At 47.7% G+C, this 132,139-nt stretch overlaps 2 protein-coding genes across 4 annotated transcripts; both read left to right on the top strand.

The window, feature by feature from the left end:
• Positions 1–14,868: 14,868 nt before the first annotated feature.
• LOC140404664 (P2Y purinoceptor 3-like) lies at positions 14,869–20,911 on the top strand. Its single transcript, XM_072493301.1, has 2 exons — positions 14,869–14,939; positions 18,249–20,911. The coding sequence occupies exon 2, from the start codon at positions 18,305–18,307 to the stop codon at positions 19,355–19,357; it is 1,053 nt and encodes a 350-aa protein (XP_072349402.1). The 5' UTR covers positions 14,869–14,939; positions 18,249–18,304; the 3' UTR covers positions 19,358–20,911.
• Positions 20,912–28,825: 7,914 nt separating this feature from the next.
• Positions 28,826–71,476, top strand: LOC140404663 (P2R1A-PPP2R2A-interacting phosphatase regulator 1-like). Of its 3 annotated transcripts, none has more exons than XM_072493299.1 (10): positions 28,826–29,344; positions 34,067–34,148; positions 38,769–38,825; positions 42,228–42,271; positions 45,034–45,088; positions 47,008–47,112; positions 52,716–52,801; positions 59,461–59,525; positions 62,376–62,478; positions 65,604–71,476. In XM_072493299.1, exons 1-10 carry the CDS (start codon positions 29,214–29,216, stop codon positions 65,734–65,736), a joined length of 861 nt encoding a protein of 286 aa, XP_072349400.1. In that variant the 5' UTR covers positions 28,826–29,213; the 3' UTR covers positions 65,737–71,476. The 3 variants fall into 3 exon arrangements, with proteins under 3 accessions (XP_072349400.1, XP_072349399.1, XP_072349401.1); XM_072493298.1 differs by having other exon boundaries at positions 28,827–29,344; positions 52,713–52,801; XM_072493300.1 differs by lacking the exon at positions 38,769–38,825 and having other exon boundaries at positions 28,827–29,344; positions 52,713–52,801.
• Positions 71,477–132,139: the final 60,663 nt, after the last annotated feature.

Here is a 132,139-nt window from a genome sequence, read left to right as displayed (position 1 = left end):
CCAAAGATGTGTAGGGTAGGTGAATTGGCCACGCTAAATTGCCCCTTAATTGGAAAAAAAATAATAATTGGGTACTCTTAAATTTATTTAAAAATAAATTAAAAAAACAAAGCCACACCTCAAGAAATCATCTTTAGACTGCTTTGTTCCCGATTTCAGTGTTTTCTTTGTTGGCTGCTCACCAAGGGCCCAGGAGCTCTTTACAGAGCCAACACTAGCACTGCTTTGTCCTGCCATGGACTCTCCTGGGTAGCTCCCTCCAGGCAGATTCAGTTGTGAGACCCTGGTCTGTTTGTGGCTCTGGCCCTCTCTTCCTTGTTACAAAATAATCCAGCTTCAGTTCTTCATAGTTCCTTGAAAATGGAGGAATCTCTCCTCTGTGATTTTGCACCAGAAGCGCAGAGTACAGGGCGGGTAAGGTCAGTGTCCGTGAAGGGCGCCTGGTCTGCTCTCTGCTGCCTCTTCTGGCTGGGAAACTGCAACGTTCCATTTAAAAGCCGGTCGCGGTAAGCATTCTCGATTTAAAAAGCTGGCCGCGCCCATTGGGTGCTTCTCCCACGATTGGGAATTCGTGACGCACCCGACAGCCGCCCTCGGGTCGCGACCTGCAGTGTGAAAAACCCTGGTTTAGAAGAATGAAGGATTGAAGATTTTGATGCTGAGAGGGTGTTTCCCCTCTTGGGGGCATCTAGAACTGTGGGGGGGGAGGGAGGGGTACAATTTAAAGTTAAGCGGCGGGATCTTTGGTGCCTCCCGCCGCATGTCCACGGAGAGGAGGCCATTTACCGGCTACGGGATCACCTGGCTCTGCTGTTGTTAACGGGTTTCCTGTTGAATGCACGCCCTTCCGCAGGGAAGACCGGCTTTGTGTGCCTTAGGCGGAATCGGAAGACCCCCCCCCCCCCGGCGGGGCAGAAGTACCCCCAGGCATGAACAGCTGGAAAATTCCGGTCTCAGGGTGTTCCATTTAGGATGGAGAGGAAGAGTGGCGAACCTTTGGAGTTTCTTTCCTCCGAAAGACTGGGTCATCCAACATATTGAAGACCGAATTAGAGAGGTTCTTCTTCTTCAAGGGTGTCGAGGGTTTTGCCGAGGGGGGGGTCGTTGGAGACAGGAAAATGATGTTCGGGCAACAATAAGATTGGCCGTGGTCTTATTTAAATAGCAGAGCGAGGGATTGAATGGCCAACCCCTCTAATGGTCATTGGATAGACATATGGACGATAAGGGAATAGTGTAGATGGGCTTTAGAGTGGTTTCACAGGTCGGCGCAACATCGAGGACCGAAGGGCCTGTACTGCGCTGTAATGTTCTATGTTCTATGTTCCACACGGACAGTGACCCAGAGCCGGGATCGAACCTGGGACCTCGGCGCCGTGAGGCAGCAGTGCTAACCACTGCGCCACCGTGCTGCCCTAGATCACTTCTAACTTCTGAATTCTATTCAGCAATAAATTCACTGACCACCCCTCACAGGCACAGAATAGTTAAAGCACAGGTGGCCATTCAGCCCATCAGCGATGCAATCTCCCGCCTCCTCCTCGTAACCCTGCACATCCTCCTTTCCAGAGAGTGATCTAATACCTCTTTTGAAAGCCTCGATTGAATTTGCCTCCACAACGCTCTCAGGCATCGCATTTCCGATCCTAGGCCCCCGCTGGGTGGAAAAGTCCTCTCCTGTCTCCACTAATCCTTTTCCGATGACCTTAAATTGGTGCCCTCTTGTTCACCATCCTTCTGCACAGTGGGAACCTTTTCTCCCGGCCTACTCCAACCAGAACCCATATAACTCTTTCAACCTTCTCTTCTCCTCGGAAAACTGTCCCAATCTGCCTAATCAAAGCTCCTCACCATCAGAACCATTCTCGGGAATCTTTTCTGCACTCTCTCTTACCTTCACATCTTTCCTGAAGAATAGTGCCCAGACTGGATCTAATATCTAGTTGAGGCTTAACCAGTGTTTTGGACATGTTTTATACAAATTTCACCTCCTTCCTGCATGTAATTAAAAAGGCAAATGGAATGTTAGCGTTTATTGCAGAAGGACTTGAGTAGAGAAGTGTCATTGCAATTGTATCATTTGTTGGTGAGACCACATCTGGAGTATTGTGTCCAGTTTTGGTCTCCTTATTTGAGGAAGGATGTGGTGGCACTGGAGGCAGTTCAGAGGAGGGTCACCAGATTGGTTCAGGGAATGAAAGGGTTGACGTATGAGGAGATTAAACAGTTTGGGGTTATACTCGCTGGAGTTTAGAAGGATAAGAGGGGATCTGATCGAGGTGTATAAAATACTAAAGGGATTGATAAAGTAAACGAAGACCAAATGTTCCCCGTTGTGGGGCAATCTGGAATGAGAGGTCACGGATACAGGTTGAGAGGCGGTAGATTTAGAACTGAGATGAGGAGGAACTACTTCTCGCAGAGGGTGGCGAATTTGTGGAACTCGCTGCCCCATAGAGCGGTGGAGTGGGCGTCATTAAATGTTTCGAGAGGGAGATGGATATATTTCTGATTTTAAAATTGGGTTAAAGGGATATGGGCAACAGGTGGGGAGGTGGATTTGAGACCAGGAAGAGATCAGCTATGATCTGATTGAATGGTGGAGCAGACTCGAAGGGCTGAATTGCCGATTTCTGCTCCTAATTCCTACATTCCTTTTACACTCTATGCTCCTATTCTGTTCTTTTAACCTGTCTTGTCACCTTCAATGACTTATTCATGTATACACCCATTCAATTTAGAACATTTTTTCCAACAGGGATTTATTTAATTCTCTTGTGATTGGCTATTCCAATAATTGCTTGTGATGATGGAGCCTATTATGGGCGACATGGTAGCACAGTGGTTATCACTGTTGCTGCACAGCGCCAGGGACCCGCTTCGGTCACTGTCTGCGCGGAGTCTGCACGTTCTCCCGTGTCTGCGTGGATTTCCTCCGGGTGCTCCGGTTTCCTCCCAGAAGTCCCGAAAGACGTGCCTGTTAGGTGAATTGGACAATCTGAATTCTCCCTCTGTGTACCCGAACAGGCGCCGGAGTGTGGCAACGAGGGGCTTTTTACAGTAACTTCATTGCAGTGTTAATGTAAGCCTACTTGTGACAATAATAAAGATTATTATTATTAGACCTCTGTGTAACTAGTTACCTTCTTACCTCCCCTTGACATTGGGCCTGGATTTGTTAGGATCTCATGCACGTACTCGATTATTAATGCACCAAAGCGTCCAGCATTTTTTAGTCGCGGAAAGGTCATCTGTGAGTTGGGTGGGAATCGCATCAATATCTCGGCCTCCCCTGATTTGTATCACCTTGCTAACATTTGCACATTCATTGCTTTTCAACCCACCATGGAAAGTCTAGTAATTAACAGCAGAATGACCCCCTTTTCACAATGTTAATGATTGTCAACCAACCTCTCTGGCCCAGAAAGCGAACAATTACAAATGTGAAGTCTCATTCCTTCAGGTAGTGAATTTTTGTTCACTTTATTTTTTGAATGTCAAATATTTAATTATTTTTTATTTTCTGCATATTTCCTTTCCTCGTGTTTTTATTCTCTCTTTAATTCTCTAATGAAACAAAATGAAATTAAAAATTGCTTATTGTCACAAGTAGGCTTCAAATGAAGTTACTGTGAAAAGCCCCTCGTCACCACATTCCGGCGCCTGTTCATGGAGGCTGGGACAGGAATTAACCGCCTGCCTTGGTCTGTTTTCAAAGCCAGCGATTTAGCCCTGTGCTAAACCAGCCCCTAACATCTTTAATGGAGAAAATGGGGTCAACACAATTAACTTTGAGGCCAAGAATGAGCAAGTGGGCGAAGGGGGGCATCAAACTCTTTCTCAAAGAGGTGGGTTTGTTACAGGAGGCTAGAGAGAGATGCAGAAGGTTTTAGGGAGGGTTCGTTCGCGATGTGGAGGTTTTTCCAAATTCGTTCATGGGACGTGGGGTTCGCTGGCTGTGCCGGCATTTATTGCCCTTCCCTAATTGCCCTTGAGGGGGCAGTTACGAGTCAACCACATTGGCTGTGGGTCTGGAGTCACGTGTAGGCCAGACATGTGTGTGGTTGTGGGCGTGTGTGAGTGTGAATGAATGTGTGGGTGTGTATGTGAATGTGTGTGTTTGTTGTATAGGTGTGAGTGTGTGTGCGTGTGGTGTGAACAGACTTCTTGACTGTGAAAGGAACTCCAAAGAAGGCTTTCTGTTGTTGTTGGTCAGCCTGGGATGTTGGCTCAGGGCACAGAGTTAGAGACTTTTTTTGTTTAAAAAAAAAACAAACTTTGATGAAACATCCAGAAGCAGATGTTTCCTGTACTGTTTCTCGCCAGGGCCATTTGAGACAGAGCAAAGTGCTTAAAAATGCAAGGTCACAGTCCAGGGTTCAGATTACATGTCCCGAATATTCCAGGAAGTCACGGGTAACCTGGGAGTGACCCAGCTGAATTCCTCGGGCGGCACTGTGGCACAGTTGGCACTGCTGCCTCACAGGGTTCGATTCCAGCCTCGGGTGACTGTGCGGGGAATGCAGGTTCTCCCCGTGTCTGCGTGGGTTTCGTCCGGGTGCTCCAGTTTCCTCCCACAGTCCAAAGATGTGCAGATTAGGTGGATTGGCCATGATAAATTGCCCGTTAGTGTCCAAAGATGTGCAGGTTAGGAGGGGTTACGGTGATAGGGCAGGGTTGGGCCTACGTAGTGCGCTCTTTCAGAGGGTCGTTGCAGACTTGACAGGCGAATGGACTCTATGATCTCCCGCAGTCACAGGGGGCGCTAGAACGTGCCACCAGATAATGATCCGTGTCACGAGTGCCGCCGTGTCTGGAATAAACACGAGGGTTTCTTCCAGAACATAATAATCAAATCCGGAAACGCTAGATAAACTCAGCAGGTCTGGCAACATCCAAAGAGAAAGGGTTAACATTTTGGGTGTAGGATTCTTCTGTCCGCCACCAGTGACGCACCCAATGGGTCCCCCGGTTTTACTCCATTTGAATTTAGTTACGCAAGTGAGAAGTCTTCTGAAAACGATTCTTGGAGAGATTGTTGGGAGAGGATGGAGGAAGTCTCCATGTTGGGGAGATTATTGGAGAGGATGGAGGAAGTCTCCATTGGGGAGATTGTTGGAGAGGATGGAGGAAGTCTCCATGTTGGGGAGATTATTGGAGAGGATGGAGGAAGTCTCCATTGGGAAGATTGTTGGAGAGGATGGACGAAGTCTCCATTGTGGAGATTGTTGGAGAGGATGGACGAAGTCTCCATTGTGGAGATTGTTGGCAGAGGATGAAGTCTCCATTGGGGAGATTGTTGGAGAGGATGGAGCAAGTCTCCGTGTTGGCGAGATTGTTCGAGAGGATGGAGGAGGTCTCCATGTTGGAATGATTGTTGGAGAGGATGGAGGAAGTCTCCATTGGGGAGATTGTTGGAGAGGATGGAGGAAGTCTTCATTGGGGAGATTGTTGGAGAGGATGGAGGAAGTCTCCATGTTGGAGAGATTGTTGGGAGAGGATGGAGGAAATCTCCATTGGGGAGATTGTTGGAGAGGATGGAGGAAGTCTCCATGTTGGAGAGATTGTTGGCGAGGACGGAGGAAGTCTCCATGTTGGAGAGATTGTTGGAGAGGATGGAGGAAGTCTCCATTGGAGAGAGTGTTGTAGAGGATGGAGGAAGTCTCCATTGGGGAGATTGTTGGAGAGGATGGAGGAAGTCTCCATTGGAGAGATTGTTGCAGAGGATGGAGGAAGTCTCCATTGGAGAGATTGTTGGAGAGGATGGAGGAAGTCTCCATTGGGGAGATTGTTGGAGAGGACGGAGGAAGTCTCCATGTTGGAGAGATTGTTGGAGAGGATGGAGGAAGTCTCCATTGGAGAGATTGTTGGAGAGGATAGAGGAAGTCTCCATGTTGGAGAGATTGTTGGAGAGGATGGAGGAAGTCTCCATTGGAGAGATTGGTGGAGAGGACGGAGGAAGTCTCATTGGAGAGATTGTTGGAGAGGATGGAAGAAGTCTCCATTGGGGAGATTGTTGGAGAGGATGAAGTCTCCATTGGGGAGATTGTTGGAGAGGACGGAGGAAGTCTCCATTGGGGAGATTGTTGGAGAGGATGAAGTCTCCATTGGAGAGATTGTTGGAGAGGACGGAGGAAGTCTCCATTGGGGAGATTGTTGGAGAGGATGAAGTCTCCATTGGGGAGATTGTTGGAGAGGACGCAGGAAGTCTCCATGTAATAGAGGAAGTCTCCTTTGGAGAGATTGTTGGGAGAGGATGGAGGAAGTCTCCATTGGGGAGATTGTTGGAGAGGACGGAGGAAGTCTCCATTGGGGAGATTGTTGGAGAGAATGAAGTCTCCATTGGGGAGATTGTTGGAGAGGACGGAGGAAGTCTCCATTGGGGAGATTGTTGGAGAGGATGAAGTCTCCATTGGAGAGATTTTTGGAGAGGATAGAGGAAGTCTCCTTTGGAGTGATTGTTGGGAGAGGATGGAGGAAGTCTCCATTGGGGAGATTGTTGGAGAGGAAGGAGGACGTCTCCATGTTGGAGAGATTGTTGGAGAGGATGGAGGAAGTCTCATTGGAGAGATTGTTGGAGAGGATGGAAGAAGTCTCTATTGGAGAGATTGATGGAGAGGGTGGAGGAAGTCTCTATGTTGGAGAGATTGTAGGAGAGGATGGAGGAAGTCTCCATTGGGGAGATTGTTGGGAGTGGATGGAGGAAGTCTCCATTGGAGAGATTGTTGCAGAGGATGGTGGAACTCTCCATGTTGGAGAGATTGTTGGAGACGATGGAGGAAGTCTCCATTGGGGAGATTGTTGGGAGAGGATGGCGGAAGTCTCCATTGGGAGATTGTTGGAGAGGATGGCGGAAATCTCCATGTTGGAGAGGTTGTTGGAGAGGATGGAGGAAGTCTCCATGTTGGAGAGATTGTTGGAGAGGATGGAGGAAGTCTCCATTGGGGAAATTGTTGGAGAGGATGGAGGAAGTCTCCATTGGGGAGATTGTTGGAGAGGATGGAGGAAATCTCCATGTTGGAGAGATTGTTGGAGAGGATGGATGAAGTCTCCTTTGGAGAGATTGTTGGGAGAGGATGGAGGAAGTCTCCATTGGTGAGATTGTTGGAGAGGATGGAGGAAGTCTCCATGTTGGGGAAATTGTTGGAGAGGATGGAGGAAGTCTCCATTGGAGAGATTGTTGGAGAGGACGGAGGAAGTCTCCATGTTGGAGAGATTGTTGGAGAGGATGAAGGAAGTCTCCATTGGAGAGATTGTTGGAGAGGATAGAGGAAGTCTCCATGTTGGAGAGATTGTTGGAGAGGATGGAGGAAGTCTCCATTGGAGAGATTGTTGGAGACGACGGAGGAAGTCTCCATTGGGGAGATTGTTGGAGAGGATGAAGTCTCCATTGGGGAGATTGTTGGAGAGGACGCAGGAAGTCTCCATGTAATAGAGGAAGTCTCCTTTGGAGAGATTGTTGGGAGAGGATGGAGGAAGTCTCCATTGGGGACATTGTTGGAGAGGACGGAGGAAGTCTCCATTGGGGAGATTGTTGGAGAGAATGAAGTCTCCATTGGGGAGATTGTTGGAGAGGACGGAGGAAGTCTCCATTGGGGAGATTGTTGGAGAGGATGAAGTCTCCATTGGAGAGATTGTTGGAGAGGATAGAGGAAGTCTCCTTTGGAGAGATTGTTGGGAGAGGATGGAGGAAGTCTCCATTGGGGAGATTGTTGGAGAGGAAGGGGGACGTCTCCATGTTGGAGAGATTGTTGGAGAGGATGGAGGAAGTCTCATTGGAGAGATTGTTGGAGAGGATGGAGGAAGTCTCCATTGGAGAGATTGTTGGAGAGGGTGGAGGAAGTCTCTATGTTGGAGAGATTGTAGGAGAGGATGGAGGAAGTCTCCATTGGGGAGATTGTTGGGAGTGGATGGAGGAAGTCTCCATTGGAGAGATTGTTGCAGAGGATGGTGGAACTCTCCATGTTGGAGAGATTGTTGGAGAGGATGGAGGAAGTCTCCATGTTGGAGAGCTTGTTGGAGACGATGGAGGAAGTCTCCATTGGGGAGATTGTTGGGAGAGGATGGCGGAAGTCTCCATTGGGAGATTGTTGGAGAGGATGGCGGAAATCTCCATGTTGGAGAGGTTGTTGGAGAGGATGGAGGAAGTCTCCATGTTGGAGAGATTGTTGGAGAGGATGGAGGAAGTCTCCATTGGGGAAATTGTTGGAGAGGATGGAGGAAGTCTCCATTGGGGAGATTGTTGGAGAGGATGGAGGAAATCTCCATGTTGGAGAGATTGTTGGGAGAGGATGGAGGAACTCTCCATGTTGGAGAGGTTGTTGGAGAGGATGGAGGAAGTCTCCATGTTGGAGAAATTGTTGGAGAGGATGGAGGAAGTCTCCATTGGGGAGATTGTTGGAGAGGATGGAGGAAGTCTTCATTGGGGAGATTGTTGGAGAGGATGGAGGAAGTCTCCATGTTGGAGAGATTGTTGGGAGAGGATGGAGGAAATCTCCATTGGGGAGATTGTTGGAGAGGATGGAGGAAGTCTCCATGTTGGAGAGATTGTTGGCGAGGATGGAGGAAGTCTCCATGTTGGAGAGATTGTTGGAGAGGATGGAGGAAGTCTCCATTGGAGAGAGTGTTGTAGAGGATGGAGGAAGTCTCCATTGGGGAGATTGCTGGAGAGGATGGAGGAAGTCTCCATTGGAGAGATTGTTGGAGAGGATGGAGGAAGTCTCTATGTTGGAGAGATTGTTGGAGAGGATGAAGGAAGTCTCCATTGGAGAGATTGTTGGAGAGGATAGAGGAAGTGTCCATGTTGGAAAGATTGTTGGAGAGGATGGAGGAAGTCTCCATTGGGGAGATTGTTGGAGAGGACGGAGGAAGTCTCCATTGGGGAGATTGTTGGAGAGGACGGAGGAAGTCTCCATGTTGGAGAGATTGTTGGAGAGGATGGAGGAAGTCTCCTTTGGAGAGATTGTTGAGAGAGGATGGAGGAAGTCTCCATTGGTGAGATTGTTGGAGAGGATGGAGGACGTCTCCATGTTGGAGAGATTGTTGGAGATGATGGAGGAAGTCTCCACTGGAGAGATTGTTGGAGAGGATGGAGGAAGTCTCCATTGGAGAGATTGTTGGAGAGGATGGAGGAAGTCTCCATGTTGGAGAGATTGTTGGAGAGGATGGAGGAAGTCTCCTTTGGAGTGATTGTTGGAGAGGATGGATGAAGTCTCCATGTTGGAGAGATTGTTGGAGAGGATGGATTAAGTCTCCATTGGAGAGATTGTTGGAGAGGATGGAGGAAGCCTCCATTGGGGAGATTGTTGGAGAGGATGGAGGAAGTCTCCATTGGAGAGATTGTTGGAGAGGATGGAGGAAGTCTCCATTGGAGAGATTGTTGGAGAGGACGGAGGAAGTATCCCTGTTGGAGAGATTGTTGGAGAGGATGGAGGAAGTCTCCATTTTGGAGAGATTGTTGGAGAGGATGGAGGAAGTCTCCATGTTGGGGAGATTGTTGGAGAGGATGGAGGAAGTTTCCATGTTGGAGAGATTGTTGGGAGAGGATGGAGGAAGTCTCCATTGGAGAGATTGTTGGGAGAGGGCGGGGGAAGTCTCCCTGTTGTAGAGATTGTTGGAGAGGATGGAGGAAGTCTCCATTTTGGAGAGATTGGTGGAGAGGATGGAGGAAGTCTCCATGTCGGGGAGATTGTTGGGAGAGGATGGAGGAACTCTCCATGTTGGGGAGATTGTTGGAGAGGATGGAGGAAGTCTCCATGTTGGAGAGATTGTTGGGAGAGGATGGAGGAAGTCTCCATGTTGGAGTGCTTGTTGCGGAGGATGGAGGAAGTCCCCATGTTGGAGTGATTGTTGGAGAGGATGGAGGAAGTCTCCATTGGAGAGATTGCTGGAGAGGATGGAGGAAGTCTCAATTGGAGAGATTGTTGGAGAGGATGGAGGAAGTCTCCACATTGGAGAGACTGTTGGAGAGGATGGAGGAAGCCTCCATGTTGGGGAGATTGTTGGGAGAGGGTGGAGGAAGTCTCCATGTTGGGGAGATTGTTGGAGAGGATGGAGGAAGTCTCCATGTTGGAGAGGTTGTTGCAGAGGATAGAGGAAGTCTCCATGTCGGAGAGATTGTTGGAGAGGATGGAGGAAGTCTCCATTGGTGAGATTGTTGGAGAGGATGGAGGACGCCTCCATTGGAGAGATTGTTGGAGAGGATGGAGGAAGTCTCCATTGGAGAGATTGTTGGAGAGGATGGAGGAAGTCTCAATTGGAGAGATTGTTGGAGAGGATGGAGGAAGTCTCCACGTTGGAGAGATTGTTGGAGAGTATGGAGGAAGTCTCCATTGGAGAGATTGTTGGAGAGGATGGAGGAAGTCTCCATTGGGGAGATTGTTGGAGAGGATGGAGGAAGTCTCCACATTGGAGAGATTGTTGGAGAGGATGGAGGAAATCTCCATTGGGGAGATTGTTGGGAGAGGATGGAGGAAGTCTCCATTGGAGAGATTGTTGGAGAGGATGGAGGAAATCTCCATGTTGGAGAGATTGTTGGAGAGGATGGAGGAAGTCTCCATTGGGGAGATTGTTGGAGAGGATGGAGGAAGTCTCCATTGGGGAGATTGTTGGAGAGGACGGAGGAAGTCTCCATTGGGGACATTGTTGGAGAGGATGGAGGAAGTCTCCATGGTGAGATTGTTGGAGAGGATGGAGGAAGTCTCCATTGGGGAGATTGTTGGAGAGGATGGAGGAAGTCTCCATTGGGGAGATTGTTGGAGAGGATGGAGGAAGTCTCTATTGGGGAGATTGTTGGAGAGGATGGAGGAAGTCTCCATGGTGAGATTGTTGGAGAGGATGGAGGAAGTCTCCATTAGGGAGATTGTTGGAGAGAATGGATGAAGTCTCCATTTTGGAGAGATTGTTGGAGAGGATGGAGGAAGTCTCCATTGGGGAGATTGTTGGAGAGGATGGAGGAAATCTCCATTGGGGAGATTGTTGGAGAGGATGGAGGAAGTCTCTATGTTGGAGAGATTGTTGGAGAGGATGGAGGAAGTCTCTATGTTGGACAGATTGTTGGAGAGGATGGAGGAAGTCTCCATTGGAGAGATTGTTGGGAGAGGATGGAGGAAGTCTCCATTGGAGAGATTGTTGGAGAGGTTGGAGGAAGTCTCCATTGGAGAGATTTTTGGGAGAGGATGGAGGAAGTCACCATGTTGGAGAGATTGTTGGAGAGGATGGAGGAAGTCTCCATTGGGGAGATTGTTGGAGAGGATGGAGGAGGTCTCTATGTTGGAGAGATTGTTGGAGAGGATGGAGGAAGTCTCCATGTTGGAGAGATTGTTGGAGAGGATGGAGGAAGTCTCCATTGGGGAGATTGTTGGAGAGGATGGAGGAAGTCTCCATGTTGGAGTGATTGTTGGAGAGGATGGAGGAAGTCTCCATTGGGGAGATTGTTGGAGAGGATGGAGGAAGTCTCCATTGGAGAGATTGTTGGAGAGGATGGAGGAAGACTCCATTGGGGAGACTGTTGGAGAGGATGGAGGAAGTCTCCATTGGATTGTTGGGGAGGATGGAGGAAGTCTCCATTGGAGAGATTGTTGGAGAGGACGGAGGAAGTCTCCATGTTGGGGCGATTGTTGGGAGAGGATGGAGGAAGTCTCCAAAACAGAGGAAGCTTCACCTTGTTTGGGTGACCAATCAGGATTTAAAGTGAGGAATCACCCCAGGGGTACGGGTTTTCCCAGGATTGAGACATTATCGAGCCAGCTGTGAACATGCTGCTGTTGTAGATCACTGTAAATAAATCCCTTAATCTTCATGGAAGATTACTGTGAAAGTGTATCGTCACACATAGACGGCCATGTTCCGTGAGTGACTCACGACGTCCTGCGATGTGGCTCGAGAACATTTAAATATCTTCTGGACCACTGGGAGAAACACTTTGATAAATATGCCAGGGTCCAAACCTTTCAGGTTTCGGCGTGCTAGCGCTCACGTGGCGGAGTGTTGGGGGAGGGGGTGTTTGGGGTGCGTGAGTGTGTCTGTACCGGTGTTTACACGAGTGTGTGTGAGTTGGTGTTTTTGTGGGTTGTAGTGTGTGTGGTTGTGGGCGTGTGTGTGAGTGTGTGTTTGTGTGGGTGTATGTGCATTTGTGTCTGTGGGTGGGTGTGAGTGTGCATGTGTAGGTGTGAGTGTGTTTGTGTGGGTGGGGGTCTTAATTTGTAGGTGTCTGTGGGAGTGTATATGTGTGTGGATGTGTATGTGTGTGGGGGGGGGGGGTTGCGGATTGGGGTGTGAGTGTGTGTGGGTGTTTTTGGGGGGGTGTGTGTATATGTGTGTGTGGGGGTGGGTCAGGGGGGTGGGGAGGGGGGTTTGGAGATGTGTGTATGTGTTTGTGTGGGGGGTGTCTGTGTGGGGGTGTGACGGGGGTGTGGGGGGTGGCGGATTGTGTGGGTGGGTTTGTGACGGGGGGTGGCGGATGTTGTGGGAGGTTGTGTGGGTATATGTGTGTGTGTGTGGGGGGGGTAAGTGTGTGGGTGTGTGTGGGTATATGTGTGGGCCTGTGTGCGTGTGGGGGGGTATATGTGTGTGTGTGCGTGGGGGAGGTATATGTGTGTGTGGGGGGGTATATGTGTGGGTGTGTGTGGGTATATGTGTGGGTCTGTGTGTGTGTGGGGGGTATATGTGTGTGTGTGTCTGTATGGGAAGAGGTGCATGTGTGTGTGGGGGGGGTATATGTGTGGGTGTGTGTGGGTATATGTGTGGGTCTGTGTGTGTGTGGGGGGGGTATATGTGTGTGTGTGGGGGGTATATGTGTGTGTGTGTGGGGCTGTATATGTGTGGGTCTGTGTGTGGGGGGGGTGTATATGTGTGTGTGTGTGGGGGGGGTATATGTGTGGGTCTGTGTGTGTGTGTGTGGGGGGTATATGTGTATGGGTATATGTGTGTGTGTCTGTCTGTGTGTGTGTGTGGGGGGGGGTATATGTGTGTGTGTGGGGGGGTATATGTGTGTGTGGGGGGGTAGATGTGTGTGTGTGGGGGGGGTATATGTGTGGGGTTGTGTGTGTGTGTGGGGGGGTATATGTGTGTGTGTGTGTATATGTATGGGTCTGTGTGTGTGGGGGGGGTGTATATGAGTGTGTGTGTGGGGGGGTATATGCGTGGGTCTGTGTGTGGGGGGGGTATATGTGTGTGTGTGTGTCTGTGTGTGTGTGGGGGGGGTATATGTGTGGGTTTGTGTGTGTGTGTGTGGGGGGGTATATGTGTGTGTGTGTGGGGGGGTATATGTGTGGGTCTGTGTGTGTGTGTGGGGGCGGTATACGTGTATGGGTATATGTGTGTGTGTCTGTCTGTGCGTGTGTGTGTGTGTGGGGGGGTATATGTGTGTGTGTGGGGGGGGTATATGTGTGGGTCTGTGTGGGTGTGGGGGGGTATATGTGTGTGTGTGTCTGTGTGGGGGAGGTATATGTGTGTGTGTGGGGGGTATATGTGTGGGTGTGTGTGGGTATATGTGTGGGTGTGTGTGTGTGGGGGGGGTATATGTGTGTGTGGGGGGGTTATATTTGTGTGTGTGTGGGGTATATGTGTGTGTGTGTGGGGGTATATGTGTGTGTGTGTGGGGGGGTATATGTGTGGGTGTGTGTGTGTGTGGGGGGGGTTATATGTGTGTGTGTGTGGGGGGTATATGTGCGTGTGTGGGGGGTATATGTGTGTGTGTGGGGGGGTATATGTGTGGGTCTGTGTGTGTGTGTGGAGGGGGTATATGTGTATGGGTATATGTGTGTGTCTGTCTGTGTGTGTGTGTGTGGGGGGGGTGTATGTGTGGGTCTGTGTGTGTGTGTGTGGGGGGGGTATATGTGTGGGTCTGTGTGTGTGTGTGGGGGGGGGTATATGTGCATGGGTATATGTGTGTGTGTGTGTCTGTCTGTATGTGTGTGGGGGGTATATGTGTGTGTGTGGGGGGGGTATATGTGTGGGTGTGTGTGTGGGGGGGGGTGTATGTGTGTGTGTGTGGGGGGGGGGTATATGTGTTTGTGTGGGGGGTATATGTGTGGGTCTGTGTGTGTGTGTGTGGGGGGGGGGGTATATGTGTATGGGTATATGTGTGTGTGTGTGTGTGGGGGGGGTATATGTGTATGGGTATATGTGTGTGTGTGTGGGGGGGGGGGGGGGGGGTATGTGTGTGTGTGTGTGTTTGGGTTCTAATGCCTGCATGAGGGTGAACACTTGATGTTGTGTTTTTTAAACATTCAGCTCCGGGTTCGGGGTTAACACATTTGCTTTTTCTTTGACTGGAGGAACCTGGTTTGATTGTTCTTCAAATACATTCTGGTCTGGCACATCCTCCTGAAAGGGAACTCCAGCCTCTGTTGTGACCAAGTGATGTAGAAAGGAACCGATTCAGCCTTCGCCTGTTCTGAACATGTTCCCGTCCCTAATGAGGAGGCTGTACTTTTAAACCCGCACGAACCTCAGGATAATGGGAATGTGATCCGATTAATGTCACACTGTGTCCTCGGCCAGCGAGGCTGAAAATGGCCCTGATCAGATCTCGGCCAGCTCCATCCAGTACACTCGAAACATCCTCACCCATCGGCCCAACATCGCCCCAACATCCCGCCCAGCAGCTCCTTCAATGTTAGACTTGTTCTCTCGGTCAAAACTCAATGGACCTTTCTTTGCGAGAGAGGATTCCGGAGCAAGGAGCTTGTGTTTGTTACTTACCACCCAACCGGGCCAGTTACTAAGTCACGTTTTAACAGTTTGCAAAGATTATTACAGCTTGGATTGCTAACACACACCTAAATTGTAACTCATCACCTAAACATTGCGCAATAGTCCGGCAGAGAATGTACAAACTCCCGTTTCGGGACAGAAGGAAGGAAGGGGAGAGGGGAGTGAGGAGGTAGGGAGAGAGAGAGTTCTTCGACAATGCTCCTTCCCAGATGGTGCTGCAGGTAAGAATCCTGTTGGAATTTCTCGGGATCATTCGATACAAATTGGGAGGACTGCTTGCATTTCTAATCAGAGGTTCATATCGTGCAATCAGTGGAAGGAGGCTAGGCGGGCCGCTTTGATAGAATTATCCACTCCCCCCCACCCCCCCCCCCCCCCCCCCCCCCCAGCCCCCTCTCTTCCCCCATAGACCTTCATTGAGTCCTCTTCGAGTATTTATCCAAATCCCTTCTGAAAGTTCCTGGTGAATCTCTTCCCCACCCCCCCACCACTTACAGGTAACACCTTCCAGATCGCTGTGTTTTTAAAAAATTCCCTTCGTCTCCACCCCCCCCCCCCCCCCCACCACCTCTGGTTCTTTTCAATCTGTGTCCCTTCCGATTACCGATTCCCTTGCCCCAGAGAACACTTTCTCCTTATTTACCCCGTCAAAACACCTCATGATTCTGAACGCCTCAATTAAATCTCCCCTTAACCTTCTCAGCTCCAAGGAGAACAATATCTCTCTGCGTTAACCAAAGTCCCTCATCGCTGGTGTCACTCCAGTAAATCTCCATCCGCACCTCCTCGAAGGCCCTGACAACCTCCCTAAAGTGTGGAGTCCAGAACCGGGCGCAGTATCGTAGCCGTGGCCTAACCCGTGTTTAATAAAGGTTTAACTTAGCACTCGTGCTTTTCGTAGCCGTGTTGTAGTGTAGGAAACACAGCAGCCAATTTAGGCACAGCAAGCTCCCACAATCAGCGCGATGATGAGCACGCAATCTGTTCCAGCAATGTTGACTGAGGAATAAATATTGGTCAGGAGCCCAGGGTAGTGGTTGTGGGGTCCTGCTGGGGGGCCTCGCTTTGACATCTGGTCCACAAGATGGTAGTTCTGACAGAGCAACACTACTGTGCACTTATTTTAAAATTCTTCACGGGATGTGGGCATCGCTGGCGGGCCCAACATTTATTGCCCATCCCTAATTGCCCCTTGAGAAAGCACCTTCTTGAGCCGCTGCAGTCTATGTGGTGTAGGTACACCCACTGTGCTGTCAGGGAGGGAGTTCCAGGATGTTGACCCAGCTGAGGGCCTCCATCGCTGAGGATGGGGATATTTGTGGAGCCTCCTCCTCCAGTGAGTTGTTTAATCGTCCACCACCATTCACGGCTGGATGTGGCAGGTCTGCAGAGCTTAGATCTGATGCGTTCATTGTGGAATTGCTTAGCTCTGTCTATCACTTGCTGCTTATGCTGTTTGGCTCACAAGTAGTCCTGTGTTGTAGCTTCGCCAGATTGACACCTCATTTGTTCGGCCTGCTTGGTGTTGCTCCTGGCACGCTCTCCTGCACACTTCATTGTACCAGGGTTGATTTCCTGGCTTGCCAGTAATGGTAAAGTGGGGGATATGTCAGGACATGAGCCCCATAGCTTTCTAACTCAGTAGGTGACACCTAAATGCAGCCAGATAAAAACTGTGTGACACGACACGGTGAAAGGGAAGAAAACAGACCGACCAGTCAGCATGAGTGCTGGTCAGAAGGTAGAGTTAAGGTTTTGATATGATTTGATTTATTGTCACATGTACCGAAGTACAGTGAAGAGTATTTTTCTGCGGCAGAGGAACGTACACAGTACGTACATAGTAGACAAAAGAATAATCAACAGGGAACATTGACAAATGGGACATCGACAAACAGTGATTGGTTACAGTGCCGAACAAGGGGCCAAACAAATCAGATACATGAGCAAGAGCAGCATAGGGCGTCGTGAATAGTGTTCTTACAGGGAACAGATCAGTCCGAGGGGGAGTCGTTGAGGAGTCTGGTAGATGTGGGGAAGAAGCTGTTCCTATGCCTGGATGTGCGAGTCTTAAGACTTCTGTACCTTCTGCCTGATGGAAGGGTCTGGAAGAAGGCAATGCCTGGGTGGGAGGGGTCTCTGATAATGCTCTCTGCCTTCCTGAGGCAACGAGAGGTGTGTACAGAATCAATGTGGGGGTGGCAAGCTTGTGTGATGTGTTGGGCTGAGTTCACCACACTCTGCAGTTTCTTGCGATCTTGGACCGAGCAGTTGCCATACCAGGCTGTGATGCAGCCGGATAGGATGCTCTCTATCGCACATCTGTAGAAGATTGTGAGCGTCGATGCAGACATGCCAAATTTCTTTAGCGTCCGGACGAAGTCGAGACGTTGTTGGGCTTTCTTGACTGTTGCATCAATGTGAGTTGGGGACGATATCCTTTTGTCGGAACGTTGCTGAGTATTCCTTATTTGAGTTGCTGACCTGAGCGAAACCCTCAATGCCATACCGAGGGAGTGTTGCATTGTCAGAGATACTTTACTCTGGCTGGGTGGTGTTAATACTGAGTTCCTGTTTGGCTCTTCAAGTGGATGAGAATGTTCCGGGTCCACAGTGGGCGAATAGAAGATACTTTACCCAGTACCCTGCTGAACATTTCCCCCTCATCAACATCACCAATCAAGAATCACACCTTACTGCTCCTGGTGGGAGCTTGCTGTGCACATAATTAAAAAAAAAAAAATTTACAGGATGTGGCCTGCGCTGGTTGGCACCTTTAACATAGTCAAACCTACCCAGGCACTTCATACAATCATAGAATCCCTACAGTACAGAAGGAGGCCATTTGGCCCATTGAGTTTGTACTGACCCTCTGAAAGAGAGGCCTATCCAGGCCCACTCGCCCTTCCTATCCCCATATCCCCATCTAACCATTGGACACTAAGGTGCAATTTATCACAGCCTGTCCACCTAACCTGCACTTCTTCAGGCTATGGGAGGAAACCGGAGCACCCGGAGGAAACCCACGCAGACACGGGGAGACTCCGCACAGCTAGTCACCCGAGGCCGGAACTGTACCCGAGTCCCTGTCGCTGTTAGGCTGCAGTGCTAACCACTGTGCCAAGGAGCATGGAAGCATGGTCAAACAAAATCTGACACTGAGGCACATTGGGAGGTAGTATGAAAGGTGAAAGAGGGATGTTTTCAGGAGCATGTTACAGGAGGGGGCAGAGGTGGGACAGGTTTAGGGAGGGAATTCCAGAGCTTAGGACCCAGGCAGCTGAAGTCACGGCCGCCAATGGGGGAGCGATTAAAACAAGGGACCTGTCACAGGCAGTGCAAGAGGGATCTTGGAGAGTTGTAGGAAGAGAGGTGGCGGGGAAATAGAAAACCGGGATGTGCAAGAAGTCAGGTTTAAGCGCATTTGAGGTAAAGTCAATGGTGACGACGTAAGGAAACATGGGAGTAAATTTACACAAAGCGGGTTGCCACCGATCTCTCACCTCTGTTCTTTCCTTGTCCCTGTCTAGGTCTGAGAATTCACAACTGGTGGGAAATGCTGACCACAAGCAGGGGAGTCTAGAAGATGAATGAAAATGCTCCAAGCCCGATGGTTGACAATGGTTCAAGCGAGGAGCTCCCTCAGAACGCCTCAAACTCCTGTAACAAGGATGAATCATACAAGTATGTCTTCCTGCCTGTCTGCTACACCTACACTTGCATCCTCAGCCTGGTGCTGAATTCCATCATCCTTTGCAGCATTCTCAAACGACGGAAGGAGTGGAACTGCTCCCTCATCTACATGTTTAACTTGGCGCTGACTGACTTCATGTATGGCCTGTCACTGCCGGTCCTCATTGCCAGCTACATCATGCATGACGTCTGGGTCTTTGGAGACTTTACCTGCCGCCTTGTCCGCTTCCTCTTCTATTTCAACCTCTATTGCAGCATCTTCTTCCTGACCTGCATCAGCTTCCACCGCTACCTGGGCATCTGCCACCCCATGAAGACCATCACCATGGAGACCAAGAAGACGGCCAGGGTGGTCTGCGTGCTGGTGTGGCTGGTGGTCCTGGCTCTCACCTGCCCCATCTTCCATTTCGCCAAGACCGCCCCCTTCAACAACGCCACCAACTGCTGGGACGACGCCCTCGACACCGAGTACCCGCATTACGTGCCCTACGGGATCATCCTGCACTCGGTCGGGTTCTTCCTGCCCTTCTCCATCATCGCCTGGTGTTACTCCCGCGTAATCAAGACCATCTTCAAGACCATCAACAACCAGGAGTTCAAGTCTGCCGTCCCAGGCTTGGAGAAGAGGCGCAAGTCCATCAAAACCATTGTGACCATCACCCTCCTCTTTGCTCTCTGCTTCTTCCCATTCCACGTGACCAAGACCATCTTCCTGATCAACAAGGCCGTCCCTGACGTGGCCTGCACCACCAAGCGGGTTGTGACCATCTGCTATAAGGTCACCAGGCCCTTGGCCAGCTTCAACGCCTGGCTCAATGCCCTCCTCTACTTTCTCACCAAGGACAAGTGGCCGCAGAACTGCCTGAAGGCCAAGAAGGAGACTGAGGATTCCAAATCCTCGTGGAACATTTTCAGACCGTTCAACCACCTGACGTCGCCTTCCTGAACCCAAGGCAGCCAGCTGGCGCGCGGCGGAGCGGGGCACCTGGAAGGGTGACCGGACTGGCACTAGACCAGCGCGAGGCCCCAGGTGGCGAGATCCGCTGTTCAGAGGGCGGAGCTTAAGTGCAGAGATACCTTGGGCGTCGCGTCGGCCCTAGATGTTTGAGGGCCCAAGTTCTGCTCACATTCACCCACCCCGCATCCATTTTATTTTTGTCGACTGCTTCTTCTGATGTGACCCGTGTCAAAAAAACTTTTGTTAAATACGCGCGAAAATTGACCTCGTAGAATTGACCGTCATCCCACATCCGGCTGCAGTTTGTAATAAGACATTGAAGGGTGGCCGTGGGGGCCTCATTGTAACTGGGTCTGACAGGGAGCCCGGCGTAGGGCAGGGCGGGTGAATTGAAGCTCCCCTTTGAGTCGGGGCACAGCTACAGACGTGGCTCGTGACCTCTGACCCCAGTCCTCTGCTGTGGCCTATCCCAGTGATGACCCTGCAGAGTCATGGCTTTTAAAGGATAAGTTGCACTTCTAGTGGCAACTTTCCCAAAACTCGGGCCGCCCACAAAGCGCTTTCCAAACGTTGGAGGACTTTTGGAAGCATAGCTGCTGCTGTGACGTGGGAAGCGTGGCGGCCATTTGCGCACAGCAAGCTCCCGCCAGCAAATGGACTGCTTGTTTTCGTGTCTGTGTGCGCGATTTTGATTTGAGGAATAAATATCGGCCGGGACACTGTGGGGGGGGTGGGGGCGGAACGAGGGGGTGCGACAGTCCCTGCTCTCCTTCACAAAATAGGGGTTGTGAAGGCTCTCACGTCCGCTCGAGAGGGCAGATGGGGGATCTCTCTCACCCGAGAGATGGCAATGCTGATACTGCGGCACCCCCTCAGTACCGCACTGCGAATGCCAGTCTAGACTTTACCTCAGAGTCGCTATCACCTTTGTGTCTCGGAGGTGGGCGAGAGACCCAATTAGCCACGCTGACACGGTTAATAGCGTTGATTTTGTTTTATTGGCTGTTTATGAGGTCTTCACCTGTCAATCAGCCCCTCTATCTGTTTGATGCTGTAGTCGTTCTAACCCGAATGTTGTATAAAAAAGATTGGAACTGTTGATGGTTGTCGCAAATCATTTTGCTGTCTGCTGTTGCATCTTATTTTCTTTATTCACCTCCTGCTGTAGGTGCGTCCACCTTTTGTCCGTTGGCCATGCCCGAGGTGAGCGTTGGGCAGGCTGTCCGACTGTGGGGGCATCGTGGCTGAACTCCAATCCCGAGGTGCTAGCAATCAGGGAACACGTCACTTTCTCTGCCCCAGGGCCTATTGCAAAGCCTTCCTCCTGTTACCTTGGCTAAGGCAGCGGAGAGCTGGGATCGAAGGATGGGTTGCCATCCCTCCAGGCAATGGCTCGGAGTCTCCAGGAAATGCAGTTTAATGTCCATCGATGCTGCTGGGAGCGATCCAGGCGGAAAATGGCATTGAAATCGAAACGGATTTTTGTATTTTAATTGGCCGATGGGAAGGCAGGTTGGAGGTGTAAATAAATAAATAAATAATCTTTATTGTCACAAGTGGTTTACATTAACACTGCAATGAAGTTACAGTGAAAAGCCCCTCGTCGCCACATTCCGGCGCCTGTTCGGGTACACGGAAGGAGAATTCAGAATGTCCAATTCACCTGACAAAAACGTCTTTGGACTGTGGGAGGAAACCGGAGCGCCCGGAGGAAACCCACGCAGACCCGGGGAGAACGTGCAGACTCCGCACAGACAGTGACCCAAGCCGGGAATCGAACCGGGGACCCCAGAGCTGTGAAGCAACAGGCTGTATGGGCAAGTCATCAAATCTCTAGGAATATGGTGGGCCAACCAGAGCTGGCGGCCCGAGGCTGAACCTGTGACCTAGCAACTGTGTGTGCCTCAGTGGCTGAAGCACTGAAGGAAATTATCTGAACGTGCCTAACACCAAAAGAAAGGCCTGTCGATCTCAGGCATTGGCCAGAAAGGTCTTTATGTGGAAGGTTGGGGGAGGGGGTCAGCTATAAGATGTCAATCAATGCCCAGCGCCTGCTTCCTTCACAATAGCGACTGTGGGATCTTGTACACCCCCCCCTTGAGGGTGCAGGTGGAACCTTGGTTTGATGTCCTATCAGACAAACAGCACCTCTGACAGTGTAGCTCTCCCACACTGCTGCGTCGAGGGGCTTCAACCCGAGGGTCTCTGGAGTGGGACTTGCTGATGCAGAGGGGGAGAGGAGCACCCACTGAGCCGCAGCTGGAACTGTGCGGTGGGTGGGGTGAACGGTAACGGGGTAACAGGAGGCATTATCCTAGCATCTTGGGAAGAGCTGCCTAGGGTGGGGGGAGGCATAGAAAGTGGGATAAAAAAACTTGGATTTCCTTTTTGGCGGGCGGAGAAACGAGACGCTGAAGACTCTTCTGTGTGCTGTGCTGTAGATCTCTATGACTCTACCTCCTTCTGAGGAACCATTTGACACTGGCTTGTAAACCGGATCAAGGGAGTCCTTAATTGACACTGTAGAGGTGCTTTACCTTGCATTTAATCTGTAGCTATACTAGAGGCAAAACGTGGCAACATTGCACACAGTGGATAACACAGAAAGAGGTCATTCAGCCCTCGGGTTGCCTACTCTTCAGGATTGACCTAGAGTGTCCAGGAATTGAAGTTAAACCTCGAGTCACTTCTCTGTGAAACCCTGGAGGCTAAATCATCGGGTGGTTAAAAAATGTGTTTTTGTCGTCATTTCCTTCGACCATTTCTCTTTATCAGTCATCAATTGTTTGAAATGGGTTAAAAAAAAAAAGGACCGTTTGTCCGACATGCACGCTTCATCCATGTTGAGTAAGGAGTCTTTGTTGCTCTCAAATTGGCGTTGGGGGGGGGGGGGGGCTGCTGTGCATCACGAGGATGATGCGTTGACCGACTAATGTCAGAATCTTGCGGGGAAAGCCATGGGCAGCACGGTAGCAAGCACTGTTGCTTCACAGCGCCAGGGTCCCGGGTTCGATTCCCAGCTTGGGTGACTGTCTGTGCGGAGTCTGCACGTTCTCCCCGTGTCTGCGCGGGTTTCCTCCGGGTGCTCCGGTTTCCTCCCACAAGTCCCGAAAGACGTGCTTGTTGGGTGAATTGGACTTTCCGAATTCTCCCGCCGTGTACCCGAACAGGCGCCAGTGTGGCGACGAGGGGATTTTCACAGTAACTTCATTGCAGTGTTAATGTAAGCCTACTTGTGACAATAAAGATTATTATTATTATGAAACCTCCAGGAATACACCTCATTATGGTTGGCAACCCCTATTCAGTCCATCTGATCCACCAGCATGTCCGTGCCCTGTGAGTCTCCTCAGAACCCCCCTCTTCACCTCGCCCTATCCCCGTTAACATGCCCTTCTCTTCCACTCTCCCTCTCGTTTCTCCAGCTTCTCCCTCAAATGTCTTGGCGTTGTTTGCCTCAGTCGCTCCCTGGGGTAGAGAGTGATGACTCCTAAGCAGCAAGTAGGTGCGATGTGGAGGCAGATTCAATAAGATTGTCGACAGGGTAAAAAACTTGAGGAGGAATGAATTTTGTGGCTGTGGGGAGGGAGACGGAAGGGGGAAGAGTGGGACCAATCGGATGAGCCATTTATGGACTGAATGGCCACAATCTATGCTGTGTGGCTCGATAATAGGCCTACACCCCACGTCAGCCTCCTCCTTTTCTCAGCGACACTGTAAACATGGTCCAAAGCAAACAATGTTATTGAAGTGTCATTAACCTTAAAGACATTCCATTACACATTCACATCAACCAAAGAACAAGGATTTTCTTGATCAACTGTGTCTCTGAGTTGGATAGGGTCCAAAGGTCAAAGGACAACACGTTGCTATGGAGACTCAACTAAAGGGAGAAATAAGCATCAGTCATGAAAGCGTCTGTTATTAATTTTTCAGACAATCTCTCCACGAAGGAGGTCGGCAGCTTCAAGCACAGATCCCCAAGTGTTAGACTAAAGATTGTGCAATAAAATGATTTAATATTCATATATCAGCTGTTCCTTCACTGTCGCTGGGTCAAAATTCTGGAGCTCCCTCCCTAACAGCAGCTGCTCAAGAAGGCATCTTCTTTTAAAAAGTGATTGTGTTGACTGTAGTGTGACCGTAGGCTGCTTTCTCCTTTGAGAAGGAGAGCTGTCTGGTGGTGATTTAACTTGAGGATCATCGCACCTAAGGCAAGGGCCAAGGTTGAGAAGGCGGGCCCTTCATGACTGTTACATAAGCTCAGATGTGAGACAAGATTATTTAACCCACCCCTTTTTTGACATTGTAGAATTCTTACAGTGCAGAAGAAGGCCATTCGGCCCACTGATTCTGCACCGACCCTCGGAAAGCGCACCCTACCTTGGCCCACTCTTCCCGCCCTATCCCCGTAACCCCACCTAACCTGGACACTAAGGGGCAATTTTAGCACGGCCAATCCATCTAGCCCGCACATCTTTGGACTGAGGGAGGAAACCGGAGCACCCGGAGGAAACTCACGCACACACGGGGAGAACGTGCAAACTCCACACAGTCACCCAAGGCCGGAATGGAACCCGGATCCCCTGGCGCTGTGAGACAGCCGTGCTAACCACTGCCGTCCCAACAAGCTGTAGTTTGATAACTTCAATATTTTTGCCTCCATTATCTGCCTTGTCAGAATATCACATTTATTGATTTGTTTCTTGACAATCAGCTTCAAAATTTGGGCCGGGATTCTCCGAACCTGCACGGAACCTGCTAACCACTGTGTCACCATGTCGAAATAAATAAAACATAGAAAATAGGAGCAGGGGGAGGCCATTCGGCCCTTCGAGCCTGCTCCACCATTCATTATGATCATGGCTGATCATCCAACTCAATAGCCTAATCCTGCTTTCCTCCCCATATCCTTTGATCCCATTCTCCCCAAGTGCTATATCGAACAGCTTCTTGAAAACATGCAATGTTTTGGCCTCAACTACTTCCTGTGGGAACGAATTCCACAGGCCGACCCCTCTCTGGGTGAAGAAATGTCTCCTCATCTCTGTCCTCAATGGTCTCCCCCGTATCCTCAGACTGTGACCCCTGGTTCTGGACACTCCCCACCATCGGGAACATCCTTCCTGCATCGACCCTGTCCAGTCCTGTTAGAATTTTATAGGTTTCTATGAGATTCCCCCTCATTCTTCTGAACTCCAGTGAATACAATCCTGACCGACTCAGTCTCTCCTCGAACATCAGTCCCGCCATCCCAGGAATCAGTCTGGTAAACCTTCAATAAAAACAGCAAACAAGGGTTTAATTACTCTAATTATACTGTATTGCATTTGCTACCATTTATTTGTTTGTTTACTGTTCAATAAAACTGTCTACAGCCAAGTCAGAGTTTGATAAGAGTGTTTATTCTGAAGTCGAGGATACTATATGGTGCCATGTGACACATCCAGCCATGAATATAGTGACACGATTTCTACCTACCTCACTCTCTTCCTTTGACGCTCCTGAAAATCTATCCCTTTGACCAATCTTTTGTTCATCTGAACTCATATCCCCTTATGTGTCTCGCTGCCTTTTACAATGCTTGTGTGAAGCACCTTGGAGCAATTTCTTCTTGCAGGCTTTCATGGGTTGAGAATCTCTACAGTTCGGCCCACTGAATCGGCACCGACTCGCTGAAAGAGCACCTCACCTCGGTGCACTCCCCCCGCCCTATCCCCTTAACCCCACCCAACCGTTTGGACGCCAAGGTGAAATTCAGCACGCCCAACCCACTAAACATCGGACTGTGGGAGGAAACCGTAGCACACGGAGGAAACCCCGCGCAGACACGGAGAGAACGTGCAAACCCCACACAGTCACCCAAGGTCAGAAGCGAACCCGGGTCCATGGGCCGTGAGGCAGCAGTGCTAACCCACTGTGCATATCCCTAACTGCCCTTGAACTGAGTGATTGGTCGGCCATTTTGGAGGACAGTTGATAGTCAACCCCATTGGCTGTGGGTCTGGAGTCACATGGAGGCCAGACCGGGTAAGGATGGCAGATTTCCTTCCCTGGAGGGGACATTCGTGAACCAGGTGGGCTTTTTTGGCGATCGATGATAGTTGTCACGGTCACCATCATTGAGACTGGCTATCAATTCCCGATTTTATTAATTGAAATTAAATTCCACCAGCTGCCGTGGTGGGATTTGAACCCGTGTCTCCAGAGCGTTAACCTGGGTCTCTGGATTACTGGTCCATTCTGCCACCTTGTAATCTGTAACACAGGGAATTATCTTGTGTAAAAAACAAAAACATGAAATCCATTCTCTGAGCTTTGACCAGTTTCGTTGGGGTCAATTCCTAATCGGGCTTTCACTGAGACAAGATCTTCACAGCAGGACAGGTGGTTAAGAAGGCCTATGGGATACTTTCCTTTATTAACCGAGGCATAGAATATAAGAGCAGGGAGGTTATGATAGAGCTGTATAAAACGCTGGTTAGGCCATAGCTAGAATACTGTGTGTAGTTCTCGTCGCCACTCTATAGGGAGATTGCACTGGAGAGGGTGCAGAGGAGATTCACCAGGGTGCTGCCTGGGCTGGAGCGTCTCAGCTATGAAGAGAGGCTGGTTAAGCTGGGGTTGTTTTCCTTGGAGCAGAGAAGGCCGAGGGGGAACCTGATTAGGGCAGCACGTTAGCACAAGTGGCTAGCACTGTGGCTTCACAGCGCCAGTGTCCCAGGTTCGATTCCCCACTGGGTCACTGTCTGTGCGGAGTCTGCACGTTCTCCCCGTGTCTGCGTGGGTTTCCTCCGGGTGCTGCAGCAATGTTTTATCAATTTAGCGCCTTTAGAGTTGTAAAAAGTCCTAAGGTGTTTCAGAGGGATGTTAGCAAACAGAATTTGACAGCAGGTCAGGTAAGGCAGGATTCGGACAGGTGGCAGGATTCGGACAGGTGGCAGGATTCGGACAGGTGACCGAATGCGCAAAGAGGTAGTACTGAAAAACACAGAATCCGTACAGTACAGGAGGCCATTCAGCCCATCGTGTCTGCACCGACCCTCTGAAAGAGCACCCACTCACCTGCCCTATCCCTGTGACACCACCTAACCTTTAGGACGCTAAGGGGAAATTTAGCATGGCCAATCCACCTACACTGCACATCTTTTGAGTTTGTGGGAGTGAGACCCACGCAGACACGGGGAGAATGTGCAAACTCCACACGGACAGTGAGCCGGGGCCGGGATTCGAACCCGGGTCCTCAGCGCCGTGAGGCAGCAGTGCTAACCACTGCACCACCGTGCCGCCCTTCTATGATTCGAGGAAAATCTCCAATAAACAGACGTTATATAAAGAAAATTGGGGGCAGCTCAAGAAGCCAGGTAGAATTGGAAGTGTACAGATATCGGCTGTAGCAGATTTCAAGGATGGCGAGGGGGGTGGTGAGGCTATGTTAGGATCTAAAAACAAGGTTGAGAATTGGGTATTCGCTGTTATAATGTCGGAAAGAGTGCGGCCAAGTTTCACACAGCAAGTTCCACTCCAAACAGCAATGAGATCATTTTCCAGCTGTGTTTTTTTACAGTGATGTTGGCTGAGGGATAACTCTCTCACTATTCAAATCTATTTCTCCCACCTGTATAACAGGAACAAACCACAGATATGCAAGTCAAACGAGGCCCAGGGGTTGTTAAGAGTGGATCAGAAGGCTCTCATTCAGCGTGTAAAGTCGGCAGGCTTTACAGTGTAAAGGTGCCCATATTATGTGGCTGTCTAACGTGGCATCTGGACAGGAGGAGGCCATTCAGGCCTTTGATTCTATCCCACCAGTCAATCAACTCCATAATAAATAATAATAATCTTTATTGTCACAAGTAGGCTTACATTAACACTGCAATGAAGATACGATGAAAATCCCCTCGTCGCCACATTCTGGCGCCTGTTCGGGTACACAAGAGGGAGAATTCAGAATGTCCAATTCACCTAACAAGCACGTCTTTCAGGACTTGTGGGAGGAAACCGGATCATCCGGAGGAAACCCACGCAGTCACGGGGGAGAACGTGCAGACTCTGCAAAGACAGTGACCCAAGCCGGGAATCGAACCTGGGACCCTGGCACTGTGAAGCAACAGTGCTAACTACTGTGCTACCGTACTGCCCCCCACTGTCTTCAAACAAAAATGATGATCTCAGTTCTGAAATTTACAATTGACTCCCAGATTCTGCAGCTTTTTGGAGGAGATTATTCCAGATTTTCAGCATCCCCAGGTAGGTGGCCCAGTGGTTAGCCCTGCTGCCTCACAGCGCCAGGGACCCAGGTTCGATTCCCGGCTCTGTGTGGAGTTTGCACGTCTCTCCGTATGTGTGGGTTTCCTCCGGGTGCTCCGGTTTCCTCCCACAGTCCAAAGATGTGCAGGTTCAGTGGATTGGCCGTGCAAAACTGTCCCTTAATTATATTATGCCGTAACTTTCTATATGTGAGCGAACACAAGTCTAGTCTATGCAATTCAAATAGAATGAAGAAAATGTTACAATCCCGGTTGATGCTGTAACTGGACAAGAAGACCCAGAATGGGACACCAAGCTCAAAAGATGGTAACTTTCATTCTTTTTATGAAACATAAAGGGACAGAGTCACGGGGCTGCGAATTAACAAGATAATTTAGCTGTGATTAAGGAGTTGTAAAGGTATGGTAATCATTGCTTTCAACCATTTACTTCCATACAAAAAGATGGCGAACGGAATATTGTTATGTTTTGGTGGTTCCCAGGGATGTAGCTAATTTATGGGCTAGTGATCTTTAGTCCGAGTGAAGCACGTCTTGGGACACCTTGGTGGGATACAGATGATGCCATTAATGGGAAGAGCCAGGTCCACTTGTGGTTTTGAAAGTCATAGAATGTGGCTCTAGGATTTGAGTCTGACAAGATGGAAGGATTTTCAGACTGTTACTGAAAGGGTCTCTCTCTCTCTCTCTCCAAATGTCTGCAGAGACCAACAAGTAACCCTGATTGCTAACTTTATTTATGAGTGGATTCTGAACTGTATTGGGTTGCTTTGTTGGAATATATATAGTGGCAGGTGTAGATAGTTAAACTTTTTCCTTTTATTTAAGAACAGCAGTGACTGATGGCACGCCGGGGAGGACATTGCAGGCCGCAGAGTGCTGCGACGCATTCGGTGCTGCTGCAGAGGTGCCACAGAAATGCAGGTTTTTTTGGAAGGGGGTGGGGTGAGGTTGGTTGGAATTGACCATCCAGGCGGCCATATTTGATTCATCTCCCTCTCCCTGGCTGGGGGGAAGATGACGTCATGACGCGCAGACTGCGCTCCTGGCTAGCGACGAGCTGACGCACGGCCCCTTGAGCGCGTACGCGCGATGCAGCCGTACGAGGACGGACGGACCGCCCCCCCCCCCGACGTGCGCGCTCTCGGCGTGCGGCGACGCAAGGCGCGCACGCCGCCGGCGTGGGTCAGGTGCCCTCCGCAGGAATGTGCCGGAACAGCAAGATGGAAACTTAGCAACCGTGAGGCGCCAGCTTCAGAGCTTCTCGTCGCCGGGGTGGGGGGTAGCAAAAAAATAAAAAATCCAACCCCTCCCGTCACATAATTTAGCGACGGAAAAAAAATGGATGAAATCGGGACACTCGATGGTTTGATTCTCTGAAGAACTTCTGCTCTCCTCTCACCAACCTTCCCCCTCGTCCCGGCCCTGCTTTTGATCGGGGGGGGCCTACCCGTCGAGGCTTTCGCCGGCGTCGAGTTGGTGCTGGCCGAGGAGGGGGCGGCCGGCCGGGCGGCTGCTGCGTCGGCGCGAGGCCCGAGGCTGCGCGGCCTGCAGCTCGCGCCTCCCTCCTCTCGATGGCGCAGGAGGAGCGGATGGAGGTGGACCAGTGCGCGTGCGCGGCGGCCGGCGCGGCGGTGCCGGCGGCCGGCGGGGGCGGGGCGGTGCTGCGCAGGTCCAACAGCGCCCCCATGATCAGCAACATGAGGTAATCAATTCCTCCCCATTGCCCAGGCTTAACCCCAGACTCCACTGACTCAAAATGCTCCTGAAACTGACTCACAACGCAGTCTGCTTTTGAAATGATTGCAATATTGGGAATTCTATGCAATTTGATTGCAATATAGGGAATTCTATGTAATTTGATTGCAATATTGGGAATTCTATGCAATTTGATGGAATATTGGGAATTCTATGCAATTTGATTGCAATATTGGGAATTAAATGCAATTTGATTGCAATATTGGGTATTCTATGCAACTGCCCCCTGGGGCATGAGGTCAAGTGTCAGTAGCATTTCAGTGAGGTGCACCAGCTTTGCTGCTCATCCTGTGCTGCTTTTAAAGTGAAAGTTTGTTTTTAAGGAAGGTTTTCATTCGGCATGTTAAGATATGCAGGGGAATGTGTCAGGGCCGACGGAGCGGTACTGGGCAGGGGGTTCTTCGGCTGTGGTTCTATCTTCCTGCTGATTGTCAGTGGGATTTCCCATTGAAACCAGCCCCTGCTGCTGTGAACCCCACTGGCGGGGGTATGTTGCTGGCGGGGAAATTGAATCGCAACAACTGGAGAATCCAGGGTACTATGCTTCTGCTGGTTGGGAGTGCCTGGGGGGGGGGGGGGGGGGTGCAGGGTAGATATCTGGAACTCTCTTACGCAAAAGGCAATTGTTGCTGGGTCAGTTGTTAATTTTTAATGGGATTTTGATTGAATGTTGTGGGTATTCAGGGGTCTAGGGACAAAAGCAGGTGTATGGAGTAGGGCCGCAGGTTTTGCTGATGGCGGACGAGGCTGTTTTGAGGCCGACCCAAGTTGCAAGCTCCAGAGGTCGATCACCTGGGTAACAGCACAGAATGAAACGACTGTCCGCGTTTGGCATCCGTTACATAGTGCAATGGGCATGTCCTGGATAGGCACGTTTTTCATGTAGTTGGGCACACTTACATTGGGTGGTAAGCATGTACTTGATGGCCGCGCACCTGGATGTTGAGTTGACCTGAAATGTACAAGTGTGAAATGTCGGAACACTGTTGGCTGAAGCGTTTATTCACTGACGGTTGTAGAAATCGTAGTGAAGTTTATGGATATGGCGTGCAACATTAAAGATCATTGATTGCATACACAATGCTGAGAATGAATTGGAGCAAGGTACCTAATTGATCGTTTGAAGACTTTGCCAGCCACGTCACAGTGGATAGCACTCTCCTGCCGCTGAGTCTGAAGGTTGTAGGTTTGAGCTCTCAGATCACTCAGTACAAAATCCAGGCTTGCTCCGCTGGCAGCACTGAGGAAGCGCCACACCTTTTGAGGTGCCGTCTATCGAATGGGATGTTAAAGCAAGGGAGAAGGATCTTGTGGCAAAACCTGGAATCCCGTCCAATGTGTATCACTTCGTCAGCATCAGTAAAAACAGATCATCAGGTTATTTATCTGTCTTTGGGAGTTTGCTCTGTGGCTGCCGTTTTCCCTGACATTACAGCAATAGCTACGCTTCAAGAAATGCTTTGTTGGCGATGAAGTACTTTGTACAATTCCTCACCTTTGGACGCTCCAATGTAAAGGCAAGTTCACTCTTCCTTCACATGTCCCAGTCAGGCAGGAAATCCTTTTGGAGGGAGCTTGTCGATAAATGATGTTTCCGTAATGCTGCCTCCAGTGGTGGTGGTCTGAGAGCTGGGAGAAAACTTGATGTGCTCCTTCTGAGGGAAAATCATTGAAAACGCCTGGAGTTCCCACACCGTGCATCCCCGAATATCTGACAGGATGCAGAGAGGATGTTTCTACTTCCCTTGAATGGGATGTGGGCTTCGCCGGGAAGACCAGCATTTGTTTCTCATCCCTAATTGCCCCGTGAACTGCGCGTCTCGCTCAGCCATTTCAGAGGGCAGTTTAGAGTCAACCACATTGCTGTGGGGCCCGGAGTCACATGTTGGTCAGACCGGGTAAGGACAGCAGATTTCCCTCCCTAAAGGGGAACCAGATGGGTTTTTACAACAATCGACAATGCAGAAAGTACCCCTACAATTCCAGATTTATGAATTGAATTTAAATTCCACCGGTTCTCACAGTGGGATTTGAACGCACGGCCCTGGCGTATTAACCTGGGCCTCTGAATTATTAATCTAGTGACAGTCCCACCATGCCACCATCTCCCCTTCACGTTTGTTGGAGAGACCAAGACTGGCAGTCATCAGTAATGTAATAGGGTGGGTGGAGAAGCATTAGTGTTAGCAAGAGTGGATGTTGCACAAACTTGGGGTTAGTGGACATTGGAGGTTGTGAGATTTTTGGGGTCAGCAGTGCGGAGTCGAGGAGGGGGAGGGGGGTGAGATTTAACGGGGCAAAAGCAGCTCTTGGGTGGGGAGACTGCCGATTCTTAAAAAAAAAAAATAGCCCCAATCTTTGTGATTGTATTTTCTCGTGCGTGAAATCTGTACCTGTGCCCTCTCCATGCACCCCGTGTTTGGTGGGGAGCCCAGACCTGCACAGAGTCTCTCAACTTCATTTTCGGCATTTCCAGATGTGGATAGTGAGCGCTCTGGGATGGAAGGCTTTACGTCTCGGGTGCCAAGTCCTCCCAGGACAGGTAGGTAGACTATGCCAGGTCTGTGTTGCTTTACGCTTTAATGTAGCAGCGTGGCATTATCACTCCTCGCCACGCAGACGCACACAGCGACCCTGTGGCTCCTCAAGAGTTAATTTCCTGGTCGGTGTTCATTAGGGAAGCTGCTGTCTAGAACTAGGGGACGTAGATTTAGGAGCAGGAGAACATGTTTCTTTTTCCACACAAGACTGAGACTGGAATGCACGATTGAAATGAGTGATCCTGCAATGGTTTAAGATGTAAAAAAGGGCATTAAAGGAACAGGATGAGCATGTGAGGATAAACCGGGACAAGTGGTCCATCAGGAAATGGATTGAGGCCCAAACTAAGGGGGAACCATTATCCCTTCAAGCCCAGTTACCGTCCTCAACCTCCACAACCCTCCGAGATGTCAGCTTTCCTCCAAATACGGCCTCCGGTGGCATGCCCACTTTATTCGCTCCACCACCGGTGGCCTTCAGCTGCCCAGGATCCCCGAAGTTCAGGGGTTCCCTCCCTAAACCTCTCTGCCCTGCTCCCTCGGGACCCTAAAACCTACCTGACCAAGCCTTTGGTCACTTGTCTCGATCATCTTAAGTTGCTGAGTGCCTAACTTTGTCTGATTCCATTTGGCGAAGTGCCTCGGAAAGGCCTTGCCACATTAATGGTGCTGTGTAAATGCCAAACCTTCCTGTTGATTGGGTTAGAACCCAGGTCTTAAAAGGTTAAAGATTATTGTCTAACGGTCTTTGACCGTGGTCGATCTGACCTCTCCTGGAAGGAGCTCTCTGAAAATACAATCGTCAGTTGTTTTGACAGCCACATGAAGATCAGCCAGGCGGGCAGAGCTGCTGGAGGGTCGCCAATGGCCTGTGGTGTGAGGGAAAATAATTGCCTGTCCTCAGATGGCGTCTCTGTCACTTCTGGACTCGCCATTGCCGGTCACTTCAACCCACCCCTCACCCTTGTAGGCATCGGCCTGCCTGATCCCGGATTATTGGTGAGCAGTCCGATTGGAAATCGGGCTGATTGCCATTGTCTTGGATTCCGATTGGGAGGTATCCGTGGAACATTCAGTACTAGCTACGCCTGCAGCAGCTGTGACTTTGATTCTCACTGTGGAGCGGAGCCTGTGTTGGCTTTCTGTGTTTTGGAAGACACCGCCTCTTTCTAGGGTACAGGCCGACAGCCACCAGCAGCTTTCTGGCCATTCCTCATGTGTGAGCCTTGTCGGTGAGTTAACCACCGGCAGGAACGCGGCTGACGTCCTGCCCTCTCCCCCACTCGGTATTCCAGCCGGGGAACCGGAATCCCATCGAACACTGTGGCCAAATAGCAATGATCAATACTCGGGCTGATCCAGGCCTGTCTTCACGCTCCGGGACCAAACCCAGCGCCTGCCTGACTTGCCCCTTTACGTGGTACTGCTGAGGTTCTGAGTGTCTCTCCCTGTCAGTAAATAGCAGCGGTCCACGCCAGGAACATTCACTGAGCAATCCTGCTTTGTGAGTAACATGCAGCAGACGGTATGCCTTGTGGAGGCTCAAACATGCGACCTTGTGGTGTTGAACCTCGACTTTGTGACCCGGTCACGTGTCCCACTGGGGTGGTCCCAACATGGCTCCTGATTGTGGGCCTGTACAACGGGGTCACGTGTTCTTGGGCTAGGAGAAGAATTCAGTAGGATTGTAGGTTGAAATTGATGCCTGACACTGGCGATGGTGACAACATGTAGGAATTTTCCAATTATGTGAATTCTCCAATTTTGGTGGAAATCTGACACGCTCTTGTGAGTTCAATCGTGACTGCCATGAACCTTCATGGTGACAGTCCCTCAGTGTTAGTTTTTCATGGTGGTGGACACGGAATCTGGGGTAATATCGGAGAGAGTTAGTTAAAGTCCGGTAACTGGGACACGTTTACTGGGCATTACATTCAGCTTGTTTCTGATGCCTGGCTCTGCTGTGCGTGTGATGTGCCTCGCGACTTGTGCGAGAATACAACAGGACTGGTCCAAGACAAGTAAACTGTGTTTTGGCTTGCGTCCGCTAACACTGTGAAAACAGTAAGACCCTTGTGTGAGTCCTCAGTGAAACACGAGCTAATCTCTCTCCCTCTCTCTCCTTACAGCGACTCATCCCCAGTGTTCCAGCCAACCTTACTCCGGTGCCGGAGGAGCAGTGCCTCGGTAAACCTCAGCTGCCCGAGCTCGGTATGTAATGCGAGACGATTAAACACGGCTCCAGTCCTGGCATCGTTCTGGGCACCAGGTTGGCTTAAATATTTCAGGGCTTTCCAGATCCCTTTTTGGACCAATCAGAATGTTTTGGGTTCTTTATTTCTTTACGTTAGCTGTTCAAACGGCAATGAGGGGATTTTTGCTTTAACATTCCTGGGTAATTATGGTTCTATCTCATGAATTCTGTGATGTTTAAGGTCCATTTTGCAACCAAGCCGACCTGCATTTATATAGTGTCGTTATAAACAAACCGAGCAGGAGTAGGTCACTCGCCCCTCGAGTCTCCGCCTTTTGAGGAAGAGAGTTCTGGAGACTCTCCACCCCTTTGAGAGAAAATATTTTTCATCTCCGTCTAAAGTGGGCGACCCCCTTATTTTTAAACAGTGAGCCCCCACCCCCCGCCCTGCCCCGGTTCTAGATTCTCCCACAAGAGGAAACATCCTCTCCACATTTCTCTCTTCCCCCCCCCCCCCCCCCCCCCCCCTTGCCAACACCCCCTCAGGATCTTTTATGCTTCAATCAAATCGCTTCTTACTCTTCTAAACTCCAGCGGATACAAACCCAACCTCTACAACCTTTCCTCATCAGACAACCCGCCCGTTCCTGGTATTACTAGTAAACCTTCTCTGAACTGCTTCTAATGCATTTACATCTGTCCTTAATTAATATTTTTTTTTCCAATTGAGGGGCAATTTAGCGTGGCCAGTCCACCTAACCACATCTTTTTGGGTTGTGGGGGCTGAGACCGAGGCAATCACGGGGAGAATGTGCAAACTCCACACGAACAGTGACCTGGAGCTGAGTCCGAACCTGGGTCCGCAGTGCCGTGAGGCAGCAGTGCTAACCAATGCGCCACTGTGCCGCCCCTATCTTTCCTTACATAAGGAGAACAATACTGTGCACTATTCTCCAGATGCCCCATACAACTGAAGCATAACCTTTACTTTTGTAACCAGTTCCCCTCACGATAAATGTTAACATTCTATTAACTTTCCTGATTACTTGCACACTTGCCGTTCGTGATTCCAGATCCCTCAGAATCTCCTCGATCTGCTGTCTCTCACCATTTAGATAATAAGCTTTTTTAATTGTTCCTGTGAAAATGGGCAATTTCCCATTTGCCCACACTAGTCTCCGCAGGGATGTGAATCTTTCACTCCCCCAGGCCGCAGTGCAGCCTGTTAACCAGCTGAGTCAAGCTGACGTCAGACTCTCGAGTTGTTCACTTCTGTAAATTGAACTGATTACTTGCTGGAGCTGTGCCATGCCTTTTATTGTCTTCAGATATTTTAGTGCTTTGTTTAAGTGCCGACACGCACCTGCCTGATTTCCTATGTTACAGCAGTAACCACACTTCAAACCGAAGTATTTGGTTGGCTGCAGAGTGCTTTGGGACTTGAGGTCATGAGGTCACAATAGGTGCAAGAGAAACGTAAATCTGTCTTCGCTATAGAGTGCAGAAGAGGCCTTTTGGCCCATCAGGTCTGCATCGATAAAACAACACTAAATCCACACTAATCCTACTTTCCAGCACTTGGCCCATAGCCTTGAATGTTACTGACATTCCAGGTACTCATCCACGTACATTTTAACGGTTGTGAGGTTTCCTGCCTCTACTCCCCTCCCAGGCAGTGCATTCCAGACTCCCACCACTCTCTGGGTGAAAACATTTTTCTTCAAATCCCCTCTAAACCTCCTCACCTTAAAATTATGCCCCCTCGTTATCGACCCTTCAACTAAGGGGAACGGCTGCTCCCTATCCACCCTGACCATACCCCTCATACCTTATACACCTCAATCAGGTCCCCGCCCCTCACCCATCTCTGCTCCAAAGGAAAAAAACCCAACCTATCCAACCTCTCTTCATAGCTCAAATGTTCCATCCCAGGCAAGGTCCTGGTGAATCTCCTCTGCACCCTTTCCAATGCAATCAATCCTTCCTATAGTGAGGCGACCAGAACTGCAGAACTGCAAACAGTACTCCAACTGTGGCCTAACCAAAGTTATGCATAGCTCCAACATAATATCCCTGTTCTTATAATCTAAGCCACAACTGATAAGGCAAGTGTCCTGTATGCCTTTGTAACTACCCTATTAATCTGCACTGCTACCTTCAGGCAGGATCCCTCAATTCGTCGTGAGTTCCTTGTGTCCTGCCATTCATTGAGTACTCCCTTGTTGTGTTACTGCTTCCAAAATGCTTCATCTCATATTTTTCTGCCACTGATCTGCCCATCTGACCAACGCGTCTATATCTTCCTGTAGCCTGTGACTTTCTTCTTCACTATTAAGCACCTTGCTAATCTTTGTGTATTCTGCAAACTTATTTGTCATTTCCCCCGTCTCTCTATATCATTTATTTTTATATATATATATCTGTAATCAAGAACAATAAGTACTCCACTTATAAGACTCTGGCCTCCAATCACACCAGCAGTCTTCTACCACCACCCTCTATCTCCTCTAAGCCAGTTTTGGATCTATCTTATCACGTTACCCTGGATCCCATGTGCTTTTACCTCCTTTATCAGTCTCCCATGTGGGACCTTGTCAAAGGCTTTGCTGAAATCCATGTAAACTATGTCAACTACTCTCATCTACACACCCATCACTACCTCAAAAAATTCAATCAAATTTGTTAACGATTGGATTGGATTTTATTTATTGTCACAGTGTACCGAGGTACAGTGAAAAGTATTTTTCTGTGAGCAGCTCAAGTACATGATCATTAAGTACATGAAAAGAAAATACACAATAGGGTAACACAAGGTACACAATGTAAATACATAATCACCGGCATCGGATGAAGCATACAGGGTGTAGTGTTAATGAGGTCAGTCCATAAGAGGGTCATTTAGGAGTCTGATAACAGAGGGGAAGAAGCTGTTTTTGAATCTGTTTGTGCGTGTTCTCGGACTTCTGTATCTCCTGCCAGTTGGAAGGGTGAGTAAGCCGGGTGGGAGGGGTCTTTGATTATGCTGCCCGCTTTCCCCAGGCAGCGGGAGGTGTAGATGGAGTCTATGGATGGGAGGCAGGTTCGTGCGATGGACTGGGCTGTGTTCACGACTCTCTGAAGTTTCTTGTAGTCTTGGGTCGAGCAGTTGCCATACCAGGCTGTGATGCAGCCAGATAGGATGCTTTCTATGGTGCATCTATGACCTTCTGACAAAGCCATGCTTTTTCCCCCCGGAAATTTAAGAGTACCCAATTCTTTTTTTTTCCCCAATTAAGGGGTAATTTGGCTTGGCCAATCCAACTACCCTTTTTAAAAAAAAAAATAATTTTTATTGAAGATTTTCATAAAATATCAGTAACAAAATGAGAAAGAAAAAAGAACCCAACAGGGTTAAGTACAAAACACAATCTAAAAAAGCAACCCCCCAAACCCCCCCCCCCCCCCACCATGTACATAAAGAATAAATTAACATTAACACCCCAACTTAACACAACAGGTGTATACACCCCCTCAAACCCTCCAGTGTAAATAACATAAACAAGAATAAAGTAACCCCCCCCCCGAGCTGCTGCTGCCATTGACCAATGTCTATCGTTCTGCCAGAAAGTCTAAGAACGGTTGCCACCACCTAAAGAACCCAGGATTCCACGCTTGGGCCAATCCAACTACCCTGCACATCTTTTAAAATGTTTACAGTTAATTTAAGCAACTTCTTGTTGAACCGGGTCAAATGATTTACATTTGGGTGCATTATGAAAGTAATGCTTCAACAATTGCTGCAGTTTATGTCACATCTTGAGCATAATGTCCCATGAGGCATTAGGAAAGAAAACGTGACACCTAGCCACATATGGAGCTATTGGGTCAGATGATCAAATACTTAGCCCGAGAGGGATGCTTTACGGGAGCGTCGTAAGGGGGGGGGGAAAGTGAGGCAGAGAGGTTTAGGGGAGGGAATTCCAGAGCTTTGGACCCAGCCAGCTGAAAGCACAGCCAGCGATGGTGAAGGGGATTAAAATCAACGCTGTGCAAGAGGCCAGAATTCAAGGGGCACAGAGATCTTGGAGCGCTGAGGGACTGCAGGAGATGACAGAGCGAGGGAGGACGAGGCAATGGAGAGATTTTGGCAGAAGGCTGAGAATTTTAAAATCAAGACGTTACTTGACCGGGTGTCAGTGTAGGCCCGGTGGGGTTGGGGGGGGGGGGGGGGGGGGGGGGGGGGGGGGGGGGGGTGCAGACCTGACTAATGTCAATCACATACCACGTGGGCTAGAGGTGAATCAGAAAGGAGACGGACTTTACATTCGGATATCCCAGCAATCCTTATATCCTTATCAATTCGGGATACCTGAAGAGGGAGCGCATCCCAAAGTCGTCTGAGTGACCAGACCAGGGTAAAACAACATGGAGACAGGGAATTCCGAGTCGTGTCGTGAATGCAGGAAAGGAAACCGCCTGATGTGCTTTGGTTTCCTGTTCAAATCCCAATTCCACAGCTACGCAGCAGAACAGAGATTTCACAGCAGTTTGGGTGGTTACATAAACTCTAAATATTCAGGTTAATTTCCAATTAGTAACACAATGAGCGGGTTGAATGACGGACTTTGTTTTTGTTCCCCTCCCCACCCCTCCTCCAGTCTTTCCCGCTGTCACCATTCCGAACCTTCAACAGCCGGATTGACCAGATTAGGCAGGTAAGGGTTATCTAGTCACATAACCTGGTACCTTCCTTAAAACATCGGTTGGACTCATTGAGTCAGCGTCTCGCTGTTACGATCAAGAGATTTCCTTTGCAGACTAGGTGTGTGTGTGGTAAATGTGCCTGTGTGTCAATTGCTTAACCACATGGCGATGCCGTCGCCACCGGATGCATTATGTAGAATGTACAGCAGTAAACAGGCCCTTTCGAGCCAGCTGCTCTGTGCTGGTATTAACCCTAAAAAAGAAGCTCCCTGCACCAGAGTTCATCTCCTCTCATCAGCACTTCCTAGTACAGATTTTACTTGTTCTTAATAATTGTTCTCCTTTGAGAAGTATGATAGATCATTGTCGGGTCCAGGAAATTTTCTGACCGTTCTCTCCAGCTTGGCGTGATTCGCAGCTACTTATTATTGGTTCAAATTGGCTGGCAGCTAAATGCACGTGTGTGAAAGCTCTGAAACCTTTCCTCATTTATCGCTATCTGGCCTCCTATTATGGGAACAGACTCTGTATCGCTGCACACAAAGGGGCTATTTAGCACAGGGCTAATTCGCTGGCTTTGAAAGCAGACCAAGGCAGGGCAGCAGCACGGTTCAATTCCCGTACCAGCCTCCCCGAACAGGCGCCGGAATGTGGCGACTAGGGGCTTTTCACAGAAACTTCATTTGAAACCTCCTTGTGACAATAAGCAATTTTCATTTCAAGGGGCTGGTTTAGCACACCGGGCTAAATCGCTGGCTTTTAAGGCAGACCAAGGCAGGCTAGCAGAACGGTTCAGTTCCCGTACCAGCCTCCCCGAACAGGTGCCGGAATGTGGCGACTCGGGACTTTTCACAGTAACTTCATTGAAGCCCACTCGTGACAATAAGCGATTTTCATTTTCATTTCACATTAAACTTAGGATTAAAGAGAAGTTACAACATGGATATTTGTTGCTGATCATTACATCACTCTCAAACTAAAGCTAATTTCGCCAAACGCAGTAAATAGTTAATGGACCTGCAGCTGAACCCAGACACAATCATACAATGACATACAAACATTTAAAAAAAAACATTTAGCATTCCCAATTCATTTTTTTTCAATTAAGGAGCAATTTAGGGTGGCCAATCCACCTAACCCGCACAAATTTGAGTTATGGGGGCGAAACCCACGCAAACACGGGGAGAATGTGCAAACTCCACACGGACAGTGACCCAGGGCCGGGATTGAACCTGGGACCTCGGGATCGTGAGGCAGCGATGCTAACCACTGCGCCACCGTGCTGCCCTATGACATACAAACATAAAGAGCTGCAGGAGTAGAGGCCATTCGGCCCTCTTTCTCCATTCTTCTGTCCTGCACAATCCCTAGAATCCATTGATTTTCTTAGTATCCAGAAATCTATTAACCGCTATCTTGCATATATTCAATCACTTGACGTTCACAGCTCCTTGGGATAGAAAATTCTCAAGATTCAGAAGCCCCCCCACACACACACCACAATGTGCCAATGGGATCACCTCTTACTCCAAAGAATATGGACCGAGTCTATTCAATCATTAAGACAATCCCAGGAATCAATCTCGTGGACCTTAGTTGCACACCTTCTAAGAAAGATATTTCTTTACTAGCAGAACAAATCTCCAGGTGTGGTCGCAGAAGCATAGGATTTAGGAGCAGGGGTAGGTTATTGGCACCGCTCCGCAGTTTGATCTGAATATGGCCTTTGGTCCACCTTCCTGCTTTTCCCCATAACCCTCGACTCCCTTATCTGTTAATGATCTATCTAATTTAGCCTGGAATAAATTCAATGTCTCCGCCTCCACTGCTTTCTGAGGAAGAGAATTCCTCAGACTAACGACCCTCCTCTCCGTCTTCAAAGACATCCCTTATTCCACCTGTGCCCACTATTTCTTGTTTCCTCCATAAGAGGGAAACATCCTTCCGACATCCACCTTATCAAATCCCCGCAGGATCTAGTCTGTTTCAGTAAAGGTGCCTATTATTCTTCTAAACTCCACCGGGTATAAGCCCCGACCTGTTCACCCTTTCTTCAGGAAGTGGGTTGGGTGAACTCCTCTGAACTGCGAATGCAATTATATTGCGTGAACAAGGAGACCAAAACCGTGCACAGTACTCCAGGTGTATCTCACCAAGGCCCTGGACAGCTGCAGTAAAATATCCCGACTTTTATATTTCATCCCCTTTGCCGATAATACACCAACGTTCCATTTGCATTCTGAATCATTTGCTGTGCCTGCAGACTAACTTCTCACAATTCATGTCCAGGGCTCCCCAGATCCCTCTACCGTGGAATTTTGCAGTCCCTCTCCATTCAATAGCATACTGCTTTCCTATATTTTTTTTCTGCCAAAGTGGTCATGTTCACGTTATTCCACATTATGCTCCCATCTGCCAAATTTGTGACACTTGTTTAACCCGTCTGTATCCCTTTGTAGACCCTTTACCATTTCTTGGCAACTGCGTCCAGTATTTCTTTCAGTCTGATGCCAACCTAACTTCCTTATTTAGCCACGGACGATGCATCCTTCTCATCGAGTCTTTCTTTCTCACTGAGATACATTTTTGCTGAGAGATTTAACTATTTTCTTAAAAGAATGCCGCTTTTTCTCTACTGTCCGATCCTTAATCTAGTTTCCCAGTTCACTTTAGCTTTTAAATTTTAAACACTAGTCTCAGACCCACATTTCTCACCTTCAAACTGAATGTGAAATTGGGATTGCTGTCGCTTAGCGCTTCCTCCTGGAGCCCAGAGGTTATTGATTAATCTTGTCTGATTACTCATGACCAGATTTCAAATAGCCTGTTCCTTTGGTTGGCGCTAGAAAGTACTGCTCGAAGAAATTGCCACAAATGCACCCGATTAATTCTTTTTTTCAAAATTTAGAGAATCCAATTCATTTTTTCCAATTAAGGGCCAATTTAGCATGGCTAATCCACCTAACCCGGCACATCTTTGGGTTGTGGGGGTGAGACCCCACGCAGACCCGGGGGAATGTGTAAATTCCACACGGGCAGTGACCCGGGGCCAGGATTCGAGCCGCCGCGCCGCCCTTTTAGCACGCATGCTGACATCCTTTCCTCAGTCAACTGGTAGGAATATGTTGGCAACAGATTCTTCTCGAAAGCTATATAATGGCCCAATGCAGACGCATGCTGGATTGCAAACTGAGAATGTGTATGATTAGGTCACGTTTAGAGTGGCGGCATTTGTTGGGAGGTTATTGGCTCAGGCCAAAAGGGTGGGTTCAAGTGAGTTGCATTTGGATGTGCATTGATGTGCAAAAATGACCCTTTCTTGGATTGGCGCACCACCTTTCCACAAGTAAGATGTGTGCAGTTGCTGCAGGTGACTGCACAGATCTAAGAGACAGTGTATATTTTTGTTTCAGGAGGAGAGTATGGATGTGATGAATCGGGAGACTGCACATGAAAGGTGAGATTAGCATGTGGAACTCGCCACACTCCTCCTTTGGTATGGTGTCAACAGGGGTTTGCACTCGCCTCCTGTTCGCGTTTCCGTTTCTCATCCCGCTCCCTCCACCTCCACACTCCTCAACATGCCGAGTTAAGGTTCCTCTGGTCGTAGAATGGCACAGCCCAGAAGCCGGTAGTTTAGCCCATCGCACACGTGCCAGCTTTTGGACACTGTCGTTGAGTCTGTTTCCGTCGCCGTTTCAGTCAGTGCGTTCCACATCACAACTCGCTGCGCAAAATCATCGCGAGCCTCGCTGAAGTAGCCATCCTTCGAGTGATGTGACTTGTGCCGTTGACGAGGGTATTGGGTTATTAGCTGGGCAGACGATATGGCCTGTGGAGCCTGCCCCACATTTAATACGATCGCGGCTGGTCTTTTGGCTACTGCTCCAAGTTCCCGCCCGCTCCCCACATCTCTCATTGAGAGACCTCAAAGAGAATCCATCTCTGCTTTAAATAAATTCAGCAATGGGGCATCCGGAACCCTTGGTAGAGAATTCCAGAGATTTCCAACCCTTTGAGTGAAGAGATTTCTTCTCATCTCAGTCCTAAACGACTGCCCCCACCTTGTGCCCCAGATTTCCCGACCAGTGGAAGCAGCCTCTGTGTCTTTAACTTACCAAACCCCTTCAGAACCTTGTATGTTTCAGTGAGGTTACCAGTGAGGAAGAATGTGCTGGAAGACTCCAGGGAGTGGCACGAGGTAAATGGCCCCGTCAGAGAGCTAGCAGGGACCGTGTGCAGGCGGAAAGGCCTCCTTTTGTTGGAGCCATCGAGTGATTCTGTGGTAACGTTTGTCAGGCTGCGTTTGATGTTCCCCCGACCCTCTGACGTTGCTGCTGCCCCAGCTCAGCACGAGCTGCCGTTAAACCGGGCTTGTGACGATGGCTGTAATCTCAGCACTGGGAAGCAGTACGCGGACTGATTGGGAGGTACGGCGCATACCCTGTTTGCAATTGAGCATGTCGGGATGGCACGGGCCATGTTTATGTTGTACGTGGGCCAGATCCTCCCTCCTGGTGGAGCTGGTTTCTCCCTGGCAGCCCCTCCGAAGCTGCCCCCCCCCCCAAACTCTCTGCTCCTCCGAGCCCCTGACACTTAAACGGCAGCTTCCATTCGCAGCAGGCACACGCGCGCACACTCGCCTGTTGGAGGGAATCCACTGGATGGATGAAAGGCTAAAGGAGGGAGTACTGTGGGAGAGCTGCTGTTTAAATATCAGCGATGGGAGTAAACTCTGATAGTGATGTCCCCAGTTTCAGATGGGACTGGCTGGGAAGACGGTGTATTCCAGGACACGGTGGGAGTGGAAGTCTTGGTCGATGGAAGCTTTTGAACGTTGATCTTCATTGAGTTTCTGATTAGAATATTTTGTGGGGGAGGACAGCAGGATTTGATTGTGTTGTTGGATGCATTGAGGAATTCGAAGTAGCATGTACACATGCATTCGCGTTTCTCCGTGCCTTTTGATAGTAACTGGAGGGAGCAGCCTGATATGCGAACCCCCCCCCTCCCCCCCGCAAATGTGACAGCACGTAATTCAGTTCCACTGATACGAAGGGGAATGATTTGCTCTCATTTTAAAACAGCAGGAGGGACACTAGCTGGTGCGTTTTATTGTTGAACACACTCAAAGACATCTGCTTGTTCCTGCAGTGAGGCAGGCACTGTTTACTGCACTGATACTGCTTGTCGTTCAGGGATGTGATTGGTCAGCTGTAAGTGCTGCAGATTTGCGTTCTGCTGCTTTAAGACTGGACCAGAATCATTGGGTGGGGGGCCAGCGTTGAGTGGTATGTCTGGAAATGTCTACGGTTGAATCAGAAATTAGTGAGGTATTTGATTAATTTTAGTGAGTGAAGATGATATCTTCGCTTGTGCTCACTTATCTTTCCAGTTTAACAGTTGCGCCTTTACTAAATCACTTTAAATTCCCAGCAGAGAACATAGAAAATACAGCACAGAACAGGCCCTTCGGCCCACGATGTTATGCCGAACCTTTGTCCTAGATTAAGAACAAATTTATCTGCACCCCATCATTCTACCATAATCCATGTACCTATCCAATAGCTGCTTGAAGGTCCCTAATGTTTCCGACTCAACTACTTCCACAGGCAGTGCATTCCATGCCCCCACTACTCTCTGGGTAAAGAACCTACCTCTGATATCCCTCCTATATCTTCCACCTTTCACCTTAAATTTATGTCCCCTTGTAATGGTGTGTTCCACCCGGGGAAAAAGTCTCTGACTGTCTACTCTATCTATTCCCCTGATCATCTTAGAAACCTCTATCAAGTCTCCCCTCATCCTTCTCCGTTCTAATGAGAAAAGGCCGAGCACCCTCATCAGACCTACACCCCATTCCAGGAGGGTGCCAACATCACTGGCCAGTCACAATCGTACACAGCACAAAACCTACCTCTGTTCCGCCTCAATTGATTAGTGTCCGTGAATCATGCTCGGCATTGTCGAGGAAGGTCTGAATGCAATCATGTACCTCCTCGTCCTGATGTGTCGCCATTGGTGCAAAGTGGAATATGATTGTTGATTTTCTCATCCTCCTTAAGCGGGGCTGTAATGAACCCACCGTGTTTACCTTGGGGTGGGAGGGAGGAAGACGCCGCTGGTGGTTGGGGGAGGTGGGGGGGGTGGGGGGGGGCGTTCATGATGCTCTGGTATCTAATTTGTGTTTTTTTTCCCCTCTATTCTATCTCTGTTAAGGGGGATCCACACAGCCATGCAAATGAGCTGCTCGCGGGAGGATGGTTTTACGCTGGTGAGTACCTCGTGCTCAAACCAGGCTGCAAAGCCACTTGTCGACTAATAAATCCAGTCAAGCTTCATTTCATTAGCTTCTCGCGTGGGTTCAGCGATCTCAATATTTAACTTGTATCAGCTGCGAAACTGTGGGGCGTTTGTCCGGGTATGAAAGGGTTACCCCTTCCTCAACTTTCTGCATCTCCTTTTCTTGTGTGTGGGGGGGGGGGGGGGGGGGGGGGGGGGGCGGGGGGGGGAGGTTGACACAGTAGATTCACTGTACTCCCCCTTGGTGTGCAGGGGGAGAAGACGGAGGGAGAGCGTTTGGGCTGAGGTTTACTCCCCATTAAAAGTGAATTTGCGGGCTTGTGAAAGTTGGCTCTGTTTTTTTTAGGGAAACTACTTTTGTTTCTCTCTCTCTCGACCCTATAAAATCCATTCATTATCTTCGAATCCCGGCTGTGCAGAAGGAGGCCATTCGGCCTATCATGTCTGCACCGACCCTTCGAATGAGGGCTCTACCCATGTCCACTCTCCCTATCCCCAATCCACCTAACCCACGCATCTTTGGACTGTGGGAGGAAACCAGAGCACCCGGAGGAAACCCACGCAGACACGGGGGAGAACGTGCAAACTCCACACAGACAGTCACCCGAGGTTGAATAGAACACCGGGTCCCTGGCGCTGTGAGGGCAGCAGCGCTAATCACTGTGCCACCCCTTAAAGCAACTCAATTAAATTCTCCTCCTAATAATCATCTCCACTGGCTTTAGTCTGAGCCACTTGTTCTCACAATTTAACCCGTTTCGCACTGGTACTGTTCTGAAAATGCCCTAGTCGTCCTAGTGAGGGTTTACTGAATGCAGCAGGCGGAGTGGAAATGTCACCGCCAGTAATCCAGCGACCTAGGAAAATTCTCTGGTGACGTGGATTCAAATCCCTCTGATGGTGGAATTCATCTGCAATAAATTCAAGAAATAAAAATCTGGAATTCGATGCTCGTCTCAGTAATGGTGACTGTGAAACTATGATTGGGCTTATCCCTTTAGGGAAGGTAATCAGCCAAACTTCCCTGGTCTGGCCCACATGTGACTCCAGGCCCTCACCAATGTCCCTGACTCTTGTTGTCTTATGAACTGGCTGAGCGAGCCACTCCGTTCAAGGGCAATTAGGGATGGGCAATAAATGCTGGCCTTGTGAGTGACACTCGCAATAAAGGAAAAAAGTGCAATGTAATTACAGTCCCCTCCCCCCATGTCCCAGAAGCCCAAGACACGTAGCAAGACACGAATGCAGGACTGAGCATAATGAGTCTCCAACCCTTTATTTGGTGGCTTCACAGCGCCAGGGCCCCAGGTTCAATTCCCCGCTGGGTCACTGTCTGTGCGGAGTCTGCACACACTCCCAGAATCTGCGTGGGTTTCCTCCGGGTGCTCCGGTTTCCTCCACAGTACAAAGATTTGCAGGTTAGGGTGGATTGGTTGTGCTAAATTGCCTCAAGTGTCCAAAGGTTGGGTGGGGAAAGGTTGGGTGGGGGTTACAGGGATAGGGCGGGGATTGGATCTGTGTTTGAGGGTGGTCTTTCAAATGATCGGTGCAGACTCGATGGGATGAATGGCCTCCTTCTGCGCTGGAGGGATTCTACGATTCTATGACTGGAGGAGGAGCAGTTAGGAGCAGCCTGCCTTCGGGAAGCAGCCCTGTTTTGCTGGATATAGGGCACATTAGGTTGGTCCAGTGTTTCTGGCTGGCCTTACTCGAAGCGCCTCCCAAAATAAAACTAGAGCACAGGCTGAATGAAGACAGCAACAGGTAGTCAACTGTGTCAATTGCATTGTATAATCAGACTGTAATTTATTGCCCAGTGATAGGGATTTGCCTGAATGATATGGGGGAGGTATTGAAAGGGCTCATGTGCTGCTGATGTCTCTTTGGCAGTGTGACCAGATGGCGACTGCTGAGCAGGACGACCGGATTTTGTCACTGCAGAGGGATGATATTTTCCCCCTCTCCCCTTCTCCTTCGCCGACGCGGATTGGGAAGGTAGGGCCTGGTGGCTGGTGCATTTGTGGTTGAAATTAGCACCGTTAAATTAAGCCGAACAAGCGACTTTGTGCAGCTCTGGACTGCGTCGAGTTGTGAGGGTATTGGGGTGTTTTGGGGTTGTTGTTGTCAGCGTATCGTCACACCCATATGCTTTTTTTCCCACCCTTTTGGGGAATAGTGGGGGACGTGGCGGAAGGATTTCCAAGCTGATTATCAGCCCGTTGAATCACGTCAAACACTCCTTCTGTCAGGTCCCGGCGTTGGACTCGAACCCGGAGCTCCTGGGCCAGCCATATGGGCGCTACACCACAAGGCCCTCCTTGATTTGGAGTTGCAAGGTAGTAATCAGGGATACGATTACTCTCCTTGTTTGCAAACTTCACCCATTTTGAGACGCCTGCCAAAAGCATTTGGTAACATTCTTCCCTCTGAGTCAGAAAGTCGCAAGTTCAAGTCCTATCTCATACATGTGAGCACTCAATCCCAGTTTACACTCCCACTGCGGTGCTACGGGAGCGCTGCACTGTCACAGGCGGTGCTTTTCAGTTGAGACTTTCCACCGTCTGCCTTCCCTGGAGGAAGCATGGCACTATTTCAAACACGAGCGAGGAGGCACTTCCTGGTGTCCTGGGCAATAGTCCTTTTTCTTTTTGGTTATGCATGTCTTATTCAATTAAGCTTGCAAACCCTTTAAATATTTTCCACAGTCGGGTGTGGCTGTTAACTTAAAAAGCGCCAACTCGGGACTGGTTTTATTTTCTTTTAAAGTGAGACCTGCTGGCTGAGATCATATTTATTATTCACCTTGAGCTGATCTGCTTCGTAAGACCCACATGGCCGTTAAGAATCCGCCCTGTAGATCGAAACAAGAGCCACTTTAATGCATCACTGGGCCATGATTCTTGGTTCCGTTTTACAGCTGACCACAGTGGGATTTGAATTTGACCTCGGGACAGCTAAACAGTCCTATAGCCACGACACAAAGCATCCTGCTTGATCAACACCCCATCCATTACCTTACACATTCAGTCCATCGCTGTCGCGCACCTTGGCTACAATGCCCACCATCTCCCAAGATTCTCTGCAGCAACCCGCCAAGGCTCCTTCGACAGCACTTTCCAAACGTGCCACCTCGAAGGACGTGGGCAGAAGACACAGGGGAACCCCACCACCTGGAGGTTTCCCTCCAAGTCACTCACCACCCTGACTTGGAAACATATCGGCCGTTCCTTCACTGTCACTGGGTCAAAATCCTGGGACTCCCTCCCTAACAGCGCTGTGGGTGTACCTACACCACAGGGACTGCAGCGGCTCAAGAAGGCGGCTGAGGGAGAGAGAGTTTTAAAGAAGCAGAAATGGAGCATTCGAGCAGATTGTGTTTCCTGGTATTGATGCATTGAAAGGTCCCTTGTGGGGAGTCTTGTGGCACAGTCGTTGCATCCTTACCTCTGGACCAGAAGCTCCGGGTTCAAGTCCAACCCCACAACCTATTGACCACGGAAAGAGCATCCAGCTCGGTAATCCATCCGCCACTTACCCACTATTTTAGGTGTAAAGCTACATAGAATCCCGACAGCACAGAAGGAGGCCCATTCGGGCCATCGAGTGTGCACCAGCCCTCTGAAAGGAACGCCCTGCTGAGGCCCACTCCCCTGCCCATGCCCGGAACGCCACCCAACCTTTGGACACGAAAGACAATTTTTAGCACGGCCAATCCACTTAACCCGCACATCTTTGGACTGTGGGGGCACCCAGAGAAAACCCACGCGCACACGGGGACAACATGCAAACTCCACACAGACCATTACCCGAGGACAGAATTGAACCCGGGTCCCTGGTGCTGTGAGGCAGCCGTGCTAAACCACTGTGCCACCCCTTATGCTTAAAGAAAAAATAGGAACCCTGTGACAACACTGCCAGTCACGGTGGCAACTATCTGATCAGTTCAGTTCCTGTTGCAGTTTATTGAGCAGATGAAAATCCTGGGACGATTCAAATACCTCATCTTAAAGACATCGATTTTAATCTTCATCCCCCCCCCCCCAAATTATCCTGGGCCAATATTTATACCTCACCCAACATCACAAAACAGATGATCTGGTTATTAACAGATTGTTTGTGGGAGCTTGCTGTGCACAAAATTAGCTACCGGGTTTCCTACAATATAGACATTTCAAAGAAGCGCTTACCAATGTGTTGTGGTCATGAAAGGTGCTGTGTAAATGCAAGCCTTTCTTTACATTTACTCCATGATGGGGTAAGAGCAGGAGTCCAAACATGTACAGGTTGGGTGTGATTAGGGGATAGGGCAGGGTAGAGGGCAGGCCGAGTTAGGGTGCTCTTTCAGAGTCAATGGGCCGAATGGCCTCCTTCTGCATTGGGGATTCTTGTTCTTTAATGTATTTTATTACAAACCTGTATCCAAAACATGTCACAGCAAATAAACACCCCGGGAAACATACTTCCCAACAATCAACTATACAGTCTCTACAGATTTTTCCCCTTTTCACCCCCAGCCCCCTGTGACGAACATCCCCTCAAACACGGTCACAAACATCCCCCACGTGTTCTCAAACCCCTCTCTGCTGAGCCCCTTAACTCATACTTTATCTTCTCTAACCGCCAGGAAGTTGCACAGGTCACCCAATCAAGCTGCTACCCCCGGCGGCGATGCCAACCGCCACTCCAGCAGAATTCGCCGCCGTGCAATCAGAGAGGCGAAGGGCCACGACATCGGCCTTCTCCTCTCCATGAGCTCCGGCTTCTCTGAAACCCCAAATATCACCACCAGGGGCTGGTTCAGCACAGGGCTAAATCGCTGGCTTTTCAAGCAGGCCAGCAGCACGGTTCAATTCCCGTACCAGCCTCCCGAACATGTGCCAGAATGTGGCGACTAGGGGCTTTTCACAGTAACTGCATTTGAAGCCTACTTGTGACAATATGCGATTTTCATTAATTTCATTTCAAAGAGTCCGGGTCCACTCCCTCTTCCACTATCCTGGCTAAGACCGCAAACACTCCCGCCCAGAATCTTCCCAACTTTCCGCAACCCCAAAACATGAGCGCGTGATTCGCTGGCCCCCGCCACACCTCTCACACTCATCTGCTACCCCCTGAAAGAACCCACTCATCTCGCCCGAGTTATATTCACCCTGTGCACCACCTTAAACTGTATCAGGCTCATCCTTGCACAAGAGGAGGTCCCGTTTACCCTTCGCAGTGCCTCACTCCATACTCCCCAATTGATCTCCCCTCCCAACTCCGCTTCCCATTTCTCCTTGATCTTCACCATCCGCTCGCCTCCCTGCTCCCCAGCCTGCACTTGGGATAATGATCTACGCACACCTAGAGCCCTCCTGCTATGTGCCAACGTGTCCTGGCCCTCTGCACCCAGTGAGGTTGTGTTTAATGCAGGTCCAGATCACTGGCTATTTGTTTCAGGTTGTGTGTTCGTGTGTGTATCGATTCCTTTGGCCAGTTTTCCTCTGAACCTGACCCCTTGGCGGCACCCAGCCCCGTGGTCAACTTGTTGCTATTTCTTCAAACAAATAGCACTGGGAATGATCGTCAAACCCTGTTAAATGCCTCATCCAGCGCTTCTGACGGTGGCAACACTCCCGCAACTCTGCACAGGGAGTGTCGGTCCCGGATTTAGGGCGAGGTCCCTCCTGACTCTGGTGAGAGGGAGGGCGACGCACTGAGTGGCAGGCGACACAAAGGAATGGCTGCTTCACACGCAAGTCACGGTTTGCATGTTCATGGTGCGTGTTAACCATTTGCACTGAGAAACAAGCAGGTGGTGGATTGTTCTGGAAAGATATTTGCCACTTCCAACAAAGAGGCTGCCTGAGGTGGCAAGAGGCGTGTGTGATATCTTAGATTGGGCGGGAAAGTGACGGAACTCCACCTCTGCAAACTGCAGCCTGCCTTTTGCTTAGTTTGAAGCATTTCAGATTTGCCCTCGTGCGGATCTGACTCCCCGGGAATCACGGCCGACCGAAGTCGCTTAAAATCGTCATCTTCAGGAAATTGTGATTCTGCACCTGGTATGTGTGGAAAGCATTCACCGCTCGCAGTGTTTTCTGTTTTACGAAGTTGAGTGTATTTTATTCAGCGAGGTGCCATGTGCCACCGGTGGACAGAAGTGGGTTTGCATCTCCAATTCAATTCGAGAGTCCCCAACGATTGAACCTATCCCCGTTGATCCTGTAGAACCTCTTCTATCAGTAAAATGTGCTAACAATGAACTATTAAAGGGTCTGGTGCTACCATACCCGGACTAGACCCCAATTTATATCAGAAAACAGGACGAGACCCCAACAATTTTTCAATTTGTAAACTGCGAGGAAGGGAGATTTTGCCCCAGGAATGATTCTACAGACAACTATTATTAACACAGGAGTAACCCCATTAATATCCAAGGGAATAATCAGCTTTCCAATTAGCAGTCAAACAGTTCTTACAGAAAAATAAAGAATAGTCTTTGAGCTGTCTTTGCCATCTACTTCTAAACTTTTAATTAAGCAAAATCCACACACACACACACCCCGGTCTAATGCCACTTTTTAATTCAGTTAACACTCGGGGGCTTACAGACTGATCACAACGTCCTTGGGACAGAAGCTTTCCGAAGTCAGTCTGAGAAAACCTTTCCTCGGAACCCAGAGAAGAACTCTAAAAATGAAACTAAAAACAACAGACACCGGGCAGGGCTGAAAAGGAAACTGAAAAAACGAAACAGCCCCTCCTCCCATGAGTGACATCACAGCCTGCCTCGCTGTTAACCCCTTAATCACAGCTTCAGCAGGCATATAATCTGGATACCTGAACCTCCGTTCTTTTAGTAACATGACCACAACGCGCACATAATACGACAGATAAAAAAATTCCCGACATTCCTCACGACGGACACCGGGAGAAACTGTTCCTGTTTACGGAAGGATTGAGATGCCGAGGTCACCGATTGCGAAAGCAGCAGCGGTGACACGAGAAGAGTCGTCTTCGTGCAGCGAGTGGTTAGGTTCTGGATTGCAATTCCCGAGTGCGGCGAGGGCAGATTCAATGGAGGCTTTGAAAAGAAAATTGGAGAATTGTCTGAAGAGCAAAAAATAATTGCAGGGCCGCAGAGAAAAGGTGGAGGAATGGGGCGAGGGTCCAGCAGATGCAGTGGGCTGAATGGCCTCATATTGCGCTGTAACCATCCTAGGATTTAGTTCTAAGTTACAATGGCGCTGCTTAAACTGTGTTAAGAATGCCACATATTTTGGGAGGTTGGAACTGCCGTTTACCCTCTGCCCCGTCATTAAAGACTAAACCTCTTCAATTGGTCTCTCAAACTCTTGCCATCCCTTCTCAATGAGCTTGGAAGCCTTCTGACGGAGGTTTCTCGAATTGACAGTCTCGCTGCATCTCAAACGGGTCCAGGCTGTTAATCTCCCACCACTTTGCTGATAAATCAAGTGCTGCAGGGTTAACTGGTGCAGTTGGCAGTGGGTAGAGGACGGTCACAGGAGCTATCAAGGTGGGTGGGTGGGGAGGAGAGAGGGGTGCGGCAGGGTAACTGTTTTCCATGGCTAACGGCCGCCTTCCTTTTCCAGCAGTACTTCTCATCATCCCAGCCGATTCTGATACCCAAAGGTGGTGTCACGCCAAACTCCTCTCCGAGTCCCACTCGACGTATTGCAAGGTGAGTGAAATCTGTGGACTCTTACTGCCCCCTCGGTGCTACTTTCTGATTTAGTTGTGTTTTTACTTGCTGGCTGTTTTGATGATGTGCTGCAGTGTGGACTTGCAGCTATAAGATAATAAATCGTTTCTCCCTGTTGTACTTATTTGAATGAATAATGCAGGCTAATGGGGTTACCTGAGATGGTTTTTTTTGGTTGGCATTGACCTGTTTGGGCCGAAGGACCTGTCGCCGGGCCGTAGATTCTATGATAAGCGGCACAGTAGCACAGTGGTTAGCACAGTTGCTTCACAGCTCCAGGTTCGATTCCCTGCCAGGTCATGTCTGTGCGGAGTCTGCACGTTCTCCCCATGTGTGCGTGGGTTTCCTCCGGGTGCTCAGGTTTCCTCCCACAAGTCCCGAAAGACGTGCTGTTAGGTAATTTGGACATTCTGAATTCTCCCTCAGTGTACCCGAACAGGCGCCGGAATGTGGCTTTTCACAGTAAACCTCATTGCAGTGTAAGCCTATTGTGATAATCAAGGGTTATTAGAGTTTAGGTGGGGCAATGGCGTCTGTATACGTATTGTTAAAGGGACCTGCAGTCTAAGAGTATTTTTTTCTTTCTGAACAGGAGTGCTTGCTCAGTTCAGCACATTTCAACTGCTTTCTAATGCTCATTGCTTAGCTCGTCAGCTCCCAGTTTTCCACCGTCTTTAAGCTCCGTCTCCCTCTCTCTTTTTTAAAAAAAAATATTTGATTGAACATTTTTGGCCAACCATCACAGTACATTGTGTACCCTTTACACAGTAATATCACAATATAAATAACAATGGCCAGTTTATAAACAAGAAATAAATAATATATAAACAAAAACAAAACTAAATGGCAACTGCCTTATCCCAAATAAATATTCTCCAAAAATATGTTTTAACCATCCAATATACAATTATCTATAACAACAACCTATACATATTATACTTATATACTTATATATTAACATCCCTGAGAATCCCTCTGGTTCTCTCTCCCCCCCCCCCCCCCCCACCCCCCCCCCCCCGGGTTGCTGCTGCTGCTGTCTTCTTCTTTTCCATTCCCTCTATCTTTCTGTGAGGTATTCGACGAACGGTTGCCACCGCCTGGTGAACCCTTGAGCCGATCCCCTTAGGACAAACTTAATCCGTTCCAGCTTTATAACCCTGCCATGTCATTTATCCAGGTCTCCACACCCGGGGGCTTGGCTTCCTTCCACATCAACAGTATCCTGCGCCGGGCTACTAGGGACGCAAAGGCCAAAACATCAGCCTCTTTCGCCTCCTGCACTCCCGGCTCTTCTGCAACCCCGAATATAGCCAACCCCCAGCTTGGTTCGACCTGGACCCCCACCACCTTCGAAAGCACCTTTGTCACCCCACCCAAAACCCCTGTAGTGCCGGACATGACCAGAACATGTGGGTGTGATTCGCTGGGCTTCTCGAGCATCTCGCACACCTATCCTCTACTCCAAAAAATTTACTGAGCCGTGCTCCAGTCATATGCGCCCTGTGTAACACCTTAAATTGTATCAGGCTTAGCCTGGCACACGAGGACGATGAGTTTACCCTACTTAGGGCATCAGCCCACAGCCCCTCCTCAATCTCCTCCCCAGCTCTTCTTCCCATTTCCTTTTCAGCTCGTCTACCATAATCTCCCCCTCGTCCCTCATTTCCCTATATATGTCTGATACCTTACCGTCCCCCACCCATGTCTTTGAGATCACTCTGTCCTGCACCTCCTGCGTCGGGAGCTGCGGGAATTCCCTCACCTGTTGCCTCGCAAAAGCCCTCAGTTGCATATACCGGAATGCATTCCCTTGGGGCAACCCATATTTTTCGGCCAGCGCTCCCAGACTTGCAAACGTCCCATCTACAAACAGATCTCTCAATTGTGTTACTCCTGCTCTTTGCCATGTTCCAAATCCCCCATCCATTCTCCCCGGAGCAAACCTATGATTATTTCTTATCGGGGACCACACCGAGGCTCCCGTCTTTCCCCTATGCCGTCTCCATTGCCCCCAGATTTTCAGAGTAGCCACCACCACCGGGCTTGTGGTGTATTTCTTCGGTGAGAACGGCAACGGCGCCGTCACCATGGCTTGTTGGCAAGTCCCCCTACAGGACGCCTTCTCCAATCTCTTCCACGCCGCTCCCTCCTCTTCTCCCATCCACTTACATACCATTTGAGATGTTGGCGGCCCAGTAGTACTCACTCAGGCTCGGTAGCGCCAGCGCCCCCCCCTATCCCTACTACGCTGCAAAAATCCCTTCCTCACTCTCGGGGTCTTCCCGGCCCACACAAAACTCATGATACTCTTCTCAATCCTTTTAAAAAAAAACCTTCGTGATCACCACCGGGAGGCACTGAAACACAAAGAGGAATCTCGGGAGGACCACCATTTTAACCGCTTGTACCCTCTCTGCCAGTGACAGGGATACCATGTCCCATCTCTTGAAGTCCTCCTCCATCTGTTCCACCAACCGCGTTAAGTTTAACCTATGCAATGTACCCCAATTCTTGGCTATCTGGATCCCCAAGTAGCGAAAGTCCCTTGTTACCTTCCTCAGCGGTAAGTCCTCTATTTCTCTGCTCTGCTCTCCTGGATGCACCACAAACAGCTCACTTTTCCCCATGTTCAGCTTATATCCTGAAAATTCTCCAAACTCCCCAAGTATCCGCATTATCTCTGGCATCCCCTCCGCCGGGTCTGCCACATACACCAATAAATCGGCCGCGTAAAGAGATACCCGGTGTTCCTCTCCTCCCCTGAGTACTCCCCTCCACTTCCTGGAACCCCTCAATGCTATTGCCAGGGGCTCAATCGCCAGTGCAAACAATAATGGGGACAGAGGACATCCCTGCCCCGTCCCTCTATGGAGCCGAAAATACGCAGACCCCCGTCCATTCGTGACCACGCTCGCCATCGGGGCCCTATACAGCAGCTGTACCCATCTAATATACTCATCTCTAAAGCCAAATCTCCTCAACACCTCCCACAAATAACCCCACTCCACTCTATCAAATGCTTTCTCGGCATCCATCGCCACCACTATCTCCGCTTCCCCCTCTGGTGGGGGCATCATCATTACCCCTAGGAGCCTCTGTATATTCGTATTCAGCTGTCTCCCCTTCACAAACCCAGTTTGGTCCTCGTGGACTACCCCCGGGACACAATCCTCATTGCCATTACCTTGGCCAGAATCTTAGCGTCTACATTTAGGAGGGAAATAGGCATTGCAGCGGGTCTTTTTCCTTCTTTAGGAGAAGCGATATCGTTGCCTCCGACATAGTCGGGGGCAGCTGTCCCCTTTCCTTCGCCTCATTAAAGGTTCTCATCAGTATCGGGGCAAGCATGTCCACATATTTCCTATAAAATTCGACTGGAAATCCATCCGGTCCCGGAGCCTTTCCCGCCTGCATACTCCTAATTCCTTTCACTACTTCCTCTATCTCGATCTGTGCTCCTAGTCCCACCCTCTCCTGCTCCTCCACCTTAGGAAATTCCAGCCGGTCCAGGAAGCACATCATTCTCTCCTTCCCATCCGGGGGCCGAGCTTCGTATAATCTTTTATAGAATGCCTTGAACACTCCATTCACTCTCTCCGCTCCCCGCTCTGTCTCTCCTTCCTCATCCCTCACTCCCCCTATTTCCCTCACTGCTCCCCTTTTCCTCAATTGATGGGCCAGCAACCTGCTCGCCTTCTCCCCATACTCATACTGTACACCCTGTGCCTTCCTCCACTGTGCTTCTGCAGTACCCGTTGTCAGCAAGTCAAATTCTACGTGTAACCTTTGCCTTTCCCTGTACAGTCCCTCCTCCGGTGCCTCCGCATATTGCCTGTCCACCCTCAGAAGTTCTTGCAGCAACCGCTCCCGTTCCCTACTCTCCTGCTTTCCTTTATGTGCCCTTATTGATATCAGCTCCCCTCTAACCACTGCCTTCAGCGCCTCCCAGACCACTCCCACCTGGACCTCCCCGTTATCATTGAGTTCCAAGTATTTTTCAATGCACCCCCTCACCCTTAGACACACCTCTTCATCTGCCATTAGTCCCATGTCCATTCTCCAGGGTGGACGCCCTTCTGTTTCCTCTCCTATCTCCAAGTCTACCCAATGTGGAGCGTGATACGGCTATAGCCGTATACTCCGTCCCCCTCACCTTCGGGATCAACGCCCTTCCCAAGACAAAAAAGTCTATTCGCGAATAAACTTTGTGGATATAGGAGAAAAACAAAAACTCCTTACTCCTAGGTCTGCTAAATCTCCACGGGTCTACTCCTCCCATCTGCTCCATAAAATCTTTAAGCACCTTGGCTGCAGCCGGCCTCCTTCCAGTCCTGGATCTCGACCTGTCCAGCCCTGGCTCCAGCACCGTATTAAAATCTCCCCCCATTACCAACTTTCCCACCTCTAGGTCCGGGATGCGTCCTAGCATGCGCCTCATAAAATTGGCATCATCCCAGTTCGGGGCATATACGTTTACCAAGACCACCGCCTCCCCCTGTAATTTGCCACTCACCATCACGTATCTGCCCCCGCTATCCGCCACTATGGTCTTTGCCTCAAACATAACCCGCTTCCCCACTAGTATAGCCACCCCCCTGTTTTTCGCATCTAGCCCCGAATGAAACACCTGCCCCACCCATCCTTTGCGTAGTCTAACCTGGTCTATAAGTTTCAAGTGCGTCTCTTGTAACATAACCACGTCTGCCTTAAGTTTCTTAAGGTGTGCGAGTACTCGTGCCCTCTTTATCGGCCCGTTCAGCCCTCTCACATTCCACGTGATCAACCGGGTTGGGGGGCTTTTTACCCCCCCCCCTTGTCGATTAGCCATCCCCTTTTTCCAGCTCCTCACCCGGTTCCCACACAGCTGTGTCCCCCCCCAGGCGGCGCCCCCCTGCCCACCCCACCCCATTCCGGCTCCCCCCTCTCCCCAGCAGCAGCAACCCAGTAACTCCCCCCCCCCCCCCCCCCCCCCCCCCGCTAGATCCCCCACTAGCGTAGTTACACCCCCCATGTTGCTCCCAGAAGTCAGCAAACTCGGCCGACCTCGGCTTCCCCCCCCGTGACCTCGGCTCGCACCGCGCGACGCCCCCTCCTTCCTGCTTCCCTATTCCCGCCATGATTATCATAGCGCGGGAACAAAGCCCGCGCTTCCCTTTTGGCCCCGCCCCCCATGGCCAACGCCCCATCTCCTCCACCTCCCTTCCTCCCTCCACCACCACCTGTGGAAGAGAGCAAAGTTACCGCATCGCAGGATTAATAACATAAAACTCATCTTTCCCCCCCTTTTTCCCCCCTCTTCGCCCCCCATACTCGCCCCACCACTTTGTTTCAAACGTTCTTTTTTAGTAACCCGCTTATTCCAGTTTTTCTTCCACAATAAAAGTCCACGCCCCATCCGCCGTCTCAAAGTAGTGGTGCCTCCCTTGATATGTGACCCACAGTCTTGCCGGTTGTAGCATTCCAAATTTTATCTTCTTTTTGTGAAGCACCGCCTTGGCCCGATTAAAGCTCGCCCTCCTTCTCGCCACCTCCGCACTCCAGTCTTGGTATACGCGGATCACCGCGTTCTCCCACCTACTGCTCCGAGTTTTCTTTGCCCATCTAAGGACCATCTCTTTGTCCTTAAAACGGAGGAATCTCACCACTATGGCTCTAGGAATTTCTCCTGCTCTCGGTCCTCGCGCCATCACTCGGTATGCTCCCTCCACCTCCAGCGGACCCGCCGGGGCCTCCGCTCCCATTAACGAGTGCAGCATCGTGCTCACACATGCCCCGACGTCTGCTCCTTCTGCACCTTCAGGAAGATCAAGAATCCTTAAATTATTCCTCCTCGCGTTATTCTCCAGCACCTCCAATCTTTCCACACATCGTTTATGGTGTGCCTCGTGCATCTCCGTCTTCACCACCAGGCCCTGTATATCGTCCTCGTTCTCGGCAGCCTTTGCCTTCACGACCCGAAGCTCCCGCTCCTGGGTCTTTTGCTCATCCTTTAGCCCTTCGATCGCCTGTAATATCGGGGCCAACAGCTCCTTCTTCATCTCCTTTTTAAGCTCTTCCACGCAGCGTTTCAAAAACTCGTGTTGTTCAGGGCCCCATATTAAACTGCCACCTTCCGACGCCATCTTGGTTTCTGCTTGCCTTCCTTGCCGCTGCTCTAAAGGATCCACCGCAATCCGGCCACTTTCCTCTCCTTTTTTCATCCGTATCCAGGGGGGATTCCCTTCTGGTTCACCGCACAGTACTTTTAGCCGTTAAAATTGCCGTTGGGGCTCTTATTAAGAGCCCAATAGTCCGTTCCACCGGGAGCTGCCGAAACGTGCGACTTAGCTGGTCATCGCCGCACCCGGAAGCCCGTCTCCCTCTCTCGCTCACACTCTCCCCTTCATTCTCCTGAATGTTCCCTTTTTTTTGTACACTGGGCTGGGGAAAATGCCCTCCCACTTCAGCTGCAATTATCTTCACTGGGGAGGTTCTTTAAAGGTGGGGCACACGCTCTAGGACCAGAGCCTTCACTCCCCCTGCCTCCGAACACAGCAGGGCAGATTTAGCTGCAGCAGCCGGTAACACCGGGTATCGGTGTGGGTGGGAGTCGCCCATTGAGTGCCTGCCAAGGTAAGAACTTGTCTTTTCCGTTACAGCAGGAGAAGTGTCAGCCCCAGTGTTGCTATACGACCCAGTGCCTTGGGGCCATTGAAGAGGAAAGGTAAGGAGCCTTCAGTAATGCCTTTTACAAATGCAAGTACTTTTAGTCATTTTGTTTTAAATTTCAAGCTTTTACTTTGCGGGAAAGAAAGACTTGCTGCTGAAGTTTTTGGCCTTGCACTCAACAGGACAAATGCAAGAATACCCAATTTCAAATGATCGCAACAATTTATACGAAAGGAGAAAAGGGTTCTAATTGATTGGCAGCAGCCTCTTGTATCCATTCTGTGGTTCTTAAACATATGCTTAAAAAGCATTATCTTATTTGAATGTATGAATGGAAAGTGCTGGGAATGTACAGCCGATTATCAGCCGTATGTAGCAGCAAAAGACATGTTCGCAGTTCAGGTGGTTCACTTCATCTGAACTGAACATGAACCTGCCTTTCTCTTCCAGACTGACTTTGTTGCGAACATTATTAGGTTAAGTGGATTGGCCATGCTAAATTGCCCCTTAGTGTCCAGTGTTTAGGTGGGGTATTGGGGCTATGGGGATGGGGCGGGGGAGTGGGCCTCGTTGGGGTGCTCTTTCGGAGGATCAGTGCAGACTCGATGGGCCGAACGGCCTCCTTCTGCACTGTAGGGATTCTGGGATTATGGGGGAGAACCTGTGACCGTGAATGGTGCGGGACCGGCGCTGTGTGCTGTCGCCCAGTTCCGTTATGGCGGGGTGGACTAGTAACCTACTCTCCGTAATGGCGACCACGGCAACTACCACCGATTGGTGTAAAAAAAACCGATTGGGTTCACTAATGTCCTTCAGGGAAGGGGAAATCCGTCCTTACCCGGTCTGCCCTACACATGACTCCAGACCCCACAGCAATGTGGGTGACTCTTCACTGCCTCTCTCTGAAATGGCCGAGCGAGATGCTCAGTTCGAGGCGCGTTTAGGGATGGGCAACAAAACGCTGGGCCTCGCCCTGTGACCAGCAGAGTCCAGATGGCCCGAATGGCCTTCGTTAACTGCAGATTCTCTCTGCTGCCTGTGATCCTGAATTTGATAAGTGGGACTGGAGAATAAATAGTATCTGATGACACCAGCGCCGCGACCCATAACCTTTACTAGTGGTATTCCTCGCCATCTCCGATGTGTTGTAGTCATAAATATACGCAAAGGGAGCTGGGGTAGGCCATTCGGCCCCTTGAACCTGCTCCACCACTCAGTGAGGTAGTGGCTGAATGACTGAGCAGCCACTCCACAACCCTCTGGGGAAGAGAATTCCGAAGAATGGCAACCCTCGAGTGAAGAGCTTTCTCCTCGTCTCAGACCCAGGTGGCCACCTCCTTATCCTGAGGATGTGCCCCTCAGTTCCAAACTCGCCAACCAGGGGAAACATCCTCCGCGCATCTGTCCTGTTAGAGTCCTCTAAAATATTCTGTACGTTTCAATGAGTCCACCCCTTAATCTTCCAACCTCCAGAGAATATCGGCCCACTCTACCCGGTCTCTCCTCTTAGGAGTGGCACAGTGGTTAGCACTGCTGCCTCACGACGCCGAGGACCTGGGTTCGATCCCAGCCCCGGGTCACTGTCTGTGTGGAGTTTGCACATTCTCCTCGTGTCTGCGTGGGTCTCCCCCACAACCCAAAAATGTGCAGGGTAGGGGAATTGTCCACGTTAAATTGCCCCTTAATTGGGGAAAATACATTTTGTAAACTCTCCTCTTAGGATAGCCCCCTCAACCCAAGAATCAATTTAATGAACCTTGGTTACACCCCTCCATAACTCGTATATCCTTCCTTGGATCAGGAGACCTATGTTTACACCACACTGCAGGATTATTGCAGCTTGACTCTTTACCCTTATGCTCACAATCCTCTTGCAGTAAAGACCAACATATCACTTGCATTCCTAATTACTTCCTGTACCTGCGGTGAACATGCTGTAATTCATATACAAGAACGTCAAAGTCCCCCTGCATACCAGCATTTACCAGCCTCCACTTTTAAAAGCGATTCTGTGGTTTTGTGAAGGATCAGGTTGAGTCTGGATTTCCTCTCCGCAATGTAGCATATTGAGAATTGTGTTCACATTCAGCTCTTGCCCATGCCATCTCAATGGTTGTACAGGCAATTTAATTTAAACAAGTTTAAAAATGTATTGAAATAGTCCTAAGAGATTAATTTAGTAAGAATATGTTGATCAGTGTGTTAAAATAGCAGAGGGTGGTGAAGAGCCAACCACATTGCTGTGGTGTGGAGTCACATGTAGGCCAGAACAGGTAAGGACGGCAGATTTCCTTCCCTAAAGGATATTAGTGAACCAGATGGGTTTTTACATAAGTTGATGATTCATTAGTAAGACTGCTTTCAAATCCAGATTTATTGATTCATTGAATTCCGCTGGTTGCTGTGGTGAGATTTGAACCTGTGACCCCAGAACATTGGCTGAGCCTCTGGATTATTAGCCCAGTGACATTACTCCCACGCCATTGTCTCCCCATTGGAGGAGGCAAGAGGTATATGAGGATAGACGCTGGAATTTCATCTCCCTGGTTATTAAAACTCTAGCTAATGCTAGCTTTTCTTGAACACTTATCCCTCCCTTTGTACTTCGTGCAGGTTTTGCGTTTATTTCTGTATGCCCATTACTTTGCATCATTCTGTAATAAAGAGGCAGCGGCACCTCCCACTGTCCCATAGTGGTAGGTAAAGTCCCAGAGCAATGTAGTACTGGGATTGGTGCAGGCCCTAGAGAGTTTCTCCAGCCTTTCCTCCTGTACCACCTGCTGTCTTAATTTGTTAGTACACTTGATGGAGTTAAGAAACTTGTGCCTTCCATTATTTCTCTCTCGCTCACTCTCTCGTCTCACTTCCTCTGCTCGCCATCCATGGTTTTTGCTTCTCCCGACAGGTGACATGGAAGTGGATTCCCCTCCAAAGAAATTATTTGTCAGTGGAGTCCCTGGGATTGGAAATACTGAGACTACTCTGCTAACTCCGTTGCTTTCGCACAGGTACGTAAAATGCAAATTGTTTTCTCTCCAAGCAGAGTTTATAAACTAAGTAAAGCCATGATGCGTTCTCTCTTCCCCAGCACCCACTACTGACGTGTTTGGTGATAATTTAAGGACCTATAGTTAAACATTTTGTTCTGACATGGGTGGCGCAGTGGTTGGCACTGCTGCCTCACAGTGCCAGGGACCTGGGTTCAATTCCAGACCCGGGTCACTGTCTCTGTGGAGTTTGCACGTTCTTCCCGGGTCTACGTGCGCTTCCTCCGCTTTCCTCACACAGTCCAAAGATGTGCAGGTTAAGTAGATTGGCCGTGCTAAATTGTCTCTTAGTGTCCAAAGATGTGCAGGTTATGTGGGGTTACGGGGATACAGTAGGGGAGTGGGTCTGGGTAAATTGCTCTTTTAGAGGGTCGGTGCAGACTCGATGGGCCGAATGGCCTCCCGCAGTGTAGGGATTCTATGAGTGTGTAAGATTAACTGTTGCCAAGGTCCATTCCTTGTTATTTTCCACTTTCACCTGTCCTGGAGACATTGATTCTTGCTGCATATTGGATTGCACCGTTTCTTCCAGTGTTTTGCCTGTTAGGAACCAGTAAGTTACGTTTAAAGTAGGCAAAGTTTGCAATCCCAGTTATCCACTAGGAGAATAGAGCCACAAGATTCCACAGTTTTAAACAAACAAAGTAGACTTGACTATACAAAGTCAGAAAATAAAAAAAATCTATCTTACGATCCAACATTCAAAATTAATATGAGGTAAATATGAATTAAAAGGCAAACTCATTGAATGCTCAGCTCATTATATGGCAGATGCGACCAAGTTAGATCCCATGGATTTCTCAGCAACCCACCCAGAGGTCAGTGACTACTAAGTCACAAAATCTCAATAAAACGGTTACATAGAATTCTTACAGTGCAGAAGGAGGCCACTTGGCCCATCGAGTCTGCCCCGACCAGTCAAATGAGCAATCTACCCATACCCACTCTTCCCCCTCCCCTATTCCCGGAACCGTATAACCTAAGCTGCACATGCCTGAACTAAGGGACAATTTATCATCACCAATCCACCTAACCTGCACTTTTTTGGACAGTGGGAGGAAACCGGAGCACCCGGAGGAAACCCACGCAGACACAGGGAGAACGTGCAGACTCCGCACAGACAGTGACCCAAGCCGGGAATCGAACCTGGGACCCTGGCGCTGTGAGGCAGCAGTGCTACCACCGTGCCGCCCGTGAGGTTTCCCTCGCAAGAGATTTTAATTCCTCACTTTCGAAGACCTAACCTCTGAATTCCCTCAAAATCCACTCTAACTTGGACTGTCTTTGAGGCCTGCTCACCTCCCAGTGGTTCAGTCTCTCCTCCCGAGACTGCATTCCACGGGATTTAAAAAGCTGCACTCCTAGCCCCAATTACCTGTCCGCTTGCAACTCCTTTGTAGACTGCTAGCTTCACTAAGCTGGCACTGTCCCTGGGTTTCTCCCAGCTGCACCCAGCTATAGATGACTCCCAGGGCTTCTTCTGAGCCCTAAACCCTCTCCAGTACAGAACCAGTGACCTTCCGCCACCACCTCGGCTTCCTAGGTCTTATCCTGAGACCTAACTGCACCAACTGGGCTTCTGTGAGCTGCAAAACCACATGGGTTTCAAATTGCAATCAAAACCTTCCCCAGCAAATACACAGGTAAATTGAAACCTGGAAACCCTCTTAAACTCCATGCAGCTCCATCATAATGTAGCTTTTCAGCATTCACTGAATGCTTTTAAACCTATTTAACTTTTAACTCACAAGACAAAACATCTCTCTGGACTGCGCTTCTTTACAAACAGTGTGGATGTCATGTTTCCAGCAAGGTAAGCCCAACTGCTACTACAGGATCTGATCTTTCAAGCTGTTAACCCCTTTAAGTCAACACGGCCCCAACCTTTTAAGTGTAGTAGACTCAGAACCGCTCCAGTTGCATTAATTCCATTTCTACAGTTCAACGTTAATCTCCCCCCCCGAACATTACCTCTAAAATATTAACAATGAGCTAATTAACAAGGCGGATCTTGGTCTTGCCTTGTGGCCACCCATGTGACCTTTCCAATCGGGGTCACTGGAAGGAGCAGAAATATTGGCTCATTTCTACCTTTCTGCCTCTCCCCTAACTAATTGATTAAAGCCATCACCCGGCGTGGGTCAGAACCGAGCTCCTCGGGTTGTTACCCCCACTGGTGGCCTTGGCCAAATTGGAGTTGGTTCAGTGGTGGAGCGAGCAGCTTCAGTGCCCGAAACAGGCGAGGAATGGGATAAAGTGGGCGGCACGGTAGCACAGTGGTTAGCTTCACAGCGCCAGAGACCCGGATTCGATTCCCGGCTTGGGTCACTGGCTGTGTGGAGTCTGCACGTTCTCCCCGTGTCTGCGTGGGTTTCCTCCGGGTGCTCCGGTTTCCTCCCACAAGTCCCGAAAGACGTGCTGTTAGGTGAATTGGACATTCTGAATTCTCCCTCTGTGTACCCGAACGGGCGCCGGAATGTGGCGACTAGGGGCTTTTCACAGTAACTTCATTGCAGTGTTAATGTAAGCCTACTTGTGACACTAATCAAGATTATTATTAGAAGAGAGTGCATTGTCCAGACACTAAATTTAAATGTGCCTTACACTGTTGCTGTAATTTACACCTGCCCTGCATCACTCTGAGATCGCGGCGCTCCTACAGTTTGGTTAGCACATCCCCTGTTTTAGCTGCTTCACCGTTGGTGGCCTAGCTTCCAGCTTCTGAGGCGCTAAGCTCCGGAAACCCTTCCTTCAATCTCAATATCTCCTCTTTACAGCCCTTTAAACTCTACCTCTTTGACCCAAGCCTTTGGTCACCTCCCCTCATTTCTCCCGGTGTGACTCTGCCACATTTGGTTGAATAATGCTCCAGTAAAGCCCCTTCGGACATTTCACCGCATTAATGGCGCGATACACCGGCACGTTATTGTTGTTGTACTCTGGAACGGATTGGAAAGCCGAGAAGGGGGGGAAGAGGAAAACTGGGAGGAAAGCTCAAGCCAAGAATTTTAAGCTTCTTGCCGCAACCGTGTGGACGAGCCCCTACTAACGTCGGTGTTTCCCCTGATATCTTTTGTCTCTTTCAGCCTGGAATGTGTGATCAGCAGCCCTCCCCAGACTGTGCCTCCATCAGGGCCTTACGTCGCGGCTTCACCATCCGTCACTGAGATTGGTTTCACTTCGCCATACACCTCTGTGGCTCACCCACCTGGAATGTGAACAAAAAAAAAGACAATCACCTATATTCTAAGAGATGGGCTACATAAAGCACTTTGTTAGAGGATTCTGTATAATAGCGTTCCTAATCAGTATTTTATAGCCAACTGTATAGTTCATTAGTGAGAGAAACCTTTTAAGGATGGCCAGTGAGTAGGGGAACAAAGGTCGCTCCTGTCTGCCACTTGGCCTGGAACAGCACAATCCAAGGTTGGAGCTGACCTGACTCTCTGCCATTTGGGTTAGGACCTAGTGCCTGCTCTCTGTATAGACCACTGTATGAATCGCTGTAGAGAAATTTAAGTTGTGAGGCTGCAAGAGATTTGAGGAGCTTCTCCTGCCCTCTGTGTATGTGTGTGCGCACGCGCGTCTGTGTGCGTGCGTTGTGTGCCAACAGCGCTGGAGCCTGCATTATGGAAAGGTTGGTCGGTGTCAACCGTTAGAAGTACGACTTGACAGAACGGGACACGGTTCTGCACACACGACGGCCTGATGTAATGGGAAGCTGTAGACGGGGCCAGTCGTTTCTGTGATAGCAAGTGAGCTGTACCAGTGGGAGTGAAAGGGGGGCTTCTGTCTCCTCCCACCCATTGACGTTGGGCCTGCCTCCACCCTGAGATGGCAGCTACTTCCTGCATTGACAGGATGTGCAAGATGTAATGACACACGAGCGGTGACTTCACCATGCTTGGAGACCGTGATTGGCTTGCTGTCGCTTTTATCTGATTCTATTTTCTGTGAAGTTGGTTCCTGGATCATTTATAACCAAAAACAATTTACATATCATTCGGGTTATCTTCTGTGTTGGACTCTTTTGTCCTGTTGGAACTGCCTTTAACAAAAGGAAAAGAGCAGATTACAGATCACTGCTCACTGCGGTGGTATTGAGAACCATCATGGGGGCTTGTAGTCGCCGTATAGGATGCAAATATTTTCACGGCGTACATTGTGCTTATTTTGCGGTTTCTCCCCACATAATAGATTGCCCACATACATTACATTCAGCTCACAGTAATTTTCCTATTGGCACAGTGTCTTATATCAAACGGTCTCTCCCAGAACTAACTTTGTTCATCTCTACCCAACGTGACTCTGTCTTTTTCGGAGGCAGGATCTCTCATGAGCCCTGCAAAGCTTGTGGGGTGCTTTCCTTAAAACAGAAACCACCAACCCAACGCGTCCCTTGTCGGAAAACTGCCTTCTGCTTGACCCTGATGTTGTGGGCTGAATCAGTTGCTGCTGGGTACAAACTGGGGAGACGGGTTTCGGTGTTACAGCATTACAAATTGAGCCGTCCGTCTCCAGTGGTTCAGTATTGACGGTGGGAGCAATTAAAGGCAGGCGACGAGGGGGGGGGGGGGGACCTTTGTCAGACTTGTACGCAAGTGCAGCCATCTTGATTTTTAACTTGGGATGCGGTTATTATGTCTCGAAGGACCAGGAAATTCTCGATGCTGTTACTTTTGGAACCTAGCTGACGAAGAGCTGCAGCAGTGACTCCTGGAATCAGGAATGCGGTGTTCACGTGGACGGGGCTTGCAACTGGAAATTTAATTCCATAGGCTCCTTTTGATAATTGAATGTAATATAGCGGGAGATATGAAGCTGAAATGGAGAATGATTGAGATTATCAACGTGGGTGGAATTCCTTGGCAAGTCGATCTGTCCATCTTGTTGAGACCCAAGCGGTCACTGCCACGCAAAGCTAAAGACAATTGTGTGCAATGTTTTAGGCTCCAGGCATCTGGAAGACCTGGTAGCTTTATTCTGTTTTATTTGCTTCTTTTGCAAGGTTAGCTGCTGTGTATTGCTTCAGCAGCTTCGTACTATATTGGTCCCGTCACTGTTGCTGTGGGCGTCCAAGCTTAGAGCCACAGAATTTAAAATCAGACGACGCATATGACTGACGAGCAATTGGGAATTTCAATGACCCCCCTCCCCTCTGTAATTTTATCCTGTAACTAGCTACCTGCTTTCAATAAAACACATTGCTGCTTCTACGCCGAGGCAAATGGATCGGGCTAGTTAAATATTCAAAGTCTTGGGAACTTTGATTGAGCTTTCATTTTTATTGTTGGCACTCGTTTCGTACCAAAGCCTTTTAAGAAAAAGAATCACGGAGTGGGCGAGTTTTGTTCTCGGAAGGAAGAAATGGGGATGCCTGATTGCCGTTGATGCCTTCCTGTGCTTGAATTCCGTTCACTTGTTTGACACTGTACAGCACACGTGTTATCAGATAGTACTGTGTTATTCCAGTTAATATGCCGAAACTCAAAAGGGTTACAAAATGATTCTTTACAATCACTGGGTGAGAGAACCACTGAGTAGTGATGATGCAATATATGAAGAGAATAAATTTACGGTCATTGGTGCCAATTTTATATTTTTTATATAATATTTAATTATATATAGATATATATATATACGCAGTGAGAGTTGTCAATTCAGAGAGGTCAGTCTTGTCTATTGTTGCCACTCATAATGTCACTGCAAACAATAAATTTGTTGATTGCCAGGATACGCGTGAGAATTTCGAAGAGGTCCAACAAGTGTTTGAGGTCAAAAATCGTGCAAAAAAAAAAAAAGAGGCGTAACTGCCTTGACATCGTGGAGCGTGGTAAAGGGTGACTTAGAGTGGAACTCTGAAAGGCGGGAGTCTCGAACCATTTCAAAAACTGGGGTGGGGGCTGGGGAGGACATTGACAAGCCTCCAATTTCTTGGCTTGTATCGTAGCTGAAATAGCTTGTTTGAGTGTGCGTGTGTCCCTCGGCAACAATCTTTAAGGAGAAAGAAATCCGGTACACTGTTACCACACAAAACACCAGTCTACCCTGTGACGTTGCACTCATGTAGTCTTTAGGTGATACGGATTAAATTCTGGGAGAATAATTGGACTAGGGTGCATTTGAAAGTCAGACATTCTGTCCAATTTGTTTCCATTATAAATTGTTACATCCACATTCAATAACCACCCGTGTAACTTTTTATTGACTCTGCAATCACGCCGTCCTGCCCATTAGTGATGACTTTTTCGTTATTCTTTCATGGACGTGGAGGTGTCGCTGGCCTGCCCAACATATTGTTGCCCCCCCATGATTGCCTTTGAACTGAATGGCTTGCTCTGCCACTTCCTGAGGCAGTTAGTGTGAGTCTGGAGTCACATGTAGGACAGTCCGGGAGAGGATGGGAGGTCCCCCCCTAAATGACTTTGGTGAACCAGATAAGTTTTGTGGTCAGCAACTGAGACCAGCTTTCTATTCCAGTTTGTGACAAGTGGGATGCGGGTGTAATTAAAACCTAATATGTTTAACATGGGAGTTTCCATTGGAATTGGGGATATAGATTTATAATTTTGGGGGGGGGGCGCGGAGTTGACAAAATGTGCACAGACGCAAAGCTTTTAATATATTACGGTAATCGCTATTCAGATTGGGGTTTATGTTTTAGAACCCATTTCATAGATCTCTGGGATTGAGGTGAGGTACAGCCCACAGACACGGCCTGGTCGAAAATCTGTTTGCTCACCTTACCCAAATGCCCAGTGGGTGGCGGGTGAGAGCAGAATAGAGTTGCTGATTAGTGACTAGTTTCGTAGGGCAGGCTCGAGGGGCTGTATGGCCATGTTTCACATGTCAATGCATCAGATTTCTTCAAGAGGCCAGAATGGCTTGTCGGGAGCGGAACAAAGAAAAGGTCACTGGCATTTACAAGGCATCTTGTGTTTTTCTGATTGGCCATTTCTAACCATCATAAACTACAGCACAGAAGGAGGCCATTATCCCGTTGTGTCTGTGCTGACTCTCTGGAAGAGCAATTCACCTTATGCCACTCCTCTCCCACCCTTTACCCTGGAGCTCTACAAATGTTTTACTCTTCGCATAATGGTCCAAATGAAATATGATTGGGATTTTTTTTCTTTTTAGATCCTTTGCAAGTTCTCCCAAATGGTATTTTGTGAGGAATGTTGAGTGCGCTGGCTTTTTTTAAATTTGAAACTTTTTCAAACTGAGGAAATCTTTTCAGTTAGCTTGAGCATCTTGCGATGCATCATGAATAACCATGTTACTTCTGGAACTTGATTATCTCAGGAAGGTAGGAAAGATTAATTTCCCCAATCAGGTAGTTTTTTCTTTTGGCATCACCGTCTATTGAATAGGTTAAGGAATGAGGGAGCCAATTATTCTTCCCACACGCTCATGTGAAATAAGTGGAATAATTTATTGGTGACGAAAGCTCTATCTGGACCTCCTCTGGAACAACCGGACAGACGTGCCATTTCTCTGGCGAATTTGTAAACTATGTTGAAATGTAGTTGAGTAGTCCACCGTGCTTCCATTTTCAACAGTATTCCGCACCCCCCCCCCCCCCCCCCCCCCCCCACTTCATTCAACACCGACGGGAATTTATGGGCCCTACCCCTTAAGCAACCTGGCTAGCAGTGGGTGCAATACAACACTTCCCTTTTCTTGGGAAAGCGGAAAGGAATAAAGGAGAAAATAATTTTTGGAATTAAAAGATTTGGAATGATTGAACAACAGATACAGCGTGCTAAATAATCCTGCATAGCTTGCTCTTGTGGAGTTTTTAACAGTGCAATGAGTTACTCTTTATAAAAATCCATGGACCAGCAGTGATGTGCAAGTTGACACGGCCTTTTGTATATTACTCTGATTTGTTCAGTATGTTGGGTGATCTCTTTGCCCGGGAAGCCAGTCATGGCATTGTATCTATAAGGACCTAGATGGTGACATAAGGTACCCAAGTTCTAAATTTCTCTGGTGCAGCCTGTTCTCATTGAGTCCCATTCCAGTCAAATGGTGCATTGAAGCTTAAATGTAATGTGGGACCATGCATCCAATAGCAACAGTTGATGCAAAGAGCAGGATCGGGGAATTCTGGAGTTTTGTTTTGCATACTTATAACCATTTGGAAAACCGTTTAGCTTATTGGAAACGGCGTAGCCTACTATGAGCATGGCGCCTCGTAGACCAGATTGAGTTAGCAACCAGGTTGGCTTCACCATCCTTAGTCTGAAAAATGCCTCTATTTTTGGCTAGTCTAAGAACAGGGATGTGATGTACCAGTGTGGGTTTCTTCACAGGAAAAGCAGGCACCAGGGGTGCGGAGCTGGTTGGCATCCAGCGCCTATGAAACTGCACTCCAGCAGTAATCTCCGACTGCTAGAGACTAGCCCCAAAAGAATTGATATTGTGGGTGTGCTGAAACAATTGTTTAAAACCGGTAGTCCGGCCGGGAGCATTACATCAGAAATCCGCAGTACGTTGGAATTGACAATTGCAATGCAGACCTGCACAGACCGAGCGAAGTAATGTAACAACTTGCATTTGAAAATATTTCTTCACCCTCACTACTACGCAGGACATCGTCCATCCTGTGCCCAGTTGCACCAGTCTCGGCCTCCTCTTCGCTTTGCAGTGTTGCCTGTGGTCAAAAGATTCTTTGGCTTGGCGATTTGGGATGCTGAACATCGGTGCACAATATCGTGGACCTGAATATGATCTGGCTTCATGTGTGTATTGAGGTGGATCATAGGGCACTGTATTGGCAGGCACAGAACCTTGTGAATGGGGGGGGATTTTGGGAATGGTGTGTTGTAAATTGGGAATACAGTGTTTTTGCATTGTTCTGTTTGCGTGGCTCTGTTGAAAATGCCATGCTTCGTCTGTAAAAAGCAGTGAACGTGATATGTTTGTACATACAAATTAAATAATGAAACATTAAGTGTACCTAGTTTTCTTCAGATGAAAGTCATAAAGTGGCAGGAAATCAATTTCATGGATCTTTAGAGCCAATAAACAGCAGTTAAATTGACAATTGGATTACATTGTGCAGACTGAAAGTAAACAACTTCTATACACAGGATGCTTCAAAGTGCCTTGCTGCCAATTAAATATTATTGAAGTGTCGTCACTCAAAGAATTTGTCCTATGCCAGCATATGTATGGTAATTAGCTTTTCAATTCAAAATATCACCATTTTCAGAACTGTGAACTTCTCAAAGGTTTTTGGCTTGAGCACTGCCATGCTGTAAACTCCTTAATTGAAGCTGTGATGTATCTTAGTGCTTTGATTTATTGGTTACATATCCCCCCCCCCCCCCCAACTGCGTGTCTCCTCTAAAACAATCCACTAAGCTTTTGAGCTGTTCTGATATCTTTGTTATGTGGATTGGTGTCTAATTGATAATGCTTTTGCCTGGGACGTTTCACTGTGTGAAAGGTGCTGAATAGATGCAAGTTATCTGTGTAAACCTTCAGTTTAAAGACCTCTAACATCCCTTCCCCCCCCCTCACACACACAAACACACGCCACGTGTGCATTGGGGCACTTCCCTGGGCCCACCACCACTCTAGAGGGAAGCCCCCCCCTAATGGGGCACTGCCAACTGATCATACCGCTGGGCGCGAGAGGGGGGGGGGGGGGGGGGGCGTGCAGGAAAGATCTCCGAGATCTTGCTGACACAAATCCTGTTATGGCTCTCCCGTGAGATTTAGCGGCCATGCTGGGATTTGCTCCCAGGGTGAACCAGCCCTCTAAATTCCGCCCTTGTCCCACAGTTGTCATGACATAGAAAATCCAGCACAGAACAGGCCCTTCGGCCCACTATGTTGTGCCGAACTTTTGTCCTAGATTAAGAACAAGGTCCCTAATGTTTCCGACTCTACTTCCACAGGCAGTGCATTCCATGCCGCCACTACTCTCTGGATAAAGAATCTACCTCTGACATTCCCCCTATATCTTCCACCATTCACCTTAAATTTGTGTCCCCTTGTAATGGTTTGTTCTACCTGGGGAAAAAGTCTCTGACTGTCTACTCCATGTATTTCCTTTATTAGCCTTTGTGAAGCCATTAGCACAGCCAAGGTAGGATCTGCCTTTAAATGGACATTTAGGCACCGGGTGAAGAATTATTACCAGTGAATCACCTGCGGTGTACCTAGGTAGTCTGGAATATCATGATTAGCTACCCACCCCTTCAAGCCAGGTACTCCCTCTGGAGAATCGGAGACTCTTGCAACGCAGAAGGAGACTATTTGGTCCATTGCGCCTGAATCAGTTCTTTGAAAGAATTTTCCAAGTTTCAGCTCCCTGTTCCCCATGGTCCTGCAATTTTTCTCCCTTTCAAATATTTATGCAATTACATTTTGAAGATTATTGAATCGCTTCCCCCCTCCCTGTCGGGCTGTGCATTCCAGATCGCGTCCCACTGCATAAAATACATTTTCCCCTCTTGCTCTTTTGGCAATCCACCAAAAATCTGTGTCCTCGTGGTAATCGACCATCCCGCCATTGGAAACAATTTCTCGCTGTCAACTCTTTTACAAACATTTTCAAAAATCTTTCTTGATTTTGTATGCCTCTATTATTAAATCTCCCCTTAACCTCTGCTCAAAGGAGAGCGGTTCCAGTTTCTCCTCCCTCTCCACATAACACATCCTGTTAAATCTCTATTCCCCAAGATGATCCAAGCAGGTACAGTGAGAATGATGTCGATGATACGATAGCGCAATTATTTAGAGTATCCAATTTATTTTTCCAATTAAGGGGCAATTTAGCATGGCCAATTCACTTACCCTGCACGTCTTTTGGGTTGTGGGGGCAAATCCCACACACGGGGAGAATGAGCAAACTCCACATGGATAGTGACCCAGGGCGGGGATTGAACCTGGGACCTTGGCGCCGTGAAGCAGCAGCGCTAACCACTGCGCCACCATGTCGCCCTGGATAGCTCAATTATTACAACTACTTGGATGTTTTTGGCTCCAAATCAGGAAAAAAAAACTAATTGTGAAATCCCTTCATTTAAAAAAAAAAGGAATATATTGCATTTGTAAGAAAACTTAACAAATCCAATGATAACTTGTTTTATTTGTTCATAAACTCTGCAGAATTTTGAATACTGTGACACAAACGGTATTGAGATTGAATATAGAGTTGGTCATATATAGGTGGTTATGGAAGGATTAATAATTTCTTTATTGCCCCATGCTGAGAAAGCCCATCTTTATGGCAGATGAATAGAAGGTTCGAAGGTTTGCTTTGGACCATAGAACCTTTAGTTTAATCGCTGGTGCAAACCGTTACCCTCCCCAAATCTCAGTGAAACTTCATGTGTTCCTTCCAATGGTGCCGTTGGGTGAGATATCATTGAAAATGATCAAGTGAAACAAAGCGATACAGGTGTTCTTGGAAACTTGTGCGTTGAATCCAAATTGTTGCAATCCAGAAATTGGGAGACTCTCTGAAAAGCTGCCGTATAAATCACTGAATTTGACCACCGAGAGCGCACATTGTCTTCCCCGAACAGAGATCCAAATTAGAACTCTTGAAAAATGGCAAGTTGTAACTCCCAAGTTATAAAGAATGACTGATGCAGTTGCACACACGTGGACATTGAGATGGCCCTTTTGCATAGCCAAGTGCTTCTTGGCCTTTAGAAGTATATTTGGCCACTCGAAATTCAGCTACCATTTTGGGAGAGAGCGAACAGGCATCATCAAATTGTCCCTAAGATTCTCTTCATTCTATTCCAATAACCTGATCGATGAGAATTTGGAAAGCAGGGTTCCATGTTGAACAACAAGCCTTGTAAGGTTCCAGACCAATCCATTGTTTATTTATTTCAAGAAAGATTTTCCACTGCGCACGTTTTGCGATTTCCTGGCCCTGATCGCTCTGTACTGGCCCTATTCCTACCCTCCCCCGATACAGGTCACGTATCTGTTATCCGAAACCCTTGGGGTCAATTATGTTTCATGGGTTCGGATCCCGGCCCTGGGTCACTGTCCATGTGGAGTTTGCACATTCTCCCCGTGTCTCACCCACATCCCAAAGATGTGCAGGTTGGGTGGATTGGCCAGGCCAAATTGCCCCTTAATTGGAAAGAAAATAATTGGGTACTCTAAATATTTTTTTAAAATTATGTTTCAGATCATTTTGGCTTTTGGATACTGCATATAAAGGCTTAGACCTACTTACATTATAATAGCCTAAGCTGAGGGTAGCTATAGTCTAACTAAAATGTCTACAAAAGATGTACCATTGAATAATAAACTCTGGGTACCTGGAATAAGTTCCTATCCGTGGCGCCATCAGCGATTCTGATTGTCGGAGAGGGTTTATATGGTAAATGATGCGGACAACAAAACCTCCCGCACTAAAGATCAGGGCCCAATTCTTTTTTTCCCAATTAAGGGTCCGTTTAGCGTGGCCAACCACCTATCCTGCACATCTTTGGGTTGTGAGGGTGTGAGAGTCACAGACACTGGTAGAATGTGCAAACACCACATAGACGGTGACCCGGGGCCAGGATTGGACCCGGGTCCTAGGCGCCGTGAGGCAGCAGTGCTAACCACTGTGCCATCGGGCCTCCCCTGGTCTAAGGATACTTGCCTTGTGCTGGCCGTTACCTCTTAACGGTTTCTGTAACGGCTGCCAATGTGGTTACATGGGGTGTGTCCCTGATTCCACACTTGATAAGCTCATCATTTATATGCTATCTCTTGGCAGCATTGTCCAAAATAAACCACACTAATATTGCAACATCCAGGCTATATCTTTTTGTCTGTGAAATACCACAACATGAGTTATGGTATAACGCACCTGCCATTAAATTAATTTCGACTTACTATGTGCAAAGCCTTTATAGATTGGAACTCCAGACAAGAGGAGAAATTAAGAGTTCTCGCTCCTGACTATCAACGAAGCTATCCTGGATGTCCACCAGTGAACACTGCAGGAGAAGTATCCACTGGCATCTCTCCACTGCCAAAATCAAAGATGTGGATGAGGGAAATGTTATTGGCAACAGAAGTTGTGGTAAATGTTATATCCTTTGAGAAAGAGGTAAGGGAGAAGCCAGGAAATTATAGCCAGTTAGTCTTGTCTGTGGATAATGTCTATTGTACCATTCCAAACTGGTTTAATCTTGTGTGGGATAATCCAGGATAGTCCAGGTTCTTGTCTTCGCCCTTGCCCATTTCATTGAATTTTTAAAGTTGCGATGTAAAGAAAATGGGAATGCTGTGGATTTTGACGACATGAATTTAAGAAAGTGCTAGGTAAGAGGTTCATTAGGAAACTGTATTAAAAGGAATGTAGCCACACCCAAGGGGTAGAGAGTAAGGCTAAATTTACTGAGGTGCTCGAGCTGTTTTACATAAATGATTCCGAATCACTGAATTATTTTTGCACAGGAGGAGGTCATTCGTATCTGCACCAGCCCTCTCAACAAGCAGTTCACCTAGTGCCATTCCCAGAGCTTCTCCTCCTAGACCTGGACAATCTTCATCAGTCAGATTCCCTTTTGAAAGCCTCGATTGAACCTGCCTCTACCACACTCCCTCAGGCAGTAAATTCCAGACTTTAACCACTTTCTGCGTGAAGATGTTTTTCCTCATGCCCCTTTTGCTTCTTTAGAATTACTTTACATCTGTGCCCCCTCGTTCTCTATCCTTTCACCAGTGTCAACAGCTTCTCCCTATCTGCTCTGACCTGCCCCCATATTATTTTGAACACCTCTACCAAATCTCCTCTCTGCCTTTTGTTCTCTGAGGAGAAAAGAGTCCCAACTTCTCCAATCTATCTTCATAACTAAAGTTCCTCCCCATTCTTGTGAATCTTTTCAGGACTCTCTCTGATGCCTTCACATTTTTCCAGAGTGTGGTGTCCAGAACTGGATGCAATACTCCACCTGAGGCCAAACTCCTCTATTATGTAAGTTCAACATAACCTCCTTGCTCTTGTACTCTATGCCCCCATTCATAAAGCTTGGGTGCTTTTTTAACTGCGCTCTCAACTTGGCCTGCCACCGTCAATGACTTATGTACATATACTCCCTCTGCTCCCCCAGTCCCCTTTAGAATTATACCTTTTTTTTATACTGTCTCTCCATGTTCTTCCTACCAAGATCTTCACATTTCTGCGCATCAGCCAGCTGTCCGCCCATTCCACCAACTTGTCTATGCCCTTTTGAGGCTGGTCTCCTCACACTTCACAATGCTGCAGGTTTTGTACTGTGATTCGTGGACAATCAACGGTGAATATCAAAGCTCTCCGATGAGTCCAAATTTCGGGATGTGGCAAATTTTAAAGACTACAGATTAAACAGACAGAGTGGGCAGATGTTTGGCAGATGCAGTTCAGTGTAGGGTAATGTGAGAATAGTAGATTTTATGGGGAAATTACAGTGAATTATAGTGTAAAGTGTAATTTCTTGAGATTGGTGTGACGAATGCAGGATTTGAGATGTATTGGATGGAAAACATTTGACAATTTAAGGCTTAAAAGCCTGGGTTAGAGTGTGTTTGACTGCAGCAGTCATGTTTTTAAAAGAATCCTGTTTTGTCGGAGAGCACGGTGGTGCAGTGGTTAGCACTGCTGCCTCACGGCGCTGAGGACCCAGGTTCGATCCCGGCCCCAGGTCATTGTCCATGTGGAGTTTGCATATTCTCCCCGTGCCTGCGTGGGTCTCACCCTCCAACCCAAAAAGATGTGAAGGGTAGGTGGATTGGCCACGCTAAATTGTCCCTTAATTGGAAAATAATAATTGGGTATTTTAAATACCAGAAAACATTTAGGAGCCAGAGGTTAAATAGACCAGAGTAAAACACCTGGGCTAATACACTTTTGTTTGACTAGGGTGAGTCCCTGAGGAATTGATGTGTTTTCTGCCTGGGGAGTTAATTTGTTTTCAGCCTGGGGAGATTATGCCATTGGTGGGTGGAGCTAAGGTATTCAGACATTTTCAGAAAGCTTTTGAGTTGAGTTTGGATCTGGCTAACACAGTCCACAAGGAAGGTCTTTTGCTCTCTCAGTACGGTAGTTTAAAAAAGATTAATAGTATTTAAAGCCGTGCAGACTTGTCTGAGGACAAGGGGAGGCTGAAACAGCTTTTTGAAGACATCACGCTAGAGTCTGCATGGATTTTAACAGGAGCCAAATCTGTTCTGGAAATCAAGTATTACTCTGTGCCTTTGGGATGCAGGATAGATTAAGAGCTGTATGCTTTTCATAGAATTTACAGTGCAGAAGGAGGCCATTCGGCCCATCGAGTCTGCACCGTCTCTTGGAAAGAGCACCCTACCCAAGGTCCACACTTCCACCCCTTAACCCAGTAACCCCACCCAACACTAAGGGCAATTTTGGACACTAAGGGCAATTTAGCTTGGCCAGTCCACCTAACCTGCACATCTTTGGACTGTGGGAGGAAACCGGAGCACCCGGATGAAACCCACGCACGCACGGGGAGAACGTGTAGACTCCGCACAGACAGTGACCCAAGCCGGGAATCAAACCTGGGACCCTGGAGCTGTGAAGCAATTGTGCTAACCACCATGCTACCGTGCTGCCCTTTTCTTTCTTATTAATTAATTAGGAATAGAGATAGTAATTAAGGGTATTGTATTTACTGTATTTCGTATTATTGTTTCACGGGTAATTGTAGGTTATTTTTGAGTGTGGCATTTAAGACTTTAATATGTATTAATGATAAAATTATGTTTTAAAAATACCAAATCCCTATTTTTTTGTGTAATCACTCCTGGAGTGAAATATTCTTTCCACAGTCTGACAAAATAAAATAAACTATTCGGGTTTCAGTCCAGTATCCTAGCCACTGTTGGGGTCTGGTCGGAGATCATAATTTTGGAAAAATGAGATCCAGGGGTGTAGAAACATAGACTTTTAAAGTTGGGAATGCAAGTAGAAAAGGCCATACGAATTTAATGAGATTTCATACATGGACTAGGGACTGATTTTGATTCAATGCTAATTGTTGCATTCAGATCTGACCATCCCATTATAAAATTGACACCCAAGCCATGGAAAGGACCAAGGCATTTGAACTGATTAGCAACCCCCCCTGATGACCCAAATGGCTGTATCCTCGAACTGTGAATGTCAATAACTATCTATGATGTGGAGATGCCGGCGTTGGACTGGGGTGAGCACAGTAAGAAATCTTGCAACACCAGGTTAACACCAGTTCCGCACACGTGAGTACGGCCTCAACCGGGACCTTGGATTCATGTTGCATTACATTCATCCCCCACCATTTGGCCTGAGCTTGCGAAATCCTACCAACTGTCCTGGTTTCAGACAATTCACACCTCTTTAACCTGGGGTTACCCCTCTCTCTGGATCTGTAAAGATTTAATTACCTGCAAATGCTCGCATGTTGTGCTGAATTTTTGTCCTAGATTAAGAACAAATTAATCTACACCCAATCATTCTACCGTAATCCATGTACCTATCCAATAGCCGCTTGAAGGTCCCTAATGTTTCCGACTCAACTACTTCCACAGGCAGTGCATTCCATGCTCCCACTACTCTCTGGGTAAAGAACCTACCTCTGACATCCCCCCTATATCTTCCACCATTCACCTTAAATTTATGTCCTCTTGTAATGGTTTGTTCCACCCGGGGAAAAAGTCTCTGTCTACTCTATCTATTCCCCTGATCATCTTATAAACCCCTATCAAGTCGCCCCTCATCCTTCTCCGTTCTAATGAGAAAAGGCCTAGCACCCTCAACCTTTCCTCGTAAGACCTACTCTCCATTCCAGGCAACATCCTGGTAAATCTCCTTTGCACCTTTTCCAAAGCTTCCACATCCTTCCTAAAATATGTTTCTGGAACATACCTCTTCATTCACCTGAGGAAGGAGCAGTGCTCCGAAAGCTAGTGATTTGAAACAAACCTGTTGGACTTTAACCTGGTGTTGTAAGACTTCTTACAATAACTATCTATACATGTGTCTACACTACAGCAGTGACTACACTTCAAAAGTACTTCATTGACTTTGCGATGACCTGAGGTAATGAAAGACGCTATATAAAGGCAATTCTTTCTTCTGCCGCAGATTCTTTTCTTTAGGCCTTGTTTATTTTTCGCTTCAAGTTGGCGATGTTTGTTTTTGCCGAGCGCCTTTTTGCATTCTCAGAATGTCCAAACGTGTTTCAGCTAAACCATTTACTTTGTATCACCATTGTTATTAAGACAAGGTTCCACAATATTCAAGGACGTGAATGACCAGTTCATCCATTCTGGCTGATGTTGGTTGAGAGATTAAAATACTGGTTGGGACAGAAGATGCATGTTTCTTATGCAAGTCGCCAATGCCCATAGATGAACACAGGCTGCTTTCTCCTCTGAGGGGGGAGAGCTGACCGGTGGTGATTTAAAGCTCATTGACAAAGAGTTATCGGACTCGAAACATTAGCTCTTTTCTCTCCCTGCAGATGCTGTCAGACTTGCTGGGTTTGGAAGGTGCTGCCTAAGAAGCCTTGGTGAGTTACTGCAGTGCACCTTGTAGATGGTACACAACAGTTGTTACTGTTCACCAATGGTGGAGGGGGTGAATGTTTATGGAAGAAATGCCAATCAAGCGGGGCTGCTTTGTCCTGGATGGTGTTGAGCTTCTTGAGTGCTGTTGGAGCTGCGCTCATCCAGGCAAGTGGAGAGTATTCCATCACACTCCTGACTTGTGCCTTGCACATAATGGACAGGCTTTGGAGAGTCAGGAGGTGAGTTACTCTTTGCTGGATTCCTAGCCTCTAAACTGTTCTTGTTGCCACAGTATTTATATGGCTGGGTCCAGTTCAGTTTCTGGTCAATTGTAACCCTCAGGATGTTAATAGTGAGGGATTTGCTAATGCCATTGAATGTCAAGCGGCAATGGTTAGATTCCATCTTGTTGGAGATGGTCATTGTCTGGCACTTGTGTGGTGTGAATATTGCTTGCAACTTGTCAGCCCAAGTCTAGATAATATCCAGGTCTTGCTGCATTTGCACATGGACTGCTTCAGTATCTGAGTCATGAATGGTGTTGAACATTGTGCAATCATCAGCGAACAGCCCCACTTCTTATGATGGGAGGGTGGTCATTGATGAAGCAGCTGAAGATGGTTGGGCCTGGGACACTACCCTGAAGAACTCCTGCATAATGTTCTGGAAATGGGATTACTGACATCTAACCACACAACCATCTTCCTTTGTGCCAGGTATGACTCCAACCAGCAGAGGGTTTTTGTGTACAGAACATACCTGGGCAATTTTCCACATTGCCGGATAGATGCCAGTGTTGTAGCTGTACTGGAACAGCTTGGTCCGGGGTGCGGCAAGTTCTGGAGCACAAATCTTTGCTGCAATATTGCCAGGACCTTTGCAGTATCCAGTGCCCACAGCCAATTTTAGTTATCATGTGGAGCTGAAGACTGAACCCTGTGATGCTAGGGACCTCTGGAGGCTGAAATGGATCCATTTGGTAATTCTGATTGAAGATTGTTGCAAATGCCTCATCTTTTGCACTGATGTCCTGGGCTCCTCCATCATTGAGGCTGGGGATATTTATGGAGCCGCCTCCTCCTCCAGTACGTTGGGATTCAAAGGAATGTAAATTTGTTGTAAATCATGTATTCATTTTTTAAATGCTATTCACTGGCCATTTACCATCATTCCTTTAGAATCCATCGGTAGAATCCGTCCAGTGCAGGAGGAGGCCATTCGGCCCATTGAATCTGAACCGGCCCTTGGATAGAGCACCCTACTTAAGCCAATGCCTCCCATCCTATCCCCGTAACCCAGCCTAACCTTTTGGACACTAAGGGGCAATTTAGCAAGACCAATCCACCTAGCCTTCACATCTCTGGATTTTGGGTGGAAACAGAGCACCCGGGGGAAACCCATGCAGACATGGGGAGAAAGTGCAAACTCCCAGTCACCCGAGGCTGGAATTGAACATGGGTCCCTGGAGCTGTGACGCAATAGTGCTAACCACTGTGCCACCATGGCGTCCTTTTTTTTTTTAAGGCCACCGAGTATTTATGCAACATCAAAATATCTGGTAAATAATTCTCACAATGGGATAAATCTTGAAAATTAATAAATGCTACTTTTAGTTTTACAGTGCAAGATGACTTGTTCTTTTTTAATAGTAAACTTAAGAAAATTGAATGCACACAGACCCCTTGCTAAAATCGCTCAGAATTTACATGATTCTCTAACTACAAGCAATCTTTAATTTGATGCAACGCATATTGTGGGTATATACACTATCCAGATAGCATTGTGCTATGTGCAGGTCTTTACAATGCCTCCTGAAGATCGAAGCAGTTCTCAGAAATCCTGATGCATCATTTTGTTTCCCCTTTCCCCAGGTTGGCATGATGGGCTTTACTCCACAATGAGGATGGCACAATTTACTCACGCTCCATAATGCCAATCCAGGATTACCGACATGTTACAGTTTGAAGAGTTTGGCAGCAGTGCTAACCACTGTGCCACCATGCTGCCCCCTCTCTCATCTTATTTACCCTCCTCCAATTAGCTTGGGCCTCAGGTAATAATCCAGATATTACCTTTGAGGTTCTGCTTTTTAATTTAGCTCCTAGTTGCTCATATTCTAAGCAGAACCTCTTTCCTGGTCTGACCCGTGTTGTTGGTTTCTACATGGACCACGGCAATTGCATCTTCTCCCTCACGTTGCAAGTTCCTCTGCAGCCCAGACATGTCCCGAACCATGGCACCAAGCAGGCAACACAGCCTTTTTGGACTCCCATTCTTGATGGGGCGAACTGTCTTGTCTCCCCCTGACAATGTTGTCCCCTCCATTCCTATTAACTCCCTCCCAGGTGAATGTCTTCCTATATCAGGGTGCCATGTTCAATTTGCTCATCCATCCTGCAGCCCCTGCTTTCATCCATAAAGCTTCCAAGAACCTGTTGGCTAATTGTAAGGGCTGAGGCTCTTCCACTTCTGTCTCCTCAACTCCCATACCTGCTTCACCCTCCTGTCCTTGACCAGGGGCCAACTAGACCCTATCCGAAGGTTTTTAAAAAATAATTTTAAATATATACTTTATTCATAAGATCTCTAAAGAAAGAACATTACAAATACATTACAAATTGTCATAACAGTAAAGTACGATAATATTTACATTTTCTCCAGAGGTCCAGACTCACTCTGAGTTACTTCAATTCAATAATGAGGACAGAACACACGTTTCAATATTTTCATTACAATTCTTTCCAAACTATTTACATCGGTCATGTTGCACCCTTCAGTGCTTCAATATAGTTTTATACATCGAGTATTAATCACCCACACTGGGGGTGGCTTTACAAGGTTATCAGCCCCTCGGGGTGTACACTGCAAAGCCTTACACAGTGCTCTTTCCCCATTGTGCCTTGGCGACGGCTGCCCCAAGCTTGAGTGCGTCCCTCAGCACCTAGTCCGGGACCTTCGAATGTGCCCGTCTGCAACACTCAGTTGACGACAATTCTTTGCACTGGAAGATCAACAGGTTTTGGGCAGACCAGAGAGCCTCTTTCAGCGAGTTGATGATCCTCCAGCAGTAGTTGATGTTTATCTCGGTGTGCGTCCCTGGGAACAGCCCTGCGTCACGGAGCTGCTCGGGATGGACCTGGACAAATACCACTGCATCTCTCTCCAGACCTTCCAGAACCACCCTCTCCTATTCCCTAAGGGCCTCAAAGACATTACGTGCAGACTACTGCATGATCGCCTTGTGGTCAAAGGTGTTTTACTTAACCAATTTTTCCACGAGGGACTGGTGATACGGCACGGTCCAACTACTTGGAGCGTTCCGCGGCAATGAGGCCAGACCCATCCTTCGTAACACCAGGGACAGGCAGAACCTCAGTACGTAATGACACTTGGCTTTTGCTTACCGGGGGTCCACGCACTGCTTGATGCAGCCGGACACAAAGGTTGCCATCAGCATGAGGGCGGCGTTGGGTACGTTTCTCCCTCCCTTATCCTGAGATTTGTACATGGTGTCCCTTCGGACAAGGTCCATCTTTGATCTCCGGCTGAAGTTGAAGATGGCTCGGGTGACTGCTACGATGTGGGATCGGGGAATGGGCCAGACCTGCGCCACGTACAGTAACACTGAGAGTACCTCACACCTGATGACCAGGTTTATCCCGCATTGCTCCCACATGCCCAGATTCTGTCTTACCTTGGCAATGCGCTCCTCCCAATTATTGGTGCACGCCCCTGCTGCTCCGAACCTTATCCCCAGCACCTCAGGTAATCTGACGTCATGGTGAAAGGGACAAAAGACCGGTCAGCCCAGTTTCCAAAGAACATGGCCTCGCTCTTGCCATGGTTTACCTTGGCTCCTGAGGCCAATTCAAACTGGTCGCAGGCGTCCAAGAGCCTGTGAACCCATACAGGATTGAAGCAGAAGAAGGCATCTTCGTCCATGTACAGGGAGGCTTTGACCCGAATGCCGCCGCTGCCTGGGATCGTCACTCCTCTTATGCCCAGATCCTTCCTGATGGGCTCCTGATGAGAGCACATTCGTCATGTAGATGTACGATATTCTGTCAAAGGCATTCTCCTAGTCTAGGCTGATGGGGCAGGTGTCCACCCTTCTGTCCTACACATAGGAGATCGTATCGCTCAGTGCCGCTAGGCTACCAGATATCTTCCAGTCGGTTACAGCACAGGTCTGGTCAGGAAAGGCCATTGACCACAGAGCAGACTTATTATTTTTTTTTTCTATAAATATTTATTTTATTCCACATTTTCACATTTTCCTTCAAAAATTTACACCCCACCCACAAACAGTAAATGGTAACAAATACAAAATCAATCCCCTTAACAATACCAATGATCCCATCCTCCCACCACCCCAAACAACGGCCCACCTGTCAATATATGCATCCAATAAACCAAACCCTCCCACGTTGGAAACAAAAAAGCAAAGGAGAAAAAGAAAAAGGAGTCCGGGACCGCCCATGGTCACCATTGACCTATAGAGTCCACTCCCCCCTCCCCCCCTACACTCAATGCCATCCAGCCTCTGAAAGAGTACCGTACATGATATCCAAGAGTTGTACCCCCCCCCCCCCCCCCAGTCTCCAGCTCCTCCCGTCCACTGCCTCTTGTAAAACTCCTCCTCCCAACCTCGGTTCCTTCGCCCCAACTTTCCACCCCGGCTAGACCACTCGGACCCTGTTCTGCCAGGCTCCGATGGCCGGAGCCCCTCCCCCCACTCTCTGGCCGACTTAAACCGGCAAGCGTGGAGGCCCCCGCCCGGGTCCCATTCCCGCATGCCCAGCCCTAGGAAAGCCCAGAGATCCCCTTTTAGCACACACACCCCGCATATCCACCTACACCCCAAAGAGCCCTCATTTCGAGTGAAAGTCCCATCCCTTCCCTTGTCCAAATATATACAACATTGGCTCCTTTAGCCCCTACACCCGCGCGCAGTGAAACAAAAAAGAAGAAAATACAGTCATGAGGTTACATCGGCACATGGCCATTTCTCAATTTGTCAGTTCTGCCACAGTCCTTCTGCCTTTGCAAACTCCTCCGCTGCTTCCTCCGTTCCAAAATAAAAGTCCCTGAGCTTATAAGTCACCCTCAGCTTCGCTGGATATACAATGCCGCACTGCACCTTGCCAATGTACAGTGCCCTCTTCACCCGGTTGAAGGCAGCACGCCTCCTCGCCAGCTCCACCGTAAAGTCCTGGTATACACGTACCACCCGCTTCTGCTTGGCCCAGCTCAGGACCTTCTCCTTCACACTGTACCTACGGAAGCACAGAGTCACTGCCCTTGGCGGCTCACTCGCCTTTGGTACAGGCCTCCACGACCGATGAGCCCGATCCAGTTCATATCGGGAGGGATCCTCCTCCTCCCCCAATAGTTTCACCAGCATCGCGGCAAAATACTCAGTCGGCTTTGGTCCTTCAACTCCTTCGGGCAGTCCCACAATCCTCAAATTCTGTCGCTTGGATCTGTTTTCCAGGTCTTCCATTTTTCCTCGCAGATCCTTGTTAATGTCCATCACCTTCCGCACCTCCTTCCCCATCGAGGCAAGTTGATCACCGTGCTGCAATAACGTCTCCTCCACTTCCTTCAGCGCCTCCCCTTGCTCTCGCACCTCCAACACTGCGCTCGCCACCGCCGTCATCACCGGGGAAATCGCCTCCTCCACCAGCGCACTCAAAACCTCCCTCACCGTCTCCATGCATTTTGCAAACTGCCTTTCGAATTCCGCAGCCACCATCTTAGTTATTTATTCAGCTGTAAGCAATGCGGCCTCCCCTGGTGCTCCAGCCTCCATTTTCTTTACTGTACCGCGGTGACCTTTCCACTCCCCGACGGACTTTCAGCCGCTTTTTTCATGGCTGTTTTTTTGCTGGTCTTCGACATTCCCCTCCTCTGTGCTGTCTCCCGACTTTTACTGCCTTCGCTGGCCCTAGGACCGGGCGTTAACCCCTGACAATGCCATTCCCGAACGGGAGCCCTCCAACGCGTGGCTGCCTCCCGCCCGCCGTCACCCACCCCAGAGCAGACTTGACCAGATTGGCGATGACCTTGGCTCGAATTTTGTAATCCACATTCAACTGTGAAATGGGTCACCAATTTCTAATATCTTCCTTTTTCCCCCCCTTCTGCTTGTAGATGAGGATGATGATGCCTTTCCTCGTGGATTCAACGCGGTGTGACTGCCTCACTCATAAGCCATGATCTAGTTGAACGGTGGGAAAGGCTGGTCCTATGAGTGAAGCTACACATTGAAGCTGGGCTTCCAGTAGGAAACATTCTGTGTATTGGCCAGGCACATGTCTTCAGCCAGGGCTAACATCTTTGTTTTTTAAAAATAAATTTAGAGTACCCAATTTATTTTTTCCAATTAAGGGGCAATTTTAGTGCGTTCAATCCACCTACCTTGCACATCTTTGGGTTGTGGGAGCGAAACCCACGCAAACACGGGGAGAATGTGCAAACTCCACACGGACACCTAACATCTTTGTTGTTGGTTTAAGTCAACCTGGCCATTCCAATTGGTGAGGGTTTGTGATTTGGTTCAGCTGATTGGTTGCACCATATCATATCTCACGTTTCATTGGTCCTCGGCACAAAGTTGATTGAACCAATAGAACTTGAGAAATGTTTTTAATATAAATTTAGAGTATCCAATTTATTTTTACAATTAAGGGGCAATTTAGCGTGGCCAATTCACCTACCCTGCACATCTTTGGGTTGTGGGGGCGAAACCCATGCAAACACGGGGAGAATGTGCAAGCTCCACACGGACAGTGTCCCAAGGCAGGGATCGAACCTGGGACTTTGGCGCCGTAAGGCAACAGGGCTAACCCACTGCGCCACCGTGCTGCCCTGAACTTGAGAAATGTGATGGGTTGACATTCTCCCCAGACATGTTTTTCTACCAATGAGTAAGACGTTTAAACAAAAATGGTGCGTTTATTCCTCCGAATGACTACATCAATTAGATTATTATTGGTGACTTTCACTGGGGAGAGTAATAAAAACACTGGAGTTCCCCTTTTGCTCCATGTTTCTAAGCATGCCTATTTTGACCATGGCATCTGCACCTGGTTCTGCTCAATTCACTATAATAATACTTGAACATTTTAAATTTGTTTAAATTTAAATAATGCTGACTTTTTTTTTGTCTCAACAGCTGCAACTTCTGTACGGCAAATGACAAGAATTTTTAAACTCTTGTTTCCCTCCCACAAATGTGGTAATTGGCGTAAAATTGTCGGTCACATTTGAGTTTGTGAACAAAATAAATATTTAAATACAAATTAAAAATGCTTGTTTGTAACTAACTAAAAAGGACAGTAGTATAACGTTTCATATGATTTCATAATAATAATAATCTTTATTGTCACAAGCAGGCTTACTTTAACACTGCAATGAAGTTACTGTGAAAAGCCCCTAGTTGCCACATTCCGGCGCCTGTTCGGGTACACAGAGGTAGAATTCAGAATGTCCAATTCACCTGACAGCACGTCTTTCGGGACTTGTGGGAGGAAACCGGAGGACCCGAAAGAAACCCACGCAGACACGGGGAGAACGTGCAGACTCTGCACAGACAGTGACCGAAGCCGGGAATCGAACCTGGGACCCTGGCTCTGTGAAGCCACAGTGCTAACAGTACTTTTTTTCAGTCGCACAATCTTTCACATTTTAAGGTTGTGTGTTCAAGTCCCATTCCGGGATTTGAACACAAATATTAAGGCTGACACTCTGGTGTCAGTTTTGAGGGAACGCTGCACTGTCAGAAGTGCTGTTTATTGGAGAAGGTGATAAACTGAGGCTTCATCTGCCCCCTCAGGTGGATATAAAAGAGCCTGTGGTACTATGTGAAGAAGAGGGGTGGTTCTCCCCAGTGTCCTGAGCCAACATCTATCTCCCGCAATCAACATTACAGAAACAGATAATCTGGTCTTTACCACAGAACTGTTTGCAGGGGTTTTGCTGTGAGTACTTTGGCTGCTGTGTTTCCTACATTACAACACAGACTGCAATTCAAAAGTACTGTTTTGGCTGTAAAGTACCTCTGGTAATTAAGGGTGCTTAAAAAAAGAGAGGTGTGGGCAGCACGGTGGCGCAGTGGTTAGCACTGCAGCATCACGGCACCGAGGTCCCGGGTTCGATCCCTACTCTGGGTCAGTGTCCGTGTGGAGTTTGCACATTCTCCCCATGTTTGCGCCGGTTTCGCCCCCACAACCCAAAGATGTGCAGGCTAGGTGGATTGACCACGCTAAATTGCCCCTTAATTGGAAAAAATGAATTGGGTGCTCTAAATTTATAAAAAAAGAGGCAATCTTACTGAGACATCTAAGATTTTCAAGGGGCTTCACAGGGTGTATGCTGGGAAGTTGTTTCCACTTCTTTTTTTCAATTAATTTACGGGATGTGGGCGTCGCTGGTTCGGCCAGCATTTATTGCCCATCCCCAATGGCCCTTCAGGTGGTGGGTGAGCTGCCTTCTTAAACCGCTGCAGTCCCTGAGGTGTAGATACACCCACAGTGCTGTTAGGGACGGTGTTCCAGGATGTTGCCCCAGCGACCGTGAAGGAACGGCCGATATATTTTCAAGTCAGGATGGTGAGTGACTTGGAGGGAAACCTCCAGGTGGTGGGGTTCCCAGGTATCTGCTGCTCTTGTCCTTCTAGATGATAGAGGTTGTGGGTTTGGAAGGTGCTGCCTAAGAAAACTGAGTTGCTGCAGTGCATCTTGTAGACGGTACACACAGCCGCCACTGTTCGTCGGTGGTGAAGGGAGTGAATGTTTGTGGAAGGGGGGAGCACTCAAGCGGGGCTGATTGGTCCTGGATGGTGTTGAGTGTCTTGAGTGTTGTTGGAGCTGCGCTCATCCAGGCAAGTGGAGAGTATTCCATCACACTCCTGACTTGTGCCTTTTACATGGTGGACATGCTTTGGAGGGTCAGGAGGTGAGTTACTCGCCGTAGGATTCCTGGGCTTTGACCTGCCCTGGTAGCCACAGTATTAATGTGGCTGGGTCCAGTTCAGTTTCTTGTGGGAGAGTCTAGGGCCAGAGGGCATATCCCAGAGTAAGGGGACACCCATTTAAAACAGAGATGAGGACTAATTTATTTTCTGAGGGTAGTGAAGCTGTGGAATTCATTACCACAGAGACTAGTTAGTTAAGTATGTTCAAGGCTGAGATAGTCAGATTGAGGATTATCGCATCAGATCATTCATCATCTCATTGAATGGTGGAGCAGACTCAATGGGCTGAATGGCCTACTTCTGCTCCTTGTCTTATGTTACTTTTAAATAAAAGGCTATTTAACTTTTAGGTTGAACATGTTTAAACGGGAGATTACATAGATTACATAGAACATACAGTGCAGAAGGAGGCCATTCGGCCCATCGAGTCTGCACCGACCCACATTAATCCCTCACTTCCACCTTATCCCCGCAACCCAATAACCCCTCCCAACCCTTATGGACACTACGGGTAATTTAGCATGGCCAATCCACCTAACCTGCACGTCTTTGGACTGTGGGAGGAAACCGGAGCTCCCGGAGGAAACCCACGCACACACGGGGAGAACGTGCAAACTCCGCACAGACAGTGACCCAGCGGGGAATCGAACCTGGGGCCCTGGCGCTGTGAAGCCACAGTGCTAATCACTTGTGCTACCGTGCTGCCCCTAAGATATTTTTAAAAACAAATTTAAAGTACCCAATTATTATTTTTTTCCAATGAAGGGGCAATTTAGCATGGTCAATCCACCTACCCTGCACATTTTTGGGTTGTGGGGGTGAAATCCACGCAGACACGGGGAGAATGTGCAAACTCCACACGATCAGTAACCTGGGGCCGGGATCAAACCCGGGTCCTCAGCACCGTAGGCAGCAGTGCTAACCACTGCGCCACATTCTGCCACATAACGGGCAGCATGGTAGCATAGTGGTTAGCACTATGACTTCACAGCGCCAGGGTCCCAGGTTCGATTCCCGGCTTGGGTCACTGTCTGTGCGGAGTCTGCACGTTCTCCCCGTGTCTGCGTGGGTTTCCTCCGGGTGCTCCGGGAGTTTCCTCACACAAGCCCCAAAAGACGTGCGATTAGGTAATTTGGACATTCTGAATTCTCCCTCTGTGTACCCGAACAGGCGCCGGAATGTGGCGACTAGGGGCTTTTCATAGTAATAATAATCTTTTATTGTCACAATTAGGCTTACATTAACACTGCAATGTGAAAAGCCTCCAGTCGCCACATTCCAGCGCCTGTTCGGGTAATGAGCCGGTACGGGAATTGAACCCGCCCTGCTGGCCTTGTTCTGCATTGCAACAAACCAGCTGTCTAGCCCACTGAGCTAAACCAGCTCAGTAACCTCTTTGCAGTGTTAATGTAAGCCTACTTGTGACAATAAAGATTATTATTATTTAAAGGGGAGATATGTAAAATGTTTCTGTGATCAAAAGTTATTGAAAGCTTGTTAACTCTTTGAATCTCACTATTGGTAAGCATTTTTCATGTGAATAAACAGAATTCTTCATGTGATTAAACATTAATGAAAGAAAAGGCGATTGGTCTTTTGTTTCTCGCCTTTTGTTTGAGCTTTTTATATATTTAAAAAATATAATTTAAAGAGAATGAAAGAAAACGATATTGACTCTTTGTATATCACGTCTAGCTTGAAGTGTTTATTAATAGATGTAAAGTTTCAAATGATCAAAAGTTAATAAAAGACCATAATATCTAGGAGCAGAATTAGGCCATTCAGCCCATCGAGTCTGCTCCATCATTCGATCATTGAGGTGCAGCTGCAGGGCTCCAGACCAAGAGCGGGAAGGTGGAATTAGACACAATAGTTCTTTCTTAGAACATAAGAAGCAGGGCAGCACGGTGGCACAGTTAATATAATTTTAAAAAAAAACATTAGAAGCAGGAGTAGACAATTTAGCCTCTCGAGCATGCTCCATCATTCAATGTGATCATGGCTGATCCCACCCTGGCCTCAATTCCACCGTCCTGCCCGTTCTCCATAACCCTTCAATCCATTGCCAATTAAAAATCTGTTTAACTCCTCCTGAAATTTACTCACTGTCCCAGCATCCACCGCACTCAGGGGTAGCAAATTCCACAGAATCGCAACCCTTTGGAGAAGTAGTTTTTCTTCTGAAGGTTGTGGAACATTTTTCAGCTTGATCATAATTTAAAAAAATATATATATTTTTATTCTCCTTTTTCACATTTTCTCCCAAGTTTACACCCAACAATAAACAATAATCAGTAACGAATGCAATGCCGATCCCCATATCAATAACAACCCGATCCCATCCTCCCACCAAACCCCAAACATTAGCCCGCATGGTAACATAAACAAATGACAAAAAGGAATCAGGAATCACCCATAGTCACCATTAACACACACAGCCCCCCCCACCTCCCCAATGTTCGATGCAATCCAATTCTCGAAAGTACATAATGAATAGCGCCCATGAATTGTTGAACCCCTCCATCCTTCCCCTCAGTTCAAATTTGACCTTCTCAAGAGTCAAGAATTCCAGCAGGTCCCCCCGCCACGCCAGGGCACAGGGTGGAGAGGTTGATCTCCACCCTAACAGGATCTGCCTTCGGGTGGTCAATGAGGCAAAGGCTACACCATCTGTCTCCGCACCCGTTTCCAACCCTGGCTGGTCCAACACCCCGAATATAGCCTCCAGAGGGCCAGGGTCCAATTTCACGTGCACCACTTTAGAGATTACCCTAAAAACCTCCTTCCAGTAATCCTCCAGCTTTGGGCAGGATCAAAACATATGAACGTGGTTTGCGGGGCCTCCCTGCAACGTTCACACACATCTTCTATCTCCTCAAAGAGCCGGCTCATCTTCGCCCTTGTAAGGTGTGCTCTATATACCACCTTCAGCCCCAACCTCGCATACGAGGTGGAGGCGTTCACCATCCGGAGCACCTCACACCAGAACCCCTCCTCCATACCCTCCCCCAACTCTTCCTCCCACTTTCCTTGATCCCTTCCAGTGGCGCCTTCTCCTCTTCCAAAATAGCCCTGTAAACCGCCGACACTACCCCCTTCTCCAGTCCCCCTCTTGTCAGCACCTCCTCCAGCAATGTGGAAGCCGGCTCTGCTGGGAAGCTCTGTATCTCCTTTCTGGCAAAGTCTCGAACCTGCATGTATCTAAATATTTCCCCCTGCTCCAGCCCATACTTCGCTTCCAGCTCCTTCAATCCTGCAAACCAACCCCCAAGAAACAAATCTTTTAGTATCCTAATTCCTTTTTCCTCCCATCTCTGAAAATTTCCATCCCACTTCCTTGGCTCAAATCTATGGTTCCCCCGAATCGGCATTTCCCATGACCCTGCCCCCAGCCCGAAGTGCTGGCGAAACTGCCTCCAAATTCAGAACGAAGCTATTACTACCGGACTCCGAGTATTTCCCTGGGGTCGTCGGGAGAGGCGCTGTTGCTAGTGTCTTCAATCCCGACCCCCTACACAAACTCTCCTCCATTCTGACCCATTGGGAGTCAACCCCTCTGACCCAGCTCCATACCTTCCCCTCTGACCCAGCTCCATACCTTCTCCACATTCGCCGCCCAGTAATGATACATCAGGTTCGGAAGACCCAAACCCCCTGCCTGCCTTTCCATCTTGATCGTAATTAATAGATATGTAGAAAATGCTGACAGGCGAATTAAATAACAAGAACTTACGACTCTTCAGAGAACTGACAGAGTCATATGGACTCAAAATGTTAACTTTCGGCGTGATAAGGGGTGGCATGTGGCGCAGTGGTTAGCACTGGGACTGCGGCGCTGAGGACCTGGGTTCGAATCCCAGCCCTGGGTCACTGTCCGTTTGGAGTTTGCACATTCTCCCCAGGTCTGCTTGGGTTTCACACCCACAACCCAAAGATGTGATAGTTAGGTGGATTGGCCACGCTAAATTGCCTCTTAATTGGAAAATAAAAATATTTGGCTACTCTAAATTTATAAAAACAAACTTTGGGCATGATCTACTAACCACGTTGCATCTGAAAGTCAGCACGTTGTGGCGCAATGTGGCCAGTAGTTACTGGGAATCCCTGCTCCCGGGATCTATCCGGCTTGCTATGCCTCGCGAGATCTAATGCGATCTTGTGAGACATTGCGATGTGAATCCCGCCCATTGTGAGCGGGATCACTATTTGGCAAATTGGCATATTAGAGTGAGACAGCTAGTCTCACTCTTAATATGCAGTTCCCTGAGGTAACCGAGTTATTGCTATCTATCCCCTTTGCCTTAGAGATCTCTGATGAGCGCCGTTCAGTACTGGTCAACACAAATGGGGACCAGGTGGAACGGCACTTGTGGGGGTCCCCAGGGGATTGGAGGCTCCCATGTGCTTGCCCTCTGGGCAAGGTGGCACCCTAGCACCCGCTGGGAGGGGCGCTGCCAGGCTAGCATTTTTTTTTTCTGACGGGGATCGGGCCCGGGGGTGCAATGTGCACATGAGGGGGGATGAAAAATGAAATGAAAATTCGGGATTGGGAATGGGGGCCTGAGGACCCCCTTTAAGCCGAGTTGGGGCTTTTGGGGGCGGTTTGGAAGTCATGTCAGGGGCCCGAGAGATTGTGACACCATTTTAAAACTGGCGTCCTGATCTCCCTGCACTGAGGAGTTGCGATGAGCAGTGCTCCTCAATGCAGAATGGGACTAAGTGCAGCCTCGGCTCTGTGTTCTCTGCTGAGGCCCCGTAACTAACCGGAGTCGCGTTAGATATTGTGTTCCTCAGCGCTGTGCGCGCCGGGAAACACACGGCGAAACGCGCTCATCATGCACTGTTCGCATAGTTTGGATAAACCTTCAATAAATTATCTTTCAAAAAAAAGTTTTGATTAATATATATCATAGAATTTTGTCATAGAATTTACAGTGCAGAAGGAGGCCATTCGGCCCATCGAGTCTGCACCGGTGCTCGGAAAGAGCACCCTACCGCAAGTTCAACACCTCCACCCTATCCCCATAACCCAGTAACCACATAACCCAGTAACCCCACCCAACACTAAGGGCAATTTTGGACACTAAGGGCAATTTACCATGGCCAATCCACCTAACCTGCACATCTTTGGACTGCGGGAGGAAACCGGAGCACCCGGAGGAAACCCACGCACACACGGGGAGGATGTGCAGACTCCGCACAGACAGTGACCCAAGCTGGAATCGAACCTGGGACCCTGGAGCTGTGAAGCAATTGTGCTATCCACAATGCTACTGTGCTGCGGTATTATATATACGAAGGTTCACATGATTAAAAGTAAGCAAAAGTAGAAAACTTGTTGAATTTTATGTTTCAGCTTGAACATAATCAACAAGGTGGTTAGCACTGCTGCCTCACAGCGCCAGGAACCCGGGTTCGATTCCAGCCTCTGGTGATTGTCTTTGTGGAGTTTGCAGGTTCTCCACGTGGATTTCCTCCAGGTGCTCTGGTTTCCTCCCACAATCCAAAGATGTGGAGGTTAGGTGGAATGGCTATGCTATAATGTCCATTTGTGTCCAAAGATGCACTGGTTAGGAGGAATAGCTGTGCTAAAATTGCCCCTTCGTGTCCAAAGATGTGCGGGTTATGGAGATGGGGGACCATGGATGGGGTGGCCTTTCAGAGGCTCAGTGTAGGCCTAATGGCCTCTTTCAGCATCCCACTTTAGTGATTCTCTTGTTTTTAAAAAAATTTAGAGTGCCCAATTCATTTTTTCCAATTAAGGGGCAATTTCTCGTGGCCAATCCACCTACCCTGCACATCTTTGGGTTGTGGGAGCGAAACCCACCCAAACTCCACACGGACAGTCGCCCAGAGCCCCGGGATCGAACCTGGGACCTCGGCGCCGTGAGACAGCAGTGCTAACCACTGCGCCACCGTGCTGCCTACGTACTGTAGGGATTCTAACGTAGATGTAGAAAACGAAGTGAATAAAGGGCGGCCTGGTGGTTAGCACTGCTGCTTCACGGCGGCGAGAACCCGGGTTCGATCCCGACCCCGGGGTCCGTTTGCGGAATTTGCGAATTCTCCCCGTGCCTGCAAACCCCAAAAGATGTGCCGAGTAGGTGGACTGGCCACGCCGAAATTGGTAAAATAGAAAAAAGCTAAGTTTGTGCAAATAGAAAGATTTGTGCAAATAGAAAAATCCCCCCTTTTTTTAAAAAGGCGGCGAGAGGCTTGGCTGGAAGACAGGGAACGTCTCTCCTCGAAAGTCCTGACACACAAAGTGATTAAAAAGTCAGAAGTAAAAAAAAAAAAGCTCGACGTCTCGCTCAGTTGGAGCACAACCTAAGAATTCAAGTGAGTGACGGCTGAGCAAACGGGGAAAAGGATACGGGCGGGCATCATCTTCCTCCGGGGGTGGCCACCTTGGCTGGACAACCGTCCTGTCCCTCCTGGATGGTCAATGAGGGGGGTGACCTTCCCAGCGGCCCCCGCGCTGGATGAGCCGTTCGAGCCCCCCCCCCCCCCCCCCCCGGCGCCATTTTCCAACTTGACCAAAAAAATAAATAGAAAAAGGATCGTCCGACGGATGGCGTGTTTATTTAAATAAATAAATAAACGGACGTCAAGGGTCCAGGAAGGATTTTTTGTGTGTGCGTGTGTGTGTGTGTGTTGGAGAGGGGGAGGGTTACACAGTTGTTGTTGTAGTGATGATGGCGGCGGCTCCCTCCTCCCTCCTCCCATGGTGCCCAGCGCGCCCCTGACGGTTGGCTGGCGGTTTCGGCGCCATTTTCAAGCGGAGGGAGGAGGTGAGTGAGAGGATTTTTCGCTGAATATTTTTTAATGATTTCCCCCCCCCCCCACCTCCCCCCCTCCTCTCTCTCTTCGTCCTTGTGTGTATGTGGAGATGGATAGAGAGAATGTGTGTCTTTCTTCCTCCTTCTTCATCTCCCAGCCCCCCCCCCCCGCGCCCCCCTCCCGTCGACGACCGGTTTTTAAATTAAAAGAGTTCCCGAAAAAACGAATAAAAATCCTTTTTCATCACACACACCCCAAAAAAATAAATGAATCCTACCCCCCCCTCTCTCCTTGCATTTAAAAAAGCTTCTGCCTTACCCCCCTGTCAGAGCCTGTGGTTATGTTTAATTTGAAATTGTGACTGTCTTTCTTTTATTATTCCTTTCCTGATGGTCTTAAAATGCAAAGAAGGGCTTTTTCTTTTAAACCTTTTGCTGCTTTTTTTTTTTTGGGGTGGGGGGTGTTGTCTGTGCAGAATTTAACACCCTGGAGTGAATGATTTTATTTGTTACCTCTCCTCAGGAGTTTGTGAGCAGAGGGAAAGGTCTTAAAACCAAGTTTTATTTCTCTCCCCCCCCCCCCCCCCCTTAAAAAAAAAAAGTCTTAAAAAAATATATCTTGGTCCCAGGGTGTGTCAGCTTTCCTTTTGAGACATTTTGAAGCAGTGACAATCCCAACTTTTCTCTCTCTGTGTCGGTGCAAGAAATAAACGAATTAATGCCCCCCCCCCAAGAAATATTTTATGGCTCCTTGTAGGTTGTGCAGCAGTCAGATCGCCAACGGAAGTGTTTACGACTTAGAAAATTCCTATTTTCCTGGCAACCCATTCATTCATTGCTTCGTTCTTGGAAATGAACCGAGGGATTCAGAATTTGAAATCATCATTAAGCTCAGGTCCTGAGACCAAGTCTGAGCCCCCCCCCCCTCCCTCCCCAAAAGAGCTGTGTTTCTTTTTGGATGGGGGTTACATTTGTATCAAGCCCTTTCAGAGGATGGATTTAGTTTCAAACAGTTACAAGTGTTTTTTGAGTGCTTTTGCTTGCGCGTGGGCTCAGTCAACTTGTGTCCCCAGCTAAGAATTGGAGGGAAAAAGATAAACTGCCAACGCCTTGAGTGGATCTTCTTGATCGTGTCTGAAACCCGCCCATGTTTGAGTGTGCTCGCCCTACATTTGCAGCAAAACGTGGAGTTTAATGCCTATTTGATAGCTCTCTTTCTCTCGTGGTGTCGAGTTGTATAAAAAAATACATGCCAATGGCGCAGTTGAATAATCCTGACTAGGTAGTTCAGAATGGGTAGGCAAAGATCTTGCCATGGTTTTGCTCATCAACTGAGGTATTTGAGATGTTCATGTAAAGGCTTTTCACAAATGCAATTGGACAATTATAGCAACATTTCACAGCTGCCCCATTCATAGGTGACCAAGCTGAGCAGAAAGCAAATTAAAATTAGTACGTTATCAATTGTTAACATTTATGGGTGTGTAACCCTTTGAGAACAGTGCATAGCACACACTCGAGTTCTGTATTTTGAATTAAAGGGTAACAAGGGAGTTTTAAATAATGTGAGGTAATGTTTTCACCGATTTTAGTTTTTAAAGTGTGATTCTGTACCTGGAATTTAAAAAATTGACCTTTTGTTCTGGTTCTGCACATCACGCAATCCCTTGATCAGATGAGTAAGAAAAGTGACAGCTCATTTCTCTACAGTAATTTATAGTATGTAGCAGTTACGAATGAATGTTAAAGGAGAATGTTTTTAAACCTGTAATCCTGTGTAGTATTTAGTTGGACAGAACTTGTCATCCCGTAGCTGCTTATATACGCACCTTGGCTTAAAGAAATTAATTAAATGGAATATACTGAGCAATATTTTGGAGGATGCATTTGGCAATTAAACACTGAATGCAAACTGGGAAACAATGAAGATTAAACCGTGGATTCTACACGTGTCAAACACATTCTCTTATTACTCAACGTCAAACTCGAGCTTGAGAGCTGCCGGTGATGGTGTAAACAGCTCGGATGCACCTGTGTGATCAGTAACATGGCCAATATAAAATGTATTGGGGTATTTACCTCATTCAGTGCATATAATTTGTGCTGATGCATATAACATACTCTGGCATTTATACCAGTAGATATTGTTTGTATGGAACAATAGTGACTCCTGGTCACGAAGGACAGGAGTGGGTGACCGTTCTTCCAGTGACCCAGGGTATTTTAATAAAAGCTTGACAACTACTATTGGGTTTATAAACCAACATGTACTGTTCTGTATATTTGTGGAGATTAACTGTTTACGGTTTGTCCTTTCATTTTGCAATTTCTGGATTTAAGTTAACCATTTAAATCCTTTTTGGTTTAAAGTTATCCTTTGTTTAGTCATTGCATTTTCAGTGATATTGGAGAATTCCTTAATTCATAGGCTTTTTTATTTATACTCACGCAAGGCAGGTAATTCTACTCATCAAAGTGGTGCTTGGGGGGGGGGGGGGGGGGGAATTTTGTCCGTGGGTCACATCCGCAATTGGAATGGCTGTCGAGTTTCCCAAAGCAGGAAATATGAATAAATTGCTGGAAATTCATTGCGCTGACAGTTGGTAGTGGTTCTTTGGTTAGAAAATTCAAATGTTATAACTTTGAATTTGGTTATTTGGAAGAACTGAGATCAAGCTGTGTGTGTGTGTGTTCAGTGAGAGTTGGGTGGGAGAGAGGGGGAACTCTTCATTGTAGGCTGGTTTCTTTCAACATTGTGTTCCAATGTCTTGTTAATTTTTTTTGATAGAAAGCTATTGACGTGAACATTGGTTGCTTGCTAACTGCTACTCCAAAGATGGTTGACCCCCAAATCAGCACCTGACCAGTGCAGTGCACTCCCTTCAATACTCTGCTTAACTTAGTCCTTACTGGTATCTTGAACATTTCTTGAGGCAAGAAGGAAAGAGTTTGAACTGCACGGCCATATCGCATATCTAGTAAACAGTTGGGAGATGGTGCTGTGCTGGGAGCTTGTGATTCCCTGGATTGAGGGCCAACGTTTTGTGAAGCCCAGGAATCCGATGCATCTGGCAATCTGGACTTGCTGCAAAGTAAGGAAAGCTATAGTAGTGGTGAACAGAAACCAAATATTTAATGTTTTACTTTAATCCTTTCTGTACATATTTTATATCCATGTTTTTATCTGCAACAAGCTTTAGGGGGAATTTTCTTGACTGAAAATTTGGGACTCGTCTTGCATGTGGAATTTAAAATAAATAATTGCGAATGAAATGAGTAAATACTGAAAAAAGTTTCAGCAGTTGATGGGTCTGAGCCTGTAACTAGAATGTTTTCAGCTAATTTTTTAGGAAGCCTGGTGTCTGTTTGCTACCATTTTGTTTTAGCTCTAGAAATTGTGACAGTGTTCAATTGCTTTTGGCTTGGGGCAAAAATGGTACTCTGGCACTTAAAGAGTTAATCACTAACTTCCTGGCAAATCAGTCATAGTGGTAACCAATTAAATAGATCTACTCTGGTTCATAACTTTGTGTTGTATATGTACCGTATTTGGCTCCACTTGGGCATTTGTAGAGTAAGAAATCTGATATCCATCTATCGTGTGTGAAGCTGGTTATTTGTAAATGCACGTAGCTTTTAGATTTGTTTAGAGGAATAATTACCCAGTTCACAAGATCTTATAATTTCTCGCCTCCCTTATAGGGAATTATTGTAACCAAATCATGAAAGCCTATTTGACGTAGAGATATAATACGGCCTACTTTAATTATCGGAATTGAAATCTTTACATAGTTGCACAATTTGGGCTGATTCCAATTTTTTGCATGAAATTTTAAAAAATCAAGTCACACTTTTCCAGTGTTTCGGTGACATCCAGACCTTTGCCATTCTTAGCAAATTGTTGCAGTCTCGTGCTTCTCCCTCCAGATTACTTCCGCCCTACTATTGAGGCTCTGGATGTTAGTCTGTGCTGGGATGGCAACTTGGCAGAATGAGGTTTAAATTTGCCTGCACAGGTTTTATGTGTAAAAAGCAAGGTCTTATGTTGAGTTTGTGCTGCTGTCCCCCGTGTAAAGCAAATAATTGGATAAGGAAGCATTTTAATTCTCTGTTGCCTACTCTAAATTGGTATTTTTAAGCTCATATAGTGTTGAGTGCTGATGCCCTAATAGTCGGGAATTTGACTCATTCCGATCAGGAGTCCAAACTTTGATAAAATGCCATGAGGCGGGAGTACAGAAATGAGCTAATGTTTACATAGGAACAGATGGGAGAAAACTCTGAAGTTTAGTTTTTAATGTAATTAAGATGGTTGCAAAATTAAGGATTATAAGGAAGTGAACAAAGTTGTAGTACAGGTCTTGAGACAAAATCCTTCATTGGATCCCTGTGAAATTGCTTACTGTTTTAGCATTGTAATGTTCCTGTAATTGCCCTCTTGACTACCACTTTCTCAGGCCTTCAATTCTCACTTACCAGGGTAAATCTGGTTGTAGTTTTTCTTTAGAAACTAACCTTTTTCTCAGCTGTATTATGTTTACCATTTTATCTCGAATCAGACCTTGCCGTTCTTGGCTGTTTCCAATAAAACAACCATTAGAGATATGGCAACTAAAAACACATTTTTCTGAACTAGGTAAACATGATGACCACCACACAGCTGCTGCTGTTCATTGCATCAACTTACCAATACCCAAGGTGCATCACTAGTGTTGTATTCCTGCCTATCCAACAGAAATAATGGAACATTCTTTTCCGTTAGCACTGCAGCTCTAAAGTGAATTTAGAAACGTTTTGAAGACTTCTGGTTGCGGCGATGCTCTGCTAAGCCGCACGTTTCGGCGGCTCTAGCTCCGACGGACTTTCGGGTTCTTTTTGAGAGCCCCAGCAGGAATTTCTTTTGACCAAACCCGGTGTGGGGTGAAGAAATAAGGAGTGTTTCCCCCCCCCCCCCCCCAACTGTGTGCTGGAAAAAGATCGGTGGTGGTGGCCTGATTACGAGGGATCCTCGAGGGCAGCGGCAGAGAAAAGAAGGAAGCAAGATGGCGTTGGAGGGAGGCCAGACGATATGGGGGCCGGATCAGGATGAATTCCTCAAGACGGTGTGTGGAGGAATTAAAGAAGGAGGTGCTGGCCCCGATGTTGCTGGCAATTGATGGGCTCAAAGAAACGCAGAAGGCCCAGGCGATAGAGCTCTGTGTGGTGAAGTAGAAGGTAACTGAGAATGAAGATGAGATCCTGGGCCTAGCGGTCAAAATGGAGACGCACGAGGCGCTACATAAGAGGTGCATCGAAGTCCTGGAAAATAGATCAAGGAGAAAGAACCTCCGGATTCTGGGTCTCCCCGAGGGAGCTGATGGCGGGGCTTATGTGAGCGCGATGCTCCATTCGCTAACGGGAGCTGAGGCCCCCTCGGGCCCCTTGGAGGTGGAAGGGGCTCACCGGGTCCCTGCGAGGAGACCAAAGGCTGGAGAACCACCAAGGGCGATGGTTGTGAGATCTCACCGCTTCAACGACAGAGAGGTTGTTTTGAGCTGGGCCAAGAAGGTACGAAGTAGCAGATAGGAGAATGCGGTGATAGGAGAATGCGGTGATACGAGTGTATCAGGACTGGAGCGCAGAGGTGGTGAGAAGGAGGGCGAGTTTCAACCGAGCCAAGGAGGTGCTTCATAAGAAGGAAGTAAAGTTTGGGATGCTGCAGCCGGCGTGATTATGGGTCACGCACCAGGATAGACCCTATTATTTTGAAACGTCGGAAGAAACATGGACCTTCATCCATGGATCAGGCTAAGCCTGGCACACGAGGAAGAGGCATTTACCCTACTTAAGGCACCAGCCCACAAACCCTCCTCAATCTCCTCCCCGAGCTCTTCTTCCCATTTTCCCTTCAGCTCTTCTACCAGCTCTCTTCTCAAAAAGAGAAATTGGACCAGAACTGAAGGACTGATGTTGGGGGGGAAACGACAATGTTGATGTATAGAAATGTAAATTGGGGAAGGGGAGGTTCACTGTATTGGGACGGTCTTTGACGGGGGGGGACACTGAGAAATGTGGGCGCCGGTGGGGAAAAAGGGACATAGGTGGGGGGGTGGGGAATGGGAACGGGGCTGTAGGGGGAGCTGCGCCATAGGGGGCGGGACGGTTCTAGGAAAGCGCGGGTTTTTTCCTGCGCTAGAGAGATGATGGTGGGAAGATAGGCGCAAGGAGGATGGGAGTTCCACACACGGGGGGAGTCAAGGAGAGAGCGGGAGAAGCCGGGGTCAGCTGACTTTCGGAAGCCATACGTGGGGAGTAACCATGCTAGATGGGGATCTAGCGGGGGGGATAACTGGGTTGCTGCTGCTGGGATCGAGAGGGAGCTGGTAAGAGAAGAGGTGGTCGGGGCGGGAGTGCGCCGCCTGGGGGACTGGTGGGTGCGCGGGACTTGGATGGGGGACTGGCCCAGAGTAGGTGATGGCTAGTCGGGGGGGGGGCGTGGCGGGCAGCCTCCCCAATCCGGCTGATCACGTGGAACGTGAGAGGCCTAAATGGGCCGATTAAGAGAGCCCGAGTGTTCGCGCACTTAAAAGGACTGACGGCAGGCGTAGTCATGCTTCAGGAGACGCATCTGAAGGTGGCGGATCAGGTTAGGTTAAGGAAAGGGTGGGTGGGACAGGTGTTCCACTCAGGGCTGGACGCAAAGAACAGGGGTGGCTATATTGGTGGGGAAACGGGTGTCGTTCGAGGCTAGTAATATAGTAGTGGACAACGGTGGCAGATATGTGATGGTGAGTGGCAGACTGCAGGGAATGGAGGTCTTGTTGGTAAATGTATACGCCCCGAACTGGGATGATGCGGGATTTATGAAGCGGATGCTGGGACGTATCCCGGACCTGGAGGTAGGAAGCCTGGTAATTGGGGGGGGGGGGGATTTCAATACCGTGCTGGACCCAGGGTTAGATCGATCTAGATCCAGGACCGGAAGAAGGCCGGCAGCGGCCAAGGTGCTCAGGGGGTTTATGGACCAAATGGGGGTAGTGGATCCATGGAGATTTGCTAGGCCGTTGGCCAAAGAGTTCTCCTTTTTCTCCCATGTCCATAATGTATACTCCCGGACAGATTTCTTTGTTTTGAGTAGGTCACTGATTTCGCGGGTGGAGGGAACGGAGTACTCGGCCATAGCTGTTTCAGACCATGCCCCGCACTGGGTGGATCTGGAACTAGGAGAGGAGAGGGAACAGCGCCCACTCTGGCGACTGGATGTGGGATTATTGGCGGATGAAGGAGTCGGTGGAAGGGTGTGAGGATGTATCGAAAGGTACCTGGAGGCCAATGATGATGGTGAGGTCCAGGTGGGGGTAGTATGGGAAGCGCTGAAGGCGGTGGTTAAGGGAGAGTTGATCTCCATTAGGGCTTACAAGGGGAAAACAGCGGCCAAAGAGAGGGAGAGATTACTGAGGGAGATTTTGAGTGTGGATAAAAGATATGCGGAGGCCCCGGACGAAGGACTATATAGGGAGAGGCGAAGACTCCAGACGGAGTTTGACCTGCTGACCACAGGGAAGGCAGAGGCACAGTGGAGGAAGGCACAGGGGATGAGATACGAATATGGGGAAAAGGCGAGTCGGCTGTTGGCCCACCAGCTTCGTAAGAGGATAGCGGCGAGGGAAATAGGGGGAGTTAGGGATGAAACGGGAACTACGGTGCGGAGTGTAGGGAAGGTAAATGAGGCGTTGAAGACCCTTTATGAGAGGTTATATAGGTCCCAACCCCCGGAGGGAAAAGAAGGGATGCAGCAGTTTCTGGACCAACTAAGGTTCCCGAAGGTGGGGGAGCAGGAGGTGGCAGGCCTGGGGGCGCCAATCGGGGTGGACGCGGTGACTAAAGGGCTGGGGAACATGCAGGCAGGGAAGGCCCCGGGACCAGACGGGTTCCTGGTGGAATTTTATAGGAAATATGTGGACTTGTTGGCCCTGCTACTGGCAAGAACCTTTAACGAGGCCAGAGAAGGGGGGACTCTACCCCCGACAATGTCGGAGGCGACGATATCATTAATCATGAAGCGAGAGAAAGATCCGCTGCAATGCGGGTCTTATAGACCTATCTCGCTCCTGAATGTGGACGCCAAGTTGCTGGCAAACGTGCTGACAATGAGGATAGAGGATTGTGTCCCAGGGGTGGTGCACTAAGACCAGACAGGGTTTGTAAAGGGGAGGCAATTGAACGTCAACGGCTATTGGGGGTGATAATGATGCCCCCAGCAGAGGGGGAGGCAGAGATAGTGGCAGCAATGGATGCAGAGAAGGCATTTGATAGGGTAGAATGGGAGTATTTATGGGAGGTGCTCTAAGAAATGGAGGGGGGTGGTTAGAGGGGGAGAGGAACACCGAGTGTCACTCTACGCAGATGACCTCCTGCTATATGTGGCGGATCCAGTGGGGGGGGATGATAGAGGTTATGCAGATATTGAGGGAGTTTGGAGATTTTTCGGGATATAGGCTTAACATGGGAAAGAGTGAGCTTTTCGTAATACACCTTGGGGACCAGAGTATAGGGATAGATGGCCTGCCGTTAAGGAGAGTGGAAAGAAACTTTCGATATTTGGGGATTCAGATAGCCAGGATCTGGGGAACTTTACAGAAACTCAATCTGACGCGGCTGGTGGAGCAGATGGAAGAAGATTTCAAAAGGTGGGACATGCTGCCGCTGTCACTGGCGGGCAGAGTATAGGCGGTCAAAATGATGGTTCTCCCTAGGTTTCTTTTTGTGTTTCAATGTCTCCCCATCTTGATCACTAAGGCCTTTTTTAAGAAAATAGATCGGAGTATTATGAGTTTCGTGTGGGCAGGGAAGGCCCCGAGGGTAAGGAGGGGGTTCCTGCAGCGTAGCAGGGACAGAGGGGGACTGGTGTTGCCGAATTTGAGCGACTATTACTGGGCCGCCAATGTGGCAATGATCCGCAAGTGGACGATGGAGGGAGAGGGGGCGGCGTGGAAGAGGCTGGAGATGGCGTCCTGTAAAGGAACGAGCTTAAAAGCGCTGGTGACGGTGCCGCTACCACTCCCCCCGAAAAGGTTTACCACAAACCCAGTGGTGGCGGCAACACTAAGTATCTGGGGGCAATGGAGGCGACAGAAGGGTGTGTTGGGAGTCTCGGTATGGTCCCCGATCAGGAACAACCATAGGTTTGCCCCAGGAAGGTTGGACGGAGGGTTCCAGAGCTGGCACCGGGCAGGAATTAGGAGAATGGGAGACTTGTTCATAGATGGGACGTTTGCGAGCTTGGGAGCGCTAGAGGAAAAGTATGAGCTGCCTCCGGGGACTATCTTTAGGCATATGCAGGTGAGGGCGTTCACGAGACAACAGGTGAGGGAATTTCCGCTGCTCCCGACACAGGGGATCCAGGATAGAGTGCTTTCGGGGGGGTGGGTCGGGGCGGGCAAAGTGCCCGAAATATACCGGGAGATGAGAGAAGAGGGTGAGGAGCTGGTAGAAGAGCTGAAGGAAAAATGGGAAGAAGAGCTCGGGGAGGAGATTGAGGAGGGTTTGTGGGCTGATGTCTTAAGTAGAGTAAATTCCTCTTCCTCGTGTGCCAGGCTTAGCCTGATCCAATTCAAGGTGCTACATAGAGCACACATAACGAGAGCGAGGCTGAGCAGGTTCTTCGGAGTGGAGGGGAGGTGCGGGGGAAGCCCGGCGAACCACACACATATGTTTTGGTCATGTCCAGCACGAGAGGAGTATTGGATGGCAAGAGTAATCTCGAAGGTGGTGAAGGTCCGGGTCAAGCCAGGCTGGGGGTTAGCTATATTTGGGGTAGCGGATGAGCCGGGAGTGCAGGAGGCGAAAGAGGCCGATATTGTGGCCTTTGCGTCCCTGGTAGGCCGGCGAAGGATTTTACTCATGTGGAAGGAAGCGAAGCCCCCCGGCGTGGAGGCCTGGATAAACGATATGGCAGGGTTCATAAAACTGGAACGGATGAAGTTTGCGCTGAGAGAATCGGCTCAGGGGTTCTCCAGGCGGTGGCAACCGTTCCTTGACTACCTAGCGGAACGTTAGGGGAAAATAGATAGCCAGCAGCAGCAGCCCAGAAAGAGTGGGGGGGGGGGGGGGGGGGCGGAGAAAGAGGGGGGGGGGGGGCAACTTGTTTTGTTCTAGTTGGGGTGGAGGGGGGGGTAGCACTATTTCTTGTTACTTTGTTAGTTCACTTTATTTAAATAATGTTATCTATTAGTTATTGTGTTATCGTTGTTGTTGATTTGTAAGGGTGAAAAACTGTTTGAAAACTTCAATAAAATATATTTATTTTAAAAAAAAGAAACGTTTTGAGAGCTGCAGTGAAATGTTGAACTGAACCTGTGTTTCCAGTTATACTGAAACCGACCCATTATTCCTTGAAGATTAAAAGTAAAATATTGCAGATGCTGGAAATCTGAAATAAATGCTGGAAAAACTCAGCAGCATCTGTGGAGAGAGAAAATGAAACTGCTGGAAAGACTTTTTTGTCTCTTGAAGATTGCCGAGTGTTCACACCTAAACTCTGCAAAGCTGTCAATTCATTGTAATAGTGTAGTGACTGCTTACTGTCAATTTTTACAATGCCTGTGTCTCCAGACCCGACTATTCCAAAGGCCCCCTTGTTGAACTTTCACCCGTAAACTTGTGATCACCTAATTCACATTTGTTCACCACCTACACACATCACTTGTGTTCTTGTTAGCCTAAATTGGTTCCCAATACACCAATGCCTCATTTTACATCCTCAACTTTGTCCCTTCATTGCCCGGTCTCTCTTGCCTCTGTTATCTTCTCTAGTCCTCCAACTCACCCAGAACTCTGCATTCTTCCACCTATGGCCTCATCCGCTTCCCAAATCCTTTCACTTCACCAGTGATGGCCATGTTAAGTTTTGGAATTTCCTTCTTAAACTTCTCCTTTCCTAAACTTCATCTCTTCTTTTAAGATCCTGCTTAAAATACATGTCTCTGATAACCTGTAGTCACCCCATCTAATACTCTCAATGGTTTGATATCCAATTCTATCAGATCATTTTCTGAAGCTCTTCTGTCATATGTCCTCAATGCAATATTTTGAGTTGATCTTGGTATTTACTTTTAATTCGATTTGTATAATTGGATGTAATTTGGAGAAAATTTACTTAAGATGTATAATTTAATGCTTAAAACTATTTAATGTTAGTACTAAAATCTAACCGTTTAAAAGATGAATGGTTTGTGGTTTACCACTCTTATCTTGGTAGTTTAAAACTGAGCTGAACCAGAAAAGCAGGCAGGGTCTCTTATGTTAATGCTGTTTAGTAGCTATGGCTATCTAGATTTTTGGACTGACTATGGCATCTATCTAGATGATTTGGCAGGTGGGACCACAGTCTCGTGCGATTTTTAAATGAGATCTGAGAAGGATTGAAAGCTGGAAAATACACTAACAATAAGAGCTTGCATTTAACGAACTCATTTTAATGTAGAAATACATGAACAGTTGATCCATAGTAAGGGAATTGGGAGAGGTGGAAGATGGTGGTGATAAAAGTGGTTGAGCAGTTTAGTAAATCAGTTCCAGAGAGTAGGACTGAGGTGGCTGAGGGTGTTGGTGAGATGGGGGAGTGGGGGGGGGGGAGAAGAGAGAGAGCCTCTTATGCACAAGTGGCTAGAGTCAGAGGATTGAAGGATATGGAAAGGATAAGATGAGGCTGTAGATAGATTTAGTGTAATTTTTATTTTTTTTAAGTAAATTTAAGAGTACCCAATTCTCTCTCTTTCCAATTAAGGGGCAATTTAGTGAGCCAATTCACCTACCCTGTAAATCTTTTTGGATTGTGGGGTCAAACCCACACCGACACGGGGAAAATGTGTAAACTCATTACCCAGGGCCGGGTTTGAACCTGGGTCCTCGGCACCGAGAGGCAGCAGTTCCAATCACTGTGCCGCCCACATTTAGGGTGATGTCAGGTTTTTGAATTGAATGTATTTGAGTTTGAATGTGTTGGACTTCATGGAAGACAAGACACCAGCTAGAGAGGGTTTGGAGAATGTTAAGCTGTTCAGATGTAAAGTAAGTGCAACTGAGGATTTCTTTGAGGTATTATGTTAAACTCTGTCTGCAAAAGAACAAAACGGGGCAGTACGGTAACATAGTGGTTAGCACAGTTGCTTCATCTTTATAAGATGATCAGGGGAATAGATAGAGTAGACAGTCAGAGACTTTTTCCCCGGGTGGAACAAACCATTACAAGGGGACATAAATTTAAGGTGAAAGGTGGAAGATATAGGAGGGATATCAGAGGTAGGTTCTTTACCCAGAGAGTAGTGGGGGCATGGAACGCACTGCCTGTGAAAGTAGTTGAGTCGGAAACATTAGGGACCTTCAAGCAGCTATTGGATAGGTACATGGATTACGGTAAAATGATATAGTGTAGATTTATTTGTTCTCAAGGGCAGCACGGTAGCATTGTGGATAGCACAATTGCTTCACAGCTCCAGGGTCCCAGGTTCGATTCCGGCTTGGGTCACTGTCTGTGCGGAGTCTGCACGTCCTCCCCGTGTCTGCGTGGGTTTCCTCCGGGTGCTCCGGTTTCCTCCCACAGTCCAAAGATGTGTGGGTTAGGTGAATTGGCCAATGATAAATTGCCCTTAGAGTCCAAATTGCCCTTGGTGTTGGGTGGAGGTGTTGAGTTTGGGTGGGGTGCTCTTTCCAGGGGCCGCTGCGGACTCGGGGGGCCGAATGGCCTCCTTCTGCACTGTAAATTCAATGATAATCTATGATTAATCTAGGACAAAGGTTCGGCACAACATCGTGGGCCGAAGGGCCTGTTCTGTGCTGTATTTTCTATGTTCACAGCTCCAGGTTCCCAGTTTCGATTCCGGCTTTGGTCACTGTCTGTGCGGAGTCTGCACGTTCTCCCCGAGTCTGCTTGGGTTTCCTCTGGGTGCTCCGGTTTCCTCCCACAGTCCAAAGATGTGCAGGTTAAGTGGATTGGCCATGGGGCCAAAAAAGGTGAGATGGGGTTACAGGGATAGAGTGGAGGCATGGGTTTAAATAGGGTGCTCTTTCCAAGAACTGGTGCAGACTTGATGGGCCGAATGGCCTCCTTCTGCACTGTAAATTCTATGATTTCGAATTGGGTAAATTCATATGAAATATGGCAAAACCTAACTAGAGATGTGCTCAGAGGTCAATCTGCAGTAAAAAATTGGCATGTGGGTTATGAGTGTCTGAAATATCTATGTAATTAACTGCTGTTTAAAATGAGTCAAATGGGAGGCTACAAATGTCAGCCTGGTCATTCTCCCACTTTTGGCTATGGTGTTGGAAGTTGTTAACATTTTAATTGCCTGACTGCTGCAAAACATTGTGTGAACAGGAAAGGAAAGCTGTCCTAAATGTTATAAACAGGGGTTTCCTTGTGTTTTTTATCTTTTTTTAGTGTTCTCTATGTGAAGGGATGATTAAAGCTCTGGAAGAATGATCTTGTGTACATCCCCTCAAAGACTGTTAGTAAGTAAGAGCAATGGGCATTGTGCATATGAATGCAAATCTGATTGAATTGCATTGTATCTTGCCAGCCTTTTCCATATTTTATCCAGAAGTAATTGTGAATGGTAGCACCAGTGATATGACAATCCTGTCCTTTCGGCCTTCTCTGGGGTGTGATAAAAGCCAAAGGGGCATACCATGCATTTCCCATTAGTGATTAATGGCAATTTTGGGTTAATAAATGAGCCTGGGCTAAACTTACCCATAGATTTCTGGTTTGTTTGTAATCTTCATGTGGCAATTGTGAAAACCAGTATGGAAAAGTCTGAACTGAACAACTCTGGAATAATTAGTGGATGCCAGATTTGGTCATATATTTATTGGGCGGCACGGTAGCACAATGGTTAGCATTGTTGTTTCACAGCGCCAGGGTCCCAGGTTCGATTCCCGGCTTGGGTCACTGTCTGTGCGGAGTCTGCACATTCTCCCCGTGTCTGCTTGGGTTTCCTCTGGGTGCTGCGGCTTCCTCCCACAAGTCCCGAAAGACGTGCTGTTAGGTAATTTGGACATTTCTGAATTTTCCGAACAGGAGTGTGGAGTCGCCGGAGTGTGGCGACTAGGGGCTTTTCACAGTAACTTCATTGTAGGGTTAATGTAAGCCTACTTGTGACAATAAAGATTATTATTATAGATGAAATGTTATTTGTGTTCTGCACGTCAAACATGCACAAGGAATCTATGCTGCACTGAAATTGACACTTGGGTCTTGCAGTCCCTCAAACAGGTAACCATCGCCAAGAATTTTCCACCCAAAATGTCAACAGCTGTCCCACTTCCCAATTCTCTCTATAAGGCACGCAATTTCCCATTTTAATCTAAGCAGTTGTGTTTTTGTCTCCACCCCTCCAGCTGCATTATACTGTCTGAAATTACTGTGTTTTCTTTTAAAAAAAAATTTAGAGTACCCAATTCATTTTTTCCAATTAAGGGCAATTTAGCATGGCCAATCCTCCTACCCTGCACATCCTTTGTGTTGTGGGGGCAAAACCCATGCAAACACGGGAGAATGTGTAAACTCCACATAGACAGTGACCCAGAGCTGGGATCGAACCTGGGACCTGGGCGCCATGGGGCAGCTGTGCTAACCATCACTGTGTTTTCTGAAAGTGTCTGCTACTTTCTCCATAAGAACAAAAATAGTGTTCCCCAAAACAGAATTTTAAAAGTAAGTATTTTGTAATAATTTCAAATATAATATATTTGAATCTATCACACATTTATTTCTTTGAAGGCCATAAATCTTCCCCTTGTTTGGGTTTGATTTTATTGCCAAGGACTGAAATGTGATTGTGCAATCAGAGCATATGCATTGTACTTTCCAGGATTCTTAAAGTTCGGGATACCAACTGCTGGAATGCTTTTCTTCAACTTTTAGCAATTTAATGTGAAATTGATTTTTCAAAATTATTTGATGGAAAGCTTTCTGTTGGCCAGAATCTTTGTGTGAGCCAAAGTGAAAAGAAATGAGTGCATTGATTGCAATCCCCATTGCAAATTTTTCATGCTTATGAAATGTAAATGTCGCCACAGCCCCAGAGGACCAGAGGCTGTTCGTCCCTTTGAGAGCTGATTGGTGTTGATTTAACCTGAGGGTCACCACACCTCTGGCGAGGGGAGGGGCAAGGTTGAGAAGGCGGAGCCTTCATGAATAACCTCAGCCGGTATGGGAATTGAACCTGTTCAATTGGCGTCGCTCCTCGTCACAAACCGGCCGGCCAACCAACTGAACTCACTTATATACCCCGTCGTACTTATTACAACTGAGCATTAAATTGCTAAAACCTTTCATACTTGTATTTCAGAAAAAACATTTTAACCCAATGGAATGAGAGGCAGAATGTCTGTCTTATCCTAATTTCAGTTTTCAAAAACTAAATGTTGAATCAAGCAGGTTCTGATCAGTTTAGCTGTGTTTTGTTCGGAGAGCCGAACCAGAGGAATATGGAGTTTCCAAGTTGCCAAGATAAGGAGGGGAGAGACCATGGAAGAAATTTAAAAAGTTTAAAAACATTTTTTTTAGAGTACCCAATTATTTTTTTGTCTAATTAAGGTGCAATTTTTACTGTTTTAATAAAAAGATATGGCCAATTCACCTACCCAGAACTTGGGTTGTGGGGGTGAGACCCACGCAGACACGGGGAGAATGTGCAAACTTTGAGGGGGAGAGACCATGGAAGGAATTTAAAAAGTTTAAAAACATTTTTTAAAGTACCCAATTATTTTTTTTGTTCTAATTAAGGTGCAATTTAGCGTGGCCTTGTATATATTTTTACTGTTTTAATAAAAAGATATGGCCAATTCACCTACCCAGAACTTCTTTTTAGATTGTGGGGGGTGACTCCCACGCAGACACGGGGAGAATGTGCAAACTCCACACGGACAGTGACCCAGGGCCGGGATCGAACCCGGGTCTTCAGACCATGGAAGGAATTAAATAGAGGATGAGATTTAAAATTGGACAGGTTAGGAGAATGGGAGCCCTCTTGGTGTGGAATACAACGTAGCCAACAGGAGTTGAAGTTTATGGAAGGTAGAGGCCAGCCAGGAAAGCTTGACCTGATCTATGTTCTGTGCAAATTCAATATTTTGATGCTTTGTATTCACAATCTAGACTCCTATTTGCCTTTTTTAAGACCTGTAAAGATTTAATCACCTGCTAATGCTCGCATTCCAAGCATTGTCTGGCATCTTTGAATTTGTCTATATATATGTTTCTGGAACATACCTTTTCATTCACCTGAGGAAGGAGCAGCGCTCCGAAAGCTAGTGACATCGAAACAAACCTGTTGGACTTTAACCTGGTGTTGTAAGACGTCTTACTGTGCTCACACCAGTCCAACGCCGGCATCTCCACATCATGCCTTTTTTAAATGTCTGTTCTATTTGCAATTCAACCTCCAAGATATTTTACATTTGCACCTATATATTTCTGTCATTTTGAATCCTATTACGAGTACACACTTCACTCCTTGTTCTTCACATTATACTACATAAACCTGCATCATCTGCCTATTTCTGCACTTTTTATCTAGAATATGTATTGCACAGCAACAGCCCAATTCAGGCTGATAAAGTGACTTCCCTGACTTGGATCAAACCCAGGTGGTGGTGGTGAGAGCACTGAATCCTAACCACTTCATGGAACCTGTCATGATATCCAGATCAGCATATCATGGTGCAATCACACACACACTGATGGACCAACCAGCACGCACATAACACAGCCAATCACCAGTGAGAGCACACGCACTATAAAACAGGGAACACCACAGTTCCCGCTCATTCTACCAGGAGATAGCTCAGAGCACAGAGCTCACAGCGTGCCACTCAGACATAGACCATGTGCTGAGTGCCTCACTAAGATAGTGATAGGGCTGGGTCCACAGGTTAGCTGGTGAAGCACGTACCCAAGCCAGTAGTTAGTTGTTACCGTTGATTGGACAATAAAACAGTTGTACCATCTACAGCCGTGTTGGATCATTTGTGCATCAGAGTACCCAACACGACATGATACCAGTAGTGGATGCAAATCAGCGACTGAGACCTACCTGCACCCTTTCAGAAATCCGCCATCCTGCTCCATGGAAAACAGCAGCCGGCCGCAGCCGCTCCGAATCGCTGGCAATCTCGGCGTAAACTGGAAGCTGTTTTAACAGCGCTTCCAGCTCTTCCTCGAAGCCACAGACAGGGAGAATGCATGGGACACCAGGAAGATTGCCCCCCTCCTCTCCACGGCGGGCCATCCACATCAATAACTCACTGGTATTTGCGGAAGGCGAGGACAAAACAAAATATAAGACGGTGCTTCTGAAGTTTGATGAACACTTCAGCGTGGAAGTCAATGAGAGCTTCGAGAGGTACCTATTCCAGCAGCGCCTGCAGGGTAAGGATGAGCTTTTCCAATTTTACTTAACACACTTCCGAATCCTCGCGCAGTCCTGCGGCTATGGGGCCACCTCCGACTCCGTGATACGGGATCAGATAGTTTTTGGGGTCATCTCGGACACCCTTCGCCAGCAGCTCCTTAAAATATAGTGACTCACCCTAGCGACTGCCATCGGTAGTCGGTACTCCCAAATCCAGGCGGCCGGCACGGCACGGGTCCCACGAGGCGGAGCGGGTCCAGTCGATCGAGTACCTCCCGGCCTGCGGCCGGACGAAGGCGGCCATTTCTCGTGCTTTCCGAGGCCTCCTGTGCTTGTACGCGCCAAAAGAGGGGACGTTGACGCAGAGAAACGTGATGCGCAGGCGCGCTCTACACAGGACCGCACCGCGCATGCGCTGTGGCGCAACGAAAGCCATGATGTCACGACGTGCGGCAACTGTGGCTCCGCCCATTTAAAGCGGCAATGTCCGGCCAAAGCACGACAATGCCTACGATGTGGCAGGATGGGCCACTATGCTGCCTGCCGTCGAGCAGCTCAACCTGCCAACTCCCAACAATTCCGCCAGCCTCGCAGGGACGTGCGGGCGATTCAGCCCACCTTCACTGAGTCATATCCAGATAGTGTGCAGACCAGCGATACCGAAGACAGGGAGCCCTTCCGCGTTGCGGTAATCCACAAGAACCGGATGTCCCCAAGTCGGAACCACCAGCTGCTACCAGTGCACAGCATTGATCCGGGCGATGAGTGGTGTGCCACCCAAACGGTCAACAGATCCCAGATCACATTTCGCCTGGACACTGGTGCCTCCGCCAACCTCCTCGCATGGTCAGCCTTCCAGACCTTGAAGGTTAAACCACCGATTCTGCCATCCCACTGTCAGCTGGTTGACTACAATGGAAAACGTCATCCCGGCCACGGGGTCCTGCCAGCTCGAAGTTACACACAACTCGCACAAAGCCAGATTATCATTTGAAATCGTAGGATCCTCGAAGGACTGTCTGTTAGGCGCACAGGCGTGCAAGATCCTCCACCTTGTTCGGCGGGTACACACTCTGTCTCCAGGAGACATGTCTGATTTCCCAGATGCAGACTTTCGGGCGCAGCTCCACTCACTCCTCGCGCACAACCAGGAGGTTTTCGAGGGCATGGGCACACTGCCCTACACGTACAAAATACGTCTCAAACCGGACGCCACCCCAGTCATTCGCGCACCTCGTAGGGTCCCAGCACCACTCGAGGACCGCCTCAATCAGCAGCTGCAGGACCAAGGAGTGCCTTCCCGGGTCACGGAGCCTACGCCATGGGTCAGCTCCATGGTGTGCGTCAAGAAGCCCTCTGGCGAGCTCCGGATCTGTATCGACCCAAAAGATTTAAATCACAACATTGAGGGAATACTACCCCATACCCAAACGAGAAGAAATCACAAGCGAGATAGCTCGGGCAAAAATATTCACCAAGCTTAATGCCTCAAAGGGCTTTTGGCAGATTCAATTGGATCAGTCCAGCAGGAAGCTGTGCACTTTCAACACTCCATTTGGCAGATACTGCTACAATAGGATGCCATTCGGCATCATTTCGGCCTCCGAAGTGTTCCATCGCACCATGGAACAGATGATGGAGAGCGTCGAAGGGATACGCGTCTACGTAGACGACATTATCATCTGGTCCACCACACCGCAGGAGCACATCAGTCGTCGTCAGCGTGTCTTTGCACGGATACGGGATCAGGGCCTGCACCTTAACTGAGCCAAATGCTCTTTTGGTCAGAATGAGCTAAAGTTTTGGGGGGACCACATCTCCCGGTCGGGTGTGCGGCTGGATGCCGACAAAGTGGCAGCCATGCAGCAGCCGTCAGACAAGAAGGCAGTGCTGCGCTTTCTCGGGATGGTCAACTTCCTGGGGAAGTTCATTCCTAACCTTGCTTCGCACACGACTGCTCTTCGCCACCTGGTCAAAAAGACAATGGAATTCCAGTGGCTGCCCGCACACCAGAATGAATGGGAGGAGCTCAAGGTCAAGCTCACCACTGCCCCGGTACTGGCGTTTTTCGATACCACACAGGAAACAAAGAGCTCAACTGACGCCAGCCAGTCCGGCATTGGGACGGTACTCCTGCAACGGGACGACGCCGCATCATGGGCCCTGGTCGCCTATGCGTCGCGGGCCATGACCCCCACAGAACAGCGCTATGCGCAGATTGAGGAGTGCCTAGGCCTGTTGACTGGCATCGACAAGTTCCACGACTATGTATATGGTCTTCCGCAGTTCACTGTGGAGACCGACCATCGCCCCTGGTCGGCATCATTCAGAAGGACCTCAACAACATGACCCCTCGCCTCCAGCGCATTCTGCTCAAGCTCCGGAGGTACGACTTCCAACTTGTCTACACCCCGGGGAAGGATCTCATCATCGCAGATGCTCTGTCCAGGGCGGTCAACACACCGCCCGACTCGGAGGGGTTAAATTTGTCAGGTCAACGCACAGGTAGCCTTCACATCGGCCAATCTGCCGGCCACTGATGCACGTCTGGCCCACATTCGCTGTGAGACTGCGGCTGACCCCCTTCTACAACGTGTGATGCGCCACATGACGGAAGGGTGGATCAAGGGGCAGTGCCCACAATTTTACAACGTCCGGGACGACTTGGCCGTCATTGATGATGTCCTCTTGAAGTTGGACCGGACCGTGATCCCCCACAGCATGCACCGGCTTGTCCTCGAATAACTGCACGAAGGCCACCTCGGAGTTGAAAAGTGCAGGCGGAGGGCCCGAGAGGCTGTGTAATGGCCGGGCATCAGCGAGGACATCGCCAACATGGTGCTCAATTTCCCCATCCTGCCAGAGGTTTCCGCCGGCGCAACTCCCGAGACCCTTCAACCCCATGAGTTGGTCACGTCCCCCTGGTCGAAGGTGGGCATGGACCTCTTTCACGCGCTCGGCAGGGACTACATTATTCTTATTGACTACTTCTGAAGTTATCCGGAGGTCATACGCCTGCACGACATGAAGTCATCAACTGTCATCCGGGCATGCAAAGAAACCTTTGCTCGCCATGGAATTCCGCTCACCATCATGTCTGACAACGGGCCTTGCTTTGCGAGTCAAGAATGGTCTTCCTTTGCCACCTCATACAACTTCACACACGTGACGTCCAGTCCCTTGCATCCTCAGTCGAATGGTAAGGCGGAAAAGGACGTCCACATTACGAAGCGGCTCCTCTGCAAGGCTGCTGATGCCGGATCTGACTTCTGTTCAGCCCTGCTGGCCTATCGCTCTGCCCCACTGTCCACGGATCTCTCGCCAGCCCAGCTGTTGATGGGTAGCACCCTCAGGACCACTGTGCCGTCCATTCATGTTCCTGACCTCGACCATGCTCCAGTATTGCGAAGGTTGCAACAACTGCGTGCTCCGCAGAAGGTGGCACATGACGCTCGGGCGACTGATCTTCCTGCCCTGGCGCCTGGAGACAACGTCCGCGTACACCTACCGGAGGGTGGCTGGTCGGCAACCGCCGAGGTTCTCCGCCACTTGGCTTCCCGCTCATTTCTGGTTTGTATGCCTGATGGCTCTATTCGCCGCCGCAATCGGCGGGCCCTTCGTTTGGTCCCGCGCTCACTACAAGATCATGCACCGGTGTCACGCCCTCCTGTTGTCCCTGATGTCGACTTTGTTGAGCTTCCTGCCACTCTGCCTCTTCCTCTCTCGCCCGTGGCCAGGCCCATTCCTCAGCCGGTGGATCCTGACCCACCCTTGAGGCGGTCAACCCGAATTCGTCGCCCACCCGAAAGACTTGACTTATGAGCGAGCCTGTTAGCACATTGGACTCACTGAATTGTTTTACAGTATTGTTAACGAGTTTTTTTTCTTGTCGTTCATTGTTCCAGAGTTTTCTCTCGTCGTTTGTTGATTGCATTTGTTCTGCTATTGGTACAACGTCGTTGTTCTGTTGCACTTGACACCTTCCTCTGTATATAGTTTAGCCTCATGTACATGTTGTAAATATTGCACACACATACTCAGATGCACTCAGTATACATTTCTATTTCTTCTCATGTAGGCACATATCCTTTGTGAAAGGGGGGGATGTCATGATATCCAGATCAGCATATCATGGTGCAATCACACACACACACTGATGGACTGGCAGTTGGACCAACCAGCACACACACAACGCAGCCAATCACCAGTGAGAGCACACGCACTATAAAACAGGGAACACCACAGTTCCCGCTCATTCTACTAAGAGATAGCTCAGAGCACAGAGCTCACAGCACGCCACTCAGACATAGACCATGTGCTGAGTGCCCCACTAAGATAGTGATAGGGCTGGGTCCACAGGTTAGCTGGTGAAGCACGTACCCAAGCCAGTAGTTAGTTGTTACCGTTGATTAGACAATAAAACAGTTGTACCATCTACAGCCGTGTTGGTTCATTTGTGTATCAGAACACCCAACACGACAGAACCTACCTTCACAGTTTGAGAGAACTTCGAATTCATTATCGGAAAACATCAGATTTACTGACTAACATGTTCTATTTCTAGTACTGATGTGTTGTGACCTGTTTAAAAAATATTTTTAGAGAAGTCTCTGATCTTTGTCACCCAAGAAAATCAGCAGATATTGCTTCAGAATTTCCAGTGGAAATGTTTGCTGTCTAATGGAACGCATGTTGAAATGGGTTGTCACGTTTTCATGCAACTTCAATTATTTTGCTGTGATTTCAGTAGAATATAAAGGTGTGTGAATTTTTGTGTGACTTAATTGTGAAGAACAGCAATAGTACAATTAGCTTATTAATAGAATAATAATCTTTATTATCATCACAAGTAGGCTTACATTAACACTGCAATGAAGTTATTATGAAAATCCCCTAGTTGCCACACTACGGCGCCTGTTCGGGTACACGGAGGGAGAATTCAGAATGTCCAATTTACCTAACAAGCACGTCTTTCGGAACTTGTGGGAGGAAACTCCCCGGAGGAAACCCATGCAGACACACAGAATGTGCAGACAGTGACCCAAGCAGGAATTGAACCCGGGACCCTGGTACTGTGAAGCAGAGTGCTAACCACTGTGCTACCGTGCCACCCTGATATTTGGAAAGTGCATTTTAGGTAAGGGGAAAGTCCACTGTTTTTAAGACCGTCATTGATTTAGGCTGGAGGAGCAAATTGATTTGGTGAATCCATCAGCACATTTGAGCAATTTCAATGGTTTGATTTTCTTTGATAGGAATTTGATTAATTATGCTGAATGAACCACTAAACTAGTATTGGACAATTTTTCCTTTCACAAGTTCTTGTCATTTACTAAATTATTTGTCTTTGGGAGAAAGAGCATTAAGCAGAAGATATATGAAAAGATCATGCTCACTTCACACCGTCTATAAGGCAAAAATACTATCAATTTATACTTGGATAATTGTCCCACCATTTTTACTTAGTCCTGTTTCTAACCTGACATTGTACCTGGAAAACTAAAATAGAGATGATTTTAAATTGTTTGACTCAGATTGCAAAGTTTCAACATTGTTCAATGACTGCAAAAATAATTCCATTCCTACAGCTGAATCTGGCCCTACCAGCATGTAGAGATTGCCCAAAGCCCAAGGGTATAATGTACAATAATAAAGTAGCGCTGCTTTTGAGTTGGTGCGTCGTGAGATATAACTGGTATGAGTGGGAAGCAACAGAATAAGACTCTCAACAAACATAGGTGGTTCCAATCCTCTTTCAAGTTGAGGTGTGTCAGGGAATGATAGTCCATATGAATAAATCAGATAGGTCCCACCATTGGTCTCTGCAGTTGTGCAACAGGCCCTCCCTGTTTATCCTTGAATTTGGAATGATGCCCTTAACGTTGTATCGAGTTCAAGCAACCATGCCCATCAATACAGAGCTGGTTGGGTAATTTATCTTCCCCAAGATAGGATCTGCAGAGTGCTGCAGTATCCTGATATTTTCAGGATTGGAGTTATAATAATCTTTATTATTGTCACAAGTAGGCTTACATTAACACTGCAGTGAAGTTACTGTGAAAATCCCCCTAGTCGCCACATTCTGGCGCCTGGTTAGCCACAAATGGATCTTTTTGACTTCGTGGTGAAAGAGCCGACCAAGCCTGTTTTTATAAATCCTTGAATACTTCCAGCATCCTGATAACTTGAGAGTGAAATCTGATCCCATTTGTCGTCTTGTAACAGTAATTGCAGTCTTCCATAAAAGTCACTTAAGGGCAACCATTGATACCTCATTAGACATCTGGTAATCTAGCCCTAATAATCACTCCTCTTTCCCCCTCTTTAGATATGAAGCTATTTTACCATCAACATAAATGTCTATATATTGAGCTGTTTAGCAGTATGACCCTCAATCCCATAATCTTGGTTTCGGGCTGTAGAATAAATTGGATCCAGCCCAATTGCTAGTTTAAATTTGCATGATTTGTCTATCAATCAAAAAATCCTTGGAGCCCATTCCTAAGTTTCCTACAAATCATAGAATTTACAGTGCAGAAGGAGGCCATTCGGCCCATCGAGTCTGCACCAGCTCTTGGAAAGAGCACCCTACCCAAGGTCAACACCTCCACCCTATCCCCATAACCCAGTAACCCCACCCAACACTAAGGGCAATTTTGGACTCTAAGGGCAATTTATCATGGCCAATCCACCTAGCCTGCACATCTTTGGACTGTGGGAGGAAACTGGAGCACCCAGAGGAAACCCACGCACACACTGGGAGGATGTGCAGACTCCGCACAGACAGTGACCCAAGCCGGAATCGAACCTGGGACCCTGGAGCTGTGAAGCAATTGTGCTATCCACAAGGCTACCGTGCATAAAAATGTGTACTGTTTTTATTTGTGTCACGAGACTGTTGTATTACATTGTATCTTCCATCTGCTCCATGTGGATATTATCAATCTTCAACTTTCCTTGTAGATTGCACGCTCTCTTAATCATGTTATGTCTTTGTAATTTATTGCCTGGTTTTTGAATGCATGTGTACCCAAGAAAAAGATTCGCTAAATGATGGGAGTGATCCTGTATCACCACTGTGAAAGTATCTTCAAAACTACAACTTTGAGTAATTGTCACATCCTGGCCAAGCCTTGCAGTTGACTTTGGTTGTTGTAGACACCTTTTTGTACAGCTATCCTGGTAGCATAAGCCACCATCCCTTAAGAGTGTCAAGCCTTAGCTAATCTCCAGGGGTTTTGGGAGGATGGAATGCAAGACGTTATTAGTTTTAGCAATGAGACAGTGAGAGGGCTGCAAGATTCATTTTTCACATGTCCTTTTGTAATTAGAAAACTTTGTAACACCTTCGTGCTTTATGTTAATGACCTGGGTTTTGCTTCCCGATGTTAATCTTTTTGATTCTGCTAGCTCTGCAATTTGTCGAGTGGTTGTCTAAATTAAAGCTGCTTTTATATAGGTTTAGTACTGCTGTTATTACGCAGTTGGTGGCCATATCAATGTAGACTTGCTGAAATTGCTAACATTTGGGATTGGGAAGACCCAGTTTGTAAAAGGAAAATGCCTCCCAGCTACCAGTGATAGCAAATCTAGCAAATTTACTGAGTGATGTCTGTGTCGGATTGCTGAGTCAGCAACCTATGGCACGTGACCAATATAAAGCACCGTTTACTTTGACATTACTGAGATAAAATTGCTTGTATCTTTGGGCAGTAGGTTCCTGACTGTCTTAGGCCTCGTAATGACAGGTGATGCATGGTTCTGTCTGCCAGTCCTGACAGTTAACCAAGTGGCCAATTTTCATATGTGAAGTTAAAACAGTGAGTGTTGACATTGACATGCTGCTTTTTCCCATGAGTGGGATGACAATCAAACCCAGTCAAGATCACCTAGTGGCAATGTGTGAAGATTTTATATTCTGAGTCAGTGGATAGGGATCAAGCAAAAAAACCTCTCCCAGTTTATATTACAAAATAAAATTCCTTCCTGCTATTCCAGAGAGACTTGGGGACAGTTGTAAATTCCTTGTCTTTGTGCTTAGTGACATCTGCAAATGCAGCAGCAAGTGTGAAGTCAAACTAAAAACTTAAGGACAAAATAGTACAGATACTGGAAGTCTGAAATGTAAACAGAAAATACTGGATATACTCAGCAGGTTAGACACCATCTTTATTGTTGGGCCAGCTGGATTCTCAAAACTTGGTATTGAAGAGACATCTTCAGTTCTCTGTTATTGTGAGTGTACGAGTGAGCAAGTACCATTTGAAGGGTGTCTTAATTTAGGAGGAATGACTAGTTTAAAATTTTAATTTTATCTGATTTTCATAGTTTTTAGGAGTGATAACTCCCCTTTTCAACAGTCAAGTTCTGGGAAGTAATAGAATTGTGTCAGAGGATGGAGAACTGAGCTGTCTTATACATATTATGGAGACTTAGAATGTTAGACAGTGGGTATTGGGTCTGCCTAATCAAGTGGCGCCCAAGTTTTTTCCATGAACATTCTAATATAATGTTTTACTTCTAATACCCTTTGACAATGCAGTAACGATTGTGTGAAGTTTAAAAACGGGGGACAATAGAGGGCAAAAATAATGTCTGCGTTGATTGAATTGAGTTAAAAGAGTTTGCAATTACATAATACTTTTCTACAACCAGTGGATTTGTTTATCAATCGAAAAATACATGAGCCCAATCCCTATTCTTATGAAGTATAGTCACTGCTATGTTGGCACATACAGTAGCCTATTTGCACACTTGAGATTTTACATCCAGCAAATTAATGAACAGATAATCAGAATCTACTCTGTTAGTTGGTTCAGATAACAGAACTTGCTGTACTAAAGACCTGTAATTTCTACATAGGAAAATGGTTGGGTCTTTGGTTTAACATATCCATAATAAATCATCTCTGCTAATGTAACACTCCCTCATCAGTACACTGAAACATTAATCAGGGTCATCTTTAAGTCTGTAAATTAGTAAGGACATTGCAACCTGAGAAAGGAACCTCACTCAGTGAAACAGTAAGAGAACATGCTTGTGGCACGTGGAAATGTACAAAAGAGGAGGAGGAAGGAAGGACAACCTTAACAGAAGATGGTATAAAGTGCGAGAGTGTGAGATAGAGACTTTAGCAATGAGAACAATTGAGAGACATGGTAAAAGGTGGAAGATTGGTGACGACCAAAAGAATTTGAGTAGGTGATTGTTGAGTTTCAGAGAGAATGTGAGTGGGTGTGAAGTGCACACAGGAAGATGCCCCTTTTATTGTTGGCTGAAAATCACAAGATATCAATCAGTGATTAAGTGACCTTCAATCAGAGAAGGAGCTCATGGAGAGGAGGAAGGCCGATGTCTTGGCCTTCGCCTCTCTGATTGCACGGCGACGAATTTTGCTGGAGCGGCGGTCGGCATCGCCACCGGGGGTAGCAGCATGGTTGGGTGACCTGTATGACTTCCTGCGGTTAGAGAAGATAAAGTATGAGTTAAGGGGCTCAACAGGGGAGTTTGAGAAAAGGTGGGGGATGTTTGTGACTGTGTTTGAGGAGCTGTTCGTCACAGGGGGGTGGGGAGGTGGGTGATGGAGAGGGAGGGGTGAAAATGGAGAAAAATCTGTACAAACTGTATAGTTGATTGTTGGGAAGAATGTTTCCCGGGGTGTTTATTTGCTGTAACCTACTTTGATACAAGTTTGAATAAAATGCGTTTTAAAAAAAAAAGTGACCTTCAATCAGTAAGACAGTCCAAATCTCACTTTGTTGTATTCATCTTAAGTCATTGCAAATCGTGCTACTTATCGCAGACACTACTGGCCACTAAATTTGGTATTGTTGCAATTCAAGTCTAAAGCCATATCACAGATGTGAAATTATCACTTTCTCTTCCTGCCAGTAACAGGACCAGACAGAAAAAGTTTTGAAGGTAACATTTTTAATTGCAGTTTAATTAAAAATTGTTTAACAGCACAGTGGATTTTCTTAAGAGGTTCACTTCAAAACGTCATTAATGTGATAAGAGGACTTTAGCAGTGGCTAGAACTTTAAGCATGTTGGATTTCAAAACACTGGGATTGACAACTTTTAAACCCTGAACATATTTTGAAATGTGAAACCCTTTAGCCACATTTTGAAGAAATAAATTCTATCATGGAAAGAGTTTTAAAAAGAGTTACAAAGCCAATAAGCATAGTGGAACGGGGCAAGCCCCTAACCCATCTTTGCTTGCCCCAAAAGCAATTCAATCCAATTCATGTTTTGCTGTGACAAAATGGGCTTTTTACTCCGTTAGAATTGGTCTATCTGGGGCAGTGCATATTTTTAGCAGTGTAGTTGTCCCTGACCAAAACAGGTTGAATTAGTGATGTGAGAAAGCCAATATTTTAGCTGCAAATTAGCCAAGTAAATGAGGAAATGTCTCTCCAGGTTCAAATGCAAAGATGATTAGACCAGTTTGACTCTGATGTTAGGACCAGGGCAACACTGTTTCTTTTGTTTCAAATTCTGCAGGTGTGAGCTCTGTTCAATTGTAAAATACACTGAGTTTCACTGGTCCAAGTTCAATATTGGGAGAGTTTGTGAAGTGCCAAGTCTTCATAAATATTTTACATTCTAGGCGGTACAGTTTTGAATATACTGTGATTGCGAAACCTCTTGCATTATTTTGTTACGGTTGAATAGTTTCAATAAACACATTTCTAGTCTACGTTTGATAGTATTTTCTTGTCGGCTATCCTCAGACTGAGAAGAGAGGTGTTCATGTCCATTTCTGTGAGTAGATTTGATCTCTTGGAAACAGTACATTATTAGTTAAAGGTCATACTTTGGTTCATAGGGAGCAAAGGTTGCTTATTGGAATAGTCCTTGGCACTCAAAGAATTATCTGATGCGGATATCAGAAGCAGCGGCATGTTTATTCTTTCTTAGCTGCTTGTTCTTGAGTTTATGCTAAAACTGAGCCCTATACAGCCAAACTTCAGTTACATGTGTAGGTCTCTGAGCAACCTTTACTGGCAGAAATGGGGTTCTGCACAAAATGTCTGGTCTCATCAGTTAATAAGCACAAAACCATTGGGGAAGAGGAGCATCAGAAAATGCAGAAATCTGCCAGTAGGTTTGTGTTTAGGCTGAACATGATTGTGTTCAGAAAAATTTGTTGCTTTAAGATCATAACTAGGAGAAGGAGTCGGCCATCTGGCCCCTCGAGCCTGCTCCGCCATTTAATAAGATCATGGCTGATCTTTTTGTGGACTCAGCTCCACTTACCCGCCCACTCACAACCTTTTATTCCTTTTATTGTTCAAAAATCTATCTCTCCTTTGCCTTACAAACATTTAAGGTAGCCTCAACTGCTTCACTGGGCAGGGAATTCCACAGATAACTGGTTGATAACTTGAGGTGAGGCATCAACTTGTCACAAGGATTTCGGTGAAGGATAATGAATTGAACTATGCAAATCAATGTCTTAACAGAGACTTGAATGTGAATTGTTTGCCCTCTTGTGAAAAGAGTCCTGCAAGTCGGATAGAGAAAGAGGATGGCATTTAAGCAGATCCTTGAATCATTCAGTGAGATTGTAGTTGATTTGTAGTGGAATAAACTAGGAGTTAAACATGTTTTAAAAAATTAATGGGAGTACAATCATTTTAGCTGTTAACATATTTTATAGTTTGCTACTATTTAGGCTTTCACAAGGTCAGCGATAAATGAATTTGCACCAAGTAGCATGATTTCTGGCCATGAAGAATAGTAAACTGGTCAATAAATATGCCTTCACACCCTTGAGTTGCGTTTGGGAAAATGAAAGTTTTCTCTGATTAGATTCTTGCTTCAGCATCTTGGCAGTAATTAGCAGAAAGTGAGATTGGAATTCTCGAAGCTTGTTTTAACTGCGTGAGTTGGAAGCTAATGGGTTTGATGGCACACAGCTGCCTTTCTAGTTCCATTAGATTCACTTATGCAACTTTTAAAAAAAATAATTTATTTGCCGTCCATTTTTATTTGGCATCACATTACTAATGCCTACATGTCAGGCATGTTATATGTTTTGCAGTAGAAAATTTAAATATATTATAGAACAACCATTGAAAATTGATTGGGATTTGGACTGGACACAAAAAATCCTGTTAAATTTTTCCTGTTAAGGTGTGGAAAGAAGTTTAAAGTAAAGAAATAGTTAAACAGTGAAAGCATCAAACAAGAAAAGAGAGAAGGCATCACATAGAAGGAGCATTCCTACAATGATGTCTGGACCAGTTCTCACTTTCACGTAAACAAATAGCTCATTATGTGTACAACGTCTGTAGTGGGTAAAGTCTTGGAGGGGATTATAAGGGACAAGATTTATAATCATCTAGATAGGAATAATATGATCAGGGATAGTCAGCATGGCTTTGTGAAGGGTAGGTCATGCCTCACAAACCTTATTGAGTTCTTTGAGAAGGTGACTGAACAGGTAGACGAGGGTAGAGCAGTTGATGTGGTGTATATGGATTTCAGCAAAGCGTTTGATAAGGTTCCACACGGTAGGCTATTGCAAAAAATACGGAGGCTGGGGATTGAGGGTGATTTAGAGATGTGGATCAGAAATTGGCTAGCTGAAAGAAGACAGAGGGTGGTGGTTGATGGGAAATGTTCAGAATGGAGTACAGTCACAAGTGGAGTACCACAAGGATCTGTTCTGGGGCCGTTGCTGTTTGTCATTTTTATCAATGACCTAGAGGAAGGCGCAGAAGGGTGGGTGAGTAAATTTGCAGACGATACTAAAGTCAGTGGTGTTGTCGATAGTGTGGAAGGATGTAGCAGGTTACAGAGGGATATAGATAAGCTGCAGAGCTGGGCTGAGAGGTGGCAAATGGAGTTTAATGTAGAGAAGTGTGAGGTGATTCACTTTGGAAGGAATAACAGGAATGCGGAATATTTGGCTAATGGTAAAGTTCTTGAAAGTGTGGATGAGCAGAGGGATCTAGGTGTCCATGTACATAGATCCCTGAAAGTTGCCACCCAGGTTGATAGGGTTGTGAAGAAGGCCTATGGAGTGTTGGCCTTTATTGGTAGAGGGATTGAGTTCCGGAGTCGGGAGGTCATGTTGCAGCTGTACAGAACTCTGGTACGGCCGCATTTGGAGTATTGCGTACAGTTCTGGTCACCGCATTATAGGAAGGACGTGGAGGCTTTGGAGCGGGTGCAGAGGAGATTTACCAGGATGTTGCCTGGTATGGAGGGAAAATTTTATGAGGAAAGGCTGACGGACTTGAGGTTGTTTTCGTTGGAGAGAAGAAGGTTAAGAGGAGACTTAATAGAGGCATACAAAATGATCAGGGGGTTGGATAGGGTGGACAGTGAGAGCCTTCTCCCGCGGATGGATATGGCTGGCACGAGGGGACATAACTTTAAACTGAGGGGTAATAGATATAGGACAGAGGTCAGAGGTAGGTTCTTTACGCAAAGAGTAGTGAGGCCGTGGAATGCCCTACCTGCTACAGTAGTGAACTCGCCAACATTGTGGGCATTTAAAAGTTTATTGGATAAACATATGGATGATAATGGCATAGTGTAGGTTAGATGGCTTTTGTTTCGGTGCAACATCGTGGGCCGAAGGGCCTGTACTGCGCTGTATTGTTCTATGTTCTATGTTCTAACACTGAAAATATTCTGCTTGAATAATTTACTTCAGTGTGAAATATGCTGAAATGTGCATGTGTTGTCATATGTATCCACTGTTGTGCAAATACACTTGTTTCTGGTTTGAGGCGCTCCTGTTGCAGGTACTTCATGAAAAAGGTTTTACTCAACATAAGCTAATTTTTTAGGAACAGGAAAAAGATATTCGAGCTTTATAGTGACAAAATTGCCTTCTGCACGAGTGGGGAAAGTCCAATTTCAGTACCGTGTACATTTTTACCCAAGGGCATACATTTTGTCTGTTCGATTTGTGAGTACTTCCCTTTAGCAACTGTATAGATTACATTTCTTGCTACTTCTGGTTCCTGGTACAGAAAAAGGCACAGAGATAGCTTTAGAAAACTATCTTAAATTCTGTACCTTGGTAATCAGTGCAGTTATTGGCACTTAGCTACTTGCGTCCCAGATTGTGTGTAGCTTTTCAGGTTGTGGAAGTTTGCTATCTGGTGCTTTGTGATATTTTTATTCTTCAAACCATAGTTTGCACTTAACATCAGTAAACGTGTTTGAAAACCGTTCTGCTCATTCCCCACAGCCCTGTAAATTATAGGAACAATAAATAGCCCATTTAGCCCCTTGATCCTGTTCCACGATTTGATCTGTAGCCTAATTCCATATATTTGCCGTTGTCCCTTAGCCCTTAATATCTTTGAACAAAATCTATCGTTCTCAGATTTTAAATGTAACCATTAACCCAGCATCAATTGCAGAAGAGTCTTCTAATTGTAGAAGTATTTCCAGTTTTGCTTCTGACCAGTCAACTTACTTGATGTTGAGAGCAGAGGCGGAAACTTCAACTCCTGACTGACCTCAGAGCTCTTGTGCACGTGTACAACAGGAGCAGGCTGCACATGCACAGTCCTGCAATTTTAGATTTTTGGGGGCCCAATGTGCATGTGCACGCAGAAAGATGGTGCAACAACAGATCACATGATGATGTGCAGAGCGCTATGGGAGACTAGTGTCCCTGTTAGGTTACAGGGAGATGTGCCAAGGTGAGGTCCTAAAAGAAAGTCCCTGAATGTTAGACTAGTAGATAGGTATCGTAGGTTGTTTTGACTTTCTGACTCTGTACTAAAGTTTATTTTTGTTTGAATTTTGTAGCTTTATTCAGTTAGTTAGTAAATGTCTTGAATCTCAAATGTTGCCCAATTTTAAACAAAATGTTGTTGATCCTTGGGCGAATCTTAAAAGTTTTGGAACATATTGTTTTTCATTGAAAAATTAAATTCTTATTTAGAATACCCAATTATTTATTTTCCAAATAAGGGGCAATTTTTAGTGTGGCCAATCCACGTACCCTGCACATCTTTGGGTTGTGGGGGTGAGACCCATGTAGACATGGGGAGAATGTGCAAACTCCACACTGACAGTGACCCGGGCCGGGATCGAACCCGGGTCCTCGGCGCCGTGAGGCAGCAGTGCTAAACACCGTGCCGCCCCCGAATCAGAATTTATTCTGAAAGGTTTCTGAAATTTTCCTTTTTATTCAAATTTTTGAACTCACTTTTGAAAGTTACCATTTAATCTGCTTCCATCAACCTTTCGGGCAGTGCAACCCAGGTTATAACTCACCGCCATGCCTCGTCTGAGACTTCTGACATAGAACATACAACAGTACAGGCCCTTCGACCCACGATGTTGTGCCGACAATTTATCCTAATCTAAGATCAATCTAACCTACACCCCTTCAATTTACTGCTGTCCATATGCCTGTCCAAGAGTTGCTTAAATGTCCCTAATAACTCTGACTCCACCACCTCTGCTGGCAGTGCATTCCATGCACCCACCACTCTGTGTAAGGAACCTACCTCTGACATCTCCCCTATACCTCCCTCCAATCACCTTAAAATTATGTCCCCTTGTGACAGCCTCTGCGGAAATGTCTCTGGCTATCCATGCCTCTCATCACCTTGTATACCTCTGTCATGTCACCTCTCTTCCTCCTTCACTCCAGTGAGAAAAGCTCTAGCTCCCTCAACCTTTCTTCATAAGACATGCCCTCCAGTTCAGGCAGCATCCTGGTAAATCTCCTCTGCACCCTCTCCAAAGCATCCACATCCTTCCTATAATGAGGTGACCAGAACTGGACACAGTATTCCAAGTGTGGTCTAGCCAGGGTTTTATAAAGCTGCAGCAGAACCTCGCGGCTCTTAAACTCAATCCCCCTGTTAATGAAAGCCAACACACCATATGCCTTCTTAACAACCCTATCAACCTGGGTAGCAACTTTGAGGGATCTATGCACGTGGACCCCAAGATCCCTCTGTTCCTCCACACTTCCAAGAATCCAGCCTTTAACCCTGTATTCAGCATTCAAATTCGACCTTCCAAAATGAATCACCACATTTACCTAGGTTGAACTCCATGTGCCACTTCTCAGCCCAGCTCTGTATCCTGTCAATGTCCTGTTGTAATCTGCAACAGCCCTCAACACTATCTACAACTCCACCAACCTTTGTGTCATCAGCAAACTTACTAACCCACCCTTCCACTTCCTCAACCAAGTCATTTATAAAAACCACAAAGAGCAGAGGTCCCAGAACAGATCCCTGCGGGACACCGCTGGTCACCGACCTCCAGGTGGAATCCGAGCTCTAGCTGGTACCTCTATTTCTACTTCCCCTGCCAATTCAACTAGCTTGTCTTTTCAAAGCTATTTCAAATAAACCAGAGATAAGTTGTCCATTTGAAGAAAACCTGCAGCAGCTTCCAGAGCCATCCTGTTATATAACTACAGACCTGGTGTCCCTTTTTAATTTAGACTGTAACCCAAACTTTCCCGTCTACCGTTCTAAAGATCCTGGACGATCTCCAAAATTACGTTATGACACTCTGCAGGTACATGATCAATTCCAGGCCCACTTGTCTGGAGTCACAACACAAGTCAATTAACCAATAATTGAACGGGACAGGTTTGACAGCATTTGAGCTAGGTTATATTACAACATTGGACGCCATTGGCTTGTTGTGAGATATGATCGGGGGCAGGCTGACAGCTCATTTCAGGCAGGCTTTCATTGTTGGAAAGAGAGGATTTGAATTTTGTTCTCAGTTCTGCTTAAACATTATTTTTGAAAATATATATTGGCTGGAGGCATGCCACTGTCAAGATTAGACTTACTATATATACCATAAAGTTTGGTATACATGGACTGACTGGTCAGTGTTACGTTAGTTGGCAAACCACAGGCCATCAACCTGAGCCTGTTTAAGGTGTTACAACACCTTAGGCAAGTGCACGGTCAATTCCAGCCCCACTTGTCCTGGAGTCACAATGCAAGTGAATTAACCAATAATTCTTATAAAAATACCCGAAGTCTTTGGCCCTTGGTGGCCCAATAATTGCTGCCGTTAGATTTGTAAGTTTAAGCACAATTAATGTTTATTTATAACAAGAACTATAATGAATGATACAACAAATGCTACAACTGGTTAACTATTGACTAATTCCTAACTCTTCACTTTAACTTGCCCCCATTTATATAATTTCTATATATAATTTATGTCTATATATAATTTATGTATATATATATATTTATATAATTTATGTAGATTTATTTGTATAAATTTATGGATATATTTATGTATATATATTATGCACACATTAAAATTAAAAAAAAAAAGAGTACCCAATTCATTTTTTCCAATTAAGGGGCAATTTAGTGTGGCCAATACACCTACCCTGCATATCTTTAGGTTGTGGGGGCGAAACCCACACAAACACGGGGAGAATGTTCAAACTCCACACGGACAGTGACCCAGAGCCGGGATTGAACATATTATGCACACACCTGACCGACAAACACAGATGGATGGAAAGGGGTAAAAATAGCAAGCAAAGGGAAAAGAGTCTTTGTTTCAGATGATGGGTTTTAGCACATCTTCCTACACAGCAAGCTTGCAATTTCAAGTCTGTCCGCAGCCAGTAATGGTCTTCTCTGTGGGTTCATTCATCCAGGTTCTCTGGAACTTCAGAAGGTACAGCCTTTCTGGAGAGAGAGTAATAGAGAGGGTGTTTGATTGCAGCCTGTACCGGTTTTCCTGGTGGATAGTGTTGCCTTTTTTGTGGCTCTGCTGTAACTATGGCAATCAGTGAGTTTGCCCTCCTTTTGATACCTATATTCTAATGCTAAGAGTCGCCAGGTATCAAATGATACCACCACAAGGTTCAACCGGCTATCGATCAAAGAGCCAAACGCAGTTAGTTAGTCAAGGGTAGGGTCAAGGTCAAGGGTACTGTATTTACACACTGAATTGATCATGCTACATACACGACTAGTTAACTACACCTATCAATTAAGACAACCTGTACTTAACTTCAGACACCCGGCTTAGGTCAGAGGAACAGTGGCTGTCGTTCGATTCTAAATCTATCGAGTCTGGAGAAGTAACTGCTGCTCAGCTAGGCTCATCCGTCTGGTAGCGAGCGTTGAACTTGGACTTGCTTCTGGTGGTGCTGCGATTGGAGATGGACGTTGCTGGGGCGCCAGGTCCAAAAGAGGACAAACGCATGGTGGACTCTCATCTTATGCTTGGGGGTTTTCGCGCTCTTTTGGGAGGTCCTTCACTTTGGACCCCACTAATTGGGTGATCCCTGATCACTATGTTCGATTTCGAACCAATAAATGGGTGGGTGCCTGGATGGCTGGGCGTGTCCCAAGCGGCCACTGACCCTGTTGTTTTCGCTTCCCTAGAACAGGGAGTGGCGCCAAAATGTCTGGGACTGTACCAGTCGCTCGAGTACCAGTCCTTTGTCTTGGTGGAGATGGGCCATCAAATGCTAATCGGTCCATCAAAATGCTAATTTGTCGGAGTTTCGACACCGCCTGGACTCCTCACTTGCAAATATACATTTCTGGCTCTGAGCCTGCCTGAATCTTGCTTTGTCCATTTTACTCTCTATGCTTTGCGAGTTTCTCTGTTCCTGGTTGTAAGTGGCCATCCCAGATGGCTACAATAGGTTCATGTACTCTACAGGTTCAGAAATACAGCACCCAAAGGCATTCTGGAGAGAAACATGGAGGAAAGAGAGTAGGATCTTTTCTCTTAAGTTGCCAGGAGTCAAACTGAAACTCATTGGGAGTCTGAAAAGTGTTCCACTGGGATAGGATCTAATCACCACTTGTTACCAGGCAGAGTACAGCTCTTGGCGCACCAGCCAATCAATCAAACCAAGTTCCACCCCATTTCTCTCTTGGTGCCAACGGGTCTGAGACCTCCTGTTTAAACCAGCAGGAACCAATATTCCCTCCTCTTCTGAAC

The sequence above is a fragment of the Scyliorhinus torazame genome, chromosome 31, assembly GCF_047496885.1.
Source record: "Scyliorhinus torazame isolate Kashiwa2021f chromosome 31, sScyTor2.1, whole genome shotgun sequence".
NCBI lineage: Eukaryota > Metazoa > Chordata > Chondrichthyes > Carcharhiniformes > Scyliorhinidae > Scyliorhinus > Scyliorhinus torazame.
This window is presented reverse-complemented; position numbering and strand designations above follow the sequence as displayed.

Excerpts from the sequence above, each read along its gene's own strand:
- LOC140404664 (XM_072493301.1), top strand. The coding sequence starts at position 18,305 with ATGAATGAAAATGCTCCAAGCCCGATGGTTGACAATGGTTCAAGCGAG.
- LOC140404663 (XM_072493298.1), top strand. The coding sequence starts at position 29,214 with ATGGCGCAGGAGGAGCGGATGGAGGTGGACCAGTGCGCGTGCGCGGCG. Across the intron at positions 29,345-34,066 it reads CCCATGATCAGCAACATGAG|CGACTCATCCCCAGTGTTCC; the intron begins GTAATCAATTCC and ends CTCTCCTTACAG. Across the intron at positions 42,272-45,033 it reads CGGGAGACTGCACATGAAAG|GGGGATCCACACAGCCATGC; the intron begins GTGAGATTAGCA and ends ATCTCTGTTAAG.